The sequence below is a fragment of the Hypanus sabinus genome, chromosome 13 (assembly GCF_030144855.1).
Source record: "Hypanus sabinus isolate sHypSab1 chromosome 13, sHypSab1.hap1, whole genome shotgun sequence".
Classification (NCBI taxonomy): Eukaryota; Metazoa; Chordata; class Chondrichthyes; order Myliobatiformes; family Dasyatidae; genus Hypanus; species Hypanus sabinus.
Window position 1 is genome coordinate 34,423,460 of NC_082718.1, and position 144,179 is coordinate 34,567,638.

The window sequence follows — 144,179 nt, forward strand, 5'->3', positions numbered from 1 at the left end:
TCAATCCAACACTATGTTGTTCATGACTTGCAGGCCGCAGAGCCAGTCAGATATTAATGTCGAAGGGTAGACCCATGGCAAGATGGCAGGTTACTGCTGCCTATGAATGATTCAAAAAGGCTGTCTAAATCTATTAGTATTTCTCCCTATTCGTCCCTCCATGAAATTCCTCTAGTAACACTGCATACATAGAGTCAAACTGAAATATTTATGTTGCTTCATGCAGTAAACGGAGGCGACACAATTTTACTGCATACTATGTAATTAGCAACACTCTGAAAGTTTGTAGGTTTATACAATCAGTGACTTCAAAGTGAACCACTGTACCTTTTAGTAGTTAAAATTTAGTAGATATGGTGGAAGATGCAGACATATCGAACAATGTATCTACCACTGTTTAGATTCTAGGTTGTTTGATGTCACTTCCAGTACACAATTGTAAAAGAAAACAAAATAATTGTTATTCTAGATCTGATGCAGCACAGAAAATACATAATAAGATAAAGAACACAATAATAAAAATACACAATAAATATAAATACCTAAGATCGCTTACATACACAGATTGATTATGTGTACTTCAAGTGACGCTATGTACAAGGATGTCTGTAAGTAAGTGATAGGACTGACAGGAAGTGATAAAGTAGAGGTGGTGGGGGTGTGGAGGGGTAGATTAGTGATTGGAAGTGTTGATCAGCCTTACTGCTTGAGGAAAATAACTACTTTTGAGTCTGTTGTCTCAGCGTGGATGCTATATAGTCTCCTTCCTGTTGGGAGTGGGACAAACAATCTATGAATAGGGTGGGTGGGAACTTTCATGATATTGCTGGCCTTTTACCTAAAATATAGAGTACTGTGTAATGGTCTTGGATAGATATATGAGCCTAAGTCTTTTGCACAGTACTGTATTATTCAACATGGAGCAGAGAGCACATTTGTAAATCTGGTGGGAACAAAGGATGTTGGGAATGGCGAGGGCGGAGCGCTGCGGAAGGGGTGTGGGGCAGGTGGCAGGGAAGGAGGGCCACTGTTGGGATCGACACGGGTGAAGACACACCCAGCCCTGAGACACCAGGCAAGGTCCAAGTGATTGGTTTATTGATCTTTTCAGACTGTTTCTCTGGTGCTTCCTGCTCCTCTTCTCTCCCTTCCTCTTTTCGCTATAACAGTGTCCCTCTCTCTGCTCCCTTCCCACTCTCAGTTTACAATAAAGACCCATGTCAGAATCATCATCACTCACATATGTCATGAAATTTAATTTTCTGCTGCAGCAGTAATGTCATGCATAAAATTACTACATTACTGTGTAAATTTTAGGCACCCTAGCTATACATATATGTGAAAGACTTTTGCCCAGTACTGTATGTCCTTGATGCTGGGTAGGCTGGTTCTGGTGATGCAGCGGGCAGTTTTGACTACCCGTTGTAAAGCCTTCCTATTTGCCACAGTGCAGTTTCCATACCAGCTTGTCAGGATGCTCTCTCTCTACTGCACATTTTTAAAAGGTTTTGAGCATTGCTGTGTGTCGTCCAGCTCTCTTCGGGATCCTCAGAAAGTAGAGGCGTTGTTGAACTTTCTTGTTCGTGTAAGATTTATTAATTCAGTTCTGAAAGCGTAGAGCTTGTATCGTACAGTGGTGATGGTGGCTGATTTGAAGCAGCCTGGATGAGTGAAGTGTTGAGGATGTCTTTGAGGACATCAGTGAGCTGATGTGTGCACTCTCTGAGTGCTCAGGCTGGAATGTTGTCCGGCCTGGCTGTATTATGGGGGTTGACTCTCTGAGGAATGTCGTCCCTGGTACGGTCAGTGGTTGCTAACCTGGGATGGGGTGTGGGTTTTCTGGCTGCCGTTGTGTTGCACGTCTCAAAGCATGCACAAAGGTTCTATAGACCATCGGAGAGGGAGGCATCACTAGTACGGTTGGCACTGTTCTTCCTTGCATAGTCAGTACTGACCAGCCACTTACTCTAAGGATCATTATTGGACAGGTGTTTTTTGTGCATAACCAATCCTTGCCTTCTTGATACCTAAAATGAGGTTTCTTCTGACAGCTGTTCTGTCACCAGACTTGAAGTGTACCAACATCATCTACACGCTCACAGATGAGGCATATTCCTTGAGTTCTGTGTGTCTTCTCTGTTTGTGGCCCCCTCCTTGAGCACCTGCCAGTTAGTCTGTTCAAAACAGCCAGGAAGCAGAGAAATTGCCACATTAGGCTGTACCTTTATGGTCCTCTTGACTGACTTCTCCATTTTCAGCAGTGGTCATTCTGCTGGGGTTAACATTATGGAGATGTGGTCAGAGCGGCCAAGATGAGGACAATCCATTTCACACAGTAGCTAATCCCAATATCAGATTTTAGGGACACAGGCATAATAGGCAACAACCTGCCTTCATAGCTGCAGGCAACACTATTAATATATTGGATGTTACTTCAAATGCCTTTGTAGCAGATGGCAGAGTTCTTCAACTTCCTTAATGTTGGCCTGGACCCAGCAATTGCAAATAGCCTCAGTCACTACTCAACAGATGTATTTCAAAAAGAAGAAAGCTAAAGAGATATTTTCTGCTAGAATCCAGCAAGACCACATCACATCATTCTGAAGTGCACTGAAGTGATAAAAGTGAAGCCAACTTAATTTGATTCTGTCTGAAGCAGAATCTAATAAATTGGAACAATGAGACAGAACGATAAAAGTGTGATTGAATGCAAGTTTATCTGGAACACTTTCAAAGCAAACTCTCAGATCTTGGGGGACAAATTGTGGAGCTATCAATAAGGACATGTTGAGCCCAAGATTAATAATATTTTTCTCCTGCAGTGGTACGCTGGTTTCCAGCCTGGGGCCTTCTGGTTAAGTTGCCCAGTCATTCTGTTATTCTCATTGTTAAAAGATCTTTTAGATTCAGGATAGACTCCTCTTATTATTCACATAACACCTGCAAAAGATCATTCGCTGTATATTTCTGGATGATGGGTATCAAACAGACTTGGAGAAATATCTGGAGCTGAGGAACACCCTGGTCTAGGACTGCTTGAAAATATCGTTCCTTTGATATGGCACTGAAATTCTGCTTCAAAGGGTAATTGTACACCCCATCTATCAAGAGGAATGATGTACTAAGTAGGACAGTAAGTTTTATTTAACAGACAAACCAAGTTCTGAACTATGGCCTAAATGATTGTGTTCTAATTTGCAGCTGTTGCTCAAGATCTCCAGTAACTTCAGGAAACTACAGTTCCCTGATGTTCTTTATAATTATGAGGTCTGTCTGTCTGTGCTGGATGAAAATGGTGAGCTCTGATAATACTGTTTTGGAATAACTGAATAACAATGTGGACAATTCACTTCTATTAAGGATAAAAATATTGACCATGTCATCATCTCCAAGGTCTTGTGAAGAAATCAAATGTGAATTTCACATTCTTCAAGACCATAAGATCCAGGAGCAGAATTAGGCCATTTGGCCCATTGATTCTATTCGCCATATCATCATAGCAGACCTATTTTTACTCTCAGCCCCAATCTCCTGCCTTCTCCCTTTCACCACTCGATAGATTTCAACTAGGACACCCCTCATTCTTCTGAATTACAGTGGATATAGGCCCAGAGGCATCAAACGCTCTTCATATGACAACCTGTTCAATACCAGGATCATTTTCGTGAACTTCCTTTGAATCCTCTTTAGTGTCAACATGCCCTTTCTAAGATAAGGAGCCCAAAACTGCTCACAATACTCCAAGTGCGGCTTCACCAGGAAGGGGATTGAAAATGAATGTTCAAAGTTTCAAGTTCAAAGTAAATTTATTATCAAAGTACATATATATCACTACACACAACATCGAGGTTCATTTTCTTGTGAGCAAACTCAGTAAATTCAAAACCATTGAAAGACCACACCGAACAAGATGGACAAACAACCAATGTCCAAAAGACAAGAAACTGTGCAAATATAAAAGAAATAAATAAAATAATAATCAATAAATATTGAAAACATGAGTTGAAGAATCCCTGGAAGTGAGTCCATAGGTTGTGGGAACAGTTAAGTGATTGGACAAGTGAAGTTGAGTGAAGTTATTCCCACTGGTTCAAGAGCCTGCTGGTAGAGGGGCAATAACTGTCCCTGAACCTGGTGGTGTGAATCCTGAGGCTCCTGTACTTCCTTCCTGATGGCAGCAGTGAGGAGAGAGCATGTCCTGCGTGGGGGTGGGGGGGGGGGGGTGTCCTTGATGATGGATACTGCTCTACTGCAACAACGCTGTTTGTGGATCTGCTCAATAGCGGGGAGGGCAATGGTGTGCTATGCCATTAAGCTTTGGTCTTGATAGCAGCTGCTAGCAAATTTCACTTGTTATGAAAGTTGTTCCTTAACCTTCTGTTGCAAGTGCACTTGTTCTTGCATTCCTGTCATCGGAGCAGAGTTAATGGATAAACTTATAAGCCACACAAATACCAATGCTGGTGGTTGTTTGAAGTAGTTTTGATATCTGACAACCCAATGAAACAAAAGATCTCTTAGTGAAATTCACAGAGGGGGAGGCATTTTCAAACAATGCAAGGGATCATGTTTTATTTTACTTTAACTCACAGTTGTTGGTGGGTAGAATTGACAGAAACTCACTCTTCATTCGAGTAACGAAGACTAGTGATCACTGATCCTCCTTCAGTACTAAATTCTTACTTGCCGACTTCCTACCAAGGTATTTTAAGAAGCAGGCCCTTGCAGGCAAGAGATGTACTTGGCTGTTGGGACACCTTGCTGGGTTTTACCAAGTAGAGTGTTTCAGGTGTGGAGATCAGAAGTGGGATTCTTCACTGATGATAGCACAGTGTGGTGGTGCACTGTTCAAATCCATTCAAAGTTCCTTAAGAAATGAAACAAATCACACTTGCATACAGCAGGACCTAGACAACAGGTTGACTTGGCCTGCTAAGAAGGGTAGCTGCTAATTAGATTGGACAGCTTTCTTTAACTGCATGGATAAAACTGAATAAAATAGTTTCCTTGTCTGTCATAGATTCTTAGACAAAGAAATGAAATCTGTGCCATAGATCAGTCAGGCAATGACTATATCTAACAAGGGAGACTCCTACCAACTGCCGAGGGTATGTAATGGCATCACTATCAACAAGTCCATCCACTCCATGCCCCAAACCACCAATGCAACACCGAGACCTTAACGTTGACCAGGTATTCAGTAGGATCAGTAGGATCAGCTACAACAGACGGACACTTAGACTAGAATCTCAAGAGTGCAGGAAGAGCCGGGCCAGCCATTGCTGGAGGTGGACACTGCGCAAGGCCTGGTAACAGAAGATGAACTCTATTACTCCATGTTGACTAAAGCATTGAGCAAGATTAAAATGATCAAGGACAAGAACGTAATGAACAGGTGTTCAGCGTGGACTGTCTGTGATTGACTGGTCTCCTTCTCTTATCATTGCTACCATCAGGTGAGAAATGCAGTCATCTTGGATCCCATGCCACCAGGTTAAGGAGAAGTTGTGGCCCTGCAGCCATTGGACTCCTGGACCAGCTTCATTTGCCTCAGTGCTTCAGCTGTGGGCTCACTTTCAGGGACTCTGCAGTTCAAGTTCCATGTGGTTATGCTTAGATTATTTTTACTACTGGCGTGATTTGTCCTCTTTTGCAACTCGGATATGTGGTGGTCTTGTTGTGTGTGTATTTTTAGTGAATTCTATTTTTTTTTGCTTAGTGAGTACCTGCAAGATGATGCATCTTTGAACTTTGAGGTTGGGTGTCCAACAGAAAGAATCTTCTTTTTGACTATTAGCTATGGTGTATGGGTTCTGCAGCAAGTGGAACAACTAGTCTGTTAGAGCTGCTCATAGATACAGTGACCCAGGTTGAATCATGACCTCAAGTGTGGTCTTCATGGAGCTTGCAGCTTCTGTCTGTGAGAGATGTTGGGGGATTCTCTCTGGGTGCTCGGGTTTTTTCCATATCCCAAAGAACTGCAAGCTTGGAAAAATAATTTGTTTGTTCATTATGTGTTGTGTTGTATGACGTGAGCAATCACAATCTTTCTATGATTGTTCTTGGCAAATTTTTTGACAGAAGTGGTTTACCATTGTCTTCTTCTGGGCAGTGTCTTTACAAGACGGGTGACTCCCAGCCATTATCAGTGCTCTTCAGAAATTGTCTGCCTGGCGCCACTGGTTGCATAACCACAATATGTGATATACACCAGCTGCTCATACGACCATCCACAACCTGCTCCCATGGCTTCACATGACCCTGATCGGGGGCTAATCAGGTGCTGTAACTTGTCCAAGGGTGACCTGCAGGCTAGCAGAGGGGAGGAGATCCTTCTGCCTTTGTTGGTAGAGATGTATCGCCACCCGCCACTCGCCAGTGGCAACAAATTTTACAGATTCGCCACTGTCTGGCTAAAGAAATTCCTCTTCAATGTGCTCCAAAAGGATGCCCATCTATTCAGAGGCAGCATCTTCTGGTTTTGGGGTCCTCCTCCATAGGAATCATCCTCTCCACATCCACTCTATTGAGGCCTTTCAATATTCAATAGGTTTTGATGAGAGCTACCCCCCCCCCCACACCCCGCACATTCTTCTGTATTCCAGTATGTAGAGGCCTAAAGCCAACAAATGCTCCTGATATGACAAGTCATTCCATCCTGGAATCGTTTTCATGAACCTCCTTTGAACCATCTCCCAATGTCAGCACATTCTTTCTTAGATAAGGGGCCCAAAACTGCTCAAAATACATTTGATACTGTGCAGAATCTTATCACCATGAAAGTGATTTTCTTTCCAATTAACATTTTGTGTAAATATCTGTAAAGTATCCCAGAAGTAGTCTCTAAGATTCTGTTATCTGTGTGGATTAGTAATTAATGAAGGAAATTTGAGAGCTGTGATTACTGACATCTGTGCCTAAATCTCCAATCTGCAAAATTGTTGAAATAAATTCCATGGCACAAAAAGAATCTTTTAAGTCCAAACTTTGAAGTTCAAGGTATATTCATTATCAAAGCATATACTGTATATGTCACTACATACAATCCTGGGATTTGTTTCTTTGCAGACTACAGTACTGTGCAAAAGTCTTATGCACATATATAAATAGCTAGAGTTCCTAAGTCTTTTCCAAGCACTGTACTTGTCAACTTGGAATGGAGAGCAAATTCATAAATCTGGCGGAAGCAAAGGATGTTGGGAATAGTGAGGGTGGAGCACAGCGGGAAGTGTGAGAGACAGGTGGCAGAGAAGGAGTGCCAGGGACACGGGATGTAGACACATCCAGCCCTGAGACCCCAGGCAAGGTGATGTGATGCCGAACAATTGGTTTATGGTTCACTGCAGAATGTCTCTCTGAGGCTTCCCGCTCCCTTCTCCTCTCCCTTCCCCTTTTCCCAGACACTATTCCCCTCCCCCGTCCCCTTTCCACTGTCAGTAAAGACCCATATCAGAATCAGGTTTATCATCACTTACGTATTTAAGACTGCACTTAGAGTATTGTGTTCAATTCTGGTCACCTCATTATAGGAAAGATGTGGAAGCTATGGAGAGGGTGCAGAGGGGATTTACCAGGATGTTGCCTGGATTGGAGAACAAGTAATATGAAGCAAGGTTAGCAGAGCAGGGACTTTTCTCTTTGGAGCGTAGAAGAATGAGAAGGGACTTGATCCAGGTCTACAAGATTATGAGAGGCATAGATAGGGTGGATAGTCAGTACCTGTTTCCCAGGGCACCTATAGCAAACACCAGAGGGCATAGGTACAAAATTAAGGGAGGGAAGTTTAGGGGAGACATCAGGGGTAAGTTTTTTACACAGAGGGTCGTGAGTGCTTGGAATGACTTGCCAGGGATGGTGGTGGAGGCTAAAACATTAGGGGTATTTAAGATCCTCTTGGACAGGCACATGGATGAAAGAAAAATGGAGGGTTATGGAGTAGTGTTGGTTTAGTACTTTTTTTAAGGATTATATGGTTGGCACAACATGGAGGGCTGAAGGCCTGTACTGTGCTGTAGTGTTCTATGGTTCTATATGTCATGAAATATGTTTTCTTTTTTTATGACAGCAGTACAGTGCAATGTATAAAATTACTACAGTATTGTGCAAAAGTTTTTGGCACTCTAGCTATATCTATATATATATGTGTCTGAGACACATATATAAACCATATATAAAATCCTGAGACTTTTGCACAGTACTGTACACACTAAATCCGAGAAACACAATAGAATCATGAAAAAAAGCACACACAACAGGTTAGACAAACAACCAACTGAACAAATACAAAAGAAAATAAAAGCAATAAATATTGAGAACATGAGATGAAGAGTCCTTGAAAGTGAGTCCATAGGTTGTGGGAACTGTTCAGTGATGGGGCGAGTGAAGCTGAGTGAAGTTATCTAACATCAAAAGCTTGATGGCTGAGGGGTAATTACTGTTCACGTATGATCACAGTTGTACACAGCCCATTTGTAATCAGTTCCTTCATTTATCACAAGCTTTGAAATAATCATATCTTCATCTCATCCATTTTCTGTTGTTTTTTGAAGTTGTCCTATTTCTGGTCTTGCTCCTATTTCTTCTCATTTAACTTCAGCTGTAAAATGCTGAGTGTTTACATTATTGTCAGTTTTCCCACATCAATGGCCAACACAGCAGCATTAATTCATTAAATTTTGAAATACAAATATAGCAACACTACGTTACGATGCTGAGGATGCATTGTGACATATCGTCATTGATGTAACTTGGGGTCTTCGGGTGCTTCGGGTCTTTCAACGTCAGTCATTGTCGCCCAGACAACCATCCAGGGTTGATTAGTTCCTGGCTTGTGTCCCAGCAGCATTGGTCCATGGGTCACACCTGTTGATCCATAGCCAAATGGAGACTGGCTCAAGAGCGTCTGTGATGGTCCTGATGGCTCTTTCAGCCCCCTGTATTGCCAAGGAGGGAGTAGGCAGTCTTACACAAACACATTTATTAATTTTTAGTTTTCACAGGTGTCGGAGTTGTTCCACACTGTATCCAAATAATAAATTTAGTGACACAACATAGAGTAGTCCCTTCCAGGCCTTTAGGCCGTGTTGCCAGTAACCCACCGATTTAACCCTAGCCTTATTATAGGACAGTTTACAATGACTGATTAACTTACTAACCGGTACATCTTTCGATTATGGGAGGAAACCAGAGGAATGGGTGGAAACAGGAGGACCCAAAGAAGCCCCACATATTCCACAGGGAGGACTCTGAAACCCCAATCGCTCTGACCGCCACACTAACATGATGCCCCAGCCACCACTGACAAACTCGATTAACCTGAATCTAATCATGGAGCACTTTACCAATTAACCTACTAACCGGTATGTCGTTGGACTGCGGGAGAGAACTGGAGGACCTGGAGATACTTCACACATTTCAAGGGGAGGATGGACAGACTCCTGTACAGATGATGCCAGAATTGAACTCTGATGCCCCAGGCTGTAATACAGCTGTGCTAACATGATGCCTGGACTTGGACCAGGTTTGCTTCAGAGTCTGGGAAGCCAATTCTGAGGGTTAATTTCACTACGGGAGTTAGAAGTATAAGGAGAAGAGGGTAGTTGTTTGGATCATAAGCAATATGATCCAAACAGGGATTTGTTTGACTGAATAGCCTCTTGCTCTACTGTATTCTCTGTGCAATATTTATTTATTTTATTTTATTTTTGCAATGCAGCAAAGTCGGAATCAGCAACCCCAGCAACCCCGATTAACCCTGACCTAATCAGGGGATAACTTACAATGACCAATTAACCTACCTGTTAAGTCTTTGGACTGTGGGAGGAAACCTGAGCACCCGGGGAAAATCCATACATTTCACAGGGAAAATGCGAAATTCCTTATGGAACGACACCAGTATTGAACTCCGAATTCTGGTACATTCCAAGCTGTAATAGCATTGCGCTAATTGCTAAGCTACCGTGGTGCCATACAGTACAGGAAACCCAATGTACATAAAGCAAACAGAATGGATGTGTATTAATAGTAATGACATGGTTTGCAGATACTAATAAGAACCACAATAAAGATACAAACTTCTTGTTTGCTCTGTGATAATAGAGATCAGACACATTCATTTGAAGGACGATAGTTACAAGGGCGTACTGAGTTGTAAATTAACCAATGGATCATGGTCAGATGACTCTTCGTCTACTCAAGGATAAGTGGTATGCAAGGTCTGAAGATCGAGAACATCAACACAATGACTGGGGCAGTAGACATCAAAGATTGGGATTTCTGGAGACTGACTGAATGGCATGGTATGGAACTGAGAATGCTTAGCCTGTTGAGTACAGATTTCAGAGAAGAACAGAGGCCAGCAAATTTTGTGCCTTCATCTGGAGTGTCTGCGATGAAGAGAGACATACCAGAGTGAAGTTCCAGGTGAATTTCAACGTGGTGACCGCGAAGGCTCACCATCCTCCTAAACAACAGACGGCTGCCGAGCAAACATAGACAGCAAAGATAAACAAATCTAACTCAGTTCTGCATTCCTGATGCCTCTCTCTCCAGTGCCCCATCTCATTTACAGGATGGGAATGGGTTAGGTGATCTTGGATTGTCCATCACTACTGTTCCATATCGTAACTTCAAAACATTAAACTAATTCAAAGGAAGACATGGGAGTCCGAAAATACCGGTCTAACTTCAGGTTTACTTTAAGTGAGGTTCACACATATCACATGGTAGCGTGATGATATATATAATTTATGTACTTATACATATAATATGTAATGAATTATTTAAATGACCATGAATGCTTAATCAAACTATATATATACAAGATTACTCAAATGTTATTGAAATATTAAATACACAACAAAAACAAATGTTTGATACAGCAAGAGACTAAGCTTCTACCATTACTTCCCATGAGTTTTAATTAGGATGATCTCCAGTGTTAACTACTTTTTAATAGACTATCCTTATTTCAGGTGTCTGCCCTGCCAGATTCCTCTGTTGTAAATGCATTTGTCATGTCACGATTTCAAAGGAAGTAGCCAGCTTGATGTATTATGGGATGGCCACATAATCTTGAATGGTATCTTTAGGCAAATGAGTAGCTTGTTAGATTCTCAGTCCTGAAGAAGGGTCTCTGCCTGAAACATCAACTGTCTATACACTTCCATAGATGCTGCCTGGCTTGCTGAGTTCCTCCAGCATTTTATGATCATTGCTTTGGATATTCAACATCTGCAGATTTTCTCGTGTTGAATCTTATCAGGTTCCCTCCTTCAAATGAGGAGAGATTTCAGTTTCTTTATCAATCCGGAAGCTTTTATAATATTGTTCATTTTTTTTTTCCCTGCAGCTTATTTCCATCCTGTGCTGAAGCTCTCCCCCCACAACAGTGAAGTAACTGGTTAGAATTGCCTTTCCACCGTACATCTGTAGAAATTTGCGAGTATTTTTGGTGACTCCTCAGACTCCAAATGAAATATAGCCATTGTCGTGCCTCCTTTGTAAAAGCATTGATTGATATGTTGGCCCCAGGATAAATCCTCAGAGATGTTGACACCCAGGAGCGTGAAATTGCTCACCCTTTCCACTTCTGATCCCTCTATGAGGATTGGTATGTGTTCTCTCATCTTCCCCTTTCTGAAGTTTACAATCAATTCTTTGGTCTTACTAATGTTGAACGCAAGGTTGTTGTTGTGACACAACTCAACCGGTTGATCTATCTCACTCCTGTACACCTTTTCATCACCATCTGAAATTCCGCCAACAATAGTTGCATTGTCAGCAAATGTATAAATGGCATTTGAGTTGTGTGCAGTCACGCAGTCATGAGTGTAGAGAGAATAGAGCAGTGGGCTGAGCACACATCCTTGAGGTGTGCCAGTGTTGATTTTCAGCAAGGTGGAGATGTTATTTCCAATCTGTTCCGATTGTGGTGTTCTGCTGAAGAAGTTGAGGATTCAGTTGCAGATGGAGGTACAGAAGCCCAGGTTTTGGAGATTTTGAACTTTATTTGGACATTAGTTTTGAAGAGCATAAGACCAAATACAATAGGAACAGAATTAGGCCATTCAGCCCATCAAGTCTCTTCCACCATTCTATCAAGTCTGAATTATTATCCCTTTCAACCCCATTCTCCAACCTTCTCTGTGTAACCTTTGACATCCTTACTAATCAACAACTTTGTTTGCAAATCTCGGCAAGTAAAGCACAGAGAAAGGCATGTAGTGACATTGATGCAGCAGAAGGAACAGGAATGTTGTGTTTATGAATGTTTCTTCCCCCGGCTAACAAACTTATACCCTTTCATACCCTGTATCTCCACCACTGTAGTCATGATCTGCAACCATCTACCACATCACTGAAAAAACAGAAATGAACACTTTGATCTATTGAGTCTGCATAGCCCACATACCCCTACCTTAGCATAACACTTAACTTTGCCAGCAACTTGGGCTCTATTCTCACCACTGCAAGGATGTAATGCTGAGGCTTCATAAGGCACTGGTGAGGCCTCACTTGGAGTAATATGAGCAGTTTTGGGCCCCTTACCTAAGGAAGGATGTGCTGACATTGGAGAAGCTTCAGTGGAGGTTCACGAGAATGATTCTGGGAATGAAAGGGTTTTCGTATGAAGAGCATTTGAGGGCTCTGGGCCTCTCTTCACTGAAATTTAGAAGAATGAGAGGGCATTGCATTGAAACTTATATAATATTGAAAGGCCTAGACAGAATCAAAGTGGAGAGGGCATTTCCTGTAGTGGGGAATCTAAGACCAGAATCTATCAACCTCTGTCTTAAATACACTTAATGACCTGGTCTCCACAGTCACCACAGTCACAGATTCACCACCCTCTAGCTAAAGAAATTTCTCCTGAGCTTTGTTCTAAATAGATGTCCTTCTATTCTGAAACTGTTCATTGTCCATTCAGAAATCTGATAGCGGAGGGGAGAAAGCTGTACCTGAAACAGTGAGTGTGTGTGTCTTCAGGCTCCTGTGCCTCCTCCTTGATGGTAGCAATGAGAAGAGGGCACACTTGACCCGATACTTACATTTTATCTGCCATTAAGTGTTTTTCTGCCAATCAGGCAACCAGCCTCTCTTTATGACACAAATCATCTGCTGGTTCTGTGACTTCACACAAAGTTAGTACTGTTGTAAATGAGAGGAAATTCAATATGATATTATGCTATCCTCCTAAGTTATTTGTGCCTGACAGTGTGCATTGTCAACACTAATTGGTTGTTATATTTCAATTGCTTTGTTTTCTGGTTCAATTGAAATGGTGTTCCGTGACTTTTAAGGAGATGTTAACACCTTTGAGTGAAGTTCACTTGTTAAAAATTTTTGCAAAGATTTTTTAATTAGATTAAACTTTGTCAAAAATCTAATATTTATTAAACTATTGGGCAGAGAATTTAATCTTTTTGGTACTGACGTCATACAATTTTATTTCATCTGGTTAATGACTGGCAGCCGAGAATAACACATTTCTTTTTCAATTACTATTGATAAATTCATTATGGAAGATTTCAAATTATTAGTTTGCATCAGGTACAAATCCTCAGATAGATCGTGTTTTGAAATAACACTATGTGAGGAAAGCAACTGGCCCGGATGATATCCCTGGCTGTGTCCTTAGATTCTGTGCAGATTAGCTGGTGGGGATATTTGCAGACATTTTTAACCACTCTCTGTTTCATTCCAAGGTTCCCACCTACTGTAAAAAGATCACTATCACCTCAGTACCTAAAATAAATAAGAGAATATGCATTAATAACTTCCATCCATTAGCTCTGACATCTACCATCAAGAAGTGGTTAGAGTCACTGGTCATGGCATGCATCAACCTCAGCCTTCCAGCCAACCTTGACCTAATGCAATTCACTTAATACCAAATTAGTTCTATGGCAGATGCCACCGCCCTGGCTCTATACTCATATCTCTAGCATCTGGACCAGGAGTTTCCAACCATTTTTATGTCATGGACCTCTACCATTAACCGTGGAGTCTGTGGACCATGTGTTGTGAACCCCTAGTCTAGACAGTAAGATATCTACATCAGACTATTATTTATTGACTACAGCTCTGCCTTCAATATCGTTCCAGGCAAATTACTCAACTTTGGAGTCAACATCTCCCTCTGCAGCTGGATTCTTGACTTCCTGACCAATCAGGACATGACCGCAAGAAACAGGGGATTGTGGGTACAGCTCAGCACATCATGGAAACCCACCTCTCCTCCAAGGACTCTATCTAGATTTCTCTCTGCCTCAATTTCCCTTTGTGAATCTTTACTTTCAGAGGGTGTTTTGCTGTAGCAACAGCATGTTGGTAGTCGATCTAGTGGATGCTGAGTCAGGGCTCATATTCTGTGTTTCATTGAATGATCCAAAAATATCTCGTGAGCGTTGTCTGCATGTTACTGAGCCGTGAGTGATCTAGGTTCCGAAATTACCATGGACAGGTCAGAAACATGAGGAAGTCTGCAGATGCTGGAAATCCATAGCCACACGCACAACATGCAGGAATTCAGGCAGCATCTGTGGAAATTAATAAACAGTCGACATTTTGGGCTAAGACACTTCTTCAGTACTGAGAAAGAAGGGGAAAGACGCCAGAATAAAAAAAGTGGGGGGAGAGGAAGGAGGTTACCTCAAAGGTGATAGGAGAAGCCAGTTGTGGGGGAAAGGTCAAGGTCTGGAGAGGAAGGAATCTGATAGGAGAGGAGAGTGGACCATAGGAGAAAGGGAAGGGGAGGGTGAGAAGAGGTAAAAGGTCAGAGTACAGACAAGGAAAGAAAGGATGGGGAGGAATTTTTTTTGACATCTTGGTTCTTGATCATTAATCCTGAAGATTATTTCTATTCGAACTGATATACCGGAGAAGTTTTTTTTTGACAGCAAACCTCGCTCCATTAGAAGGCGGAGGTGACACGGTAGTGTCGGTGTTAATGCCACACATCAGAGCACCAGCTGTAAGATTAGGGTTCAATCTCTACCGCTGTCTGTAAGGAGTTTTACGTTCTCCCTGTTACCGCGTAGGTGCTTGTGGTAAACCATGTATAACTGTCTGGACACGCCCCCCCCCCCCCCCCCCCCAGCTGACTACTCCTGTGGCTCTTCCCACAGACCCCTGTATAAAGGTGATTGGGGCACTGCTCCTCCCACAGTCTTCAACATGGTCGTTCCCGTTTTCGCTGTTAATAAAAGCCTATCACTTTGTACTCTACATCCAGTCTCTTAGAGTTACTGATAGCACATCAGTGCTCTAGTTTTCTCCCACATTACAAAGGCACACGGCTGGAGCTGAGGGCACGCTACGTTGATTCCGGGAGCATGGCAACTCTTGCCGGCTGCCCAGCATGGTCCTTGCTGATTTGATTTCAGAATCAGAATCAGGTTTAACATCACTGGCATCTGTCATGAAATTTGTTAACTTTGTGACAGCAGTACAATGTAATACATAATAATAGAAAAAGAATGTGTGAAAAATAAAGCACATCTTATCTTTATATGGCATTCCATTTTCTGCTTGTCCCTTTAAACTTGTTCTTTAAACTTGTCAGCTCCCAGCTGATGTCAATATCGGAGCACCTGTGTTTCTGCCCTGTGATAGCCGATTCATTTAGGCTAAATGTTCAAACTGAGTAGAGATATATTTATACATTTTGTTCCAGACTAGTACAAAATATCCATTAGTCAAAATGGCATTAGAATTCTTTTTCCCACATCGTATTTAAAATTTTTCATGTATCATCAAATAACATGTCAAAATATTTCAGACAATCTTAGTGTGCTGATGTCTGAATTATTATAACCATATATAGACAAAAGATCTTTTAGCATTGCATGTAACATTTATAGATACGACACATCAGGGACTCTGTAAAATGCACCTGTACTGATGAACATGCACCAAATTTCAGTTTCTGCTTTTGAACGATATTTCAGTGGGTTTATAGAACAGTAACCTTTGAAATAATCAATCGAACAAACATATTTCAGGGAGCAACTTGGATTTTAACCACGTAGCCACTGAATTTCATTGGGGATTTCCATAATGCAACTATTCTGTTTATATTTAAGAATGGAGAGGTGGTTGATTAAAATAAAACATGCAATAACTTACCACAAGCTTCGGTCTGTTCTAATTTAAATGCAGACATTGGTAATTGTCCTTACTGAACCGAGCCCGTGAATGAATGCTAATCGGAGTCATATTACAGCTCTTTGCTTATTTTTGATTCCATCTACTTCACTGCAGCCAGTTCCTACCACTATCCATAACACCACTACGACCATAAGATATAGAAGCAGAACTAGGCCAATCAGCCCATGAAATCTGCTCTACCATTCCATCATGGCTGATCCCAGGTCCCAATCAACCCCATATACCTGCCTTCTCACCATATCCTTTGATACCCTGATCAACTTCCACCGTAAATATATGCAGACACTTGGCCTCCACCACAGTCTGTGGCAGAGCATGCCACAGATTTACTACCTTTAGCTAAAAAAAAAGATCCACATTACCTCTGCTCTGAAAGGTTGTCCCTTAATTTTGAAGCTGTGCCCACCATTTCTGGATACCCCCCCACCCTCTCCACATCCACCCCATCTAGTCCTTTCAACATTCAGTAGGTTTCAATGAGATCCTTGCACATTTTTCTAAATTCCAGTGAGTACAGACCCAAAACCACCAAACACTTCTCATATGTTAACCCTTTCATTCCTGGAATCATGCTTGTGAGCCTCCTCTGGACTTTCTCCAATGATTAACACATCCTTTCTGAGATATGGGGCCCAAAACCATTGACAATACTCCAAGTGCAGCCTGACTAATGTCTGATAAAGCCTCAGCATTATCTCCTTGCTTTTATATTCTATTCCCCTTGAAATAAAAGCCAACATTACATTTGCCTTCTTTACCGCAAACCTGGGAGACTTGCACGAAGACTCCTAAATCCCTCTGCGCCTCTGATGTTTGAACTTTCTCCCAATTTAGATAGTAGACCACACTATTGTTCCTTTTACCAAAATGTATTATCATGCATTTCTCAATACTGTAATCCATCTGCCACTTTCTTGCATATTCTTCCAATTTGTCGAAGCACTACCTATCCCTCCAGCTATACTTGTATCATTCTCAAACTTTGCCATAATTCCATATATATATTATTGATAAACACCACATTAAATTGTATTAACGCATGCTTAGCACATATAGAGGAAAAGTTAACTAATTGGCGAATTTTCTCCCATTTCTCTATAGGTAAGGAAAGTTGAAGTTCCCTTTCCCATTCATTCTTAATTTTATCAGATGTACCTGGCTGTATTTTCATAATATTATCATAAATAGTTGCTATTAAACCCTTCTGATAAGGGTTTAAATCTAAAAAATTTTTCCGTGATATCAATTGTATATGAATTCAGAAAAGTAGGTGTTTGTTGTTGTTCGTCCTTCGGAGTCGAAGACGACCATGACTTCTGTCAGGTGGAGGGTTTGTGACTGTGGGTCCGGAGGTGACTGGTGAGGCCAATCGAGGCCCTGAAAGCTCGCCCACATGTGGGACACATGAGGGTAGGTGCTGCAGTGGAAGTGGAGGTAGCTTGAGCCTTGCACGCGGCACGTTTCCTGTGAGTCTCTGCGGTGTGTCTGATTTCTGCTGCATACACTCCTTCAGTGGTCCTGCTCCACCAGGTTGGGCAGTCCAGAGCAAGCAATTCCCAGCTACTGGGATTGATGTTGAGATCTTTGAGGGACACTTTGAGGCAGTCTTTGAAACGTTTCTTCTGCCCTCCAACTGAGCACTTGCCCTGGCTCAGCTCTCCATACAGCAGCTGTTTTCGTAGTCGACTGTCAGACATCCTGACGACATGGCCAGCCCACCTGGCTTGGGCTTTCTGTAGGATGGTGTAGACACTGTGGGTGCTAGCCCGATAGAAAAGTAGGCAGCGTAGTATCCAAAAAGTTTCTAATTTGTAAGTATCTAAAAATGGGATCTGGGCAAATTATATTAATTAGACAACTGTTCAAAAGACATGAAACAGTTATCCAAGAATAAGTCACGAAAACATATTATACCCTTCATTTTCTATACCAAAAAGGCTTGGTCCATAACAGAGGGTTGGAAATTTTTTTTAGATATAATAGGGCTTGATAGAATAAAGACGCTAACTCGTTTTTACTTCCATATAAATCCTGTCTATTATAGATGTCATTCTGAGGTTGCTTCTTTGACTCATGTGTTTTGGTCTTGTCCTCTTTTGGAAAAATATTGGAAAGACATTTTTGATACTATTTCGGCAGTTTTGTGTATTGATTTACAACCTCATCCCATTACCATAATTTTTGGTTTACCAATGATAGAACATAGTTATTTATTCTCTTCAGCTTGTCAGATGATTGCATTTGTTACTCTAATGTCTAGAAGATCCATTTTATTGAATTGGAAAGAGATTAATTCTCCTACTATATTCCAATGGTTTTCCCAAACTATATCTTGTTTAAATTTAGAAAAAAGTCATAAGTGTCATTTTTGACCCTTCAGTTAAATTTGAAGAAACTTGAAGACCATTTATTCAACATTTTCATATGATGTAACTTGACCTTTTCAGAATCTTTTTTATTAACCTTAAATATATGGATAGAGGAGTGGAGTTAATGACATTAATGATTGTATCCGATGTAATATAATATCCCAGCTTTGTTTAGTTTAGTTCTGTTTAATTTAGTTTAGTTTAGTATTTTGTTTTTTCTTTAATTTGGGTTTCTTTGACATTTTTTCATTTTTTTTATCATGTTTAATTACATTAAGAGTTTGGGAGGCTTAGTACACTTGTGTTATCTGTAGCTTTTATTTGCATATGCTATTTACCAATAATATAATCCCAATCTCTTCATTCTATTATTGTTGTTATGTTTATGAATTTGAAAATTAATTTAAAAAATTAAAAAAACAAGAAATTATTGATAAACAATGTGAAAAGTAGCAGTCCCAATTCTGATCCCTGAGGAACAACACCAGTCACTTGCAGCCAACCTTTATTATCCACATAATAAAGGCAAAATGAGTACAGATTTAACTCCACTGTTTTAGACTATTAAGTTAATGGCAGAAGCAAGCTCTTCATATGCTGTGTGGCCTTCGTCAGTTGTGGTCGATCATGGGTACTGCGCATCTGGGAGTGGCTTCTCCAGGGCGCAAGCCAGGGCAGAGTTGATATGGAGTTGAGTCTGTTGCCCATGTAGTGAGACCCCCTCCCATGCTGATGACAGGTCCAAAGGAACGATGAAAGTTGATACAGTGTGGTGCCCGCAGCATCACAGGAGTTGCTGTGCCGATGCTGGGTACAGCCGTCAGCCGCCTTCAGGACCAACTCCTGATTTGTCCTCAGGGTTTACTCCCAAAGCTTCTCCTGCGAGCGGGTATGGCCGCAAGGCAGTGGAGGTTTGAAATCGGAGTTTTCCCTCTCCTAGATGAGCTACCATCCGTGGTTAACGAGCCCCATCTGCCCAGAGCCACTGGTTTTAAGGCACCAGTGATCTATCTTTGCCCCTTCTCCTGTCAGTGAGAACAGCTCCACCGGGCATCGGAACCATGCCGCACGTGAAGGCCAGGAGTTGGACTTCGTTGTCAGAGGCTGTTTGAGTTGCATGGCATGAAGAGCATCTGTTTAGCAATGGGAGCTCATCCCCACTACCAGCCTTCAGCTATGACTGCCCTTTATATAAGTGTACATATAAAGTACTGTGCAAAAGTCTTAGGCACACACACACACATATATATTTATAAAGCAAGGGTGCCTGAGTACTGTATTTGTCAATGTGCAGTGAAGAGCAAGTTAGTAAATCTGGTGGGAGAAAGGATGTTGGGAATAGTGAGGGTGGAGCACCACAGGAGGGGCGTGGGATAAGTGGCAGAGAAGGAGTGCTGGGGTGGGTGGTGGTGCGAGTGTAGACACACCCGGCCCTGAGACACCAGACAAGGTCACTGATTCCAAACAATGGGTTTACTGATCATTGCAGAATGTCCCTGTCCCTTCCCCTTCACCAAACATCATTCCTTTTTCCCTGTCGCCTTCCCACTCTCAATCCACTATAGAGACCCGTATCGGAATGAGCTTTATCATCACTCACATTTGTCTTGAAATTAGATTTTTTTTGCAGCAGCAGTACAGTGCAATAGATAAATTACTACAGGACTGTACAAAAGTTTTATGCTCCCTAGTTATATAGATGTGCCTAAGACTTTAGCACAGTACTGTAACACCTGAAGAGTTTCTGAATGTTTGATATTATGCAAATGTATGCAGGAACATAGTTTCTTTTACACGGTGCATTAAAATTATTTTACATATTATAGTCTCATTGGTGATCCCATCTTTGTCTAGACAGTGTATAAACAGCTGACATTTTCTGCAGTTTTAACAATTTTATAGTCATAGCCAGACCCTGATGCTTGAGCATATTTATTGATCGCGTTGCCGTGTAATATTTTCAGAGCTTTAGTCATTATAATTGCACGAATAAATTTTTTCAGAAAGGGTCTCTCCCAAATCAAAATGGAATAGAGTTGAATTAAGTCAATAAAATAAATGCAGGCTGGAGTCATAAAGATTTGATGTGCACAATAATGTTTGTAGCCAAGGAATATTGCTGTGCTCCGCATATTTGGCATTGTTGTAATAAATGTCAAAAATTTAATGGCAAGCATATAAAACGTTAAAAAGGAATTGACTGCACAGTGAAATCGGGCAGGTGGTCTTTGCTGAACAGATAGGGCTGTCAGATTTTTAAAGGGAAGTAAAAGAATTGGACAATTAATGCCTCAAATTAGACTCTTCAAGAAAACAGTTTGCCACAAAAGGCAGAAAAAAAAATTACCATGCCCTATCAGAAAGGATATGAAAATATGAAATAAGTGAAGCATAAACTGCATCACATGCTCTTAGAATAATAATTATTAAAGTTTTGTGAACCGAAGAAATGTCAAAAAAGCAAAGCTTTTCCTCGTGAGCACAGTTTAACATTTCAGTTACTTTAATGATGTTAAAACTGGTTATGATGCTGCTGACATGTTTGAGATTGGAGAGGAGCTGTGAATAAATGCCACAGTGGAAATAATTCAGGGAAAAATGGTTCTGGTCGGTGGGCGACCACATAATAATGAACAATCTATAAAGAAATGGGAAAAGCATTAGAAATAACGTCAGGGGAGTTAGTTGTTTTATAATGGGGGAGTGATGTAGATGATTCAATGAGGTTTACAGATGTAATTACCTTGTAATCACTGGGGATATGAACTACTTGAAACATGCTGTGGAAACAAGAAAATCTTCATTGTTGTTTCATTCATTGTTTATTTCAAGATAGAGCACGGAGCAGACCCTTCTGTCCTTTTGAGCCACGCTATCCAGCAACCCCTCACAAACCTGAATGAACCCTAATCTAATCACAGCACAATTTACAATGAATGATTAACCTAACGGGTACATCTTTGGCCTGTGGGAGGAATCAAAATCAGGTTCCAATTCAGAAACTGGAAGATCCAGAGAAAACCCACGGATTCCACAGGGAGATCGTACAGAGCCTGCTTACAGAGGGTGCCAGGATTGAACTCCGAACTCTGACGTCCCAAGTTCTAACAGGGATGTGCTAACTACTACTCTACTGTGGTACCCTACCAGTAAACAGTTAGGGTAGTGGAATAATCTGCATTATGTTGAGGTGTCCCCTTGTTAGGAAGGGAAAGTCACTGAGTCGCTGGACTGGTTCAATTTTCATCGCAAGTTTTACTCCAGGAAGATTGCATTCCTCTTTTGGTTTGCCTCTCCTGAAGAAGATATACACTCTGCATACTGGGGTGACCTAGGACAAGGGGCATAGTTTCTGAATAAGTGGTCACCTGTTCAGGATGGAGATGACTTAGAAGCTCTTCTCTCAGATGATTATGAATTTCTGGAATTCTTACTCCTCAACAGCTGTGGAGATAAGAGTTTTTCATTCCATTAAAAATAGAATTTAAGGTGGTCAAGAGTTACGGAGAAAGGGGAATAAAGTGGTGTTGAGGCACAATAGGATCAGTTATAATCTTGTTGAATGCTGGAACAGGTTCGAGGGGCTGGTGGGCCTATTCCTGCTCCCCAAATTAATGATCAAAAATCTGCAGGTGTTGTAAATCTGAAATCAAATCAGAAATTGTTGGAACTATCTATTAACTGCTTTCCTTTTAGCAGAAGCTTCCTGGCCTGTGGAGATTTCCCATCTTTTTCCGTTTCGAATTCTACTTTTGTTTCTAATGTTCTGAGTGCAGCAGCCCACTTAGCAGATGGAAGCATAATTAGGTTTAAAGTCAGAATTGGTCAGGAAAAACAAAGAACAAAGTAAAGATGAAACGTTAGATTAATGAAATCTGAAAGTAACTGTAACCTAAATCAACTCCAATACTTAAGCACTATAGGAAATGTGATTGTTCTGGAAAACAAAAGCTGAAAGCCTGTTGGTAACCTCCTCATGTAGTGGTTCTAGCATGTGGCACAATAATAGGCAGTAATCCCAGGAATGCTGTGCACTTACTGTATGTAGCACTGCTGAGTGATGTTATACCTGCACCTTTGGAAAGGGAGATCATCTCCTGAACACTGGAAGTAGCTACATAGCTTGGGGTGTGTTTGTAACTATTAGACTTACTTGGGATTTCAAAGTTCAATGTACATTTATTATCACAGTACGTATATTATATTGAGATTTGTCTTCTTATAGACAGCCACAAAACAAGGAAACACAATTGAATCTATAAAAGACGAAGCCTCCACCAAACATCAAATGGGCAGAGAGAAAAAAAAACAAATCATGCAAGCAAGTGAAGTAAGCAGATAATATTGAGAATTGAAATTCATGGAAGTGAGTATACAGTCGCGAAGCCAATCGTCGCCGCAGCTGCTCCAGGAGCCCGTTTGTTGCAGGCAACAGAGTCAGGTCATTGTAAGATGAGTAGACCTCACGGAGCAGTGAGCTGAACACTGGCCCATCCCTGACACCCTGACCCTTTCCACTTATCTTGACTCTGTGCAGTAGCACTCCCCTAATGCAGCCAGTTAGAATGTTCTCCACAGTATATCTGCGGAAATTCGACAGTTTCTTTGGTGGAGTACCAAATCTCCTCACACTTATAGTGCCAAAGACGTGACTCCTTATTCATTTTCACAATTGCTTTCTGACATGCTGAGTTCCTTCAGAATTTTGTGTCTGTTGCTCAAGATTTCTGGCATCTGCTGTAGCTTATTTCAATCCTATGCTGTCCGTATCAGACCAGACGGTGATGCAGTCAGTTAGGATACTCTCTATGAGTGTGAGGAGTTACCCGGTTCAATGTTGTCAATGGTGTGGAATGCCTCTGGTTCCAATTTGCATAAGGCAATCAAAAAGCACACAATTAGGCACAAGTGATTCTGAAAGAAATGCCATGGCTGAATGACTGGGTGACTGTGTTTGGAGGGGTATATTGAAGGCAGAGATTCAGAAATAAACATAGGGATGCATCAATGTAAGTCCAAGTAGAAGCAATCCAATATGAGTTAAGTTTATTGACAGAAAGCAAAGCCTGCAGAAACATCAAATGTGTGGGGTAAAAATGAAAAGAGATGCGAATGGTTAAGAGAGTCAGAGTTATTTAGGTTACAAAGACCTGAATTGCTGTGCACAAGATATTTTGGTGGCTTACTAAAATAGAACTCATGACCTGTGTGCAATAAAATAGATCTAATTTAATTTTCTGGCAGTAATATCAATTCAGCTTTCTCTCTGACAGTGCGGCATTGAAAGTGCTACAGCACTAGACACATATAAAAGTGCAATATTTTCCTTTCTGCAGAAGACCAGCAGTATTGTATTATGTGGCAGGGGATATTTCCAAATTGTGAAATAAATGACCCAATGAGAGACTGCAATGGTGTTCAATTCTATTGTCACCTCCTCGGTGATGGGTTTACGAGGATACGTGCCAGCTGTGCTTTTTATTTCATTTGCACAACAAGTGAATCGACAGCTGAGACCATTTGCTTTCACTATCTCCTTTTTTTTGGTTTTCCAGAAAACACTGAAAAGAATCTCAGCAGGAAAAGGCTGCTCCATATATCCACATACGGGCAACACAAATAGCATAGCAGTTAACGTGATGTAATTAAATCCTGTGCATTCCAGAGTTTGGAGTTCATTTCCAGAATCGTCCTCCCTGTAGAATGGGTGCGTTCTCCCTGGGTGTTCCAGTTTCCTCCCACAGTCCAAAGTCACTCCGGGAAGGTCGTCGTAAATAGTTTGTGATTTGGTTAGGATTAAGTTAGGAGTTGGGGGTTGCTGGGGCCAAAAAGGCCTACTTCACACGGTCTCACTAAATAAATAAACAAACATTGAATTAACAATAAAACAACCTCTAATTGCACCATACTGTGGTAATTTTACGTTTTGCACGGTACTGTTTGGCTGGTGGGGTGGAAATACGTCTCTACCAAAGGCGGTATAAGGTGCCGCTTCCCTCTGCTGGTCTGCAGGTCACCTTTGGGCAAGGTGTAGCACCTCAGGGTCATGTGAAGCCATGGGAGCAGGAGGTGGATGGTCGTATGAGCAGCTGGGGCATATCACAAGTCCTGGTTATGCGACCACTGACGTCAGGCAGACAATCTCTGAAGCATATTGGTAATGGCTGGGGTCACCCATCTTGTAAAGACACTGCCCAGAAGAAGGCAATGGCAAACCACTTCTGTAGAAAAATTTGCCAAGAACAATCATGCTCAAGGAAATACCACAATCACCCATATCATACGACATCACAAAATGAACAAATGAATCAAGCAGACATTTAGAACTGTTACAGTATATAAAAAGCATTTTATGACCCTTCTAATGATGAGAATTGTGTTTCTGCAGTGTCCTTGACTTTAGCTTGGAACTCCACAGAGTAGCATTTCAACATGTAATAAATTATTCTTAATGATACTGAATATGTGTAATTTATTTGTCTACATTTCCTTATGGTCCTTTTCCACTCTCTTAATTCAGTCTTTGTTTTACTCTGTATCATTTTATTGTGTCTGATTTGCCCCTAATTTCTCCTTTGCCACAGAGTCATAGAACAGAACTTATTTATTGCCTGTTACATCACTGGTGTTTAGGGCAGCAAGAAAGGTCCTACGTCTCTGGCGGTGTTCAGGGCTTCCTTGATGATGTCAGTAGCTTCTCAGTTTTCACTACTGTCAGTCACGCAAGTCTTAGGTGGAGACTTACTCTGGAGAATAGTGTCAAACTGCCTTGAGCTGAACCCCTGAACCTGCAGGACCAGATGACCACTCTTAGTCTGGCCTTTAGCCTTTGACCTGTTTGGCATGGGTGACCCTGCCAAGAACCGAAGCATAAAGCCCTGACTCCAGCCAGCATAGCAATCCGGGTTATTAAGGCATGCAAGCCTCCAAACCCGACAGCAAAGTTGTGGTACTCTTGGAGGCATAGAAAATTACAGCACCAAAGAGTCCCTTCGGCCCAGCTATTCTGTGTCGAACTATAGCTCTCCATACCCGTACTATCCATGTAGCTATCCAAACTTCTCTTAATCCTAGAACTAGAGCTCACATGCACCACATCCACTGGCTGTCCACACTCTCACCACCCTCTGAGTGAAGAACTTTCCCCTCATTTTCCCCTTAAACTTTTCACCATTCTGCCTTTTCAGTCATCTATTTTTTCTCAGTCTATAAATATCTCTGGTTTAAGAGTTGGATTGTTTGTCCCACTGCTTTCCAAGGTCCCAGATGCCCCAGAGACCTGGTCATACATTTATCAGTGTATGAAGTCAGAATACCTGATGACTAATAAGTCTTCAAATAGCCTTTGAAAACCAAGACCAGCTCCTGGCCTTCATGTGAGGCTTAGCTACTGAGATCAGTGGAACCGTTTCTTTTAAACCAGTCTGGTCAGCCATGGTTGGCAACTCACATGGTAGGAAAACCCTGATCTCAAACTTCCACTACCTTGTGGCTATACCTACTCATGGGAAAGACTTCTGGAGTAAACCCAGAGGGAAAAATCTGGAGCTGGTCCCTAAGGTAGTCCTATGTTGAGTTCAATGCTGACTGGCATCTCCTGTAACACTGCTGGTATGGAACGGCATTGGTTTCTGCTGTTCCTTTGGATACATCAGCAATGTGGAGAGCAGAAGCCTGCTACATGGGCAACAGCTTGGTCTCAACATCGTACTGCCCTGGTGTGTGTATTGGCTTGCATATCACGCAGGCAGCTAGGATGCAACACCTATGGTTGATCCCGACCTATTGAGGTACTCAATAAGCCCTGACCTAATCTCCAATATCAATACTTTTTGCCACAAAATTCAGGTCAGTAAGATGCCCCTCTTTCCAGGTTTGGTCTTTATTTCTTAAATACTTATCTCTTGATATCAATAATTTCTCAAAACAATAAATTCCTACCAATCTCTGTTTCACATCGCAGTTAACTCATTGGTTTAGTTCTTAGCATTTGGCTTGTTCCACATATAGACAATAGACAATAGACAATAGGTGCAGAAGTAGACCATTTGGCCCTTCGAGCCTGCACCGCCATTTTGAGATCATGGCTGATCAATTACTATCAATACCCTGTTCCTGCCTTGTCCCCATATCCCTTGATTCCCCTATCCATAAGATACCTATCTAGCTCCTTCTTGAAAGCATCCAGAGAATTGGCCTCCACTACCTTCCGAGGCAGTGCATTCCCGACCCCCACAACTCTCTGGAAGAAGAAGTTTTTCCTTAACTCTGTCCTAAATGACCTACCCCTTATTCTCAAACCATGCCCTCTGGTACTGGACTCTCCCAGCATCTGGAACATATTTCCTGCCTCTATCTTGTCCAATCCCTTAATAATCTTATATGTTTCAATCAGATCCCCTCTCAATCTCCTTAATTCCAGTGTGTACAAGCCCAGTCTCTCTAACCTTTCTGCGTAAGACAGTCCAGACATCCCAGGAATTAACCTCGTGAATCTACGCTGCACTTCCTCTACAGCCAGGATGTCCTTCCTTAACCCTGGAGACCAAAACTGTACACAATACTCCAGGTGTGGTCTCACCAGGGCTCTATACAAATGCAAGAAGATTTCCTTGCTCTTGTACTCAATTCCCTTTGTAATAAAGGCCAACATTCCATTAGCCTTCTTCACTGCCTGCTGCACTTGCTCATTCACCTTCAGTGACTGATGAACAAGGACTCCGAGATCTCTTTGTATTTCTCCCTTACCCAACTCTACACCATTCAGATAATAATCTGCCTTTCTGTTCTTACTCCCAAAGTGGATAACCTCACACTTATTCACATTAAACGCCATCTGCCAAGTATCTGCCCATTCACCCAGCCTATCCAAGTCACCCTGAATTCTCCTAACATCCTCATCACATGTCACACTGCCACCCAGCTTAGTATCATCAGCAAATTTGCTGATGTTATTTTTTATGCCTTCATCCAAATCGTTAACGTAAGTGGTAAACAGCTGTGGTCCCAATACCGAGCCCTGTGGCACCCCACTAGTCACCACCTGCCATTCTGAGAAACACACATTCACCGCTACCCTTTGCTTTCTATCTGCCAACCAGTTTTCTATCTATATCAATGCCTTCCCCCCGATGCCCTGAGCTTTGATTTTACCCACCAATCTCTTATGTGGGACCTTATCAAATGCCTTCTGAAAATTGAGGTACACTACATCCACTGGATCTCCCTCCGCTAACTTCCTGGTTACATCCTCAAAAAACTCCAACAGATTAGTCAAGCATGATGTACCCTTGGTAAATCCATGCTGGTATGGCCCAATCCTATCACTGCTATCTAGATATGCCACTATTTCATCCTTAATATTGGACTCTAGCATCTTTCCCACCACCGATGTCAGGCTGACAGGTCGATAGTTCTCTGTTTACTCCCTCCCTCCTTTCTTAAAAAAGTGGGATAACATTAGCCATTCTCCAATCCTCAGGAACTGATCCTGAATCTAAGGAACATTGGAAAATGATTACCAATGCATCCGCAATTTCCAGGGCCACCTCCTTTAGTACCCTAGGATGCAGACCATCTGGACCTGGGGATTTGTCAGCTTCAGTCCCATCAGTCTTCTCATCACCGTTTCCTTCCGAATGTCAATCTGTTTCATTTCCTCTGTTACCCTATGTCCTTGGCCCATCCATACATCTGGGAGATTGCTTGTGTCTTCCTTAGTGAAAACAGATCTAAAGTACTCATTAAATTCTTCTGCCATTTCTCTGTTTCCCATAACAATTTCACCCAATTCATTCTTCAAGGGCCCAACATTGTTCTTAACTATCTTCTTTCTCTTCACATACCTAAAAAGGCTTTTGCTATCTTCCTTTATATACCTGGCTAGCTTGCGTTCGTACCTCATTTTTTCTCCCCCTATTGCCTTTTTAGTTAAGTTCTGTTGTTCCTTAAAAACTTCCCAATCATCTGTCCTCCCACTCACCTTAGCTCTATCATATTTCCTTTTTTTTAATGCTAAGCAATCTCTGACTTCCTTTGTCAACCACTGTGGCCCCTTTCCCCCCTTTGAATCCTTCCTTCTCTGGGGGATGAACTGATTTTGCACCTTGTGCTTTATTCCCAAGAATACCTGCCATTGCTGTTCCACTGTCTTTTCTGCTAGGCTATCTGTCCAGTCAATTTTGGCCAGCTCCTCCCTCATGGCTCCGTAGTTTCCCCTGTTCATCCTCAACACTGACACCTCCGAGCTGCCGTTATCCTTCTCAAATTGCAGATAAAAGCTTATCATATTATGATCACTACCTCCTAATGGCTCCTTTACTTCAAGATCGCTTATCAAATCCTGTTCATTACATAACACTAAATCCAGAATAGCCTTGTCCCTGGTCGGCTCTCGTACAAGCTGTTCCAAGAATGCATCCCGTAGGCACTCTACAAACTCCCTATCCTGTGGTCCAGCACCAACCTGATTCTCCCAGTTCACCTGCATGTTGAAATCCCCCATAACTACTGCGACATTACCTTTGCCACATGCCAATGTTAACTCCCTATTCAACTTGCACCCAATATCCATGTTACTGTTTGGTGGCCTGTAGACAACACCTATTTGGGTCCTTTTGCCCTTACTGTTCCTCGGTTCTATCCACACAGATTCTACTTCTCCTGACCCAATGTCCCCCCTTGCAAAGGACTGAATCTCATTCCTCACCAACAGGGCCACCCCACCCCCTCTGCCAACATTTCTGTCCCTACGATAGCACGTATACCCTTGTACATTCATTTCCCAGGTTTCATCTCCCTGCAGCCATGTCTCCGTTATCCCAACAACATCATAGTTACACATTTGCACCTGGGCTTCAAGCTCATCCGCCTTATTTCTGACACTTCGTACATTCAGATATAGAATTTTTAACCCATTTCTCCTCTCTCTGTTTGAATCGCTGCCTATTGTGCTTAACCCAGCTCGCTGAACTCCCATCGGGCTATATGCCCCTAGAATTTTGTTGTCCTTCCTAAATTTACTTATTCTTTCAACACATTTAACTCCATGTTCCGTCAGACCATCCCTCTGTACACGAGTCCTCCTTATCACTTGTTCCACCCCACCTTCCTCTACTACACACTTAATATTCCGGAACAGTGTAGTCCCCACCTGCCCTTTATTCTTCCTGTCACTATCCTCCCTCACATTCTGGATCCCTGCCCCCTGCAAATTTAGTTTAACCCCCCCCAAGAAGCACTAGCAAACTTCCCTGCAAGAATGTTAGTACCACTCCAGTTCAGGTGTAAACCGTCCCTTCGGAACAGATCCCACCTTCCCTGGAACAAAGCCCAATTATCTACAAACCTGAAGCCCTCCCTCCTGCACCATCCTCTCAGCCACGTATTAATCTTTATAATCCTTCTGTTCCTTGCCTCACTCGCACGTGGCACAGGTGGCAATCCTGAGATTGTTACCCTGGAGGTCCTGCTCTTCAGCTTCGCACCTAACTCCCTGAACTCCCTACGCAGGACCCCCTCAATCATCCTACCCACGTCATTGGTCCCTACATGGACCACAACATCTGGATTCTTGCCCTCCCTCTCGAGAATAACCTGCACCCGATCTGAGATGTCTCGGACCCTGGCACCAGGGAGGCAACATACCATCCGAGACTCCCGATCTTCCCCACAAAATCTCCTATCCGCCCCCCTGACTATAGAATCCCCTATCACTACCGCTCTCTTCTCTTCCCTCCTCCCCTTTCTAGTCAAGGGTCCAACCTCAGTGCCAGAGACAGGACCACTGCAGCTTGTTCCTGGTAGGTCATCCCCACCAACAGTATACAGCTGGAGAACATTTAAAAAATGACTCAGTCCTTTTATAAGTATGATTTTCTATTATTCAAATTTATTCAAAGGAAACAAAACCAACAAAATAGTCCCTTCTTCTACTTATAAAATAAATAACCCCAAGGTTGGGAACATCTGGGTAAGATAGTCAGAATCTTTTCACCTAGCTGGAAAGTCAAATACCACAGGGCAAAGCTTTAAGATGAGAGAGGGAATGTTTAAAGGAGAGTTACAAGACTTTTTTTTTGTTACACAGAGAGCGGTAAATATATGGAACGTAGTGGTAGAGTCTGATACTGTTTGTTTGTTACGTACCAAAATGTTGTATGACATGAGAGCTCAAGGTCTTTCCATGACCATGATTATTCTTGCCAAACTTTTCTACAGAAGTGGTTTACAATTGGGCAGTATTTTTATAAGATGGGTGACTACAGCCATTATCAATACTCTTCAGAGTTTCTTGCCGTCAATGGTCGCATAACCAGGACTTGTGATATACCCCAGCTGCTCATACGACCTGCTCCCGTGACTTCACATGACCCTGATCAGAGGGGGCTAAGCAGGTGCTACGCCTTGTCCAAGGGTGACCTGTAGACTTGTGGAGGGAAGGAACACCTACACCTCCTTTGGTAGAGCTGTATCTTCACCCTGTCACCTGACTTTTACATACAGTATCCTAACAATGGATCAAGATATTGAATTAGTCAGTAATTATGACCAGGTATTCCATGCACATTACAAGTTCATCAGATTCCAAATTCTACTGTCATTTTCCTGGCTGCTATACAATTTTATGGCAGCACAAATTACTCAAGATCCAATTGGGTTTTCTTCTATTTGGTCTGTTACTCAGTTTACTTGGCCATTTCTTGATATGTTGGCACTTCTCTCTCCAGGCATGCATGGCAAAGGGACAGAAACTTATTCATTCTTGGATGCATTAAATACACAATGAAATATTCCATGTGCACATAAATCTTCATTTTGTGTCTCTAGTGCAGAACTTTAGAACTGGCATTCAAAGCTACCCTAAATCTGAGACAGTTCCACATCTGTAAGAACTGACTTCACCATGCTTACTATGAACGAAGAGAATAAACACTTAAAATGATAATTTCAGGTCATTTAATTTGACTTTGCTATATTACCATATTTTTATTAATATTTCAACAGTTCTTCTGTCCGATGACATAGAACATAGAAATTTACAGCACATTACAGGTCCTTCAGCCCATATCATTGTGCCAACCACGTAACCTTCTCTAGAAACTGCCTAGAAATTCCCTAGCACATAGCCCACTATTTTTCTAAGCTCCATGTACCTATCTAAGAGGATCTTAAAAGACCCTATTGTATCCACTTCCACCACCACCAACGGCAGTGTATTCCACGCATCCACTATTCTCTATGTGAAAAACTTACCTCTGACGTCCCCTCAGTACCTATTTCCAAGCACCTTAAAACAATGCCTCCTCTTGTTAGCCATTTCATCCCAGGGAAAAAGCCTCTGGCTATCCACACAATCAAAGCCCCTCATCATCGTATATACCTCTATCAGGTCACCTCTCATCCTCTGTCACTCCACGGAGAAAAAGTCAAGTTCACTCAACCTACACTCATATGTTATGCCCTCCAATCCTGGCAACATCCTTGTAAATCTCCTCTGCACTCTCTCTATAGTATCCACTTCTTTCCTGTCATGGGGTGACCAGAACTGAACACAGTACTCCAAGTGGGTTTGCTTCTATTCCTATGGTCTTATGAATTATTTCTTGAAATAATTCATAAGACCATAAGGAATAGAAGCAGAATTAGGCCATTCAGCTCATTGAGCTTGCTCCACCATTTAATAATGGCTGATATGTTTTCCCTCTCAGTTCCGTTCTCTTGCCTTCTCCCCGTAGCCTTTGATATCCTTATTATTAAGCACCTACACAAAGTGCAGTGGCCCAGGCCAGGGCACCTCCAGTCAGGAGAGAGGTAATGAAGGCCATTTTTCCGCTCTCCCAAGGAAACTGGGATGGATGGAGTTCAAACGCTAATGAGCATTGGGTGAGGAAGCGGAAGAACCGGGTTACCATCGGATCTCTCTGGGGTTGGAAGGTGTGCTGGCTCTGCAGCATGACTGACTGGTCATCCTGAGTGACTTCGGCCTCCTCCTTGCGAAAGTTGATGCACGACAACCTGGAGATCTCGAATCTCCAGGTTTTGTCTGGAAATCCTCTCACTGTGGCCCGCCACAGCGGATAAAAGATTCTAATACCCTGCTGTATCCGTGTTGGCTCAATCGTACTGTGACGAGAGTCCTTGACAAGGATGGTTTGGACCCAAATGCTGGAGAGTCCGAAGCAAGGATCGAGATAAAGTACCAAACTGGCTTGAGAACTGAGCACAAAACAAATGCTAGACGATTTTTGGGCTTACGCTTGAGCGCCAAACATCAGCTCAGGTGCTTTTAAAATACAAATTCTTTGCACCTAAAGCATGATCACCAATGAACGGGACCATCCTGGATCCTTAAAAGGGCAGCGCCAGCTATCCATACTCCAGAGAGTTACCCCGTCTAAATCCCAGAAGCTGGCCCGGTTGGGAGCATCTCGCAACAAAACTAGTATAAATTGGAGCAAAATATCGACCCATGTTGCTGAATCACTGCTGAGGTATATCCTGGGACAAGAGGGCACAGACTCAGGATAAAAGGGCATCAATTTAAAACAGAGATGCACAGAGCTTTCTTTAGCCAGAGGGTGATGAATTTGTGGAAGTTGTTACCACAGCCATCTGTGGAGGTCAGATCGTTGGGAGTATTTAAAGCAGAGATTGATAGGTTCTTGATTCGACACTGCATCACAGGTTATGGGGAGAAGGCCGGGGAGTGAGACTGAGGAGGGGAAAATAGGATTAGTCAGAGCAGAGTCAGTGGGCCAAATGGCCTAATTCTGCTCCTATGTCTTATGGTCTTATGCTTTGGGACACCTCATCAGTGATATAACTTGAGGTCACTGGGTGTTTCAGATCTTTCAACATCAGACACTCTCACCCAGTGACTCAACCATGTTTGATCAGGCCCCGGCTTGTGTCTCAGAAGCATTGGTCCATGGGTCACACCTCTTGATCCACGGCCATCTGGAGGCTTGCTCAGCAGCCTCTGTGACAGTCCTGAGGGCTCTTTTCTATGCAGCCCCCATAATGCCATGGAGAGAGTAGGATATCCAAAGCGAGCAGCCATCTGCTAACTTATTTAACAAGAATTTCAAAGTGCTTACATTGTCTTTTGATCTTTCTTTATGAGACCTTTGATATTACATTTATGCTTTACTTCCAGTTATGTGCTCAGTCCTTTCAACCTACATCCTTCCTCACTGAATTATCAACGTTTTAACTATGTGTCAATGTCAGGTTTCGCCAGATCTAAGTGCACCATTCGGAAGATACACTGGGGAGCTGGATGTATAAAAAATTCTGTCTGTATTTGGGCAGGGAACTGACTACATTGGCAGTTCATGTCAGGGTGGTATTGCTAACTTACATTTTAATCTCATCTTCGTGTGTGAATCGAGGATGTATGAATGAATGGAACTTCTTCAATTGTAACAACAGGTTCAGCAATACAGCTCACCACCCATTACTGGTCCGACATATTGGTTCATGGCCTCCTCTTGTGCCATGATGAGGCCAAACTCAGGGTGCAGGAACAACACCTTATACTCTGTCAAGGTAGCATCCAACCTGATGTCATAAATATTGATTTCTCCTTCTGATTAAAAAATCATTCCCTTCCCCTCCCCTCAGCTTCTATTCCCCACACTGGTCCCTTGGATCTTGTAACCAGCCTATCAATTCCCCTTGGATTCCCTGCTCCTTCCCTTTCTCCTGTGGTCCACTCTCCTCTCCTTTTTGATTCCTTCTCCTCAAATTGTTTATTTCAATTTGTAAGATGGCAGTAATACCAAAATGAGGGTTATGGTGACATGTGTAAGGAAGTATGTTCCTTTGCTGCAGTCTCTGGCTGTGCTGTGTTACCTTCAGAATCAGTTATTCTAAAACTCTCCAAGTCAGCCTGCTCCTTTTTTGACCTCTTATGAACTCTTCCCATTCCCTATCATTCATTCACTTGTTCTCACTGATATTCACTGCTTTTTAAATTTGTATTTTTTGTTGAATTTTTTTCAACATCTTACACTCTACTTTGGCCACCTGAGAGATCTTTGATTCATTTGACCACCTCTCATTTCTGGATTTTTTTTAATCTTCCTCAAAATAAACTAATTCCAGTCTTTCCAGAATTCCTCCCTAAAATTTCTCCATTTTATCTTTCTACCTTCATAGCAACCCTTTACTTCATGAGGAGTGTGCAAAGATTTGGCATGACATCTAAAACTTTGACAAACTTCAATAGAAGAGTAGTAAATAATGTATTGAGTGGCTGCATCATACCCTGGTATCAAAACAATGCCTTAAACAGAAAATCCTACAAAAAGTATTGCATGTGCCCCCATCCATCACAGGCAAAGTCCTCCCAACTGTTGGGCACATCTACATAGAGTGTTGTTCCATGAAAGCCATATCCATCACCTCGGTCATGCTCTCTTCTCACTGCTGCCATCAGGAAGGAGGTACAGGAGCCTCAGGACCATGACACCAGGTTCAGGAACAGTTATTACCCCTCAACCATGAGGCTCTTGAACCAGAGGGGATAGCTTCACTTGCCCCATCATTGAAATGTTCCCACAACCCATGGACCACTTTCATGACTCTTCATCTCATAACAATACTTACTATTTTATTTATTTATTATTATTTATTTTGTACTTGTTCACGTTGCTATCTTTTGCACACTAATTGTCCACCCTGTTGAGAGCAGTCTTTCATTAATTCTATAACAGTTATTGGATTTACAGTGCATGCCCACAAGAAAATGAATCTCAGTGTTGTGATGATATATAGGTACTTTGATATTAAACTTACTTTGAAGTTTGAACTTTTCATAAAACTTAGCTGTTAGTCAGCTGACCTAATACTGTAGTGGCATAATGTTAAATCTTATCTAACAACATAATTGCAAAGTACCATGTGACATTATTTACTATTCTATTAAAGACGGTACCTAAATGCAATTTGTTGGTGTTTGACAGTAAGAGTGGATGAATGGATCAAATTCCTAATTTATATCAGTATTAGGGAATAGACATTTCCTGAGTTCAATGAGCCTCAAACAACATTCCTTCCAATTTGTAAAGACAAGTGTGTCCAAAATTCTTGTGCTGTGAAATTTTTTGCTCGTGTCAACATGTGCGCACAAAATAACTTCTTCAATAAATAAGCCAGTTCTAAAATCTGCAGACAAATCATCACAAACTCCACGTTGTCAACACCGCCCGCATCAGAAACCAAAAAAGGAAATGTGATTGTGTGTGATCATGAAATACTTAACATGGCAACGACATAGAGGGTGACAACCTTTGTGCACAGTTTAAATTTCTTTGCGTGCTAGCAGAAAAAGATGCGTGCACGCGCTTACGTGCACACCTTGGAGGGAACATTGGCCTCAGAACAATACACATTCACTTTGCAACATTTGATATTATGCTCATAATTTACTTCAGAACCAAGCCTTAAGTGGTCTGTCTTTCTTCCCATATTGTCACAGCATTCACTGAGATGTGAAATGCTTATCCCCATCCACTGCGAGCATCACAGCAATTTACCTCAGAGACTGAGCCCAAACTGCCTGCTCCTGGCTTTGAGTTTATGGACTCAATTTCATTCTGAATGCTGATGCTCACTTCATTGTTCATTGCAGAAGAATCTCAAGGTTGTATAATTTATACATACTTTGATAAAAAAAATACTTTGAACTTTGTGTATTTAATTTTTAAATAATATTTGAGTAATCTTATCTGATAAAGCATTCCTGTTCATTTCATTAATTCATTACAGATTATATATATATATAAATATGTGAATTGCATACGTCATCATGCTACCACATGATACGTGTGCAGCTTGCTTAAAGTAAACACAAAGTTAGACCCACATTTCAGACTCCTGTATCTTTCTTTGAATTAGCTTAATGTTTACAAAATAAAACACCCTTAATTTTTCATATTGATAATGGATTAACTGTTTCAAATGTCATAAATGGAGATGAATTGACATTAAATAATAATCAGGCAAAATGATGTAAGTTCAAGCAACATGAGATAGTTAAGAAATAGAAAATCTCCAAGAAAGATCCTTAAAATATCATTGAAGATCTCCAAGATCTCATTGAAACCTATCAGACATTGAAAACCTCAATAGAATGAATGTGGAGAGGATGTTTCCTAAAGTAGAGGAGTCTAGAACCAGAGGGAACACCCTTGGAATAAAGGAACATCCATTTAGAACAGAGCGGAGAAGGAATTTCTTTCACCAGCAGGTGGTAAATGTGTGGAATTCAATGCCACAAACAGCTGTAGAAGCTGAGTCATTAAGTATATATAAGATGGAGGTTGATAGTTTCTTGATTAGTCAAGGTCTCAAAGGTTACAGTGAGAAGGCAAGAGAACGGGGTTGAGAGGGATAATAAGTCAGTCATGACGGAATGGCAGGACAGCCGAGTGGCCGAAATCTGTTCCTCTGCCTTATGGTCTTTTGGTCTAAAACAAATCACCTTCACATCCAAATTGATCCTGTTCTTATTTTCAACATTCATGGTACTTCCAAAACATTTTACAATCGATAACTTACAAATTATCGGGCCACATGCTGGCCACTTTGTCGTTATTGATTATTGATCATCTTATAATTGAAATGCCACAGAGAATTTGCAGTTTTGCATTCTGCCACAATGTACATTAATCTCATTACACGTCACTGCCTGGTTAATTATCAGCTGATTCTGGTTTTAAGCAGAACCCAATTCCAAAATTCTGTGAACATGAGTAAAATTATTTAGTGCCTTCCCAATAAATTATTTAACTTGCCCATGAATATCAACTGTGGCATGACCAGCTTTCCCTAGTCTCTACCCATGATGATCAAGAGGGGCACAAATTTGACTGCACATCAGTGAAAGGTCATAGCTCAAGCAGCATTCAAGAGAATTCCTAGAAGCGTGGTTTTCTGTGATCGATGCTATAAACAAATGCATAGGCTTTGATCCTATTTATGAGCCGATACAGGCAACATTCCCGACCCCAAAGCATAAAGTTCTCCCCACACCCAATCATTGACGAGATTTTAGTTTCTGATATGATGTCCAATCCACTCAGGTGATTGACGATTTTATAAAGGCCAAGCATTCAGAGGGCACACCACAATCTGCAGCACATTGATGATGTCTCCTCACATGGTGACCAAGTATTTACAAGTAAGCTGCCAAGATCAGAGAACAACTCAGCCTAACCAAATTATTTAACTTTTGCTTTTATAAAAAGAACAATGTAATATTAGAAGACACAATTCCAATATAAAATGAATATCCAGATATTCCTTTACCAGAGAATGTGTTCTTTAATTTAAGCTGAAATATCATTGTTGTCAATGAATGAAGTGGATATTTCAGTAAATTTTAACTAATAACAGAGGAACTTACTTCTGAGTTCACTATAATGAGAACCAACATATTTTTTTAAAAATTATAGTTAAGATCAGTAAATAGATATGCAAATTCATTTTATTGGATGTTTGCTACTTTAGTGAAGGTGTTAATTAATTTAAAATGAGCACTTATTTGTTTTTTTAATCAAAAGCAATTAAAAGCCTTTACCTATTTATGAACTGCTGATTTGTATAGAAATAAAAGTCAGGTAAAAAAAAATTCTTCCTTCCCAATACAGTCTGTTGCAGAATTTTCCAGCTACAGTAGTTCCAATTTACACTTTGCCGCTGATGCTGTTGTTTATTTGAAACAAAGTCATATTCCAAGATAGTGAATTTCTCTTTAAATCTCAGCTCATTTTGTGATGAGCCAACATATTCAGGTCTCCTCAGCCGTTTTGGAAATGTATCCCATTATTATCAATAGATGACAGGTATTTTTCAAATTAGGTTCAGAGTTCAAAGTAAATTTACTATCAAAGTACATACACACCACCATATGCAACCCTGAGATTCATTTTCTTGCAGACTTACTCAATAAATCCATAATAAAATAATAATCATAACACAGTAGTGTGGATTTTGGATAGAGCATTGGCATAAAGGAAGGTCATAGTGCAGAAATAGTCTTTAGTAATGTTCTTTGCCTCTCACTATCACATGATACAAAATGTCTACATCCATTAGCATGAGTGACTAAGATTTCATTCCTCGAACTTTCAATTCTTTAACCTACCACAATGTCATTCAGATTCACCCTTATCTTTATATTTGTGCTGCACATAATTATTCCGAAACTTCTGCAAGCCTGGCATTACTCAATTCTTTGTCTTTCTCCCTTGAGCTTACTCCAAAAAAATTTAAATTCGTCCTTCTAACCATAAAGATGTTACTGCACTCATTTAAACCACATAGGATACTACTACCTGACATACATACCAAAATGACAAAAACTATTTAAGTGCTTTCATTCCACTCAGTCACTTATGACCGCACTACAGCTTCTTGTTTACATTCATCCACACTTAAAGATTTTGCTTTACAAATTCTGTTAACCTGAGCTACACTTATGGGATGATGTTTTGTTTTTGTTTTTTTCAAAGCATTAAATTAATTAAAAAGAAGATAACAGAGACAGGGAATGTAGGTCTGGCTTGATTTACTTTAAGCGAGGAGTGCATGTATCTCGTGGTAGAATGATGATGTTTGCAATTCATGTATTTGCACCTATGACCCGTAATGAATTACTTAAACAAGAATGCTTAATCAACCTATGTTTATATCTATATCTACATACATATACAAAATTGTGCAATCATAACAGAAATATTAAATATACAACAGATGACATAGATGGGCCACTTACATACAAACAATCCTGGATAATGAATGTGAAACCTGCTTTGATCTATCTGAAATCATACTTCATGGTATCCCTTGTTCCACGTGAGGCCACCCTCAAGGTGAAGGAGCAACACCTTATATTCCATCTGGGTACCTTCCTACCTGATGGCATGAACATCAATTTCTCCTTCTGGTAAAAAATTCCATCTGCCTCCTGTCTCTATTCCCCACTCTGACACCCACTGAGTCTTGTTCTCCTTCCTGTGGTCCATTCTCCTCTCTAGCAGATTATTTACCCTCACCCCATATTTATTCTGTTGTCTTCCATCCTTTTCAACCCTGAAAAGGGGTCTTGGCCAAAGACGTCAACTTCTATTAATCTCCATAGATGCTGTCTGACATGCTAGGTTCCTCCAGAATTTTGTGTGCGTTACTTCAAGCAAATCTACTGTAAGTAAAACTGTTGCTTCTTTGTTGCTGTGTGCATGTTCCAAAATGTGTGTAAAACCAGTTATGTCGCTGCTTTCTGAGGTTCTGTATATTCTTGACATTATGAAAGATGTGTCTAATCTTTCTGCAGAATGTGCCACTGAGTTGGATTATGCATTTGCACCTATACCTCAGAGAAAGAGTCTTGTAGAGGAACAGCTTAAGGTCAAGCTTAAGACAATAGTCTTCATTAAATATCATTAAGACTTTGTGAGGAAACAAGGTAGTGTATTATGTCAGAAGGTTCCTGGCACAGACTATCAAAGTCAATTTGCAGAATGCATCAATGTTCTTTCAAACAATGATTAGGACCTTATATACAGGGGCAGAGATGGACCATCTTAATCAGATTTTTCATGTATACCCAAAACACCAGTGCTCTTTAATGGAAAATCCTACAAAAGGTATTGGAAACAGCCCAGACAATCATATGTAAGGCCGTCCCAACTATTGAGCACATCTATACGAAACTCTGTCGCAGGAAAGCAGTATCCATCATCAGAGATCCTCCCCTACCCGGGATGTGTTCTTTTCTCTCTGCTACCATTAGGAAGAAGGTACATGAACCTTATGTCTCACCCTAGCGAGTTCAGGAGAGCTATCAGGATTTTGAACGAAAGGGGATGACTTCACCCAACTACACTTTCCTTATCATTGAAATTGTCTCCTAAAAAAGAACTCACATTCAAGGATTTATCATCTAATATTTTGATAGTTAATACTTATTTATTATTATTATTATTCCTTCCTTTTGTATGTGCACATATTTTGTCTTCTGCACTCTGGTTGAATGCCCAAGTTGGTTGGTCTTTCATTGATTCTGCTTTGGTTATTATTTTATATGTTTATTGAGTATGTCTAAAGGAAATTGAATCTCAGTGTTGTATAGGGTAACTTATATGTACTTAGATCTTTGAACTTTGAATTCTTACTGTCTCTTCTTATTGTCTTCAAGCAGTTGCATTGTGAATGAAACTGTCATATAACCCTTCTGAAATGTGCATCCACCAAGATGATCTGGAAAGTAATTAGTAGATGCTTGTTAAGTTTCATCCTATGCAATCGTGGAACAAAAAACTCTATGCACAAGTATTGCTAGGAAGACACGCTGACACAGACACTGACTGCAGCGGGAAGATTACCAGCTCATTCAAAGATGGACTTGGTCTGGTAAAACCTTGCTGTGTTGCCATTGTGGGGAACTGTCCACAGCCAGGTGTTGTCCAGGGGCACAGGTGCAATATTATGTGCTGAGAGATGCACTGAAGCTGGATTGTTGACAAAGAATGAAGGTTGGGCCTGCCCTCCATTACATACAGAGAGACTAGGTTGAAGTTCTCAAATTCTTCATTTGTAAAGTATAAATACAATAATGCAGATGCTGGAAATCCAAACCAACGCACACAAAATGCTGAGGGAAGCTGCAGGTCAGGCAGCTTCTATGGAAATAAATAGATAGTTAGCGTTTTGAGCAGAAATTCTTCTTCATGACAGAAGAAGGATGGGGGATGCCAGAATAAAAAGGTTGGGGGAGGGGAAGGAAGATAGCTAGAAGGTGATAGGTGAAGCCACGTGTTTGAGAAAGGTTGAGAGCTGGAGAGAAAGGAATCTGATAGGAGAGGAGAGTGGACCATATGAGAAAGGGGAAGAAGAGGGGTCTCAGGGGGAAGTAACAGGCAGGTGAGAAGAGGTAAAAGGTCAGAGTAGAGAATAGAGGAAGGGGAAGAGGGGTTGAAATTTGTTTACTGGAAGAAGAAATCAATATTGATGTCATTAGTTTGGAGGCTACTCAGACAGAATATAAAGTAAATATTTGTGAAGTATTTGGAAATAAGAAAATAACAAATCATATTCAGATTCATTTATTTATCAACTGTATATCAAAACTTACAGTAAAATAATTACATTAACTAATAAACTCTTCTCAGTCTTCCTGCTGGGTACATGTATCAGTTTTAACCTACATTTTGATGACAAACTCTGCCACCTTCATCAGGGATGAAGCCAGTGCTGGTCTAGTCTGGTGGTATTTTAACCCCATCGTCCAGCCCTCCTGATTGGTTAGTCCTCATCCAATCAGGTTTCCACTGTGCCACCTTGTTTCCAACCAAATTCCAGTTTTTACTTAAGGACAGCTTGGTCCTCCTGCAGTCGAGGTTTGATAAGGGTTTCATTGACCTTGTTAAACACCCTGACATCAACATACTTCCTCTATAGGGGAACTACTATGAACCAACAGACGAAGTGGCCATGGGATTGCCCTTGTTGCCGGTTATTGTTAATTCCGATATAGAGGACTTTGAGGAGAGGGCTCCAGATGTATCGTCCATATGCCCCAAATGCTTCTTCAGATATGCCAATAATTACTTTGTAGTGGGGCTGCATGGATATGAGGCACTCCAACAGTTCCACAACCATCTAAACAGCTTACATCTAGACATTCAATTCACGATGGAGATGGAGAAGAATGGTTACCTCCCATTCCTGGACATTCTAATAAGACAGAAACCAGTTGGGAGCTTCAGACATGATGTCTATTTGAAACCCACTCAAGCAGACTTATACCTCAATGATAAAAGCAACCCAACGTAGTGTGGTTCTTTCTACTTTGTCTAACCATGCAAAAACTACTTCGGAACCAGAGAGTATCCACGAGGAAATAAGATGATAATGCACAATGTTCCTACAGAATGGCTACAAAGTGAATGAAATCAATTGGGCTCTAAAACAGCCGACAAAAAAAGCAGAAAACCTAACAATGAGGAGGAAGCTGCCACTACTGCCTATCTTCCCTATATTTCCACGGTTTCAGGAAGGATCACCAGGATCCTGAAGAAATACTGGATTAATACCATCCACAAGCCAGTAAGGCTGCGCAAATCACAGCTTATGTGGGTCAAAGAAGACCAGGGACTCAGGACAGCTGATGTTTAGAAGATTCCCTGTGAATGCAGAGCAGTGTATATTGGCCAGATGTGGGAACCCACATGAAAGAGCACAGGAAGTGTAACCGTTTGGGTTACCTGGAGAAATTGGTGGCAACAGAATATTGCATTTGCAATGGCCATAGGATTGACTTTGATGGCACAAAACTACTGCTTTTCGGACCACCTGGTAAAGGAAGCCATTGAAATAAAACTCAAGGAAAATAATTTTAACAAAGAAGAAAATCTGGCTCTAAGTAGGAGCTGGAATTCAATTGGAAACACAGTGCGATAATGAAAACCTTACTGAAAAAGGATTAATCAATCAGGAGGAAAGGACAACAGGGGGTTTAAATACCACCAGACTAGACATGTCCAGCCATCATCACTGATGAAGATGGCAGAATTTATCATCAAAATCCCAGTTAATATCGATAACTGCTCCCGGCTGGAAGCCTGGGAAGAGCTTATTCGTCAAAATAACATGTCCGCAATGTTTAGTAGAACAACGCAAGGAATAACAAAACAGCAACAAAAGTAAACAAAACAACAACACAACCAAATAAGCCCCATTCCTCCCTTCCAACCAATCACCCACTCAGACATGGAGACCAGGCCTCCAAACCCAGATTAGTCCACCTCCTGACTTTCAAGTCGTGGACTTCTAAACTCACATGCATTGTGCCTCTGACTTCCCCAGTGGAATTTCAGACTTGCAGACCCAATGCTTAGGCCATCAGGTCTTCACGTCTGACGTTGCCGACGGGTCTTCAACATTTGGGCTTTGATCTTCAGCATTGACCCCAGGAAGTGCCAATTACAGGATCCCGAACTTCAGGCCTCAATCTCTGGACTTGCCAGCTCAGCACCCTAGCGGGTCACTGGCCTGCATACCGCCTGACCACAGAAAAATCTGATCCCAGAACCCAAGAACCTGGGGGGTTCACCAATTCTTATCATCACTGCTCTTTATCCATATCACTTTTTGATTTGACATCTATTTGTAGGCATTGCTGGCCTTTGTCCATAGATGGCTTCAAATTGGACTCCAGCCTAACCTTGAACTCCCCCATTTCCCTATCCCTACACCCTAATTCCCCACTCGATCCACAAAAGCATCCCTCTAAACTTACAAAACAACTAAGTCATGACCTTGATGGACATAGCAGCTTGGTGCCATCTTGATCAGAGACATAGTGTAGCTTCTTTAAAGAAATACACAGCTACTCTGAATACAATTAATAGTGATTAATAAATGCCCAGTGTTGTTATATTTGAAAAATGTATGGGTTAAGTATACATACTTATGCAAAAAAATCCTCTCTTGTCCTAGAAACTCTTCTTTGAGTTATCCGAACTTCCTAAAGAGAACTACACCATACACTTGACTCACCACTCTTACCAGATTGCAACACTGAGCGCTCCCTATCTCATCACTCAATTCTTGAAGTTCCTTTTCCCTCTTTTTCAAATGTTTTTTTTTCCCTCTCACTGATCCATAGACTTCTCAGGACAGCTCTGGTCCTCTCTCTTCTCTTGTTGGCCTTGATCCTTCTGCTTGCTTGACCTATTTGACTTGCTCAGTCAGGTTCAACAATTCTGCAGTGGTGACCTTCAGCTAGATATGCTTTGGCACACTTCATGATCTTTCTAGGTACAGAGAATTTCTAATCTATTTCCTCTTAGTAACTTCCGATGATTGTCTTACACATTGGACACACCAGAATTAGATGAAGGGTTGGAGGAAAAAGGAATTTCAAGATTGAGTGCTGAAAAAGGAAGCTCAAAATATCATAATCTAGTCAAGCTAAGAGCTGGAAATCTGTGTAAGGAGTTGGGTGTCATGTGTATGATATGGTTGTGATTAGGGAGTACCTCAATTCTTGAAGTTCCCTTTTATCCATCCTTCTGTCCCATTCTATAGCATCCATTCTGTTAGACAATCACTGGAAGCTACCAAGGGGTAATTGATTAGAAATCCTTCATTACCTAGAAAGACCCATGAAATGTACAAATACATGCTTAGTTGAAGACCACCATTGCAGAGATGCTATTCCCAATTGAGCAAGTCAAAAAGGTCAAACTTCCAGTGGGGTCAAGGCCATTAAGGAAAGAGAGAAGGTTGGGTATGAAATCATAGACATCAGTGAAAGGAGAAGAAACATTTGGGATGGAGGGATAGAGGGAAAAGGAACTTCAAGAATTGAGTGATGAGGTAGGAAGAACCCAGTGTTGTAATCTAGTATGGTTAAGAGTTGGAAATTTGTGCTAGCTGTTGGGAGTCATGTGTATGGTGCGGTTGTGTTTAGGAAATTTGGATGGCCCAAAGTAGTTTTGAGGAGTAGCAAATGTTTTTACAGAAGTATATAATCTTAACTCATAAAATGGAAGAATTGTACATTGAAGAAGTTTTCTGCAAGGAACTGCATAGTTTTCTGCATAGTTTTTTTGCTAAATTCTGCACATCTGAGATTCTACTGCCCTGAACTTGAGATCTTGTTCCCAATAGAACAGGTCTCTCGTGCACACCAACACGTACATCCCTTTTACCTCCATGACTTCCAATTTTCTTCCAAGACATTACTCAGAAATATTTTTCTGAGAAACTGGGGAGCAAATGAGGAAAAGCATGGAGCTTGGGATATGTAGGTGTGTTCAGGGAAATTGAAAGGCATGGAAAATGAGATTTAGAAGAAATTAAAAGGTGTGTGTGTCTCAAGGATATCAGTAATAGGTCTGGATAGAATGAGGGGGTGGGTCCAAATAATGTAGGATCATTTTACTAATACTGAAATAGGCCTTAACTTTCCACCTATGTTCTCTTCAGTGATTAAACCACTGGAAGGTCCCTGAGAAGGCTGTTGTGCTTTTTTAATATTTATGTTGATATAAAACCTGGTTTCATGCAGGTCTGTCACATGCATTCAAATAGCTCTGCTGTTGTGTTCATCTGGCAACCTTCCAACTAGACACAATAACCTAACATTTGCCAAGCAAGGTCAAGATTTGGGATACAAACATGGAGTCAACCTCAGCCAACTGTGATTACCATTTAGGGCGACCATTGCAGTCAGCCTCTGTGCAATGAATGTCAATATTCATAAATGGTCAGATGCATCTTCATTTTATAAACAAGTTCAATAATATGCTTATTCTCTGAAATGTCCACTTCTATTAAAGTAAGAGTCCTTGGGTGTACAAGATGCCCTGTGGGAGATAGTTTGTTTGTTAACGTGCCATGTTGTATGACATGGTCTTTCCATGGCCATGATTGTTCATGGCAATTTTTTCTAAAGAAGTGGTTTGCCATTGTCTTCTTCTGGGCAGTGTCTTTACAAAATGAATGATCCCAGCCATTATCAATATTAAGATCATAAGACCATAAGATATAGGAGCAATAGTAGGTCATTCGCTCTTTGAGTCTGCTCCGCCATTCAATCATGGACTGATCCAATCCTTCCAGTCACCTCTGCTCCCCTGCCTTCTCACCATACCCTTTGATGCCCTGGCTACTCAAGAACCTATTTATCTCTGCCTTAAATGCACTCAATGACTTAGCTTCCACAGCCACTCATGGCAACAAATTCAGCAGATTTAACACCCTCTGACTAAAGTAGTTTCTCTGCATCTCTGTTCTAAATGGATGTCCTTCAATTCTGAAGTCCTGACCACCTGTCCTAGACTCCCCTACCATGGGAAATAACTTTGCTATATCTAATCTGTTCAGGCCTTTTAACATTCAGAATGCTTCTATGGGATCTCCCCTCATTCTCCTAAACCCCAGGGAATACAGCCCAAGAGCTGCCAGATATTCCTCATACGGTAACCCTTTCATTCCTGGAATCATTTTCATGAATCTTCTCTGAACCCACACCATAGTCAGTATATCTTTTCTAAAATAAGGAGCCCAAAACTGCACGCAATACTCCAAGTGTGGTCTCATGAGTACCTTGTAGAACCTCAATATCACATCCCTGCTCTTATATTCTATACCTCTAGAAATGAATGCCAACATTGCACTTGCCGTCTTCACCAGCGACTCAACCTGGTGGTATCCTGAACCAGGACTCCCAAGTCCCTTTGCATCTCTGTATTTTGAATTTTCTCCCCATCTAAATAATAGTCTGTCTGTTTATTTCTTCCACCAACATTGTATTTCATTTGCCACTTCTTTGCCCATTCTCCTAACTATCTAAGTCTCTCTGCAGGCTCTCTGTTTCCTCAACACTACCTGCTCCTCCACCTATTTCAGTATCATCGGCAAATTTAGCCACAAATCTATTAATCCGATAGTCCAAATCATTGACATACATCATAAAAAGCAGCAGTCCCAACATCGACCTTTGTGGAATCCCAATGGTAACCGTCAGCCAGTCAGAATAGGATCCCTTTATTCCCACTCTCTGTTTCTGCCAATCAACCAATACTCCACTTATGCTAGTAACTCCCCTGCAATTCCATGGTCTCTGATCTTGCTAAGCAGGCTCATGTGTGGCACTTTAACAAAGGCCTTCTGAAAATCCAAGTACACCACATCTACTGCATCTCCTTTGTCTATCCTGCTTGTAATTTCCTCAAAAAATTGCAGTAGGTTAGTCAGGCAGAATCTTCCTTTCAGGAAACCATGCTGACTTTGGCCTATCTTGTCATGTGCTTCCAGGTATTCCATAATCTCATCCCTAACAATTGATTCCAACAATTTACCAACCACTGATGCCAGACTAACAGGTCTATAGTTTCCTTTCTGCTGCCTTCCACCCTTCTTAAATAGTGAAGTAACATTTGCAATTTTCCAGTCATCCAGTACAATGCCACAATCTATCAGTTCTTGAAAGATCATTGTTAATGCCTCCACAATCCCTTCAGAATCCGAGGGTGCATTCCCTCAGGTCCAGGGGATTTATCCAACTTCAGACCATTCAGCTTCCTGAGGTCCTTCTCAGTCGTAATTTTCACTCCCCTGACCCTCTCGAATGTCCAGTAAACTACAGATGTCTTCCACTGTGAAGACTGATGCAAAGTACATATTCAGTTCCTCTGTCACCTCTGCAGCTCTCATTACAATATCTCCAGAGTCATTTTGTATTGGTCCTATATCTACCCTCGACTCTCTTTTACCCTTTATATACTTAAAAAAGCTTTTAGTATCTTCTTTGTTATTAGTTGCCAGCTTCCTCTCATAATTCATCTTTTCATTCTTAGTGCCCTTCTTAGTTTCCTTCTGCAAGTTTTCAAAAGCTTCCCAATCCTATTTCTTCCCACTAACTTTGGCTTCCTTGTATACCCTCTCTTTTGTTTTTACTTTGGCTCTGACTTCACTTATCAGCCATGGTAGTGTCCATCTTCCATTCAAAAATTTCTTCTTAATTGGAATATATCCGTCTTGCACTCCCTCATTTTTCACAGAAACTCCAGCCATTGCTGCTCTGCTGTCCTTCCTGCTAGTGTCTCTTTCCAGTCAACTTTGGCCAGTTCCCCTCTCATGCCATTGTAATTTCCTTTATTTCACTGAAATACTGACACATTGGAATTTAGTTTCACCTTCTCAAATTTCAAAGTGAACTCAGTCATATTGTCATCACTGTTCCCTAAGAGTTCCTTAACACTAAGCCCTCTTACCACCTCTGGATCATTGCACAACACCCAATCCAGCACAGCCGATCCCCTAGTGGGCTCAACAACAAGCTGTTCTAAAAAGCCATCCCTTAGACATTCTACAAATTCTCTCTCTTGAGATCCAGTACTAGCCTGGCTTTCCCAATCCACTTTTATGTTAAAATCCCCAACAATTATCATGACACTGCCTTTCTGACATGTCTTTTCTATCTCCTGCTGTAATTTGTAATCCATGTCCCGGCTGCTATTTGGAGGCCTATATACAACTGCCATTAGGGTCCTTTTAGCCTTGGCATTTCTTAACTCAACCCATAGAGTTTCTACACCTTCCGATCCTATGTCATCCCTTTCTGATGATTAAATATTATTTCTTATACACAGGGCCACACCATCCCCTCTGCCTACTATCTTTCTGATACACCATTTATCCTTGGACGTTCAACTCGCAATGGCAGCAATCCTTTAGCCAAGGTTGCCTGCCTGGCATCAGTGTTCACGTAACCAGGACTTGTGATATGCACCAACTGCTCATACGACCATCCACCACCTGCTCCCATGTCTTCATATGAGCCCGATCAGGACCCAGTCCTCTGGTTTACAAAATACTCTATAGAGGATAGTTTCTCTTGCATTAATTTAGTGGAAGATCTCAAAGTATGTCCAGTTTATAAGGTCAGCAAAAGTGATAGGTCAACAAAGACAGGGAAAGTGAACATCCTTAGCTTTGTCCTTCTTGGCTGCAGTGAATTTAAGATGTATTCCTTGGGCAAATTTCCCCTTTGAATATGTTATATGAGTAATTAAAATCATTGCATTTGGACTCAGGGCATGCTGGAGTTCAGAGGGCAATACCGGTGTCGTCCGTAAGGAGCTTGAACGATCTCCCCTTGACTCTGTGGGTTCCTGGTTTCCTCCCACAGTACATAGCCGCACCAGTTAGTAGATTAGTTGGTCTTTGTAAATTATCCTGTGATTAAGCTAGAGTTAAATTGGTGGGTTGCTGTGCAGTGAGGCCTAATGGGCCTATTCCATGCTGTTTCGCTTAACAAAATAAAAAAAAAATTAGAACCAATCAAAGTTTTGATTGCAATATCAAGAGGATAAGTTTAATTGCCAAGTATTCCATAGAAGGCATCTAATTTAAACACTGACATTTCTAAACCTAAGAGGATAGTTGTACAATTCTCCAGTATTTAATAGCTTCCTGGAAATGTTTCTGACATTCAGAAACAGAAATTCTGACTGCCTTCACAGCCAGCAAAGGATATTTGGTGAGTTTCTTCACTGCACCATGAGAGCCTTTCCCAACACTCATGCCTTGTTGCAGGAGTCCAGAATGTTTTGGGTCAGCAAGATAAACTCGTCACATCTAGAGCAAATAAATTTGAGAGTTTGGTGATCAAGGGATGTGAGCCAGTGCCAGCAAGACACAGCTTTTCTTTTGCCAGTATTTAAGAGCTTCATAGAAATGTTTCTGACATTTAGAAACAATCAAGAGATTATAACTGCCATCACAGCAAGCAGAGGTTTTTTGGTGAGTTCCTTCAACACATCATGACAGGCCATTCCAACCCTAATATCTTGTTGCTGGAGTTCACAATGTTTTGGGTCAGCAGGATGGCCTCTGCACATCTGGAGTCGATAAATTCAAGAGCACAGTGACCAAAGGGTGTTAACCAGTGCCAGCAAGATATAGCTATTTTTTGCCACATGTCCTTACGCGAACATCCCTGAGTTCTGAAGCGGCAGAATAAAAACTTCTGTAAATATCTATGTTATGAACTGCCAAGCAATTTATTAAATGATAAACAAAATCACTGAAGGTCTGTGAATGTACAGTGTTTCCCTGGGTAATACAAAATGGAATCCTGTTCTTAAATAACCACAAAGGGGTTTCTAAGCTAAACGTGTCACCTCTATTCGACCTAAACTCGGGAAAATTAGTGACATTCGTTTATACCTGGGCATTCTTATTAATCCAATTTTAAATAGATGAAACCCATAGAGTACTGTGTATAAGTCTTGGGCTCATATATATAGCTGGGGCATCTGACACTTTTGCACAGTATTGTAGTAATTTCATATATTGCATTGTACTGCTGCCACAAAAAAAATTCATAACATATGTGAGTGATGACAACCTTGATTCTGATCTGGGTCTCTGTTGTGAAATGAGAATGGAAAGGGGGCAGGGAGAGGGAAATCATGGTTGGGAAAGGGGAAGGGAGAGGGGAGGGATTGGGAAGCACCAGAGAGACACTCTGTAGTGATCTATAAACCAATTGTTTGGAATCACATGACCTGCCTTGGCATCTCAGGGCTGTGTGTGCCTGCACCTGCCCCTGGCACATCTTCTGTGCCACCTGTCTCATCTGTGGTGCTCCACCCTCACCATTCCCAATATCCTTTGTTCCTGCCAGATTTGCAAACTCACTCTCCGTTCCACGTTGACAAATACAGTACTATACAAAAGTCTAAGACACCCCACCCTAAGCATTAAGCACAGTACTGTATATTGGCAGATATAGCTAGCCAACAAATGAAATTTTCAAGTGCAACACAAGTGAATCTGCAGATGCTGGAAATAAATAAAAGCATAAAATGCAGGCAGAACTCCACAGGCTGTCTGGCCTGATGAGTTCTGCCATCATTTTGTGTTTTTAGAAATTTTCAAGTGGCTGTTTTTAAGGCGTATTCTGGAGTCAGGGCATAGAGAAATATAATTTCACCAGCAACTAAACTTCAGATTTGAATGTGGATTGCAGATCAGATTTAAAATACAGCTCAGAACAATTAGACCTCTGATGCCTGAAAATACATGAATGCGGACAATAGTCAATGGAAATTAACATTCAATTTGGGTGTCTGGAGTGTGGGTGTAAAGAAAGATGTGTTTGAAAACTATATGTAATTCAAAGGAAGCATTGTAGATATATTGTTACTACAGAATTATACTGTTATTACCTTTGATCTTTGGCATATAGAAATGCCACGTAATATTAGGTCAAAAAGGCCTCTTCGTCCAGGAGTGTCTCAATATGATGCCTGTTGCTCATTTTTGCACTTCATTGTCTCTCTGGTGACGTTGTTCATTTCACAACAGCTATTATGATGACTGGAGTACCTTAAGGATCAGTTGTTAAGCTTCAGTTATGTTTCATTGATGTTACTGAGTTGCAGAGGAGGATCAAGTGTAATATGTTGAAGATTGCAGACAGTACGAAGTCGAGAGGAGAGTGAGCTGTGAGAGGACGTAGAGGTTTCAAAGTGGAGGGGCCTAAATGGTAATGTGGGGAAATGTAATAATTATTCAATTTTACATGAAGAATAAAGTCAAATTAAATTTATTTCTAAGTACATATATTTTGCCATATACAGCCCTAAGATTCATTTTCAAATCAGCATACTCAGCAAGTACATATAGAATAATAACCATGGTGGAATCACTGAAAGACTGCAACAACTTGGGCATTCAACCAGAATGCAGAAGACAACAAAAAGAAAGAAATAATAATATTAATTAATTAAATAAATAATAAATATCCAGAGCATGAGGTTAAAAGTCCTTGAAAGCGAGTCCATAGGTTTTGGGAACAGTTCAATGATAGGGGCAAGTGAAGTTGAGTGAAGTTATCCCCATTGGTTTAAGAGCCTGATGTTTGAGGGGGGAATAACTGTTCGTGAACCTGGTGTTGTGAGTCCTGAGGCTCTTGTACCTTCTTCCCAATGGCAGCAATGAGAAGAAATAAACAACGTTGTTAAAAAGTGAAGGACTCACAAATGTTAGTATTCTTGGTGACCTAGTGCCCCATAATCATACATACCCAAGCCAGATATGAACAGCATTTCTTATCGGCTTATATATCCCAGGCTGCTGTAGCAATCAAGCTCTACCCTTCCCCATGTATTCCTGGTGGGAGGCAAAACCAAGAGTGATTTTTAATAGTTTTTAAATTTCTATGTTGTTCTGATGTTTAAAATATTAAAATTAGGCAAATTACCTTAACATTTATTGGCGATTTCATAGCAAAGAGGAGTGTTTGTATCGACCAGATTTGTATTGACAAGAAAATTTCAAAGAGTGAAAGAAGATTGAACAGAACCAACATTTTCCCTGTGTTTACTCTTTTTAGATGTTAGTTTCTTCTTGATGTGATGACTCGAACAAGGTGGGTGGGGGTCACAATGTGAGGTTGCAGAGTAAAATACCTCGGGCCAAGATGAGGAAGGATTTCTTCACTCAGAGGCCATTGAACCTTTGTAATTTGTTACCACAAGGTGCTGTAGAGGGCAAGTTGATGAATGTATTTTAGAACTATCTCGATGCAAAGCCATCAAAAGGTATAGGGAGAGAGCTGGAATAGGGAATGAACCTAAATGACCTTATTGAATAGTCGGGAAGTTCCAATGTTAATAAAACACTTAACACTTTCAGAAACAGTTGAAATTATTAATGAAATGTATTTTTTAAGTTTCACTTTCTTTTTTGTCCACTCATCCCATTAAAAATCAATGGATTCTCAGTCCAAGAGATTATTCGCCAATATAGTGCTGGAACGGGTGGTGAGGTGAAGGTATGTCTCTCCCAAAGGAGACGTAAGCGTATAAGCTTCTACTTCCCTCCACCAGCCTGCAGGCCACCCTTAGACAAGGCGTAGCTCCTACATAGACCTGCCCCCACACCCCCCTCCCCCGATCAGGGTCATCTAAAGCCATGGGAGCAGGTGGTGGATGGTCATATGAGCAGCCAGTGCATATAACACATCCTGACACCAGGAAGACAATCTCGGAAGACTATTGATAATGGCTGGAGTCATCCACCTTGTAAAGAGGCTGCCCAGAAGAAGTCAAAGGCAAACCACTTCTGTAGAAACACTTGCCATGAGTAAGACTGATTACTCACATCATATGACCCTGTATATAATAATGATGATGATGAGGATAATGCTGGGGAACCTCAAGAAGGACTGGGTTCTAAGATGGGCCCAGTGACACAGCAAACTAACATATTTGGTGTTACAAGTCTGAAATTCCGTAATGGATTCAACATTGGGCAATTCATTTGGAATGGTCACCTTAGCTGGTCAGGTACAACCAGTTCTTTGCTAGCGAGAGTGCAATAAAGAGATGCTAGACTGATTCCCATTTTATTCTCCCGACATTCCTAACACCTCCCGGACTACACACCTGGAACGTGTGAGGAAATGGTGCCCCAGAGGGAAACTCACAGGTCTGCATCGTCCGTTTGTTACGAGCAATGTTGCATGACATGGGTGATAATGATCTTTTCTTGACCATGATTGTTCTTGGCAAAATTTTCTACAAACGTGGCTTACCATTACCTTCTTCTGGGCAGTGTCTTTACAAGATGGATAACCCCAGCCATTATCAATACTCTTCAGAGAATGTCTGTCTGGCATCAGTGGCCACGTAACTAGGAGTTGTGATATGCATCAGTTGCTCATATGACCATCCACCACCTGCTCCCATGACTTATGTGACCCCGATCGGGTGGCTAAGCAGGTGTTATACCTTGTCCAAGGATGACCTTCAGTCTAGCAGGGAAAAGGAGAGTCTTATACCTCCTTCAAAAGAGATGTATCTCTACCCCACCACCCATTGGTGCATAATGAACACATTCACAAATTCAAACTATAAGTTTAATCCAAACTGCTATAATATACCTTGAACACAATGTAATTTTCTTAGCATTACAATCCAGGGCTTCGGGCTTCAAAAAAATCTACAAATAAAGAATTAGAGCAGAGTCCTGCGTAAGCTGATGTCCAGAAAAATTTTCTGCTCCTTGCTAGTTCCTCTCCATTTCATTCACCTCCCCATCAGCATGCCCTGGTTATCTCAGGTCCCTGAAAGAGACAAGGGATTCACTCTGGATATCAGCCTAGTCCTCTTAGCAACAATTCCTTCTCACAGTCCAAGCCTTGGTCTTCACATTGGATGGATATGAAAGCCTAAGCCTAACCTATCAAATTAAACTGCTGCCCAGCTATGCATAGACACACAAAATGCAGGAGGAACTCAGCAGGTCAGGTAGCCTCTATGGAAATGAATAAACAGTCAAAGTATTGGGCTAAGACCTATCTTCAGAATTCATGTATATAGTTTCATGCACTTAGCAGCCTAAATTCCAAATGGCTTTTTCATAAATTTACACCTGAAGGCAGCCTATGTGGAAGCTGCAGAGATCGTTAACAGAATGACATTCTGCCGAAGCTTGTCTTTGTAAACCCTTGTTTACATGCAAAGCAGCGTCATGTTCCTTCCAGGGCTGCTTTCCGTCACCTGTCTTGAACCTTTCTAATGATGCTTCTGTCCATCTCCCTTCATTAACTCTGCATAATGGTTCAGCATGGACTAGATCGGTCAAATGGCCTGATTCTGTGCGGTACCTTCTATGAATCTATGAGTCCATAATGAACTCATTCACATTGCCATAATGTGTTGCTGTTCTGACCCTCAGCCGTCACCTGAAAGGCAATCATTTCTAGGGGATCATTTTTGATAGCATTGCAGCAGAATGTGGAACTCGTGTGGGAATAACTAGAGGCAATGCCCAACAGGGGTTCCCAACCTGGGGTCCATAGTCCCTTTGGTTAATGGTAGGGGTCCTTGGCATAAAGAAGGTTGAAAACCCTTGCCTGTATAGTTCCTTCTAAAGAATACTCGTCAATGGCACACAGTATCATGCAAATTGCCCAAAACGTCAACTGTTTCTTAATTTCCGTAGATCTGCCTGACCTGCTGAGCTCCTCCAGCATTTTGTGTGCATTGCTTTGGATTTCCAGCGTCTACAGACTTTCTTGTGTTCATGATTTGCTGCTCCACCGCTAAGTCTCTTCCAGGGATCCCCTTGGAGGGAAGTCCCTTGAAAAAGTTTAAATCTTTTTTTTCAACGGGAGTTCAGTGAAACTGTCTTTCACTGCCCTCCCTCTGTGATCTTTGCTGCCCTCTACCTCTCTGACCATGTGCCCGCCCAGACCCACCACTACAGCCATGTATCCTTCCCCTCCCCCTCCTTTTTATTCTGGTGTCTTCCCCCTAACTTTTCTGACTTGATGAAAAGTCTCAAGCCAAAACGTCGACTGTTTGTTCATTTCCATTGATCTACTGAGTTCATCCAGTATTTGGTGTGTGTTGTTTTGACTGAGTGACTTATCAGTTTAAATCATTGGTTAATAAATTCAAATGAACAGTATCTATTTTTTTAAATATTATGGGATTAAATTCTAGAGAATATTGTAAATTTTGATCGCTATACGTAAATTGCAAATTTAAAGCACCCAAAGCACACTGTGCCATCAGCAGTGATGTTAACTATCATGCATGGCTTGATGGTACTGCTACTTCATAAAAGGTTACAATGTCAATTGCATTTTTCAAAATTCCAATGAAAATTTGGCATTATTTCAAAGGTAAATTAATTCTGATAACATCTGAAAATGGTTGTTTTCTTCCAGATAGTGACAAAAATTTCCCCAAAGAAAAGGTGTTTAGAATCAGAGGGTATAGGCTTAATGTGAAGGTTAACAGGTTGAAAGAAGATTTCAGGTTGTAAACTTAGTCAGCTCCATCAAGAGCACTAGATTCCGTAGTATCCAGGACATCTTCAATGAGCGATGCCTCAAAAAGGTGGAATCCATTAAGAACCCCATCACCAAAGTCATGCCTTGTTCTCATTGCTACCATCAGGAAGGAGGTACAGGAGCCTGAAGGCACACACTCAACGATTCAGGAACAGCTTCTGCCCCTCTGCCATCAGATTTCTGAATAGACATTGAACCCATGAACACTACTTCACTACTTTTTTATTTCTATTTTTGCACTATTCAGTTAACTATTTAAAATATATACACTGACTGTAATTCGTGTTTTTTTCTATTGTTATGTATTGTTTAGAACTGTGTGACAAAGACAAAAAAAATTCACAACATATAATGGTGATATTAAGCCTGATTTTGATTCTGAATCAGACTGAACATGCTTTCCCTTGCTGTCCTTCCCTCCCTTCTCTGTCCCTCCCTCTTTGTCCCTTTCCCTCTGGACCTCTCTCTCTCTCAGCAGGCAAATGAAAGGAGTATGGAATTAGCCATTTGAAAGTGTATTCTCTGAACTTGATCAAGCCGCTGAACCAATTGCATCAGAGCAGACCTCCCAGCCTTGATTCCTGGTATGGATCATAACAACCATCTCCTGTCAGTGGAGGTCACATCTCTTACCTCTCTAAATAAAGTACCCCTCTATATATCCTCTAAATAACCTACTAACTGGTATGTATTTGGACTGTAGGAGGAAACCCAAGCACCCAAAGAAGCCAATGCTCTCACCAGGATATAATCTCCTTACAAGCAATGATGGGAATTGAACCTGGGTCGCTAGTGCTATGAAGTATTGTGCTAACCACTACTCTACTGTGCCAGCCAAGTCACTGTTCAAACAGCTCACCATTTTAAACATTAGTATATCAATCTTTAATGTACTTCTCGAATCCTGAGGGCGCATGTTCCCATTGACTGACCAAGCAAAGGAGAATTTTGAATCCCACACTCATGGAAGCAACCAAAATCAGTGTGGGTGGGATTTAGTGGTGGTGGCAAATCACCATTTTAATTCCTACTGAAGCTTCTGCTGAGGCTCACCATGCACGAACAGAATGGTTCATGCTGAATCCTGGAAGCAGTCATTTATGTGAGCAAAGTAACACAAACTTTGCTGGCTGCCTGTATTGGCAGGAATAGGTGATCATTAATCACACATTGTGCTTTCTGCCGTGGACTCCATTGTTTCCTTTACAATGCAACACACAGAACCAAAAAAAAGAGAAAGCTTCTTAAATAGATGAGGGGAACTGTAAAAGCAAAAGGATTACTTTACTCAGTGCACATTTTAAGCATGGCAAAGGGAAATCAAATATCCACAGATGCTTTAAAAACTCAGCAGGTCAGGCTGCATCGCTAATAAGGGTACCAGAGTTAATGTTCCAGGTCAGGGACTCTTTGTCATAACTGGAGAAGTGTCAGAACTGTTTTCTCACTTTGCAATTTTTGCCACCTGCAGTCCACAGACGACACGGTGCTAAAATTGAATTGAACTGAATGAAACTGAACACTTCATAAACTCCTTCAAGGACTCTGCGGTTTGATGTATAATATTCTGTGTGTTATCCTCTCGTTTCCTGCTGGTTGCGCGATTTGCTCCTGTTTTTTTGCGTGTTGAGTGTGTGCTGTTATCTTTGAATGGTTTCCATGGCGTTTCTTTGTTTTGTACCTGTCTGCGTGAAGCCGAATCTCAGGGTTGTGTACTGCATGCGTACTTTGAATCTTTGCTGAGGCTTTTCAACCTGATTTTCTTCTTCTTTTCGCACAGATGTTGCTTGATTGATGCTTCCTGACTGTAAGGGGTTTGTAGCTTCTCCCTGGGGCCTTGTGGGTTTCCTCTGGGTGCTCCAGTTTCCTCCCACAGTCCAAAGACATGGTGGTTGGAAGGTTAATTGGTCATTGTAAATTTTAATGTGATTAGGCTAGGGTTGTATCGGGGTGGCATGGCTTGAAGGGCAGGTTAGGCCTGTTCCATGCTCTACCTCAATAAATAAATATTTTTAATAACTATTACACAGAGATAGTAAACAGTAGAAGAACAGAACTTCCAGTCTGCAAGGTTCATGCCACCTGTCAAGTATGTATCTTCAGTAATCCTATTTACAGCCCTTAGTCCATGGCCTTCTATGCCTTGCTGATTCAAATACTTCTAAATGCTGTGACAGACCCCACCTCCACTACCTCCTCGGGCAGTTCACTCCAGATTGCCCTAAAACCACTATTTCTGACGTTATTTTAAGAAGTATTGTATACTTATTGAAGTCAGTACTTAGTAATGAGTCCTTTCTGTGATTAAATACATTGTGGTCTTAGACACTGTAATATGCTTTAACTCTGTAAGGAGTTTGCTCATCCTGCTTGTGGTATGAGTCGGTTTTGCTCCCACAATCCAAAGACATATTGGTTAATAAGTTAATTGTTCATCATAAATTATCCAGTGATTAGGTTAATGGTTAAATTGGGGATTTTCAGGATTTGCTGCAAGGCCTAGCTCAAAAAGCCTGAAGAGTCTGTTCTGCACCATATCACCAAATAAACTAGGCTAGAAACACTGTTCGACTATTATGTAATCTAAAATCATTAACTAGTACAAAGTGTGTTATACTATTTTATCCTGGAAATGAAAAAAAAAGATAAAAAGTTATCCCCTCGAAGGTTAATGTTTAAAGATTGCTTGGGAAGAAATGATCAAAGCAGCAATAATTGTGTGATCTGGCTTTCAGTTCTATTTCAACTATTGCATATGGAACAGCTCTCAGATCATATGGCATCTGATTAGCTCACAGCAGGTGCACACATGCTCCACAAAAATATGTTTCTTTTAATTTCTGGCATGTGGCATGTTCTTCTCCGTTGAATTCTGGCCAGAGCTCATATCAGATGCTGAAATGTCAGTATTAGATTATAAATTGGCCATTTTGTGAGTCTGAATCCATCGTGCAATCTGTTTTCTTGTCTGGATTACCATATCTAAACAAATGCAATTGCATCTGAATCTAATTGTTCAGAGAAACTATGCACACACTGTACTTTAAACAAGGATTGTAAAGAAAACTTGTAGCGCCAGTATGAATGTGTCTAGAACTACTTTAGTTAGATTACCGCAATGGTTCCAATAGAAGCTTTCAATCATTTCCAATATATCAGTCTACGGCCTCCTCTCGTGCCAAGATGAGGCCACCCTCAGGATGGAGGAGCAACACCTTATATTCCGTCTGGATAACCTCCAATCTGATGGCATGACCATTAATTTCTCCTTCCGGTAAAAAAAATCTCCCTCCATCTCCCCTCTCCTATTTCCCACTCTTCTCTTGAGTCCCCCGGATCCCTTCCTCATTCCTTTTCTCCTATGATCCACTCTCCTCTCCCAACAGATTTCTTAATCTCCAGTCCTTTACCTTTCCTACACTCCTGGCTTCACCTATCACCTTCTATTTATTCTCCTTTCCCCCTCCCTACCTTTTTTATTCTGGCATTTTTCCCTTCCCTTTCCCTTTCCACTGAGGCCAGGGGAGAAAAAAAACAGAGGTCATGGGTTAAGGGGGAAGGGGGAAAAGCTTAAAGGGAACATTGGGGGGGGGGGCTTCTTCACGCTGAGAGTGGTGGGAGTGTGGAATGAGCTGCCAGATGAAGTGGTGAATGCAGGCTCACTTTTGACATTTAAGAACAACTTGGACGGGTATATGGATGAGAGGGCTTTGGAGGGATATGCCCCAGGTGCAGGTCAGTGGGACCAGGCAGAAAAATGATTCGATACAGCCAAAAAGGGCCAAAAGGCCTGTTTGTGTGTTGTAATCTTCTATGGTTCTTTCCAGTCCTTTTGAAGGGTCTCAGCCAAAAATGTCGACTATTTATTCCTCTCCAAAGATGCTGCCTGACTTGATGAATTCCTCCAGCATTTTGTATGTGTTCTTTCAATCTTTTTTGACATTTCCTTGCCACTGTAGTTTGCCTTTCAGGTCATTTGTGTAAAATGTAAGAAAAATCAACAGTCTGTCTGGCCCAGAATTAATGCTCCCGCTATTGACTTGCTATATCTATGTTCTCCCACCTCTGAGGTTTCTTGACTAGATTTAGCAAAATGTTTGAAGAATAAGATTCTTCTCCACTTCCAGCAAGTGCTGAGGCAAATGGTAAGTGGAGAGACCAACTGAACGATTGCAAAGTCAAACCCAATAAACAAGCTGGCATTAGCACCAGACTTTGAGGTGAGTGGTCCAGAGTTCAAATCCAGCCGGCTCCTTGCACACTGTCCATCCGTGCTCAGTTGAGTATCGAGCTAGCAACTCGGTCTTGTAAAAAAGCAGTCAAATGCTACAGAAACGGCAAAAATGCCCATCCCCTGATGTGCTGCAAGATGCAAAAAGGAATAACACCGAACTTAATAACTAAGATAAATTATTACAGCGCTAATCATCAGTCAGATAAGGTGAGTGTTCTATAACTTAATCCCTTCTCGCTGCAGAATGTCCACATCCCTCCATTCTCAGCACATTTGAGAGTTTATCTAGAGCCTCGGAAATACCTTTGATGGTACATTCCTGGCCCTCAACACTTTCTGTGCAAAAGAAAACTTGCCCTGCACTTCTCCTCTGAACTTACCTCCTCTCACCTTCAAAGCAAACCCACTAGTATGTGACATTTAAACCCTGGGAAAAATCAGACCTCTATCCCATCTATGCCTTTCATAATCTCATAAAAAATCTGTCACCGTGGTTCCCAACCTTTTATATGCCATCAACCAATACCATTAAACAACGGGTCTGTGGTCCCCTGCTCTATCACGTCACTCCTCAGCCTCAGCTGTTCCAGAGAAAACAGCCCAAGTTTGTCCAACCTCTCTCTATAGCACATGCTCTTTAATCCAGGCAGCATCCTTACAAATCTCTTTTGCACCCTCTGCAAAGCAACAACATCCCTCCTATAATAAGGCAACCAGAACTATGTGCAGTACTCCATCCAGGTGTGTCCTAACTTGAGTTTTATAAGCCTGTAATAGAACTTCCTGATTCTTGAACTCACATCCTCGACTAATAAAGAGAAGCATGCTATATGCCTTCTTTATTACCCCATCAACTTGTGTTGCCCCTTTCAGGGAGCTATGGACTTGGACCCCAAGATCCCTCTCCACATCAACATCATTAATGGCTGTGCCATTAAAAGTGTGTTGTCTCTGCACTTGATCTGCCAAAATACAACACTTCTCAGCTGGCCAGGCTAAACTCCAACTGCCATTTCTCTGCCTGCATCTGCAAATGCAGTATAGCACTACAACATAACTTCCCAACTCTTGAATAAAGGCAAGCATATAATACGCCTTTTTTTAAATCACCCCATCAACCCGCCTTCAGTGAGTGATAGGTTTGGACCACAAAATCCCTCTGCACATCAAAATTGCTGACCATCTTTCTATTAACAGTGCACTGCCCCTTTACTGGGGCTGAGGAAAATAAAGCAGTACAAGTTTATGTTGCTACCCTAAGGTACTATTGCTGAGAAGATGAATGCATTTTGTGCATAAATCAGGCATAAAAAGCATTTCTTGCCCACTTTGAGTTTGTTATGACATGTTTCCTGGAAACTCCAGGAGCAAATCCATGGTCTCTCGAGACCGACGGATGCCACTACATCCGAAGTATCCACACCACTAAGTATCCACACATCCACACTATGGAAGTCTTGCACATTGGGAATTGAACTGGGCATTTCTGGTTACAATTAACCTGAATATGCTTGTTTAATTTCTCTATCATATATCCTTCACCTGATGATGTTATCAACATTCGTGGTTCATTTCAATTACCTAGTTGGAGAAGCTGAATTAAAAAGTTACGCCTTAACAACTTTCACACAGGGCCCACAGTGAACTGAAATGGTCAGATTGACCTAACACCTTTTGCCTCTCCTTCACCTGTATTCCCTCACCCTTCCTCCACCAAGGACAGCATTTTTACAGGTATTCTAGCATAATGTAGTTTTTCCTCGGGAGGGGGGAGCATATTCTGAGTGCATCATATTCTGATTCGTATTGTTATGATCCCAGCCCCCTCCTTTGTGAGAATCGCAAGAGCACCCGTTGGTGGGGGGGGGGGGGGTCAGTAGACCCAGGAAGTGAGAAAGTGAGAGACGTGAAAAATTGCACGTCCCACCAGAGATACAGAATAAGATGCCAGCAACTATTGTCTCATGGAGACCACGTGAAAAGCCCTCGGGCAAGGTGGGCTGGTTGAGAGAGAGATTGCATCATCACAACCTGATTGACACCTGCGAACCCATGAGGAAGTATAAAGGAGAGTCTCAGGGGGACAGCCCCTCAGACGCACCCAGAAGACACGAGAGAGTGATCCCGCAGCAGCGGGAAGCCATTCTGAAGGAAGCCAAGTGCGTTAGATTCTGGGATTGGAATTTGTGGCTGGAATCACAGAAAACCGCTTTTAACTAACATTGGGGAGAGGAAACCAACGCTCCCCCGATTTCACGGAAGATTCATCAAGACTCGGCAAGTTCTTTCTCTTCTCCCCCAATCTCTCTCTCTCTCGGTCGCCCCACGCGAAACCCAGCGATTTTCAAAGGGCTGAGGCCTGCAGACTTTCAGAGTGACTTTTATATTTCCAACGGACAATCTATTAACCCCTAGACACCAGCAGAGCTCACTTCTTAATGATGATTATTACTATACCCGCGCTTTAGATTGAATGTTGACGATGTGCACTATCTGAATGTATGTATTAACCCTACTTTTGTGTCCCTTTATAAATAAAAACGTTTGAAAATAGTGACAACAGACTTCAACAGACCTCTCTATCTTTGCTGGTAAGTTATCCAGTTACGGGATACATAACAATTGGGGGCTCGTCCGGGATTTGACACCAAATTGGGAGGCCAGTGAATCGGGCTTGTAAATCAAAAAAAAACTTGAATCTGGTTACGCAGGTAGCCAGACGGGAAACCAGCAAAGATGGACGTGGGGGAATTTATGGAAAACCCGACAGTGGGGGGCACTAGAGGCGGCCACCAAATCAGACTTGTTAAATTTGGCAAAGGGATTGAACTTCACAGAAGTGAGGTCGTCCATGAAAAAGTGGGAGGTACGAAGGGCCATAGCCCAGTATTACATTGGGAAGAAGGTGTTTGAAGCTGATGTATTGGGAGATATCCCTGAAGAGATACCATCAAGTGGGACGGTTCAGTTAGAGGTGGAGAAATTGAAGTTGGAACATGAAATTAAGTTAAAAGAGCTGGAAGCAGCTGAGAGAGAGAGAGAGAGGGAAAGGCAAAGGCAGCATGAAGTTAACCTAAAGAAGCTAGAAGCAGAAGAGAAAGAGAGGGAACAGGCCGAGAAAGAGAAACAGAGGCAACATGACCGGGAAATTGAGAAGATGAAGAACGAACAAAGAGATCAAGGGTTAGACCAAGCAGAGCGGTTTAATGTTAGTAGGGAGTTGAGATTGGTGCCCCCGTTCGAGGAGACAGATGTCGATAGCTATTTCTTGCTTTTTGAAAAGGTGGCAGTAAATCAGAAGTGGCCAAAAGAGCAGTGGGTGGCGTTGTTACTAAGTGCGTTAAAGGGGAAGGCCCAATGAGCATATGCGGCCTTGTCCCTGGAGGAGGGAGTAGCGGAGAATTATGATGATGTAAAAAAGGTAATTCTCCGGACTTACGAATTGGTACCTGAGGCCTATAGACAAAAGTTTAGAAATTTAAGGAAAGGGTGGAATCAAACGTATACCGAGCTAGCCCATGAGAAGGGGGTGCTCTTGGACCGTTGGTGCACCGCGGAAAGAGTGGACGAGGATTATGGGCGTCTCAGGGAGTTATTTTTGATTGAGAAATTCAAAAATTGTGTTCCGGAGGAGATCCAGGTGTATTTGAATGAGAAGCCGGATAAGTCCATTTCAGAATTTGCCAGGTTGGTGGAAAAATATGCCCTAACCCACTAGACAAAGACTCCCTCGAATAAAGGTCCCCAGAGAGACCGTGGGAACGATCGAGAAAGTCCGACGAGTGAGGCAGAGGTCCCACCGGGAGCTAGCGGTAAGGTTGAGGGGGAAAAGCAAGACGGCCAGAGGGCTCCGGGTTTGACCTGTTTTAATTGTGGAAAGGAGGGGCACAATGCATCTCGATGCTTTGCTCCGAGGAAGGAGATAGGAAGAGGGAAAGCCGCAATCTCTATCGGGTGTGCCGTGGTAATCAGCAAATCAACCAGAGAGCCGAGGGTAGACAGAGTACGAGAGGGCTCTGGGAGTTGTCTGTCACACGGAACCGTGTCTGTGACGGAGGGAGACACACCAGCTTCCGTACGAATCTGGAGGGATACGGGCTCTGAATTATCCCTGGTTAGCCGTAAGGTACTAGAATTTGGTCGGGAAACGGGCATGGTAAAGGTGGAAGGAATAAATAAACGGATAGAAATGGTGTCCTTATGTAAGGTCATTCTGGATTGTGAGCTGGTGTATGGATCAGTTGAAATAGGGGTGCCCTCAGAATTCCCGAGAGCTGACGTGGACATGCTGCTGGGAAACGACTTAGCAGGGGGTAAGGTCTGGTCAGCCATGCTGCCGACCTGGCGACCGGTGAGTGTGGTGGCCCCGTCCCTAGCGCCCAAGGACCATCTCGCCGGCGCGGTCACTCGCAGCCTGTTGAGAGAGAAAGCTGTGAACGAGAGCAGTTTAAATCTGGCCAGTTTTGATTTGGCCGAGACGTCTTTGCCGACCCTGTGCCATGAGGGTTTCGAGGATGTAAGACGAAGAGTAGTAAAGTGAAAGAGGATAAGGGAGAGGAGATAGATCTGCCTTTAGTGAAGAGAAAGGTCCTAAAGGTAGGAGATAAAGATGAGAAACAGATAAAGCTGTTGAAAGGTCCAGAGTTGGACATGGATGATCTGTCTGGTTTGGCAGAATTGTTTGAAGAACTTGAGAGTTCTAAAGGTGTTACCGATAACAAGAGGAGGGCAGTCCTAGATGGAAAGGATACCCTTGCCTCGAAGGAGTCTGCTGAAAAGGCCGAGGAGGTTGTTTCAGCTCGCAGGGTTGCACCTTCCCCGGGTGGGAGCTGCCCAGAGAGTAACTGGGAGGATCGGGGGAGGTTAGAATTTGAAAAAGGTACGGGTGTTGAAAGCCTGGAAGAGGCCAATGTCCCGTTTGAGTGTGTCCGAGATGGGGTTGCCCGAGGGGCTGAACCTAGTAACGGAGCTCAGAAGAAGTCTGAGGTATCTGACCCAGTGGAACGGGGCGGCCGTCCTTGTGGGTCAGATGGACTCAGTTCAGTGGGAAAAGGGTTACCCTTGGTAACAGGGGAAAGTGTGAGTTCCCTGGCGTCTGTACTCGAAGGAGTGTTCAAAGTTAATGCAGAATTTAAGAATGGGGGGGGGTGGTGAGGATTGTTGGCGAAGGAAACGAAAAGCCTGTAGTTTCCAAATCGAAGGAAGAAATCTTAAACCTGGCAGATCGCTCACAGAGCGAGTCGGGGAATAGCGGGGCCCTGCACTCTATTGTTACGCCAGGATGGGGTGTGAAAAGGCTGCCTTCGACAGGCTACTTGAGCGAAGAGTTCGAATCAAACACCAATAGCCTGAAGGGGACGGATAAAAGGGCCAGCCACCTGGGTAAAATCGAAGAATTGGGTGAAAAGGGTCTAAGTTTGGGGCATGGTGTTGCAAAAATAACCCCGATGAACGAGGCTGGTGGGAGTTCACCACGAAAAATTACTCAAGTTCCCCACGGGGGTGGGGGGGGGGGGCTCGCCGAAAAAGAGGCAACGGTTAATGGAGATGCCATTGTTAGACAGCCAGGCAGGTTGAACGGGTTTGCGCCAAAGCCTGTGAATAATAAAGACAGCCCTTTTGGAGACCTGCCGGTTAAGTTAAACGACTGAAATGATTAGTAGTCGCGTAAACTTTTGTAAATGCACCTAAGCTAAGGTCACACCTCCTTAGTTTTGGTTGCTTAGAAAAAAAATTAAATAGGTGGTTATTGAATTGAAGTCTGATGTACAGTTCACAATGTTAAGATATGAAAGAAAGGGACACTGTAATCGTTAACTATTTAGATACTGACTTGAATGTATAACGGTAGTATTTTGTGAAAAGAAAAACTTGTGTATTGTGTTAGATCCAAAACTCCTGTAAGACTGTGGACCACTCCATTTTAACCGCTGGTAAAACGTTTTTTTAAGAGGGGAGGTGTTATGATCCCAGCCCCCTCCTTTGTGAGAATCGCAAGAGCACCCGTTGGGGGGGGGGGGGGGGTCAGTAGACCTAGGAAGTGAGAGAGAGAGAAATGTGAAAAATTGCACGTCCCACCAGGGATACAGAATAAGATGCCAGCAACTATTGTCTCATGGAGACCACGTGAAAAGCCCTCAGGCAAGGTGGGCTGGTTGAGAGAGAGATTGCATCATCCCAACCTGATTGACACCTGCGACCCCGTGAGGAAGTATAAAGGAGAGTCTCAGGGGGACAGCCCCTCAGATGCACCCAGAAGACACGAGAGAGTGATCCCGCAGCAGCGGGAAGCCATTCTGAAGGAAGCCACGTGCGTTAGATTCCGGGATTGGAATTTGTGGCTGGAATCACAGAAAACCGCTTTTAACTAACATCGGGGAGAGGAAACCAACGCTCCCCTGATTTCACGGAAGATTCATCAAGACTCGGCAAGTTCTTCCTCTTCTCCCCCAATCTCTCTCTCTCTCGGTCGCCCCACGCAAAACCCAGCGATTTTCAAAGGGCTGAGGTCTGCAGACTTTCAGAGTGACTTTTATATTTCCAACGGACAATCTATTAACCCCTAGACACCAGCAGAGTTCACTTCTTAATGATGATTATTACTATACCCACGCTTTAGATTGAATGTTGATGATGTGCACTATCTGAATGTATGTATTAACCCTACTTTTGTGTCCCTTTATAAATAAAAACGTTTGAAAATAGTGACAACAGACTTCAACAGACCTCTCTATCTTTGCTGGTAAGTTATCTAGTTACGGGATACGTAACAGTATCTGCTCTTAAGTAAACTCTGTCGTTAATTAAAGATGGTATGTCCTGGCGCCAGTGAAAGGAACTCATCCCCCTCTCAGTGAGTGAGAGAGATTGGGGCCAGGAGTTCACACTCAGCAAGAAGAAGTACAGAGCTAACATTGTGTTATTTGTAGATATCATTTTGTATGTTTTCGCATTTTTCACTATTTTCACTCATTTTCACTGTTTTGATGCACCTATTTAAATACCCTTGACTAAAGTGCTAAGTGACTCCAGCCATTTTTCTTTAAAATTAAATATCATAACCTACATGTTTAGCACCTATATTTACACACACACACACACACACACACACACGGTCAGTCGAGGAGTTAGAGTTTGGAGTTCAAGTCTGGTGGCTTCTGTAAGGAATCTTTGTATGTCCTCCCCATTGAATGCTTGGTTTCCCCATTGAATGCTTGGTCTGATCTCTAACCACAGTCCAAAAATGTACCGGATAGATTGATTGGTCATTTTAAATTGTCTCATTATTAGGCTAGGGTTAAATTGTGGTTTTTGGGCTTTTTTGGGGCAGCACAGTTCGAATGGCCAGAAAGGCCTATTCCATACTGTATCTCCAAATAGCTAAGCAAATAAATAATTGGTATCAGTTATTGATCACAGCAGCTCAAGATGACTAGTGCCGTGGATCACGATTGGGCCTGCTCCGTGGCCAGGAGGATAGTCTTGGGCGGCCTTTGTGTTTTCAGTCCTTCTCACATCACCAATGATTTCAACAAGCTCACCACTTCTCCAAATCCAAATTGTGATCCATAGGTATCTTCTTCCAATTCATCTGATTCAACCTCATCTTAGTAAATTTAATCGCCTGATCAGACATTAGACCACAAAGCCAGCAGTCAGGAAAAGACAGCTTTAACCAAAATGTCAAAGAAATGCAAGGAATATAATTTTAGCAATTCAACTGTTTCTGTCAATTGGCATGTAGTTTTATCTCTCTTTCCAAATGTTAATGATTCAGCATGGATATGATCATTGTTAATCAAACTAATCAGAAAGGTGTATTAATGTTGTAAAATATTCCTACTTATTAGATCTTTGGTTTATTTCAAGTTATCTTAAAATGTTTAGGTTGTGGATATACTCAACATCCTCAATGGCTTGTCTCAGTAGAAAATTATAAGATTTATCATTAATTCAGTTACAAAGTACTAACTTCTGTAGCTTGTTTCAGTATTAAGACAGTATAGAGACACCAAGCACATCTCAGAACATCATGTTCCCAGAGTCTAGACTCAGCTTTTAATTTGAAATGTTTGGCATGAGAGTTTAACTGGACGGAACAGGCAACTGTTAGAGACTCCCATGAGGAGGTGATGGATCATTCAAGACAGTAACTTCAACTGGCAGCTTGTCAAACCAAGTTCCATCATACAAAACTGAAGGGGATATCATAAGTCAACCTAAGGAATTCCAGGTATCAACATTTAAATCAACCTATGGACTCACTTTCAAGGACTCTCCATCTCCTGTTCTTGATATTTATTGCTTTATTATTATTACTATCATTGCATTTTCATTCTTTTCTCAGCTCATGCTGGTAAGACAGGAACATTGACGCCCCCAAAAACAACCTCACCTCCACACAAAAAAACTAACAGAACACAACGGAACATCAAAACACAAACACCCTCCCTTCACACAACAGAATGGAAAAGGAAAGGCTGATAAAAACTGTAAATTTGAAAAAGTTTGCATTCCATATACACTGTAGTCCAATCCATAAACACAGAACCACGATACCATCCTACAGTAGCAGTGACAGTCTTTGAAAGAGAGGGACACCACATGCGGCAGAGACAATAAAAGACAACTGTGCAAACAGCCATGAGCAATCAACAATTAGCTGAACAATCACATGCACAAGCGTCAATAATCAAACTTAAATAAGTGTGTACATATGAACAGCCTAAATAATTATCAACAGAACAAGGAGATCAATATTCCATGCATTAACAACATGGTTTATTCATTCAAAACTCACAGAAACAAATATATTGTCTTTTTCGCAGTCAGCCAAACAAAATTAGAGAACACAACTAAAGTGAATTGATGTAATGCCTGAATCCATTACCAGGTTATCCTATTGACTAAATGGATATTTTTAGAATATAACAACATTGAGATGCAAGACCTGCTTATGGAATTCACCAGTGACAACAAACATAAGAAATACTATTGCATAAAACTATTAGTAGCAGCCACATGGGATCTGATTGACAGTTTTGGCAGGTATTACCTGAATGCCTAAATTATGTTTCAATCATGTGGCACTCTTCGAGCGAGTTATCATACAATTATACCTCACCTCTGACTGTAGCTGCTGATGTCACTGAAATCCCTCCTACTAAATCTTTTTGCCTTCTCATAAGGTGCTAGCTAATAACTCTCATGTTAATCAGTTCAGTTCTATTCATTTCATTTAGCATCAAGAATAATTTATGCTGAAAATTATTTCAACAGCACAGAGTTTTAAAATTCTTAGTCGCATTAGCCGCTGCAGCTGTAATATGTGAAAATAATCACAGTGAACGAGAAAAAACACGTTCTGTCCAAATATCTTTCTGCTTAAGTGCATTTTTTGTTTGTTTAGGGTGAGTGCCAGTGATGTGATGAATAGACATTTTGAAAAGGCATCGGGGGACAAAAAAGATTTTGTCATCTGGTGGTCCTGTCAGGCTTGTGAAAAATTAATGGTACACAAGATGTAATAGAAATCTGGGTGGTTCAGAGAGGAAAAAAAAATCACAAATCATGCAAACAATAAAGAAAGCAATAGCATTTAGTACTAAAGCGAGTCCGTAGAAATGAAGGCTGGAGCAGCTGGAGCAAGCCAAAGCTTCCATGTCGGTGCCACAGAGGATGGAGTGAACGTCACAGAGCAGTGAGCAGAACTGGCCTGATTCTTGCCTCTGGTCCTTACGCCTTTCCTCTGGCCTTTTCAATCCATCCAGCCCAACGTTTAAATTGTCCAAGTACCAGGTTGTCCCTCACACTGAGATCCGGACCCTGTCACTTCAATGTGCTCTGGGTCTGGACCCGGCCATCACATTACAGCTAGTACCCAACCTTCCCAGACTAGATCAGTGCTTAGATCAGTCAAATGTCACACTCAATTTTGGTGGAGGGGCTCCAAAAGTCCTCTGAGGCTTTTTTTTTGGAGGGGCAAGGTATTTAAGACTTGTCTAGAAAGGCAAATCTTTTCTTAGATAGCGGATAGACAGAAAAATGGAGAGCTCTGTTGGAGTGAAGGGTTAGATTGATCCGAGTGCAGGTTGAAAAAACTGGCACAGCATTGTGGGTTGAAGGGAATATATTGCACTGTAGTGTTCTACGGTATGTTCTAAGTTTTATTGAAAATTTAAACTGACCCGGAGATTCCATGTGTCTCGCTCTGTTTGTGTGAGAATGCTGTTCCCCATCAAGAAAGTCCAACAGATTTTTAAGTATTTCAGATGCAAGGGAATCAAAAGAATATGAGGTTACTGTAGGAAGTTGGGGAAGATGAACTTTATGAGCAACAGAGCTGAACTCCTTTCTCTCCTGTGTTTCTATTTCATGTTTAATTGCCTTAACATTAATTTTAAGATTCTTCCTTCCCCTCCCCTACCTTTTTATTCTGGCATCTTCCCTCTTCCTCTCCAGTCCTGAAGAAAGGTCTCGCCTGAAACATCAACTGTCCATTCATTTCCATAAATACTGCCTGTCCCTGCTGAGTTTCTTCAGCACTCTGTGTGTGTTGGTTAAGATTCTTTGACCTTCTTTTCAAATAATTCACCAGGCAAAGCAGCCCACTTTCATAATTTAATACTTTATGTCTTGTTAACACACTGGTGGATGCACACAGTTTGCTGTCAAATGCATTCTTCAATAGCATTTCCACGATGTACTGAGATGAGCACAATGTTGTTGAAGGAGCCTATGCAATAAAAGCATCACTTTCTGATTAAAACACACAAAATGCTGGAGGAACTCAGCTGGTCAGACAACATCCATAGAAATGAATAAACAGTCAACATTTTCAGGCCGAGGCCCTTCTTCAGGCTACATTTTATTCATTATCCTCCAGCATTTTGTGCATGTTGCTCTGGATTTCCAGCATCTGCTGGATCTCTTGTGTCTCTCACTTTCGGATTCATATTTTAACTCTTTTGAGATAAAGGCCAACATACCATTAACCTTTCTGATTGCATTTTGTACCTTACAGTAATTTTAACTGCTGTGTTTACAGAGAATGTACGACTTGTTATGGTTCAATACTACCAGAGATTTACGTCATTCAGAATTTACTTTCTAAATGTCATCAGTACACTTATATTTTCAGGGTGCCCTCTGAAGCATTTCCTTTGCAACCTTTATAACCTAAAGCTAATCTATCTACCTCTGTAAAGTGGAAGTAGAATGTTAAGCTATCTTAAACACACTATAATTCATAGTTAATTTGAAATAAATGGAAAAACAGCAGGGAAAGATATTTTGAAATGCGGTCTATGAAAGAAACCAAGGTGCACTAATGTTCTGCAGTTACACGATGACAAAGCCAAACTTCAGCACGAATGCTCTGTTCAACCCTTAATGCATTCATTTAAAGCTTCATTATTAATGCTATCTGTAATCCTGGTCTTGATTTTGTACATACAAAGAGTGTCCTTAACCTTCCAACAACTGTTCCAGTTCAGCGTATACCTTTCATTTCCCCAGAATATTGAATTATGACAGAAAGCTTCAAAACATCAATGTCTTTCTACAATACCAAAGAAAAGGTGTTTATGAAGGAGAATGAGAAGTAGAAACAGTTGGAAAAGACCAGCATGTCTATCAACATCTCAAAACTAATCTAATTTCCTCATATAATCTTACAGATTTTTCATATAATTTTACTGATTGCAAATTTCTACAGATGTACCTCGATACCATGGAGAGCATTCTAACTGGCTGCATCTCCATCTGGTATGGGGGGGCACTGCACAGGATTGAAGTAAAGTTGTAGAGAGTTTATATATATATATATTAAAAATAATATAATAAATAATAAAATAATTTAAAAATAATAAAAACAATGCAACAATTGCATTGTTGTGCTGTTCAATGTTAACAGATTTCACAACATATACTGGCAATATTAAACCAGGTTCTGACTCTGATGTTGAAGAAGAGAAAATACATTTTGGGTTAAAACCTGGGAATGAAAATGGGGAGCATTCTTTTATTGTACTGTTATGCCTGGTGTCCGCTCAGCCAAAGAGCCACAAACAATGGGATGAGTGAATTTTCAACTGACATTTGAGATGAATGGATGGAGATCAAAGGCAAATAAACAGATGTGTCAAAGATGTCCAAATTGATTTGCAAAATACGCACAAGGAGTTGGTTGAACTACTCCTGTTTCTATAAGGAAATCAAAAATATCAACTTTCAAAAGAGATGTTTCCAGTTGTCAGCTCCACAAGAGGAACTGAGTGTACATATGAAACTGGGTGGCAGGGTCCACTTAAGGAGGTGTAAGGTAGTCCTTCCATCAGTAGCCTGCAGGCTACAGTTCTGTGCAAAAATCTTAGGCTCAGATATATATATAGATATAGATAGCAAGGGTGCCTAAGACTTATGCACAGTATTGTAGTCATTTTACGTATTGCAAAGCAAAACAAATTTCATGATATATGTGAGTGATGATAAACTTGATTCTGATATTGGTCTCTATTATGGACTGAGAGTGGGAAGGGGGACAGGGAGAAGGGAATCATGGTTGGGAAAAGGGGAAGGGAGAGGGGAGGGAGTGGGAAGCACCAGAGAGATGTTCTGTAATGATCAATAAACCAATTGATGTTGAATCAAATGACCTTGCCTGGTGTCTCAGGGCTGGGTGCGTCTGCACCCCCACCACCTCCTGCCCTGGCTGGAACTCCTTCTCTGCCACCTGGTCACACCCTTTACTCAGCATTCCACCCTCGCCACTCCCAAAATCCTTTGCTTCCACCAGATTTCCAAACTCGCTCTCCACTCCATGTTGACGTAGCATTATATATGTGGCTAGGACTTCTGCACAGTACTGTATACGTACTTTGATAAAAAATTTACTTTGAACTTTGAATATTCTGAGCTTTGAATACAAACTTTAGATAATAACAACATTAAGAATGACCGTTCTCTCTGACTTGAGAAGTATTTTCAGATCACATATTTTTTGGATGCTCAGAGGGCAAATAATAAGAACTATTAAGATTTCACAAGAAGATAACATGACATTGATTCAATCAAAAATATTTTTTCCCCTGAATTCAAAGCTGAAATTAGTTTAGAATGCACTTCTACGTCTTCTTCCAAGGTGCAGTTGACATTCAGATTTTGACTTTTCCATCTGTGAGACAAACAGTTATGGCAAATTTGCTGATGATACAAGATTGGAGGTGTAGTGGACAGTGAAGAAGGTTTTCAAAGCCTGCAGAGGGAGTTGGACCAGCTGGAAAAATGGGCTGAAAAATGGCAGATGGAGTTTAATACAGAGAAGTGTGAGATATTGCACTTTGGAAGGACAAACCAAGGTAGAACATACAAGGTAAATCAGACAGACAGACAGACATACTTTATTGATCCCGAGGGAAATTGGGTTTTGTTACAGTTGCACTAACCAAGAATAGTGTAGAAATATAGCAATATAAAACCATAAATAATTAAATAATAATAAGTAAATTATGCCAAGTGGAAGTTAGTCCAGGACCAGCCTATTGGCTCAGGGTGTCTGACACGCCAAGGGAGGAGTTGTAAAGTTTGATGGCCACAGGCAGGAATGACTTCCTATGACGCTCAGTGTTGCATCTCGGTGGAATGAGTCTCTGGCTGAATGTACTTTTGCGCCTAACCAGTACATTATAGAGTGGATGAGAGACATTGTCCAAGATGGCAATGGTAGGGCACTGAGGAGTGTAGTAGAACAGAGGGATCTGGGAACACAGATACAAAATTCCCTAAAAGTGGCATCACAGGTAGATAGGTTCGTAAAGAGAGCTTTTGGTACATTGGCCTTTTTTAAATCAAAGTATTGAGTATTAGAGTTGGAATGTTTGGTGAGGTTGTATAAGGCATTGGTGAGGCCGGATTTGGAGTATTGTGTGCAGTTTTGGTCACTGAATTACAGGAAGGATATTAATAAGGTTGAAAGAGTACAGAGAAGGTTTACAAGGATGTTGCCAGGACTTGAGAAACTGAGTTACAGAGAAAGGTTGAATAGGTTAGGACTTTATTCCCTGGAGCATAGAAGAATGAAGGGAGATTTGATAGAGGTATATAAAATTATGATGGGTATAGATAGAGTGAATGCAAGCAGGCTTTTTCCACTGAGACTAGGGGAGGGAAAAAAAACAGAGGACATGGGTTAAGAGTAAAGGGGGAAAAGTTTAAAGGGAAGTGGTGGGAGTGTGGAATGAGCTGTCAGTTGAAGTAGTAAATATGGGCTCACTTTTAACATTTAAGAAAAACTTCAACAGGTACATGGATGAGAGGTGTATGGAGTGATATGGGCCAGGTGCAGATCAGTGGGACTAGGCAGAAAGATGGTTCAGCACAGCCAAGAAGGGCCAAAAGGCCTGTTCCTGTGATGTAATGTTCTATGGTTCTATGGTTATATGGCTGAATGACTGATTCTAAGACTATAACATCAGTACTGTGCAAAAGGCTCAGGCACACACACACACACACACACACACACACACATATATATATATATATATAGCTAGAGTGCCTAAGACTATTCCACAGTACTGTAGAATAAGGCTATAGTCATTTGCACAGAAATTAGCCTTTGGTGCCATGCCTCTGTAAATGCCTATTTAAAGGTCTCTTAAACATAGTTATTGTATCTGTTTCCATCATCTCCACTAGCAGTGTGTTCCATATATCAGCCACTCACTGTGTGTAAAAAAAACTCTTCACCTCAAATCCCATTTAAAACTCCTTGCTCTCACAACACTGTGCTCTCTTGTCTTCTAGGACAATAATTAAAATACAGCACTGAGTAAAATCTCACTGGGAAGGTAACTCAACACTGATTGATGTTTTAAACTGATTTCCTGTTTGGTGGTTGAGAGGAAGGTTAACTGATCTGCTATACAGTGCAAGTGTTTTCCTTGATACTGAGAAGATTAATTTAACACAACTTTACATAGTTGACGACAAGCCTAAGAAAACCAGCATCAAAAATACTCATTGGATTTAGCCTTGCATGAAAATTCCAAACTTCACTTCACAATATAACTCTTCACACCTTTATCTTTATCTGAACAGACTTCGCAGCTTATAAAAGCCCAAATTTTCACTGAAGAGGTCCCACTAATCGAAACCATATTATTTGTGCCGACACTTTATGGCAGCAACACAATGAAATACATGATAAGATAGGGTAGATACTTTATTGATTCGAAAGGAAAATACAGTGTCACAGTAGCATTAGAAGTGTACAGATATACAATTATACAAATATTAGAAGAGAAGTAAGAAAGAATAAAAAATAATTTATCTCAAACAGTCTAACAGGAGAGGGTCATCACTTCCCTGTCTATTCCCTGACTCAATTGTCTTGATCTATTACTGAAAGTGTTTCTCTGTTCAGTCAAAGTGGCTTGCAGTCGGTGAGAAACATTGTCCAAAATTGCCAGGATTTTCTGTGGGGTCCTTTGTACTACCACAGCATCCAGTGTGTCCAGTTTGCCTCCTGAGAGAATCTTTCTAATCAGTTTATTGAGCCTGTTGGCATTACCCATGTTGATGCCATTGCCCCAGCACACCACCGCATAGACGATTGTACTGGTGACAATAGACTGGTAGAACTTTTTGAAAGAGAGGCCTGCATACTCTAAAAGACCTCAGTCTCCTCAGGAATTAGAAGCAACTCTGGCCTTTCTTGTACACAGCTTCTGTGTTGGTGCTCCACTTAAGTCTGTCATCCAGGTTCAACCCCACGTACTTGAAGGTCCTCACCACAGTCACATCCTCACCACCCATAGTAATGGAGCAGTGCAGGCTTAGTCTTCCTAAGGTCCATCACCATAGCTTTTGACTTGCTAATATTGAGCTGCAGATGATTCCGCTTGCACCATTCGACAAAGTCCTCCACCAGGGACCTGTATTCATCCTTCTGTCCTCCCTTTATACACCCAGCTATTGCAGAGTCAGCAGAGAATTTCTGCAGCTGACATGACTAACGACTTTATCTAAGGTCCTCTCATTTTCCACCTCCGATGCTTGTGCCACCCTGAGCAAGGTGAATGTACGGAGGGCAGCTGGTCCGGATGGAATACCTGGCCACGTGTTCAGAGTCTGTGCAGGGCAGTTGGCTGGGGTCTTCACAGACAATTTCAATCTGTCCCTGGACCAGGCAGTTGTCCCCACAAGCTTGATACCAGTGCCAGCATCATGCCAATGCCGAAGCATTCCACTGCCAGAGGCCTGAATGACTTCCGCCCAGTTGCACTCACCCCTATTATTGCAAAGTGCTTTGACAGACTGGTTCCATCACATCTGAAATCCTGTCTGCCCACTACCCTGGACCCCATCAATTTGCCTATCGCACCAACAGGTCAACAGAGGACGCTATCTCCACGGCACTTCACTCTGCCTTGAACCACCTGGACAGCCCCAACTCTTATGTCAGAATGCTGTTCATTGACTTTAGTTCGGCATTCAATACTGTGACCCCCTCCAAGCTGATCGGCAAACTTCGCCAGCTTGGTATCAGCTCTTCCCTCTGCAATTGGACCTTGGACTTTCTGACTAACTGACCCCAATCTGTTAAGTTAGACAACCCCTCCTCCGCCACTCTCACCCTGAACACCGGCGTGCCTCAAGGCTGTGTGCTGAGGCCTCTTCTGTACTCCCTTTACACCTATGACTACGTTCCTGTACATGGTTCTAACTCCATAATCAAGTTTGCAGACGACACCACGGTGGTTGGCCTGATCAGAAGGATGACGAGATGGCCTACAGGGATGAGGTCCGGCACCTGGCCGCGTGGTGTGCCGACAACAACCTGGCCCTTAACACCCAGAAGAGCAAAGAGATCATTGTGGGCTTCAGGCATGCTAGGAGCCACACTCACATCCCCACCTACATCAATGGAACTGTAGTGGAGTGTGTATCAAGCTTCAAATTCCTTGGTGTCCACATTTCTAAGGATCTCACCTGGTCCCTGAACTCCTTTATCCTGATCAAAAAGGTGCAACAGCTCCTTTATTTCCTGCGGAGCATCGAGAAAGTTCACCTCTATCCCAGGATACTGATGGACATTTACCGCTGTACCATTGAGAGCATACTCACCAACTGCATCTCAGTGTGGTATGGCAATCGGACCGCAAAACACTCCAGCGTGTGGTTAAAACTGCCCAGCGGATTATCAGCACCCAATTGCCCACCATTGAGAACATTTACCATGAATGCTGCCTGGGCAGGGTGAAAAGCATTACCATGGATGCATCTCACCCAAACCATGGACTTTTTACTCTCCTCCCATCCAGTAGGCGCTACAGGAGCCTCTGCTCCCACACCAGCAGGCACAGGAAGAGCTTCTTCCCTGAGGCTGTGACCTTGCTGAATCTCACATCACAGCACTAAGCAGTATTGCACCTATATTGTACTGTCTCAGTACTTTTATATTTGTGTGCTGTAGCACCTACTTTTTATTCGCAGTTATTTTGTAAATAACACGATTCTTTTCATTTCTGGTTAGATGCTAATTGCATTTCATTTGGCTTTGTATCTGTACTAGGCACAATGACAATAAAGTTGGATCTAATGTTATCTAATCTAATACAGGGTAAACAGGAAGGGAGCCAATACAGTCCTCTGTGGGGCCCCAGTGCTGCTTATAACCATGTGTGACATGCAGCTCTGAAGCCACATAAACTGTGGTCTGCCTATTAGGTTGTCCATTATCCAGGCCATAATGGAAGTGCCAATCTGCATTAAACGGAGCTTTTCCTCCAGCAAAGAGGCCTGTATAGTACTGAAGGCACTTGAAAAATCAAACAAATTTATGATAAATAAATGTAGAGAAAAAACTGAATTACAATAAGTATATATACATTATTTCTATTAACCCTTATATACAGCTCAGGTCAAATTTGACCCATTTTGACATTTGGCAGCTGTAAAGACACCCTAAATGCCATTTTTTTAGCTGAAATTTGATGACTTTTCCTAAAGTGACCCAAAATGCACAAAAATGAAAATATTTAAATGTTTTATACTTTTGTACAGGTGCTACAAACTTTTGTACATTGAGGCTGTTCTGGGTCAAATTTGACCCGTATCTATTGAAATGGATTTTTGATCACTAAAACATTAATCAAGGATTAATCACCCATTTATTAATGTCAGATAGGCTTTTTATACGTTCTAAATAGATCTGTGGTTCAGAAATTGGTATAAACACTTGTTATGAGGGGATTCTTGGGCCGGGTCAAAATTGACTCAGATCATACTGGGAAAGTATAAAATATGAACAGGTTGCCTGTGTTAAATATTTATGTTAAAATAAGTATTGCAAAAAAACAGAAATAAAACAGTAGTGAGGTAGTGTTCATGGGTTCAATGTCCATTTAGAAATTGGATGGCAGAGGGGAAGAAGCTGTTCCTGAATCACTGAGTGTGTGCCTTCAGGCTTCTGTACCTCCTTCCTGATGGAAGAAAGAGAAGAGGGCACGTCCTGGGTGGTGGGGATCCTTAATGATGTATGCCCCTCTCCTAAGGCACTGGTCCTTGAAGATGTCTTGGATACTATGGAGATTAGTAATTTTACAAGTTTCTGCAACTTATTTTAATCTTGTAGTAGCCCCCTCCTCCTCCCCATACCAGACTGTGATGCAGCCAGTCAGAATGCTTTCCACAGTACATTTATAGATGCATTTGAGTATTTTAGGTGACAAACCAAATCTCCTCAAACTCCTAATGAAATCTTGCTGCCGTCTTGCCTGCTTTGTAGCTGCATCACTATGTTGCATCCAAGTTAGGTCCTCAGAGACACTGACACCCGCGAACTTGCAATCTCTCCACTTCTGATCCCTCTATGAAGATTGGTTTGTGTTCCTTCATCTTACCTGTTATGAAGTCCACAATCAGTTCTTTGGACTTGCCAATGTTGAGTGCAAAGTTATTGCTGTGGCACCATTCAACTATCTTGTAGATCTCACTCCTGTACGATCTTTTGTCTCCACCAGAAATTCTGTCAACAGTGGTTGTATCATCAGCAAATTTAAAGATGGCATTTGAGCTATGTCCGGCCCCAGGCATGGGTGTGGAGGGAATAGAGCACTGGGCTAAACACACACCCCTGAGGAGTGCCAGTAGTGATTGCCGGCAATGTTGAAATGTTATTCCCAATCTGCACAGACTGTGGTCTTTGATTGAGAAGGGAGGTCCATTGCAAAGGGAGGTACAGAGGCCCAGGTTCTGTAGCTTTTCGATCAGGACTGTATGAATGATGGTATTAAGTTTTGAGCTATAGTCAAAAAGAAGCATTCCAACATATGTATTTGCATTGTCCAAGGCTGTGTGGAGAACCATTGAGATCACATCTGCTGTAGACCTATTGTCACGGTAGGTAAATTGCACTGGTCTAGGTCCTTCCTGAGACAGGTGTTGATTGCTACCAACCTATCAAAGCATTTCATCACCGTCGAGGTGAGTGCTACTGGATGATAAACATCAAGGCAGCTCACTCTGCCCTTCTTGGGCTCTGGTATAATTGTTGCATTTTTGAAGCAGGTGGGGACTTACAATTGTAACAATGAGAGATTGAAAATGTCTTTGAATGCCCCTGCCAGTGGGTGGGCATGGGTTTTCTCAGTCTTACCGGGTACTCTATCAGGCCCTGCTGCCTTATGAGTGTTCACCCTCTCTTCTTGCGGCTAGCATCAGGAAGGTAGTACAGGAACCTCAGCCCTCACACCACAAATTCAGGAACAGTCACTACCCGTCAACCATCAGGCTCTTGAATTAAAAAGGATAACTTCACTTGCCCCTTCATTGAAATGTTCCCACAACCTATGGACTCACTTTAAAGTACTCTTCATCTCATATTCTTAATATTTATTGCTTACTTATTTATTATTATTATTTCTTCTTTTTATATTTGCACAGTTTGCTGTTTACTACACTCTGGTTGAACACCCTAGTTAGGCAGTCTTTCACTGATTCTATTACAGTTATTATTCTATAGATTATTCTGCCCACAAGAAAATAATTCTCAGGGTTATATATAGTGACATATATATTCTTCGATAATAAATGTACCTTGAACTTTGAACTTTTAAACAATACTTCGATTATCTTTCTGATATTTTGGACTCCAGAAAAAAACAATAAATAATTATTGAAAGTTAGAATTACTGGCATTTTATATAAAGTTTATATAATTTATATCTTAAATTATACTTCTTGAAATAAGAATGGAAGTAGTTTGCAAAATCTCGTACCTTGTTCTGCACAGGCATAAGACTGGAAAATATCTACTGACATTCCAATTATAATAAAGAAAGCTTGGGGCCCAGTCAGTTGAAAATGGGTTTGCTAACTTGGCACTTGCAGAGCAAAACATATTAAGAGTCCTTCATAATGGAAAGAATTCAAATCCACTTGACTATATCCAGAGCTGCAACTTCAAGTCAATGCAAATAAAATCTGATAAATTATTAGTGTTGTATTAGTGAAATAGTAAAGCAGGAATTGGCAATGATGGTGTTGTTCATACTATTTAGCTTGAATCTCAAACATTTGCTGACCATTTTCACAAGTCCAGGAATGCAGGAAGAACTCAACAGGTCAGGCAGCATCTATGTAAGTGAATGCACAGTCGATGTTTCAGTCCGAGACCCTTCTTCAGGACTGGAAAGGAAGGGGTAAGATGCTAGAATAAAAAGGTGGGGGAGGGGAAGGAGGCTAGGTGGAAGGTGATAGGTGAAGCCAGGTGGATTGAAAAAGTAAAGGGCTGGAGAGGAAGGAATCTGGGAGAGTGGATCATAGGAGAAAGGGATAGGCACCAGAGGGAGGTATTTTTTCTTAACCAGAAGGAGACATTGATATTCATGCCACCTGCTTGGAAGCTACACAAACGGAATATACAGTGTCATTCCCCAACCTGAGGGTGGCCTTATCTTGGCACAAGAGGAGGTCATAGAGTGACATATCAGAATGGGAGTGAGAATTGACATTAAAGTGTTGGGTCACTGGGAAATTCCACTTTTGGTGGATGGAGTGGAAGTGCTTGACGAAACGGCCCCCTGATTTATGATGAGCCTCACCAATGTAGAGGAGGCCACCGGATACAATAGGTGAATCCAGCAGACTTGCAAGTGAAGTGTTGCCTCGCCTGGAAAGACTCTTTGTAGCCCTGAATGAAGGTGAGGGAGGAGGTGAATGGAAGGATCGCTTTCAGTAATAAGTGCCAGAAGGGAAATAAGTGAGGAGGGACAAATGGACAAGGGAATCATGGAGGGAAAAGTTCCTGTGGAAAGCAGACTGAAGGGGAGAGGTAGGGGGAGGTAAAGATATATTTGGCGGTAGGATCCTTTTGGAGCTGGCAGAAGTTGTGGAGGATGGTGTGTTGGATGCAGAGGCTCATGAAGTGACAAGAGGAACCCACTTACAGTTAAGACAGTGGGAAGATGGGATGAACAGAGATGTTCAGGAAAGAGAGGAGATACAGGCAAGCTCAACACAAATGGCAGAGGAAGGGAAACCCTGTTTTTGAAAGAAGGAAGTCATCTCTGATGTCCTGAAAAAGAAAGCCACATCCTGGAAACAAATGCAGTGGAGATGAAGGAACTGAGAAAATGAAATAGCATTTTTACACGAGACAGGGTGGGAAGAGTTATAGTCAAGGTAACTGTGGGAGTCGGTAGATTTATAAAAGTTGTTGGTTGACTGTTTTTCCCCAGAGGTGGAGACAGAGAGATTAAGAAAGCGGAGGGAGGTGTCAGAAATGGACCAAGTGAAATTTAGGCCAGGCAGAAAGTCAGAGGCAAAGTTGATGAATTTGATGAGCTCAGCATGGGTACATGAAGCTGCACCAGTGCAGTCATCAATGTAGCAGAGGAAGAGCTAGGGTGCATTACTGGGGAAGGCTTGGAGCCTAGTCTGTTCTACATAGTCAATGAAAAGCAAGGCATAGCTGGGGCCAATGTGGTTGCCTGATCATACCCCTTGAGTCTGGAGAAAGTGGGAGGAGTCAAAGGAAAAATTCTTGAAGAAGAAGACTAGTTCTGAGAGATGGAGGAGAGTGGTGGAGGGAGACTGGTTGGTTCTTTCCTTGAGAAAGAAGCAGAGAGCTTTAAGGCATTCTTGATGAGTGATAAAGGGTATAGGGACTGGACTTCAATGGTGAAAACAAGGTGATCAGGAATTGAACGTTACTGAGGAGAACAACAGCATGAATAAAGTTTATTTACTGCATTACAGCATATGTTCAATAAAAATTGATGATAGTAGAGGTGGAAGAGCTTTATCTTCTTTGAGTATTTAGGCCATATGTGTGGAAGCCCCAACTGTTCAAGTTGGATGCATTTCACTTCAGCAGTTTTGGAACTCAAATCTGCCAAAGTGGACATTTTTAAACTAGTTTGGCAGAAGAATGACTCAGGAAGAGTGTTTCAAAATAAATAAAAAAGTGTTTCAACTGGATTGGAAGAAATTAATCTAATGTGAGCATTCTAACTGCAGCAGGAATAGACACCTCACCCCTCAAGTCTGTTCTTAAATTCAATAAGGCAATTCCCAATCCAATTATATCCTCAAATCCACATTCTCACCTAACTCTGGGAATCAGGAGAACTAGGAAGTTTTCAGATAGAAGCAAACTAACACAGAGTTTAAGAGGATCAAAGGTAGGTTTACAGTACTTGTGTGTAAAAAGCAGCAAGGATAATGAGCTTCGAATGCCATTAACCATAGATCAGAATATTGTGACAAAAAAAATCAAGCTGAAAAGGGTTCTGAATATTCCCAGATACAAAGTGCTCAGGACAGGTACTGAAGACTAAAAGGAGGGAAAGTTGATGGTACTGAATGAGGCCCTCCATTGGCCAAAGTTGACTATGGAGTTGTCAGTAGGAGTTGTATTCAACTTAAGGCTGCCTTAGGGACTCCAGCTCTGGATTTTTTCTTGGGGTTTACTCCTGAAACCTTCCCTATGAGTATATAAACCATAAGGCAGTGGAGGCTTGAAATCAGAGTTTGCCTTCTCCAAGGTGAGCTGTCAGTCACAGCTAATGTGCCCCATCTGCCCAAAGTGGCTGATTTTAAGGCTTCAGTAACCTGCCTTTGCCCGTCTTCCTGTCAGTAGAAATGGTTCTGCTTAGCTTCGCATCTAAGCTACATTGGAAGACCAGGAGCTTGACTTGGTTGTCAGAGGCGATTGCCAATGATCTGGGCTGACATTCACGTGCTGGGCGGCACCTAATCAATTAGCTTGTTTATTTCAGCTTTTTTCTTAAGGATGTGCTGGGAGCGTTCCGGCTACCACTGCACCCCTGCACGCTTTGCGGCCTAGTATCGATCCACGGCCCGGAGGTTGGGCACCACTGAGTTACAGCAGTGTGTAAAATTACAGCATCGTGAAGAAGCAGTTACTAGTTCCAGTCAGAAACCCTTTGTAAGAAAGGCAGGCCATTCTCCTGCCTTCTCCCTGTAACCTTTCACGCCCTGACTAATCAAAAACCTTTTAGCCTTAACTTAAGTGTACCCAGTGACCTAGTTTCCACAGCCACTTGTGGCACCATTTCCACAGATTCACAGTCCTCTGGATACACTTTGACACTGTTCCCTCTGGTTCTAAACTCCCCCATCAAAGGAAACATGCTCTTCACATCCACTCTATCAAGTCTTCGAACCTGAAGTGTCAACTCAGTCTCTTTCCCTAAAGACGTGGCCTTCCCTGTTCCAGAATTCTCCAATTTTGTTTTTGGTTCTCAGCACCTGCAATAAATTCATTTTCACTCAGTTGCATGGAAACCCCATTACTACAACTTTCTTTCCAAGTTGTTCAATCCTGACTTGGATACAGTACTATGATGTTAAACCTGTTTTTGATATGGATATCTATTGTGGACTGAGAGTGGGAAGGAGGCAGGGAGAGTGGAAATCATTGTTGGGAAAAGGGGAAAGGAGAGGGGAGAGAGCGGGAAGCACCAGAGAGACATTCTATAATAATTAATAAATCAATCGTTTGGGATCAAATGACATTGCCTGGTGTCTCAGTGTTGGGTGCAACTGCACCTGTGCCACCTCCCCCCCACCCTGCTCCTGGCACTTACTCTCTGCCACCTGCCCCATACCCCTCCCGCAGCGCTCCACACTCGCCATTCCCAACATCCTTTCCTCCCGCTAGATTTACAAACTCACTCTCTGCTCCACATCGACAAATACAGTACTGTGCAAAAGTCTCAGGCATCCTAGCTATAAATATGTGCATAACACTCTTATCAGTCTTTCATCAACGCTGAGCCTTAATCTTGGAACTAAATACCTCCACCACCATCCACCCCACCTGCCTCCTCTCCAAACAGCACTGTAGAATTATCTTCAACAAAATTGCTTCAAGCATTCAAGGAAGTAGCTCACTGCCAGCTCTTCAAGGACTATTAGAGATAGACATTAAATATTAATATTTCCAGCTGCAGTCAGATCCCACCAGATTTAAAAAAGGAGGAAACCCAAATTTGCAAATACTCTGACAAGATAGTCAAGGACTTCTGCTTCTTCCACCAAAAATGGAATTTCCCAGCAGTCAACCATTCTAATTCCTCTACCCCATCTCACGATATGTCAGTCCATGGCCTCCTCTTTTGCCATAATGAAACCACCCTCAGGGTGAAGGAGTAACACCCTATATTCCATCTATGTAGGCTCCAACCTCATGGCATAATCATTGATTTCCCCTTCCGGCAATATTTTTTGTACTCTCCACCTTCCTTCTTCTTCTATTCCTCACCCTGGACTCTTACCCCTTCTCATCATCTGCCTATCACTTCCCCCTGGTGCCCCTCCTCCTTCCCTTTCTCCCATGGTCCACTCTCCTCTCCTATCAGATTCCTTCTTCTCCAGCCATTTACCTTTCCCACCTGCCTGGCTTTGCCTATCACCTTCCAGCTTATCCTCTTTCCCCTCCCCCTCCACCTTTTTATTCTGACGTCGAAAGGTTTCAGCCTGAAATATCGACTGCTTATTCATTTCCATCGTTGCTGTCCGACCTTCAGAGTTCCTCCAGCATTTTGTGTTTGTGTTGCTCTAACAACATAGTATTTCCCTTGAACATTGATGTCATCATCTCTTCATATTGATATAAAATAATGCATGAGTGAACAATTCCCAATGCTCAATGGTACAAGGTTGTCAGGAGTAATAAACACTTCTTACATATGGATGATATAATATTTATAAAGTGAATTGTTAGGATCCTAAGCCCGTGTGTTGAAATTTTGTAGAGAAGTATTCTACCATTAGAGTTGGGTTGTGGTGAACCTCTCCAAAGAACGTAGCAATGAGTGTTGCGGTTCCTGGGTCGTTTACGAGGGAAATTACCATCCCCACGGATCATGCCAGATTTTGTTGCAAACTCACAAGCATACAAACTTGAAGCAGAAGTAATCTATTTTTTTAGGTACACAAGAAAATCTGCAGATGCCAGAAATCCAAAGCAGCACACATTAAATGCTGGAGGAATTCAGCAGGCCCAACAGCATCCATGGAAAGAAGGATGACTCAGCCCAAAATATCGATTGTTTACTCTTTTCCATAGATGCTGCCTGGACTGCTGATTCCATCCGGCATTTTTGTGCGTGTTGCTATTTTTTACATTCAGCCAGCTCCACCGATCAATACAGTCATGACAGATCGAACTGCTTTCTCAACCAAGCCATCTCCATCTTTTTTTTATCAAGAATCGGTCTACCTCTACCTCTGAAATATTCATATTTTGAGGGCAAGTGTCTAAAGATTCACAATGTTCTGAGAGTAAATGAAAATCACCTCATCCCTGTCTTAAGTGGTTGAACCCTTATTCTTAAAATTTAACCCTTAGTTCTCGGTTCTTCTACAAAATGAGGTACTTTCTCCATATCAACCCCATTTACACTCTTCAGGTAGTTATTCCCTTCACTGTTGGAGAGTCTTGATAGTAGCATAGTCATTAGCACAACGCTTTACAGTACAGGCAAAGCAGTTTCAATTCCTGCCACTACCTCTAAGGAGTTTGTACGTTCCCCCTGTAACTGGGTTTCCCCCATGAGCTTCAGTTTCCTTCCACAATCCAAAGATGTACTGGTAGGTAGGTTAATTAGTTAATTGTAAATTATCTCATGATTAGGCTAGGATTAAATTGAGGGGATTGCTGGATGGTGTGGCTCAATGGGCCATTATTCTGTGCTGTATCTCAATGAATAATAATGTATTCAGCTATTGCAATTATGTCCATGAATGTTGTGTCTTTTGAGCTGCAGCACCTATATTTCATTAGGAGTTTGAGGAGATTTAATATGTCACCGAAGACTCTTGCAGATTTCTACAGATCTACCATTTTAACTGGCTGTATCACTTTCTGGTAGGTGGGGTGGGTAGGGGGCTACTGTGCAGGATCGAAATAAGCTTCGGAGAGTTGTAAACTCAGTCAGCTCCATCATAGGGACTAGCCTCTGTAGTATCCAGCACATCTTCAAAGAGCGATGCCTCAACAAGGCAGCATCCATCATTAATAGCCCCCATCACCCAGGTCATGCCCTGTTCTCATTGCTACCATCAGGAAGGAGGTTCAGAAGTCTGAAGGCTCACACTCAACAATTCAGGAACAGCTTCTTCCCCTCTGCCATCTTATTTCTGAATGGACATTGAACCTATGAACACCACTTCACTACTTTTTTATTTCTATCTTTACACTACTTATTTAATTCAACAATTTAATATATATATATTTATACTTACTATAATTCACATATTTTCTGTTATTATGCATTCCATTGTACTGTTGCTGCAAAGACAATAAAGTTCACGGCATATGCCGGTGATGTTAAACCTGATTCTGATGCTGAAGAAGCTTTCACCTGTGTTGTGAATGCCACCTTGTCAGCACAGGGAGATTTCCTTACTGTTATTGCAGGTGTGTTCCTTGTATAGATGTTACTTGAATCACAAGCCACTCGACGGAGGAACTTTGAAATTTGAAGATTAAAAGCATAAGTTAAATAAAACAGAACATCTTTAGTTGAAGTGAGCTACGCAATCTTTGATGGGTTCGTGCCTTTCTTTTATGTGGAGCAGTACAGGGAACAAACCTTGTGGATTTGTGCTCTTTGATCTCTTTCCAATCAATCATTCTTGTTATGCTAAGCTTATCAGATGGCCGAACTTTCTAAACTTACAAACCACATCTGTTAAATCAAGTGTACAAGGGAGTATGTAACACCTGTAAACAATCTAAAGCCATCATATTGTCTAAAGTTTGAATAGAAAGTGCCTCAAAAGTCCTGAGAATGAAAGTAAGGAGAAGGTAACATGATGAAAAGACTATCCGCTCCTTTTATCCTCAAATTGACAGGAAGGTGACAATAAACGTACGGAATATGAAGCAAAGTGATAACATATCTTTCAGGAAGATTGATAGATGTTAGATATCATACCTACTTACATTTCAAAGAAATTGCAACATTCTTTTTTGGTTCTGTTGTCCACGTACATGGACAAAGGGCATGTATTCTACTGATGATAATGTTGCACTCTGCATCAAAGGAGCTTTTCTTAAAAAAAAGTGATTAACGCAATCACATTGGCATTTCAATGGATGGCCGACCAAAAGGCATTTCAAATTAAAATGCAAACATTTTTCACTGAAGTTTATCAAAATTCAAAGGGTTTGACAGGGCAACTGCCAGGAGATATTTCCTCCAGTTCGAGGATCAGTAACTCCAAGAGGACCACAACCTCATCGTAGGGTTTAAAAGCTTGTGTGCCTCAATGACCTGAAGAGCTATGTTGGCTGGAGTCAGGGCTCTTGATAGGGTAACCCATGTCAAACAGGTCAAAGGGTAGAGGCCAGGCTAAGAGTGGTCTATTAGTCCTCCACGTTAGTGGGTTCAGCTCAGGACTATCAACCTGACTGGTCAAAGAAAATTGCTACAGAAATAGCAACAAAGAATCCTTATTGGACCTTCACTGCTGCCCCAAATGCCAGTGGCAGAATTGGCTGTAAGCAGAAGGATCCACCGATAAAAATCATACTGTCAGAACAATGGATCCAGAAATCACACTGAAAACAAGGAGATTACTCTTAAAGAGAGTTGTGAAATTCTGGAATGTTTTGTCCCAGAAGGTAGTGAATTCTCAGTTGTTGAATATGTTCAAGTTTGGGAAAAGGAGGTTCTTCAGAATGAAGGAATCAAATGATTCAACAAAAAAAAAATGAAGTTGATCTGGAAAATTACATCTGCTCTTATCTGATGACAGTGTAGACTTAAGTAGTCACCTTGACTACTGAAGTTCCCATTTCTTGTGTCCTTAATTCCTTGTTATACTGAGAGGATGTTTCCCTCATGATGATATTCAATCCCTTACAGTCTGGTAGATGATACTAAAACATCTTTGCCAAGACTGTAAGAAAAATAGCTACTTCCTGAGGGCTGTTATGCAGCTGAATAATGCTACACCCTAGCTTGCCAATAGCCTTTGAGTGTTGAGTGTTATGGATTATCAATGTCACTTGTGGCAACAGCTGGCAGAGCAAGTGCCGCATGCAAGCTCGATTTCAACATTTAAGAGAAGCGTTGATAGGTACGTGGATGGCAGGGGTACAGACGGCTGTGGTTCCAGTGCAGGTCGATGGCAGCAGGCCAATTAAATGTTTTGGCTCGGACGAGGTGAGCTGAAGAGCCTGTTTCTGTGCTAAACTTTTCTATGACTCTATAACTCTATGTAAATATGAGATTCTTTTTATTAAGCTGCACTACATAAATTGTAAATATTTATTTTACACGGACAGGAGTATCACCCGAATCTCACTGTCTTCAGCAATGACAATAGAGTTATATTCTAGAACTGGAAGGCACTGTTTCAGACTACGTCCACACTACACCAGATAAATCCATAACTGAAGCTTTTTCTCTTTGCTTTCACCTTCCGTCCACACTAAAGCAGCGTTTTCTTCCCCCGAAAACAGAGAATTTCAGAAACGCTCTCCAGAATGTGTAACTTTGAAAATGCCGGATTGGCCACAGCAGTGTGGATGGGGTAACCAGAGAAATCTAAAAACGCTGTCATGACGTGCCGGAACAGATGGTGACGGCAGCACGTCATTTCATTGTTTTCTTGAATGCAGCCTAACAATTTCAGAACAGAGGGCAACGAGACTGAAGCCAGAAGAGTTAGAAATGTACTCACCAAATAGTTTGACCCATAACTTAATGAATAAATAAGTATTCTTACTTTGCCCTGTTTTCTGTCCTTGCTCATATGAAGGTGGTTTACCTATTTATGCAAGTACTTCTCTGACAATAGATGTGTAACAGCCTAAATAACATTGTATGGAAATACAAGACAATACTGATGCAGACATGTTTTATACATTTAACAAAGGGCTTTATTAATGCAACAGAGTTTGTCAGTTTTTCAATGTTCATCATTAGCCTGGTCATACTGTCTGTGAACTCCCTGTCGGTTGCCTCCATACGCTCCAGTATTTGTTTTATTTTAGTTTTAAGTCCTCCTGTGTGAGAGCCAACAGCTGTCTGTCGTTTAAGTTTTTGTAGCCTGTAACTGAACAAACGTGCACCAAATCTTTCACGGTAAGATTCGACACCAAACATGTTGCTTGTTTGCGGTAGATGTGTCCTGCACATACACAGTAGGAGGAGATTCACCGAAATATCCATTTTAATGTGGACAGAGATATTTTTTAAAATGCCTAGTGTGGACGCCTATTGTTTTTACGCGAAACCGGCATTTTCATAATTATTCAATCTAGTGTGGTCATAGCTTCAGAATGACGTGGAATTTCTGAAGGTGGTGAATCCTTGGATTGATTGCTCTACCCCAGAGGGCTGTGGAGGTTCAGTCATTGAATATATTCAAGATAGTCAGATTTTTTTTTGGGACCACAGAGGAGTCTGGGATTATAACAGTTAGTCAGGAAGGTGAGGCAGCTGGTGCACATCACAAGTCCTGGTTAAGCAACCACTGACACCAGGCAGACAATCCCTGAAGAGTATTAATAATGGTTGCGGTTACCCGTCTTGTAAAGACACTGTTCAGAAGAAGGCAATGGCAAACCACTTCTTTAGAAAAAATTGCCAAGAATAATCATGGAAAAGCAATGATTGCCCACATCATATAACATGGTACATATTGCTAACCGTATAATCTCATAACTCCAGATTAATCCCTAACAATTAGAACTGCTGTTTTCATATATTAGGGTAATCCCATTAATGAGAGGAATTTTATTATGGTAATGCTTAGAAAACAGTGCTTACAGCTATTACTGTACAGAGCAGTTAAAGGGGGAGGAATTCCACTTGATGTGTTAATAAATCATGTAAGCATGAGTGGGTAAATAGTGTAAGATTATTTCCACTGGTTTATGAATTGTTGATGAGAGACACAAACAATAGATTAGAGTCAGAAACATAAAATTAAATGGTTATTGAAATGTGGAATAGATTAGCATAAGTAGTAATTAAAGAAGAATCAAGCTTAATTGTCTAAAATTCATTCAATGGTAAATACACAATGCAAAGCTGAATCACACCTATCCTTAGCAAAAGATCTATAGACGTTGGAAATCCAAGCAAGACAAACAAAATGCTGGAGGAACTCAGCAGGTCAGGCAGCGTCTATGGAAAAGAGTATAGTCTATGTTCAGGCTGAGACCCTTCATCAGGATTGGAGAAAATAAGATGACAAGTCAGAGTTCAAACCTATCCTGGACTATCCTATGGCTATCTGCAATTCACACTGCTTCCTGTATTCAATGCAGAAAGAAAAGGTAAACTGAATCAGAATCAGGTTTAATATCACCAGCATATGTCATGAAATTTGTTGTCTTTACAGCAGCAGTACAATGCAATACATGATAATAGAGAAAAAAACTGAATTATAGTAAATATATATATATATAATAGTTAAATTAAATAAGTAATGCAAAAAAAGGAAATAAAAAGGTAGTGAGGTAATGTTCATGGTTTCAGTATCCATTCAGAAACTGAGGGAAAGAAACTGTTCCTGAAATGTTGACTGTGTGTCTTTAGGCTCCTGTTCCTCCTTCCTGATGGTACCATTGAGAAGAGAATGTCCTGGGTGATGGGGATCTTAAATGATTGATGCTGCCTTTTTGAGGCATCGCTCCTTGAAGATGTCCTGGATACTATGATGGAGATGACAAAGTTTGCAACTCTCAGCAACTTATTGTGCTCCTGTGCAGCAGCCCCGCTCCCCCATCCCACCCATACCAGACAGTGATGCAGCCAGTTGGAATGCTCTCCACAGTACATTTGTAGAAGTTTGCGAGTGTCTTTGATGACATACCAAATTTCCTCAAACTCCTAATGAAACATAGCCATGAAATAAGGTCAGTTGCAAGTCTATTTAACCTCCTCTCCCATTCTGACTCTGCAGGCAGTGGTGAAGCACAGAAGCAGGGAGAAGGTGTGCTGAATACATTTCTCTTGAAGCTTATCAGCTTTGTGCTAGACATGGCCAGTGTAACAAACACAAACCGGTTCATTTGCACAACCAGCAGATTCTGCAGGTGCTCGAAATCTTGAGCAACACGCACAAAATGCTGGAGGAAAAACTCGGCATGTTAGGTAGCATCATTGGGCAGTCAATGTTTTGGGCCGGGCCCCTTCTGGAACTTGCTGAAGTTCCTTCAGCATTTTGGGTGTGTAACCCATTCATGTGAATGTGCTATTGACTCTGAGTATAAGGCTACAAACAGGTCTGGTTATTTTACTTTAATGCAATCCTTTTCATTAAATTCTACTATTTAAGTTGCTGTTAATTGATTTTTTTAACATTAGTAAACTGTTATACAGTACTGTGCAAAGTCTTAGGCATATATATATAGCTCGTGTGCTTCAGACTTTAGTAATGTTTTGTATTACACTGTACTGCTGCCACAAAAAAAAAAGATTTCATGATATATGTGAGTGATGATAAACCTGATTCTGATAGGAGTCTCTATTGTGGACTGAGAGTGGGAAGGGGGCAGGGAGAGGGAAATGATGATAGGAAAAGGGAAAGGGAGGGAGTGGGAAGCACCAGAGAGACATCTTGTAATAATCAATAAATCTGGTTTCTCAGGACTGGGTGTGTCTGCACTCCTGCCACCCCATGCATTAGTCCTCTGCCACATGTCCCACATCCGTTCCACAGCACTCCACTCTCACCATTCCCAATGCCCTTTGCTCCTGCTTAATTTACAAGGTGACTCTCCATTCCAAGTTTACAGAGACAGTACTGTTCAGAGCTCTTAGGCACCCCAGCTATATTATATATATATATATATATATATATACCTAAGACTTTTGCACTGTATGGTAATTATTAGTGAAAATTTAAACCTGATAATAGATCATCAAACCCTCTGTGGCCCTCAAGAAAATGTATTTCAGGGTTGTATAAGATGACATATTAGTATTTTGATAATAAAGTAACTATGAGCTTTGATCAACCTAATACAGAAAGTGGCAGAAACACTCAATGGATCAGGTAGCACTCTAGACAGAGAACCATTCAATATCTCTGGGGAGCAACACATCAAAAGACCCTGATTTGTCTTTCACAGATGCTGTCTATCCTTGTGGAAGTTGTAGTAAGTCAAGAAAGGCTTTTGAAGAGCATAGTTTTCCTTTACACACCGAAGGTCTGGAGATGAAAGAAATGATCCACGGAACACATACCAACTGCAGGAAAATTGCTTTACTATCTTCAAAATATCATCGGTTGTAAGCTTGAAGTTGCTATTGACTTTGAACACCTGTATTGTGAATGAGTGTGATCTTACAAGTAACAAATTTAAACATACACAGTTTACCAAATGGTCAATATCATAACTGATGAGAACATTCTGTATAAAATTAATTTTCTATCCTGGCCTCAGAACAGTGTGGGTGACAGGGGCCATGCTGTTCTCCTAGTACACAGGTGTGGTTGAGTGGTAAGAGTGCATATCTTCTGCGTCCAGTTATTCTCTTTGATATTGGTGATGACAATTTGCTGAGTGCTTCTGTCATTTTCTGCTTATATTTCTGATTTCCTGCAACTACAGTTTCCATTGCATGGTCACTGCGCACACACCGTTCTACCCCACTATACGCCTCTCAGGTGTGGTGAGTCAGCTCAGTCTGCTGTCTTGTTACTTTAACGGAGTAATGTCGATTGTGGAGCAGGTGCAGCAGTTGAGAGATGGGACTGCGGCTAGTTCAAGCACAACAGTCAATCTAATAAGTTACATTCTTCTTCTGAAATAGATTCTACGTACTTCAGTGGAATTAGTTCCAACATATTGATGCAGCTACAAAGAAGGCACGACTATATTTCATTAGGAGTTCAAGAAGATTTGGAATGTCAACCAAAACACTCACAAATTTCTATTACTGTACGGTGAAGAGCATTCTAGCTGGCTGCATCACCATTTGGTATGAGGTGTCTATTGCACAGGATTGAAGTAAGCTGCAGAGAGTTGTAAACTTAGTCAGCTCCAAAATGAGCACTAGCCTCCATATCATCAGGACATCTTCAAGAAGTAATACCTCAAAAGTCAGCATCCATTGTTAAGGACCCCCATCACCCAGGAGATGCCCTCTTCTTATTGCTACCATCAGGAAGGAGGTACAGGAACCTAAAGGCACAGTAGTCTACAAAGTACCCAGGATATCTTCAAGAAATGGTGTCTCACAAAGGCAACATCCATTATTAAGGACCTCCTGCACCCAGGACACGCCTCTTTCTTATTGCTATCATCAGGAAGGAGGCACACACTTAACAATTCAGCTTCTTCCCCTCTGATTACCATATGGACAATGATCCCATGAATACTACCGCACTACGTTATTTATTTTTATCTTTGCATTACTTGTTTAATTTAACTCTTTAATATATATACTTACCGTAATTCACATTTATTTTTCTCTATTGTTATGTATTGCATTGTACTGCTGCTGCAAAGTCAACAAATTTCATGACATATGCCAGCAATATTAAACCTGATTTTGATTCAGATTCTCATTATAGTATGAGATATTCTATTTCTGAAATAGATTTTGAACTAATTTGAATGGAATTAGTTCTGAAGCGAAGTCTAATATGCTGACAAAACAGTTTACCCATATGTAGCATTACTGATGGATAATGAATTCCCAGGAAACTATTATTTCCAGATTTTATTTGAAAGGATAAATTAGGCAGTGCAGCAACTGCCCTTAAAAAAAGGAATGTGAGCAATTGAAACTTGGCATTGGTTTGTATATTACATCGTAGTGAGTTTATTGGGTGTTCGACTAATTGCCTGACCTGCTGTGTGTTTCTAGCATTGGATTTCTCATTTCATGAAGTTACTCATATAATAATAAACTATCCACTTTTTATTTTTACAATCTTTGTTAGATGAATGACTTCATGATGAGAGTGAAATTCAAGTGTCACAATGGACCCTAAGGAATATCATTGCTATTAACAAGGCTACACCACCTTCTCTCAGCTGACTTCATCACTATCCTCTCAATTTTTCTTTCCCTTCTCTCTGTTGTGAATGTTCCCTTTGTTCACTACACCCCTACCCTTCCTCTGCTGTTCAATACAGGTTGGATTTCTGACCTTTCCCGGTAATGGAGAAACCTGAAGCATTAACTCCAGTTCTCTCTCTGCAGGCGTTGTCTAATCCAAGGAATATTTACAGCATTTTCTGCTTTTATTTCCCAAAAGTTGGTGATGAGAATGCATAAAGGAGTGAGATAGATCAGCTGGTTGAGTGGTGCCACAGCAACAAGCTTGCACTGAACATCAGTGAGATCAAATAATTAATTGTGGACCAGAAGGGTAAGACGCGGGGCCACACACCACTCCTCATCGAGGGCTCAGAAGTGCAAAGAGTGAGCAACATCTCTGAGTAACTATCCTGGGCCCAAACAATCAACATAGCTACAAAGAAGACACAACAGCGGCTATACTTAGAACATAGAACAACACAGCACAGTACAGGCCCTTCGGCCCACAATGTTGAGCCGACCCTTAAACCCTGCCTCCCATATAACCGCTCATTTTAAATTCCTCCATATACCTGTCTAGTAGTCTCTTAAACTTCACTAGTGTATCTGCCTCCACCACTGATTCAGACAGTGCATTCCAAGCACCAACCACTCTCTGAGTGAAAAACCTTCCTCCAATATCCCCCTTGAACTTCCCTCCCCTTACCTTAAAGCCATGTCCTCTTGTATTGAGCAGTGGTACCCTGAGGAAGAGGTGCTGGCTGTCCACTCTATCTATTCCTATTAATATCTTGTATACCTCTATCATGTTTCCTCTCATCGTCCTTCTCTCCAGAGAGTAAAGCCTTAGCTCCCTTAATCTCTAATCATAATGCATACTCTTTAAACCAGGCAGTATCCTGGTAAATCTCCTCTGTAGCCTTTCCAATGCTTCCACATCCTTCCTATTGTGAGGAGACCAGAACTGGACACAGTACCTCAAGTGTGGCCTAACCAGAGTTTTACAGAGCTGCATCATTACCTCGTGACTCTGAAACTCTATCCCTCGACTTATGAAAGCTAACACTCCATAAGCTTTCTCCATAAGCTATCTACCTGTGAGGCAACTTTCAGGGATCTGGGGGTACATGTACCCCCAGATCCCTCTGCTCCTCCACACTTCCAAGTATCCTGCTATTTACTTTGTACTCTCCCTTGAAGTTTGTCCTTCCAAAGTGTACCACCTCACACTTCTCTGGGTTGAACTCCATCTGCCACTTCTCAGCTCACTTCTGCATCTTATCAATGTCTCTCTGCAATCTTCGACAATCCTCTACACTATCTACTATACCACCAACCTTTGTGTCGTCTGCAAGCTTGCCAACCCACCCTTCTACCCCCACATCCAGGTCGTTAATAAAAATCACGAAAAGTAGAGGTCACAGAACAGATCATAGTGGGACACCACTAGTCACAACCCTCCAATCTGAATGTACTCCCTCTACCATGACCCTCTTCTTTCTGCAGGCAAGCCAATTCTGAATCCATCTGGCCAAACTTCCCTGGATCCCATGCCTTCTGACTTTCTGAATAAGCCTACCGTGTGGAACCTTGTCAAATGCCTTATTAAAATCCATGTAGATCACATCCACTGCACTACCCTTATCTATATGCCTGGTCACCTCCTCAAAGAACTTTATCAGGCTTGTTCAACATGATCTGCCCTTCACAAAGCCATGCTGACTGTCCCTGATCAGACCATGATTCTAAGAATCTTTTCCAACAGCTTTCCCACCACAGACTTAATTACCTGGACTATCCCTACTAGCTTTTTTGAACAAGGGGACAACTTTCGCCTCCCTCCAATCCTCCGGTACCATTCCCGTGGACAATGAGGACATAAAGATCCTAGCCAGAGGCTCAGCAATCTCTTCCCTTGCCTCATGGAGCAGCCTGGGGAATATTCCGTCAAGCCCCGGGGACTTATCCATCCTAATGTACTTTAACAACTCCAACACCTCTTCTCCCTTAATATCAACATGCTCCAGAACATCAACCTCACTCATATTGTCCTCACCATCATCAAGTTCCCTCTCATTGGTGAATACCGAAGAGAAGTATTCAGTGAGGGCCTCACTCAATTCCACAACCTCCAGGCACATCTTCCCACCTTTATCTCTAATCAGTCCTATCTTCACTCCTGTCAACCTTTTGTTCTTCACATAATTGAAGAATGCCTTGGGTTTTCCTTTACCCTACTCGCCAAGGCCTTCTCTCCTCAGCCCCTTCTTAAGCTCCTTCTTGCTACCCTATATTCCTCAATAGGCTCATCTGATCCTTGCTTCCTAAACCTCGTGTATGCTGCCTTCTTCCACCTGACTGGATTTTCCACTTCAATTGTCACCCATGGTTCCTTCTCCCTACCATTCTTTATCTTCCTCACCGGGACAAATTTATCCCTAACATCCTGCAAGAGATCCCTAAACATCAACCACATGTCCATAGTACATTTCCCTGCAAAAACATCATCCCAATTCACACCCGCAAGTTCTAGCCTTATAGCCTCATAATTTGCCCTTCCCCAATTAAAAATTCTCATGTCTTCTCTGATTCTATCTTTTTCCATGATAATGTTAAAGGCCAGGGAGCGGTGATCACTGTCCCCCAGATGCTCACCCAAAGAGAGATCTGTGACCTGACCCGGTTCGTTACCTAATACTAGATCTAGTATGGCATTCCCCCTAGTCGGCCTGTCAACATACTATGACAGCAATCCATCCTGGACACACTTAACAAACTTTGCCCCGTCTAAACCATTGGAGCTAATCAGGTGCCAATTAATATTAGGGAAGTTAAAGTAACCCATGATAACAACCCTGATATTTTTGCACCTTTCCAAAATCTGCCTCCCAATCTGCTTCTCGGTATCTCTGCTGCCACCAAGGGGCCTATAGAATACTCCCAATAGAGCAGGGGTGTCAAACTCATTTTAGGTCACCGGCCGGATTGAGCAAAATGCAGCTTCGTGCAGGCCGGATCAGTCAGACGCGTGCGAATGCAGCTTTCGTTGCCTCTGTTTTTTCAGCCTGCTCTCATGTGTCTCAGTCTCTGCTATAACTACAAAGTGTTTCACTTTACAATTTCCGTTTCTTATGAAGAAGACTGCCAAATAAACACTAAAAACCCTGAAAACCTGGTACCTGAATAAACTCAGCATTAGCCATATCATACGCCATAGGCGCTTCGATTACTGGGGCCAGCTTTAATAGTAATTAGATATTACCTCGCGGGCCAAAGATAATTCCACCGCGGGCCGAATTCGGCCCGCGGGCCTTGAGTTTGACATATATGCAATAGAGTAACTGCTCCCTTCCTGTTTCTGACTTCTACCATTACTGACTCAAAAGAGAATCCTGCAACATTATCCACCCCTTCTGTAGCTGTAATAGTATCCCTAACCAGTAATGCCACCCCTCCTTCCCTTTTCCCCCCTCTCTATTCCTTTTAAAGCGCTGAAATCCTGGAATATTGAGAATCCATTCCTGCCCTGGTGCCAGCCAAGTCTCTGTAATGGCCACTACATCATAATCCCATGTATGCATCCAAGCTCTCAGTTCATCACCTTTGTTCCTGATGCTTCTTGCATTGAAGTATACGCACATTAACCCTTCTACCCTACTACCTTTACACCCTTTATTCTGTTTCTCTTTCCTCTAAGTCTCTTTATATGTTAGATCTGGCTTTAGTCTATGCACTATACTTGCAGCTCTCGCATGACTCCTGCTCCACCTCACTATCTGCTCTAACACTTTGGTTCCCCTCCCCCGTAAATCTATTTTAACCCCCCCCCCCCCCCCCAGAGCAGCACTAGCAAAGGATGTTAGTCCCCCTCCAGTTCAGGTCAACCCATCCCGTCAGAACAGGTTCCACCTTCCCTGAAACAAGGCCCAACAGTCCAGAAACATGAAGCCCTCTGTCCTGCACCAACTCCTTAGCCACGTATTTAGCTGCATTATCTCCCTATTTCTAGCCTCACTAGCATGTGGCACAGGTAGCAATCCTGAGATTGCAACCCTGGAGGTCCTGTCCTTCAACTTTGCACCTAACTCCCTAAACTCTCTTTGCAGGACCTTCTCCTTCTTCCTATGCACGTCACTGGTCCCTACATGGACCATGACATCTGGCTGCTCACCCTCCCTCTTGAGAATACTGAGAACTCGATCTGCGATATAGCAGACCCTGGCACCAGGGAGGCAACAGACCATCCGGGATTCTCAATCTCTCCCATAGAACCTCTTATCAGTCCCCCTAACTATTGAATTACCTAACACTATTGCTCTCCTCTTTTCCCTCCTTCCCTTCTGAGCTGAGGGTCCAGTCTCAGTGCCAGAGACACAACCAGTGCAACTTGTCCCTGGTAGGTCATCCCCACCAACAGTATCCAAAACAGTATACTTATTGTTGATGGGAACGGCCACAAGGATGCTCTGCTCATTCTGTCTATTCCCCTTCCCTCCCTCACCCAGCTACCTGCCTCCTGACTTTTAAGGGTGACTATCTCCCTGAAACTCCTGTGTATTTCTGCCTCTGCCTCACGAATGATCCAAAGTTCATCCAGCTCCAGATCCAGTTCTGGAAAAACCTAACTTGGTTTGTCAGGAGCTGCAGCTGGATGCACCTTTTACAGGTGTTGGCATCAGGGGCAATTGTGCTCGCCCTAACTTCACACATACTGCAAATGGAGCACTCGACTGCCCTAACTGCTGCCTCCATTACCTATTTCTATGTTAATTAGAGTTATTAAAGGAGCTTACCCAGCCTTACCTGACTGGGAGCAAGCTCATCCTCAGCCTCTGCCAAAGCCTTCCTACTTTGTCTCCCACTACTCCATCACCCACTCCATTGATATAACCGTATAAACCATATAACAATTACAGCACGGAAACAGGTCATCTCGGCCCTTCTAGTTCGTGCCGAACGCTTACTCCCAACTAGTCCCACTGACCCGCACTCAGCCAATAACCCTCCATTCCTTTCCTGTTTTACTTTAAATGACAATACCGAAACTGCCTCTACCACTTCTACTGGAAGCTCGTTCTGCACAGCTACCACTCTCTGAGTAAAGAAATTCCCTCTCGTGTTACCTTTAAACTTTTGCCCTGTATCTCTCAACTCATGTCCTCTTGTTTGAATCTCCCCTACTCTCAATGGAAAAAGCCTATTCATGTTAACTCTGTCTATCCCTCTCATAATTTTAAATACTTGTATCAAGTCCCCCCTCAACCTTCTATGCTCCGAAGAATAAAAACCTAACTTGTTCAACCTTTCCCTGCAACTTAGGTGCTGAAACCCAGGTAACATTCTAGTAAATCTTCTCTGTACTCTCTCTATTTTGTTGACATCTTTCCTATAATTCAGTGACCGGAACTGTAAACAATACACTAAATTTGGCCTTACCAATGCCTTGTACAATTTTAACATTACATCCCAACTCCTATACTCAATGCTCTGATTTATAAAGGCCAACATACAAAAGCTTTCTTCACCACCCTACCCACATGAGATTCCACCTTCCGGGAACTATGCGCCATTATTCCTAGATCACTCTGTTTTACTGCATTCTTCAATGCCCTACCATTTACCATGTATGTTCTATTTTGATTATTCCTACCAAAATGTAGCACCTCACACTTATCAGCATTAAACTCCACCTGCCATCGTTCAGCCCACTCTTCCAACTGGCCTAAATCTCTGTGCAAACTTTGAAAACCTACTTCATTATTCACAACACCACCTACCTTAGTATCATCTGCATACTTACCAATCCAATTTACCACCCCATCATCCAGATCATTAATGTATATGACAAACAACATTGGACCCAGTACAGATCCCTGAGGCACACCGGCCTCCAAACTGACAAACAGTTATCCACCACTACTCTCTGGCATAGAGAGTATTTCATAGAGAGTATTGGCATAGAGAGTAGATAGAGATTAATTCCAGCCACTGTTGAATCCATTTTACTACTTCAATATTAATACCTAATGATTGAACCTTCCTAACTAACCTTCCCTGTGGAACCTTGTCAAAGGCCTTACTGAAGTTCATATAGACAACATCCACTGCTTTACCCTCGTCAATTTTCCTCGTAACCTCTTCAAAAAATTCAATAAGATTTGTCAAACATGACCTTCCACGCACAAATCCATGTTGACTGTTCCTAATCAGACACTGTTTATCAAGATAATTATATATACCATCTTTAAGAATATTTTCCATTAAGTTACCCACCACTGACGTCAAACTGACTGGCCTATAATTACCAGGTTTACTCTTAGAACTCTTTTTAATCAATGGAATCACGTGAGCAATACGCCAATCCTCCGGCACCATCCCCATTTCTAATGACATTTTAAATATTTCTGTCAGAGCCCCTGCTATTTCTACACTAACCTCCCTCAAGGTCCGAGGGAATATCCTGTCAGGATAATCTGCTCACTTTTTAAACTCTCCTGCTGTCTCATGGGCTGACTTTCATGCACTTGCACAGTCGTTTCATTAGGACTTTGAGGAGATTTGGTATGTTACCAAAGACATTCACAAAGTTCTATTGATGAACCATAGACAGCATTCTAACTGACTGCATCACCATTTGGAATGGGAGAGGAGGGGTTGTGGGGGGCACCACTACAGGATCAAAGTAAGCTGCAGAAATTTGTAAACTGAGTCAGCTCCATCATGGGCACCAGCCTCCTCAACATCCAGGACATCTTCAAGAAATGATGCCTCAAAAAGGCGGCATCCATCATTAAAGAACCCCATCACCCAGGACATGCCTTTACTCATTGCTGCCATTAAGGGGGAAGTGTAGGATCCTAAAGGTACACAGTCAATGATTCAGATTCAGAAACAGCTTCTTCCTCTCAGCCATCAGATTTCTGAATGGACATTGAACCATGAATGCTAACTCACTACTTTTTTTACACTAACTATTTAATTTAACTTAACTAACACGTGTGTGTATATGTTATATATATCTTACTGTAATTCACTGTTTTTATTTTTATATACTGCAATGTACTGCTGGCACATAATAATGTGTTTCATGACATATGCCAGTGATATTAAACCTGATTCTGAATATTATATTAACATCAAACAAAATAGAAATAAGTTCTTGAATACGACAAATATCTCTCTGCTGTTCATTTTCATTTTCTGTCCATAAATTAGCAGCCAGTGATTGACCCCAATCAGCTCTCAGTGTTTCAGTTGAATGATCTCCCCATTCAGACAGACATCAGAGAAACGTACAGACAGCCATGAAGCCAGAAAAATAAAGCTAATACGGTTCATAGTCTTGTTTCTCAGGGGGGAAAAATATCAGGAAAACACACCTAGTAATGTTCACTACTCAAAATAATACTCATCTAAGTACATACCTGGGGTGTTCCAGGAGGCAGGCAATAGAAAATATCAGGCATCTGGGAATGGATTCCAGGTGGCTTCAATCAGATGGATTTTGCCAGAAGACAGATTGTTCAGCGTCCAAAACCGTTTTATAATATTCAGACCATGCACTAATGTCATGTCAAGAACCAAGCTAACAGCTCTAGAACAGATTGCTGCTGTCAGCTGTCAAGTCCCAAACTTTTTATGAGGCTTTTACACTTCATTGTGTTGGCACAAGCATTTCTCAAGCACACTCACTTCCTATATTTAGAGTCAACTCTGATTTCCTGCTGTTAAGTGATGTTTCGTTGGATTTTGAAGTGTAAATAAATGAAATATTTTGTGGGAATACAGTTTCTATGCTTATATTTGGAAAAGTTTTTTTTTATTATAAGTATAATTTCCACAGTTGTTAAATGGGTTTTACACAAAAATACAGTCTTAATTTATCACTCCTGTTACGTTATAAAAAACTAATTGAAAGGAAAACATGGAGCCGGGAATAACTCATGGACAGTCTTAATTTTCGCAAGGTGCACACATACCATGAGGTGGTGTAATGGTATATGCCATTTATGTTCTTTTACATGTAACGCCATGTAGAATACATCTAAATTTATATTACATATATATACGTATATAGAGGAGTATGGAGTGACCAGGGACAGGTAGCACCTCGGTTGAAAGGGCTTGTTGTGTCCATTCCAGGGCAACTCACTCACCTTTTGGTTTCCTCTAGACACTTAGCTCTCAACTGTGGCTCCAAGTAGCTGACTGCATGCGACAGCAGCCATACACCAGTACACCGCATTGACAGGTGGGCTACAGCTGAGAATAGATGCCGCTCCAATACCCTAGTAAGGTGGGGACATGCATGTTGAATTTGCTCCGGTGGACCGTGCGGATGAGATCTACAGTGAGTTCCAACGGCCAGGAAGGTGGTAATGCAACGCTCCGTGGAGAGCAAAGGGCATGGCAAGGCACAGAAGGTGTCGTGGTCATCCACTAAAACCAAGGAAGAATAAAAATACAAAATGCTGGCAGAACTTAGCAGGCCAGACAGCATCTATGGGAGGAGGTAGTGACGACATTTCAGGCCGAAACCCTTCATCAGGAGTCAAACTCTTATAAATAAGAGTCCCCTCTGTGATGTTTGACTCCTGATGAAGGGTTTTGGCCCGAAACGTCATCATTACCTCCTCCCATGGATGCTGTCTGGCCTGCTGAGTTCTGCCAGCATTTTGTGTTTTTATTTATTTCCAGCATCTGCAGATTCTCTCGTGTTGCCCCTGAAAACCAAGGAAGACCCCAGTTTGTGATGCTTATTCTTCCCAATGGATTCAGACTTCTGAGGTAGGAAGAGTGGAACTTTTAGAAAACCTGCACATTTATTTTTCAACATAGTCTCCTCCTACTTTAACACACTTAGTCCAGTGGTCGTGGAGCATATGGATCTTGGACTTCCAAAAAGTGTCCACAGCAGGGGTGATTGATAAGTTCATGGCCTAAGGTAGAAAGAGATGAGTTATACAGCTCTCATTACATGTACATGCAGTTCAACACTTTGAGTGATTATGCAGAATGTTTTAAGTTAATAACTCATCTCCTTCTACCTTAGGCCACAAACTTATCTATATATATATATATATTCAGAGCACAGTAAATTTTAAAATGTCCCTTTCAGGCCTAAAGATTTAATCACTGTGGAGAATTTCTTACTCTTGTGGGGTAATGTCTTTCCTAACAAGGGGAATCACTCTGTTTGGCAGGTGAGACGTGGCTGTGCAACAATCACAGTTTCTGGGGTCCCCTCTGTGATGTTTGTAAGAGTTGTCTCTAGGACAGTTTTTGACAGTTCTGGGTTTCTTTCTTCTCTAACAATAGACTCTGCTCTTCTCAACTGATCAGGGTGTTGTGTCCAGATGACATTGATGCAATCTCCTCTAGGTAGGTTAGGGGTTCAGTTCTGTTCTTAACCTTTCCGAATACCACTCTTGATCATCTCTGTAGTCGCTCACCAGGACTGCTTGTCCAGGAGTGAAACTGAATCTCCTTGTGTGAGGAGCCTTCAATTTGTCTCAGTTGTTTGTCCTGCTCCTTATGAGACTGTGTTTGAGGAGATCCAAGCGTGAATGCAAGGGACAGTATAGCTGGTGAGCTGTTGGTTGTGCAGTGAGCTGCTTTGTGATATGCAAGGGGGAAACTGGTGAGTTCCTGACTCAGCGACAGTGCCGCCTGTTCTGATGACGTTGCTTACAGGGCATTCTTTAGACTCTGGATAAACCTTTCCATCAAATCACTTGTAGCTGGGTTGTGTGGTACAGCTGTAATAAGTCTCATTCTATTCATTTTCAGGAATAATCAAAACTCTTCCACAACAAACTGTGATCCATTGTCATTAAGCAAGTGTTCTGGAACACCAGTCCTTGAGAAGAGGTTGTTCAATACATCAAATGTGTTTGAAGCTGCAGTGTTGTCCATTGGGAACGCCTCTGGTCACTTTTTAGCTGCAGCCACTACTACCAAGAAATTTGTGGCCAAGAATACTCCTGCGAAATCTTCATGAATCCTCTGCTTGGGCAATGCATGCCGTTCTCAGGGAAGGGGAGGCATCTCTTGGACATGTTAGCATCCCAAAACAGTGCATGGAAAGCTGCTTGATCTTCTGATCGATCCCAGGCCACCAGATAAGGCTTCAAGCTAACACTTTCATCGTGACCATGCTTAGATGACCGAGATGTATTGTCACTCCTCCAACATTTTAGCTCTCAGCTTGGATGGTATATCCCCACATAAGGTAAACTCCGTCAAGGGAAAGTTCATCCAGCTGCTGGTAAAAATAGGGGAACTGGAGCTTCTGCTGCACATTCTAGCCACTTTGGAGGGCCACATACACCTAAGACACTGTAAGGTATTTACTGTTTCCATTTGGATCTTTCTGCTGTAACAGAAAGACTTTCAATTTGTGTTTGGGAGAATATGTCAAGTGGAGTGTCCGCCTTTGTAAATTTTTCAGCTTTTTCCTTTTCCAAGGGTAAATGGGACAATCCATCAGCACAATTAGTTGTCCCCTTGAATACAGTCTTGCATTTGTGTCCTCCGAGGAACAGAGCCCATCTCTGCATTTTTGCTGCTGCTGTTAATGGAACCCCCTTTTGATGATTGAAAATGGATGATAGTAAGCGATGAGGGTAAACTCTCCCTGATGCAAGGACTGGTTCAAACAGCTTACACCCCAAACCAGGCTCAAGGTCTCTCTGCCACTCTGTGTGTGTAGTTTCTCTGCAGTGGTTAGGGAATGGGATGCAAAGTCTATTGGGCATTCACTTCTATCAGTCATAACATGTGACATGATTGTACCTATACCATAAGGTGAGGTGTCACAGGCAAGCTTCACTGGATGATGTGAATCATAATATGTGAGCATGGTGTCTGATATCGCCATTTCCTTCACCTTCTTAAAAGCCACCTCACACTGCTTTGTCCATTGCCATTTCTTCCTGACCTGCAGTAATGAGTTCAGGGGGTACAGCAGCCAGATTTGACAGGAACCTGTTATAATAATTGACAAATCCTAAAAAGGACCGCAACTGTGACACATCCTTTGGCCTTGGGGCATCCACCACTGCTGGAGTTTTCTCAGCACATTTGTCTGTCAGTGGTGTGACAACAGTAAATGATGCTTGGTTTAAATAATTCACCCTTGTTGTACCATGCTCTGAGCCCATAATCTTCTAATCTTTTTAACAGTGTCTTCAGATTTTGGAGGTCTTCCTTGTCATCCTTGTCAGTAACGATGATGTCATCCAGCTAGCACTGAATGCCAGGACAGGCTTGCAACACCTAGTCAAACCTTTCTGCCAGAGTGCGGGTGCAGATGCTACTCCACAAATGAGCCTGTTATAACAATAAAGCTCTTTGTGAGTGTTTGTGGTGAGAAACCCTTTGGACTCTTCTACCATCTCCATCTGTAGGTAGGCCTCAGCTAAGTCCACTTTGCTGAAGCGTTTCCCTCCAGAAATCTTTCCAAAGATACCCATCCTGGGGGCTGAGGATATCGATCTACTTTTATTACTGCATTGATGGTGACCTTAAAATCACCACAGATCCTGACAGACCAGTTATTCTTGGCTATGGGGTCCACTCAAACTTTGCAAGAATTCTGTCGGCCTCCATGCAATCTAGCCCACTGGTTACTTTATCACAGATGGTATAAGGAACCGGACAGTTGCAAAACTAAGGAGAGACATTTTCATTTAACACTATATTGCCCTTTCTATGTTTGAGCTTTCCAATGTCATCCTTGAGCACAGCTGTGGGATCATCAGTTATCTTTCTTAATTTGCTTTCAATTGACACTCTTGCAGGTGATTTGGCATAAAAATGGTGGATCTTTCGCTGAGTCGATCATGTCTTCACAACGCCGGCCACCTTCTATTTACCACATACAAACCAAAGATTTTGATGTTGTATTTCACAGTTACAAGTGTCATTTCCACAGGAATTATCTTCCAATATAGTTGGATACCAGCAAGCTTCAGTTCAGTATCTCTGAAATGCCATTCAAACTCATTTTGTGGAATGACTGAAAGAGCCAAACCAGTGTCCAATTCCACTTTAATTAATTTACAGTTCACTTCTAGTGTAAGCCACATTGCTCATCTCTGGCTAGTTTTCACGGTGTAAATCTCAAGGCTACTCAGTACAATGTCATCTCATCATTGTCAGATTTTTCATCAACAGCATGCAGATTAGTGCTCTTTTTGAAACTGAAACTTGACTTCTTATCTTTTTCTCTTCCCGGTGCAGTCCATTTATTATTTTCTGTTGAACATACTCTTTGTATGTGTCCTATTTGTTGCATTGTCTGCAAGTTTCACCTTTAAACCTTCATAGGTCTGGTGTATGTAAGCCACTGCTGCAAGGGTAACACAATGTGTTTGGTCAGACAGTCCCCCAAATAGACATCATAATTTTGTTCACGCTTGCTTTCATTCCTGACTGCAACTCAATTGCATCTCTGTCTCCTGTTTCCATTGATACAGCAATTTCAATTACTCTTTTAAATGTCAGTTGTGCTTCACTAAGGAGCCAGTTTTGAATACTTTCTTGTAAGAAACATAGAAACAAAGCAACATAGAAAGCTTACAGCACAATACAGGCTTTTCGACCCACAAAGCAGAACATGTACTTTAGAACTTGCCTAAGGTTAGGCCCTCTATTTTTCTAAGCCACACATACTTATCCAAGACTCTTAAAAGACTCTATTGTATCTGCCTCCACCATCATTGGCGGCAGCCTATTCCACACACTCACCAATCTCTGCATAAAAAACTTAACCTTGACATCTCTGTATCTACTCCCAAGCACCTTAAAACTGCCCTCTTGTGTTAGCCATTTCAGCCCTGGGAAAAGCCTCTGACTACCCACAAAATCAATGTCTCTTATCATCTTATATACCTCTATCAGGTCACCTCTCATCTTCCATTGCTCCAAGGAGAAAAGTCCAAGTTCATTCAACCTATTCTCATAAGGTATGCTCCCCAATCCACACAACGTCCTTTTAAATCTTCTCTGCACCCTTTCTACAGTTTCCACATCTTCTTGTAGTGAGGTGGCCAGAACTGAGCCCAGTACTCCAAGTGGGGTCTGACCAGGGTTCTATATAGCTGTAATATTACCAATGGCTCTTAAACTCAATCCGATCTTTGATGACACCATATGTTTTCTTAACCACAGAGTCTGCCTATGCAGCAACTTTGAGTGTCCAATGGACTTGGACCCCAAGATCCCTCTGATCCTCCACACTGCCAAGAGTCTTACCATTAATACTATAATTCTGCCATCATATTTGACCTACCAAAATGAACCACCTTGCACTTATCTGGGTTGAATTACATCTGCCACTTCTTTGCCCAGTTTTGCATCCTATCAATGCCCCGCTGTAACCTCTGACAGCCCTCAACACTATCCACAACACCCCCAACCTTTGTGTCATCAGCAAATTTACTAACCCATCCTTCCACTTCCTCTTCCTGATCATTTATAAAAATCACACAGAGTACGGGTCCCTGAACAAATGCCTGAGGCACACCACTGGTCACCGACATCCGTGCAGAATATGACCCGTCTACAACAACTCTTTGCCTTCTGTGGGAAAGCCAACTCTGGATCCACAAAGCATATTATACCTCTCCAAATGTTCATAAATCCTGTCTCTCAAGATCTTCTCCATCAACTTACCAACTACTGAAGTAAGACTCATTGGACTATAATTTTCGTGGGCTGTCTCTACTCCCTTTCTTGAATAAGGTAACAACATCTGCAACCCTCCAATCCTTTAGAACTTCTCCCATCCTCATTGATGATACAAAGATAATTGCCAGAAAATTAGCAATCTCCTCCCTCGCCTCCCACAGTAGTCTAGGGTATATCTCATTCAGTCACGGTGACTTATCTAACTGGATGCTTTCCGAAAGCTCCAGCACATCCTCTTTCTTAATGTCTATATGCTCAAGATTTTCAGTCAGCTGTAAGTCGTCCTTACAATCACCAAGGTCCTTTTCTGTTGTGAATACTGAAGCAAAGTATTCATTAAGTACCTCCGCTACCTCCTCTGGATCCATACACACTTTTCCACCATTACACTTGATTGTTCCTATTCTCTCACGTCTTATCCTCTTGCTTTTCACATACTTTTAGAATGACTTAGGGTTTTCTAAGGCCTTCTCATGGCCCCTTCTGGCTCTCCTAATTTCATTCTTAAGATCCTTCTTGCTAGCCTTATAATTTACTAGATCTCTATCATTACCTAGTTTTTTGAACCTTTCATAAGCTTTTCTTTTTGCTTCTTGACTAGATTTTCAACAGCCTTTGTACACCATAGTTCCTGCACCCTATCATAACTTCCCTGTCTCATTGGAATGTACCTATGCAGAACACCACTCAAATATCCCCTGAACATTTGCCACATTTCTCTCGTACATTTCCCTGAAAACATCTGTTCCCACTTTATACTCCAAGTTCCTGCCTGATAGTTTCCTATTTCCTCTTACTCCAATTAAACACTTTCCTAACTTGTCTGCACCTATCCCTCTCCAATGCTATGGTAAAGGAGATAGAATTATGATTTTTTTTTAGGAGCTTCCCCAGGTGATAGAAAGTTGTAATTGTCCACCGAACAGGATGGCTTCTCAAGTTTGTCAGAACTTCCACCAGGAATGTGAAGATACAATCAACAGGCAGATTAACATGGAGCTCTATCCCTCCCATGTTTATCTCTCCACGTCCTTTTACTTTGACTGGGATGACATTAGCCTACATCACTTCTCCGAGTGCTTCAGGAAGCAGTCCTATGAGGAACAGCAGCATGCCGAGAAATGGATGGAATTCCAGAATCTGCGAGGAGGCCGGATCGTGCTGGAGGACATCAAGAAGCCAGAGCAGGATGACTGGACCAATGCTCTGGAAGCGATGCAGAGAGCCCTGCAGATGGAGAAGGACGTGAACCTGAGTCTCCTGGATCTACACAAGCTTTCCACTCAGCATGGTGACCCTCATCTGTGTGATTTCCTGGAGAGGAACTATCTGGATGAGCAAGTGAAGACGATCAAGAAGCTTGGAGATTACGTCACCAACCTGAGGAGACTGGGCACCCCTGAGAATGGCCTGGGAGTGTACCTGTTTGACAGACTGTCCCTGGAGGAGAAGGATTAGAAGGACTCCATGTCATTACCTTTATTACTCTTTATTTGTTTGAATCTCAACTTGACTAACTCAAAGGTATTGGAATGGTATATCAACTGAAATAAGCATCAAAATACTTAAAAAATAATAATTATGATCACTATCTCCAAAATGCTCTCCCCCTGAGAAACCTGAGACCTGACCGGGTTTCTTTCCCAATACCAGATCAAGTACAGTCTCTCCTCTTGAAGGCTTATCTATATATTGTGTTAGGAATTCTTCCTGAACACACCTAACAAACTCCACCCCATCTAAACCCCTTGCTTTAGAGAGATACTAATCAATATTGGAGAAATTAAAATCTCCCATCACAGCAACCCTGTTATTATTGCACTGTTCCAAAATCTGTCTCCCTATCTGCTCCTTGATGTCCCTGTTACTATTGGTTGGTCTATAAGAAATATCCAGTAGAGTTATTGACCCCTTCCTGTTTCTAATTTCCAGCCACAGAGACTCAGTAGACAATCCTTCCAAGCCTTCCTCCTTTTCTGCAGCCGTGGCACTATCTCTGATCAGCAGTGCCACGCCCCCATCTCTTTTGTGTCCCTCCCTGTCCTTCTTGAAACATCTAAAGCCTGGCACTCTAGGTAGACATTCCTGCCCCTGAGCCATCCAAGTCTCTGTAATGGCCACAACATCATAGCTCCAAGTACTGATCCTGAGGATGAACCCAAGTGCAGGACACAGGCGCAGAGGCAGAGTCGTGAGGATTTAGCACCATCACAAATGGGGAACCGGTATCCAGGAGAGTTTTTACACAGAAGCAAGGTTTACGTAGAGTATCCAGGAAATGATGTGGAGCTTAGAACTGACAGTCCTAAGTAATCAGGAACTGAAGTTTACTCACACTAGAGTCAACCAACGAACTGGCAAAGCAGGGCTGTGCGGCCTGAGTTTTATCCTATGTTCACTAATGGGAACCAGGTGTGCTTGTAATTAGTGGAACTGGGAATGAATGGAAATCAGACAAAGGGATTAGGGATCAATTAAGGAGGTAATAGCAAGATGGGGAATTGCCAGATGGGACCATGACAGATCCATACTCTAAGCTCATCTGCTTTGTTCATGATACTCCTTGCATCAAAATAGACACATCTCAAACCATCAGTTTGAGCATATCCCTTCTCTATCACCTGCCCATCCTCCCTCTCGCACTGCTTACAAGCTTTCTCTATTTGTGAGCCAACCGCATCTTCCTCTGTCTCTTCAACTTTGTTCCCACCCCCCAGTAATTCTAGTTTAAACTCTCCCCAATAGCAAAACTCCAGGATATTTGTCCCCCTGGGATTCAAGTGCAATCCGTCCTTTTTGTACAGGTCACGCCTGCCCCAAAAGAGGTCCCGGTGATCCAGAAATCTGAATCCCTGGCCCCTGCTCTAAACCCTCAGCCATGCATTTATCCTCCATCTATTCGTATACTCACTGTCACGTGACACAGGCAGTAATCCTGAGATTACTACCTTTGTGGATCTTCTTCTCAACTTCCTTCCTAGCTCCCTATAGTCTGTTTTCTTGACCTCTTCCCTTTTTCCCTCCAATGTCATTGGTACCAATATGTACCATGACCTCTGGCTGTTCACCTTCCCATTTCAGGTATCGTGGATGCGATCAGAAACATCCCAGACCCTGACACCTGGGAGGCAAACTACTATTCGTGTTTCTTTCCTGCATCCACAGAATTACCTGTCTGTCCCCCTAACTATAGAGTCCCCTATCACTGCTGTCATCCTCTTCCTTTCCCTACCCTTCTGAGCCACAGGGCCGGACTCTGTGCCAGAGGCATGGCCACTGTTGCTTCCCCCAGGTAGGTTGCAAGTCATTTCCGCCCCCCCCCCCCCCACAACAGTACTCAAACAGGAGTACTTACTGTTAAGGGTGACAGCCACTGGGGTACTCTCCAGTATCTGACTCTTGCCCTTTCCTCTCCTGACTGTTACCCACTCATCGATCTCCCGAGGCCCCAGTGTGACTACTTGCCTATAGCTGCTCTCTATCACCTCCTCACTTTCCCTGGCCTAACAAAGGTCATTGAGCTGCACCTCCAATTCCCTAACGCAGTCCCTAAGGTTCTGCAGCTCGACACACCTGGCGCAGATGTGGCCGTCTAGATGGCTGGGAGTCTCCTGGACATCCCACATCCAACAGAACACTGGCCTTGCAGACATACTTCCTATTCCCATTCTTCACGTAACTTAGCTCATCTCAACCCGTTATTGCCGAAGCCCCATTGAGCCAAAGCCCTCCTACTCTGACTCCCTCTACTCTGATGCACGCTCTGTAAAGCTGTCTTCTTTTTAAATTTTTCCCGCCAGTCTAACTCGCTGACGTCCACACGCCTGCACAGTCATGCCTCGATCAAACATTGTTTCCACAAGTAAGAAGTGAGATTTCACAAACTAAATGGTCTCTTATTACATCATTAAGCCCATCACTGAAATGACAATACTCAGATAATCTCTTCAATTCAGCCACGTACTGAAATGGACTCCCCTTGCTTTTCATTCCACTTATGAAACCTAAATCATTCTGCAATTACCAAGGACTTTAATTCTAAATGTTCCTGAATTACTTTCATGAAATGAGCAAAGCTGGTTTGGTTGGAGCAGTCAAGCTTCTAAGTAAAGTGTATGCCTTTAAACCTCATGCATTTAGCAAAACTGGCACTTGCTTCTCATTGGCTATTTCATTTGGTTTACAATACAGCTCAATTCACATATTCCAGTTATCTCCTGAGCAATTGAACCTGTCCACCTTTCTGATGTAGTTTGCCATTTCTGCTTTTTCTTATCCATGTTGATTATTTCCTGGTGCTCACTGTTTGTTAACCCATGAATTTGTTTGTTCCCTGCATTTTTTAAAACTTCAACATCTTCTCCTCTTGTGACAAAAGTACGCTGCGCTTTTTCTTTAACATGAAAGTCTTTCTCCTCACGCAAAGAGAAAAAAAGCTGTGATCTTTTAAAACTCTAACTTCTTGCTGCATTTCAACAGGTAGGTAGTCATCTCAGGTTCATTTTCAAAACTTCCTTGTCACCACTGTTATGTTATGTAACTGCAAAACATAAAGGCGTAACAGGGCACCGGGATCCAAGTCTTAGAATGTGGTACTTCTCAGTGCTTGGACAATTTAAACGCTGGCACAGGTAGTCTGGAAGCCCAAGTGTCGGGTACCTAGGCAAAGGTGAGCTGATTTTGCTCACTCACCGGCGAATACTTATTCTTTTCTCTGTGGCTCTGAGACTGTGAACTGAGCTGGCAGTTGTGCATTCCTGCTACATTGGTGTGAAAACTGGGGACAAAGGCCCACTCTGTCTGCTCCGGGAGCAGACCTGGAACTCAGTCTGGTTCAGGATGTTGTTGACTTGCTTCTATTGCTTGCACGAGGTGTTTTTTTTCTCACTCTCTACGTAGTGGTTTTTGCTGTTTTTTTATAATTGGTTATATTGGTTTCTTGCTTTGTGGCTGCCTATAAGCAGACAAATTTCAAGGTGTATAACTTATACAGTCTATGATAATAGATGAAGTTTGGATCTTTGAATTTGAACCTTTGAAAGGAAAACAGAGTCAGGAATAACTTGTGTATGTGCTTAGTTTTACATTTAGTGAGATGCACATGTATCACATAGTGGTAATGTATGCCTTTTAAGTATTTTTACACATAACCCTTAAAGAACTATGTAACAATATATTTACAATATTGCTCAAATATTACTGAAATATTAAATACACAACTTATTTCCTCTATTTAATCATAAACTGATTCAATTGGTTAAGTGGGTCAAACTGGTATATACTACCGGTATATAGAGTACTGGTACTACAGAATACTTAAATTGTTAAATTTTTATTTTGGTTTATTGGTCCTGCTTAAAGTAATCCAATGCAATTTGTTGTAGAGCTTTAAAATGTGTCTATCATTCAGTTTTATTTGCCAGCTATGCTGTATGCTGGCATTGGTGAATTACGATTCCAGCAGCAATACCAGTCATGTAATAAATTCCCACTGATTTAACAGACGTGAAGTGTGACCACCCAGAAAGAAGGTGTTACGAGTGAAGGTTTCTTCTCCAAAATTCTCCAAACTGCTTTACCCCATTAGTTTCCCACCGAATGAAAAAAAATACGTTTCCGTTTGTGTCAATGCTGCAATCTCCCCAGCAGTCAGGAATTTATAAACAGCACTCCATGTAAGTGGCAAGTTTTGGGAATACACAAACAGTGATCTGGCTTCATCAGTCTGAGTGAGATGTACATTGCTATTCAAAGTGCAGCCGCACTACATTAATCGGGGAAATACAAGTAGAACATTAATCATACTGTTAAGAGGTTTGCAGGTCTCAAAACTACTATAAGTGCATGTTAATCTCTACAAGGACCATAATTAAAGGTTCAAAAATAAATATCGAACAGAGATTCAAGATACTTAACATCATTTTGCATGCCAATACCATATGAAGGTGGGATTCGATAACATTATCATACCATAAAAGAGAACATCTCAGTGACGAGCACAGTAATAATTTTGTTCCACTGTAACCTAACCTATTCAGTCATTGCAGATGGTTTAATAAAACTATTCTGGAATAAATATTGAGCTGCAAGGAATAGCGTTTAATATTTATAAAGTCAGACTCCAGCCAGATGCAGCAAAGCTACTCACATCTTTATTGTTAGACAGAAATGGCTCATTTCTCGAATGCAACTTAATGGAAAGGTTACAGTGCATTTTTGTTACACGCTATTCTGTTTTGTTATTAAGTCCTGCGGTCAATTTGAATGATTTATAGTCTCCTGCATTTGCTCTAATATAATGCCGTGAGGCAAATTGTCCTGCTAGTTATATCCATAGCACCAAGGGAAAAATATGTGAAAACCCTATTTACACGTGAAATTCATTTAGGATAAGCCTACAGCAGAATCCATTCTTCACTTCCTTAAAAAGGACCACAAATGTGAATGCCAGAAGTGATTGGTTAAATATTAGTTTTGAATTCCGTAATAGCATGTTGAAAAATAATGTCAGGATAGCAGGAACTTGGTTCAGCTTCTGTGTTCTCTCAACAAAATATGAAGCATTTTCAACAACTATTCTACATGGAACAATACTGTCAAAAGTACAGTACTGTCCAAAAGTCTTAGGCACGTGTATAAAGCTAGGGTGCCTAACACCTTTGCACCGTACTGTACTTGTCAACGTGGAGCAGAGAGCGAGTTGCGATATCTGGCGGGAGCAAAGGATGTTGGGCATGGTGAAGGTGGAGCACTGCGGGAGGGGTTTGGGGCAGGTGGCAGCGAAAGAGTCGCACACACAGCCCTGAGACAACAGGCAAGGTCATTTGATTCCAAACAATTGGTTTATTGATCATTACAAAATGTCTCTCTGGTGCTTTCCTCTCCCTTTGTTATTTCCCACCTATAGTACCCCTCTCTTTGTCCCCTTCCCACTCTCAATCCACAATAGAGACCAGAATCAAGTTTACTATCATTCACATATGTCAGGAAATTTACATTTTTTTTTGTGGCAACAGTACAGTGCAATACATTAAATTACTATAGTGCTGCTACAAAAGACTTAGGCACCCTAGCTATATGTATGAGCTGAAGACTTTTGCACGTTACCATACACTTTAAGAATAAATATAAAGGCATGGAAAATGGAAATCTCTGTTTTCAAAGATAAACAATGTCATCCTTTTAAAATCATATTTGCATCGTCATTTCACAAATACAACCAGGCAGAGTTGTGAAGGTAGAGCTAAGAAAGGAAAGATAATGAGGAGGGATCTCACTGAAGCCTATTTATATTGAAAGGTCGAGATTGAGTGGCGGTGGAGGGGATGTTTCCTATTATGGTAGAGTCTAAGAGTCTAGAACAGAGATGAGAGCTACTTCATTAGCCAGTGGATGCTGATTCTAAGGAATTCATTGCAATGGACAGCTATAGAGGCCATGTCATTGGGTATATTTAAAACAGAGGTTGATAGCTTCTTGATTAGACAGGACATGAAAGGTTACAGGAAGAAGGGGTTGCGAGGAAAATGGATGAAATGGCAGTGTAGTCTCCATGGGCTAATGGCCTAATTCTGCTATCCTTATGGTTTTATCGTTTTATAAGGAAGGGTTCCAAAATCTGGATGAAAGATGAATTTTAAATTACTTTTTTAAAAAATCCATGTAAGAGGGGAGACAAAGTAATTGAGGAGGTAATGCTGGCATCCTGGATGAAGAAATATACACAAATTGATTTGTATAGTTAGAATCTAGAATAATACAATCATGCAGATTATGCTGATGAGGATAAGCAGGACATTGGAAGACGGAGATTGTCCAATGAGAACAAGGCTGAAAGAGGAATAAGGGAGTGAGTTTTAGGAAATGAGTGCAGATTGGATTGAACATCAAGTGTCATAGAATTAACAGGCCAATTGCTCCTTATGAAGATAGAACATAAAACATTACAGTACAGTTCCTTTAGCACACAATGTTATGCCAAGCTTATAACCTACTCTAAGATCAATCTAACCCTTCCCTTCCACATACCCCTCCATTTTCTTATCATCCTGGTGCCTATCACACATTACTGGGTTGAACACCATCTGCCACTTCTCAGCCCAGCTCTGTGTTCTGAAAATGTCCAACTGCAACCCTCCACACTATCCACAATTCCACAAACCTTCATGTCATATGCAAACTTACAAACCCACCCTTACTTTTCCTCCTCCAAGTCATTCATAACAATCACAAAAAAAGCAGAAGTCCTAGAACAGCTCTCTACAGAACGTCGCTGGTTACTGACCATCAGGCAAAAAACATCCATCTACTACCAACCTCTGTCTCCTATGGGCAAGACAAATTCATGTACAGGAATTTGCATACTGTTGCTTTAGAAGGAGAATTATATTTACTTAGTTACCTATTTATTGAGACACAGCATTGGGTAGGCCCTTCCACTCCTTCGAACCGCGCCACCCAGCAATCATCTGATTTAATCTGAACCTAATCACAGGACAATTTATAATAACCAATTAACCTATCAACCGATAGGGCTTTGGACTGGAGCACTTGAGGAAACCCACGTGGTCACAGGGAAAATGGACAAACTCCTTATAGGCATCGATGGGAATTGAACACGTGTCACCTGAGATGTAGAGCATGGTGCTAACCACTACACTACTGTGCACCTATCGTTTAACTAATGCAATGGAGCAGAAATGGACGTATGCATGGATAGCCTTCATATTTTTGGAGGGAATGTCTGCCCCTTCCTACCCATGTAACATATACCCTGGTTCTCCAGCATATCTGGAGACTGGTCTCCCATAGACAGCATGAGCAGCAATTGAGCATCTTCTGTAATGTTGATTTCTGAGTAAGCTGACATATGAGTATTCAAACTTTCTAAAGACCTTATATATTTTTCAGTTTTATTTTATTCTGTAGAAATTTTTGTCCTGGAACTTCAATTTATCAAGATTTCCTCTCCATTGTAGAAAGACTAAGTTTTATTACTCTATTGCTGACAATGTTAGTTTTCCCCTAACTCAAAATCACCCATACTTCCCCCTCAGGTTATGCCAATCATTGAAAACTGGCAAAGGTGAGTTTTAGAAATTGATTTACAATTTAATAAGTCCCAATTTTAAATGGTCCTGTCATTCAAAAAACAGAACATCAAAGATTCTGTGGATGCTGGAAATCTAGAGTAATACACACAAAATTCAGGAGGAACTCAGCATGTTAGACAGCATTTATGAAAAAGAATATGAAGGATCACATCTTTGGTATTAAGAGTTTGAGGAGATATGGTATGTTACCAATGAAACTCAATTTCTACAGATATACAGATGAGAGCATTTTAACTGGCTGAATCATCGCTGGTATGGTATTGTAAACTCAGTCAGCTCCATCATGGGCAGTAGCTTCTGTAGTTACCCAGGACATCTTCAAGGAGCAATGCCTCAAAAGGACCTCCATCACTCAGGACATGCCCTCTTCTCATTGCCACCAACAGGAAAGAGGTACAGGAGCCTAAAGGCACACACTCAACAATTCAGGAACAGCTTCTTCCCCTCTGCCATCCAATTTCTGAATGAATATTGACCCCAAGAAGCCTACCTCACTACTTTAAAAAAAAGTTATTTCTGAACTACTTACTAAATTTAAGTATGTGTTGTAGTTTCGTATGGCATTCACACTTCTAACTGAAGTGTGGCCCAGGAGAGGCAGGCACGAGCCTATCCACTCGGGAGTCAGGCTTGGATTGATCTTCGTCTAGCATCTCGGCCACAGGCATTCCAACATGAGGGGCCCTGAGCTGGCTTCAGTCCTTGAAGCATGCAAGTCTCCACTTCACGTCAACATGTTGATCCAGTTCATAGAGGATATAATTATTTTTTTTTTATATATATATAAATAATCAGAATAGGTTTATTATCATCGGCATGTGTCGTGAAATTTTTATTTTAGCAACAGCTGTTCAATGCAATACATGATATAGAAGAGAAAAGTAAATAAGTAAACTGTGAATAACTGCAAGTATATACTGTATATACTTACAGTTAGTGACGGATTTTCCCATTCTTATATAGTGCATTGTATTGCTACCACAAAGACTCCAAATTTCATGACATATGGTTGTGGTATTAAATCTGATTCTGATTCTGACCCTTCATCGGTTCTCTTTGTTCCTTTCCAAAGATGTTGCCTGTGTGTTATTAAAAGATATGCCTTGTCTGTGTTGTGCTTTACTTGCCTACAGGTCTCTGTGTGATATAATGCTGCTTCATGAGTGTGCACTGTGGCTTAGAATGTTTATAGGAGATACAAGTACATGCTGTATTATGCATTGTGGTACAGTGTCTAAGACAATGGATGTAGAGATGACAGAAGTTCCTTTCTTCATCATGACTGCAGTAGCTTTTGAATTCAACAGATTCAGCTTTTCTTTCCAAAGGAAATTCCTTTCCTTCAATTGCTTTTACGTGATATATTCAGCCCACTGTTAGGAAACTGGTTGCCTGCACTTTGCCTTTTTAGATTGTGTTGATACTTATGGAAATTGAAAGCGGGAGACTGATTATAAGAGCTTGGGGCTTTCGACTCACTGGCCTATTGGGAGTACCTTCATCAGGGGGGGCTGCAGCTGCGTGGGGATGGAAAATAGGTGCTGGTTTGCCTCTCAAACATGGGTAAAACAAAGTAGTCGAGAGAGCTCTCTGTAAAATGATCCAAGTAATCCAAATGTTGGGAGGTTTCTGCATGGCACTGTTTCAGGTATCCAAATTATTTTGCTCTCATGAAGGTTTGGGGTGCCACTGTTTTGACATACTTTGATCACATGCAAAATGCTGGAGGAACTCAGCAGGTCAAGCAGTATCTATGAAGATGAATAAATGGACAATGTTTTGGGCCGACACCCTTCAGGACTGAAAAGGAAGGGAATAAAAAGGTGGGCGAGGGGAAGGAGGATAGCTGGAAGGTGATAGGTGAAGCCAGGTGGGTGGGAAAGGTAAAGGGCTGGAGGTGAAGGAATCTAATAGGAGAGGAGAGTGGGCCATAGGAGAAAGGAAATGAGGAGGGAGTCCAGGGGGAAGTGATAGGCAGGTGAGAGGAGATAAGAGGCCAGAGTGGGGAATAGAAGAAGAGGAAGGGGGATGGAACTTTTTTTCCAGAAGGAGAAATTTATATATATGCTATCAGGTTGGAGGCTGTCCAGATGGAATATAAGTTATTTCTCCACCACCATGAGGTGACCTCATTTTGGCACAAAAAGAGGCCGTGGACTAACATGTCAGAAATGGAATGGGAATCAGAATTAAAATGTTTGGCCATCAGGAAGTTCTGCTTGTGGTGGGTGGCTACAGTATTTTGGATTATATTGGATTTTGTAATACAGTGGATTCCGGTTAATTGGTCCATCAGTTAACCAGGGCAGCCACCTTTTTGGGACAACTCTTAAAGAACTAAATCTAATAGTGAAAATAGCCTTTGTTCATTTGGGAAACTTTTGCACTTACTTGGAGAGGAGACTGTAGACAAACTGTTTCTAATTAGTGTCAGCCATCAGAATCAGGTTTATTATCACCGGCATGTGACATGAAATTTGTTAAGTTAGCAACAGCAGTTCAATACAATACATAATCTAGCAGAGAAATAATAATAATAATAAATTAAATAATAAATAAGTATATCAATTATGTATATTGAATAAAAAAAACAAAATGCTGGCAGGACTCAGCAGGCCAGACAGCATCTATGGGAGGAGGTAATAACGAGGTTTCGGGCCGAAACCCTTCATCAGGAGTGAAGTAACATGGGATGGTCGAGGGGGGATAAGAAGTGGGGGGAGGGATAAAGTAGAGAGCTGGGAAGTGATAGGCTGGAGGGAAATGGGCTCAAATGTATATTGAATAGATTTTTTTAAATGTGCAAAAACAGAAATACTGTGTATTTAAAAAAAGTGAGGTAGCATCCTAAGCTTCAAAGTCCATTTAGGAACCGGATGGCAGAGGGGAAGAAGCTGTCCCAGAATCACTGAGTGTGTGCTTTCAGGCTTCTGTATCTTCTACCTGATGGTAACAGTGAGAAAAGGGCATGTCCAGTCTATTCCGCAATTTAGTTTTCGTTGCATTCTTTGCAGAAAACCCGGCTTCACAGAGATATGATGTTGGAAATGGAGGCAATGTTTTCAGTGCTTTCGTGGCTATCTCAGGATATTTAGCCTTGACTTTGATCCAGAATCCAACTTGAAGTCAGTTGTCATTCTCCCTTGAAGTGACAAATTGAGTTCATTGAGCAGGTTGAAGATGTCACACAGATAAGCGAGCTTTGCTATCCACTCCTCATCACTGAAGTGTGCTGCCAGTGGTGACTTTTTTCCTGAAAGAAATCTCTGTAGCTGCACTCTTAACTCATAAACCCTGGCCAGGGCTCTCCCCCTTGATAGCCATCTGACTTCAGTGTGTAAGAGAAGGCGATTGTGCTCTGCATCCATTTCCTCACTAAGCTGCTCAAATAGACATGAGTTAAGGGCTTTTGCTTTGATGTGATTGATAACTTCAACAACGTCACTCAATGCGCTGTTAAGATCAGGTGACATTTTTCAGCTAGCCAGCATTTCCCTGTGTATGACACAGTGTGTAGACTGGCATTCAGGAACAACCTCTTTGACTCGGGTAGTGAAACCAAACAGCCGTCCAATCATAGCTGCAGCCCTGTCTGTGCATATTCCAACACAGACAGACCAGTCCAGTTTGCCTGATGTGTAGTCAGTCAAAGGCTTGAATAGTTCTGCCCCAGTTGTGTTAATTGGCAGTGGCTGTGCACACAACATATCCTCGTGCACATCATCTTGAAATATATATTGCACATAAACCAGCAGTATTGCCTTGTTGTCGACATCGGTAGACTCATTGACCTGGATAGCATACCACGGTGACTTGTTAAGCCGTTCCAACAACTGTGCTTCGATGTCCTCCACTATGTCATCGATTCTCCTTGAAACTGTGGTAGCTGAAAGAGAAACCTGTGCCATCTTGTTAGCTGCAGCTTCTCCCAACAGTTCACGGCACATGTCCTTGGCAGCAGGCAGAATCAATTCTTCACCAACAGTGAAAGGCTTCTTAAATTTAGCAATACGGCTAGCCACTAAGTATGACACTCTCAGAGCAGCAGCGTTTGTGGAAGTGGTGGCTCTCAGCACGTGCTTCTGTCCCGCTTGCTCACATTTTTTCCACTCAAAAAAACTCAACGTGTTGTCTTAAGTAACCTCGCGTGCATTCAAGTTCAACAGTGGGCGTGACAGAAATGAGGAAAGGTGCAGCTGACTCATACAGTTTCATATCGCCAAATCATATTGTTTCCTCATGGCCCTGTAGCACATGCTTTGCGGCCTGGTGGTTGGGGACCACTGATCTACATTAGGGCCTGGCTGGCTTGGTTCATTAACAGGCAATTAAAAGAACACAGCAGCATACACTGGATGAATTCCTCCATTGATAATTATTAGAAGTTATTCCACAGTTTTATAGTACTGTAGTAGTATTGGTAGTGTTCTAATTTGGTCTACATTTTATTTCAATACGCAAGTCATTGCTCAGTTGACCAGTAGTTTGTTTTTTTATTTTTTTTTTTAACTACCTCGTTGAAACTTCGGCTAATTGGGTCAGCTGGACCAAAATACACTGGTCCCGATGTGTCTCAGTTAACTGGAATCCATTGTATACTAATTTTGAGCTACAATTTCCTAAGTGTAATTATCTGCAGGCTTCACCTGAGGTTTTTTCATGTTAAGCTGTTCGTAGACAACCCCAATGGAGTGCATTGTGCATGCAATCAGTTTGAAGACTCTTTCATGAACAAAATCATAATTCAAGCTCTAAACATACATAAAAAATTAAATTAAAGAGATGAAGCGGAAGGTCAGCACGATAATGTAACAGCACAGTGCTTTATAGCACCAGAGATTCACGTTCGATTCCCACCGCTGTCTGCACGGAGCTTATAATTTCTCCCGGGTTTCCTCCCACATTCTAAAAATATACAGGTTTCAGAATCAGAATTAGAATCAAATTTCATATCATTGGCATATGTTGTGAAAGTTGATGTTTTTGCAGAAACAGTACAGTATAATACATAAAAAACATAAATTACAATAAGAAATATATATATATATAATTAAATAAGCAGTGCCAAAAGAGACCTAAACAAATTAAAAAGCAGTGAAGTAGTGTTCATGGGTTCAATGTTCATTCAGAAATCTGATGGCAGAGGGGAAAGTTCCTGAACTGATAAGTGTGCGTCTTTAGGCTCCTGTACCTCCTCCCTGTTGGTAGCAATGAAAAGAGAATACGTCCTGGGTGGTGGAGTTCCTTGATAATGGATGATGCCTTTTGAATATGATGCCAGTGATGCCAATGATGCCAGTGTTCTCAATACTGGCAAGGCTAGTGTCCATGGGCACAGAGTTCCCAGATACCCAACAATTAATGCCGTGAAGCTGACTCTTGGAGCACACAAACCTTCGAACTGTTAATAAATCAGCTACTTGATGTGTTAGGTGATAGAACCAATCTGGTCTGTAAGCTTCCTTGAAATAAATAACTTAGCTAGCATGGCCTAATTTGAAATAGGCCGATTAACATAACCCCATAGTCTTACACTGTAACCAGTCCTGTGCTTTGGGCTGCTACTCTGTGCTTTTTAGACAGTGCTAATTGTTTGCAAAACTCTTCTTTTAACTTCTGACTGATTATTGTTTCCTATTTACATTAAGAAGTGAAGTCTGGCTCCTGTTTATGACAGGAAGCTGAACAAAGAATATTGGTTGGAAGAGTACCTTACTCAAAAACAACTCTTTGATCTTTAGAAGTGCTCTATCAGACAGCTGAGCTTGGCAGAAATACCCTATAGCTCTGAACAGTGAATGTCCGTCAAACCTACCAGCATGCTGTAACTCTGAAAAGCAGAAAGACTGAGTTGTGAAAAAGAGATTATAAAGGGGGGAATTTATTTTGAACGTACTATAAATAGGCATTGGAACTCCATAACTGTAAAAATTCATACAGCCTTGGCGAGGCTATATAGCATTAATTTAAGACGTGGACTTCTCATGCTATTTGGAGTTCATAAGAATGAGGGAAGAATGCTTAATTTTATTAGCCAGTTGTAGTCCAAACCACAGGAACTTTATGCCATTAAGCAAATTTAAAAGGTAGGTGAAATAGCAGGACAACTCAATCACCGTGTTTGATGAGGAAAGCAGTACATACTACAACATGCAGAGGACAGTGCTCAGCTGCTCAGGTGTAGCTGTCAGAAACTGTTATCCTGTTTACATTACAATTTCAGTGAACGGAGTTAGCTTCCCTATATCCTGATGACAAAATCTGGCCCAATATGCACCAAGTTCACTGGCATTGTTATCGACAGTGCCGTAAATTTCACTTGTGGCTCAGCTGTAATCATCAAATGTGGTTTCTAAATTGTTGTGCTGAATTATTTTTGCAGAGTCGCCAAAGCATTTTCCCTTCATCAGATCATAGTTCATTCAAGGTTGTAAAAACTGCCAGCCACATGTTTTGATTTGCTCCAACTCCAGTCAAACACTTGTTAAATCCTTAGGAAAGGTATTTTGTTAATGTAAGGATATATATATTACCAATATAAAAAAAAGAGTTGCCTTGGAGGACATGCTGGAACATTTAAAATAATTTCAAGGTCAAAAATTATTCAGATTTTCAAAGCTGATTTCTACGATTAACATCACATTAAAGGGCATTTGAATGACATGTTATATCTATTATTCATCTTCAGTGAAGCCATGTTAAAGTGAAACTGTAGCGGTGTGCTACACGCAGCGCTAAAATAACGACACGGAGTCAGTAAACTGCAGTCAAAGATAATTTTATTCGAACTTCACAGCCTTGCTTAAAGACTCCCTCATCCCGCCCCCCACCCTGGGCGTGGATGCTTCAAGAGACACGTACTCACCAACCCCTGCAGGGTTTTCTCCCTTTGTTGCGGACCTTGCCTTTGTGCCTGCACGCTGGCTATTTGTGAGCCGGTTCGAGTGCGCTAGGAAGTGGGTTGCCACTTAACCCTCCCCCCCCAGAACCGGGGATACACCCCCCAATGTCCACAGTCTGGGCCGGACCCTGTTTGGGAGGTCGGCCTCTGCGCCACGGTGCCGGAAACTCGACCAGTTGCGCCAGGTCCACGTGGGCCGGTTTGAGTCGGTCCACCGTGAAAACCTCCTCTCTCCCCCCATCGTCCAGCATGAACGTGAACCCATTGTTCCGGAGCACCGTAACCGGCCCCTCGTAGGGCCGTTGCAGTGGTGGCCGATGCCCGACCCTTCGTACAAACACAAACTTACAGTTCTGCAGGTCTTTGGGTACGCAGATCGGGTTCTGCCCATGCTGCGAAGTGGGTATGGGGGCCAGGTCACCGAGCCTCTCGCGTAGTCTGCCCAGGACTGCTGCGGGTTCTTCCTCTTGCCCCCTTGGGACTGGTATGAACTCCTCGGGGACGACCAGGGGTGTGCCGTACACCAACTCGGCAGACGAGGTGTGCAGATCGTCTTTGGGCGCCGTGCGGATGCCGAGTAGGACCCAGGGAAGCTCGTCTACCCAGTTAGCTCCTGGCAGACGGGCCATGAGGGCCAACTTCAGTTGACGGTGGAAACGCTCCACTAGCCCGTTCGACTGCGGGTGGTAGGCAGTGGTGTGGTGCAGCTGAGTCCCCAAAAGCCTGGCCATAGCTGACCACAGGCTGGAGGTGAACTGGGCGCCTCTGTCGGAGGTAATGTGGGCCGGCACACCAAAGCGGGACACCCAGGTGGCGATCAGTGCCCGGGCGCAAGATTTGGAGGTGGTGTCAGTGAGCGGGACTGCCTCTGGCCATCTTGTGAACCAGTCCACGATAGTGAGGAGGTGCCGCGCTCTGCACGACACTGGCAGGGGGCCCACGATATCCACATGAATGTGGTCGAAACGCTGGTGGGTGGGGTGGAACTGCTGCAGCAGAGTTTTGGTGTGTCGCTGCACCTTGGCCGTCTGGCAGTGCATGCAAGTTCTGGCCCATTCATTGACCTGCTTGCGGGGTCCGTGCCAAACAAACCTGCTGGAGACCATCCGGACAGTGGTCCGGATGGAGGGATGCGCCAAGTTATGAATGGAGTCGAAAACACGTCGCTGCCAAGGTGCCGGGACGACGGGACGGGGCTGGCCGGTGGCGACGTCACAGAGTAGGGTCCTCTCACCTGGGCCTACGGGGAGGTCCTGGAGCTGCAAACCGGAGACTGCGGTTCTGTAACTCGGGATCTCCTCATCGGCCTGCTGTGCCTCTGCCAGCGCCTCAAAGTCTACCCCTTGGGAAAGGGCATGAATGTTAGGGCAAGAGAGTGCATCCGCCATGACATTGTCTTTAGCCGAGACGTGCCAGACATCTGTCGTGTATTCAGAGATGTAGGACAGATGGCACTGCTGGTGGGACGACCAGGGATCAGACACCTTCGTGAACATAAAAGTAAGCGGTTTGTGGTCCGTGAACGCGGTGAAGGGCCTACCTTCTAAGAAGTACCTGAAATGCCGGATTGCCAGGTATAGCGCCAACAGTTCCCGGTCAAAAGCACTGTATTTGAGCTCGGGTGGCCGCAGGTGTTTGCTGAAAAACGCCAGGGGTTGCCAGCGACCCGCGATGAGCTGTTCCAGTACTCCACCGACTGCCGTGTTAGATGCGTCCACTGTGAGGGCGGTAGGGACGTCCATTCTGGGATGTACTAGCATTGCGGCGTTCGCCAAAGTTTCCTTCGTTTGAATGAAAGCGGCGGCGGACTCCTCGTCCCAGGTAATGTCCTTGGCCGGACCTAACAGCAGGGCGAACAGGGCAGCAGCTGATCCAGGCAGCTGAAGGGAGGAAGCGGTGGTAGAAATTGACCATACCCATGAATTCCTGAAGGCCTTTGATTGTGGTGGGTCGGGGGAAATGACGGAGTGCATCTACCTTAGTGGGCAGAGGGGTTGCCCCGTCTTTAGTAATCCTGTGGCCCAGGAAGTCAAAGGTGTTGAGCCTGAACTGGCATTTGGTTGGATTGATTGTTAGACCGTATTCAGTCAGTCGGGCATAGAGTTGACGGAGGTGGGACAGATGCTCCTGATGACTGCTGCTGGCTATGAGGATGTCGTCCAAATAGATGAAAGCGAAGTCCAGGTCGCATCCCACCGTGTCCATTAACCGCTGGAACATCTGTGTGGCATTCTTCAGGCCGAACGGCATGCGGAGGAACTCGAAAAGGCCGAACGGGGTGATGAGAGCCATTTTGGGGACGTCGTCCAGATGCATCAGGATCTGATGGTACCCTCGGACGAGGTCTACCTTGGAGAAGATCCGTGCGCCATGCAGGTTTGCTGCAAAGTCCTGAATGTGCGGCACAGGGTAGCTGTCCGGTGTGGTAGCCTCGTTAAGCCTGCAGTAGTGGCCGCACGGTCTCCAGCCTCCCGTCGCTTTGGGCACCATGTGCAGGGGGGAGGCCCATGGGCTGTCGAACCGCTGGATGATCCCCAATTCCTGCATCCTCTTGAACTCCTCCTTCGCCAGTCGGAGCTTGTCCGGGAGAAGCCGCTGAGCGCGGGCGTGGAGGGGTGGTCGCTGGGTCAGGATGTGGTGCTGTACGCCGTGCCTGGGCATGGCCGCTGTGAACTGCGGTGCCAGAACCAATGGAAAATCCGCCAGGACCCTGGTGAAGTCGGACAGCCTGATGGAGTCGAAGTGAGGGGCTGGCAACTGGGCTGCACCCAGGGAGAACGTTTGAAAGGTCTCGGTGTGGACCAGTCTCTTCCTGGGCAGGTCAACCAGTAGGCTGTGAGACCGCAAAAAATCCGCACCCAGAAGCAATTAGGCTACGGTGGCCAGTGTGAAGTCCCACGTGAACCGGCTGGAGTCGAACTGTAGCTGCGCCTGACGGGTGCCATAGGTCCTTACTGTGCTGCCGTTCACTGCCCTCAGGGGGGGACCTGGTGCCCTGTTGCGGGTGTCGTAACTCGTCGGAGGTAAGACGCTGATCTCGGCACCGGTGTCAACCAAAAAACGGCGTCCCAACCGCTGGTCCCACACATACAGGAGGCTATCCTGACGGCCAGCCGCCGTAGCCATCAGCGGCGGCTGGCCCTGGCGTTTCCCGGGAACTGGCAGGGCGGGCGACAACGGCGGGCTTCTGCGCCCCATCACTGGTGGTAGAAGCACCATTGTTCATTGGGCTCCGCACCCCTGCCTCTGGGGTTAGCAGGCACTGTGGCCGGGCCTGGTCTGGTTTGCTGCTGGGAGCGTGGCTGGGTGATCTGTGCAACGGACGCCCCACTCACCTTGTTGGCGTTCCACAGCAAGTCCGCCCGGGCCGCCACCTTCCGGGGGTCACTGAAATCCGCGTCGGACAGCAGCAGGCGTATGTCCTCGGGCAGCTGCTCTAGGAATGCCTGCTCAAACATGAGGCAGGGTGTGTGTCCATCGGCCAGAGACAACATCTCTTTCATTAAAGCCGATGGCAGTCTGTCTCGCAAGCCATCCAGGTGCAGTAAACGGGCAGCCCGCTTGCGCCGTGAGGGTCTGAAAGTCCTTAGGAACAGGGCTTTGAATTTCGTGTACTTGCCATCCGCCGGGGGAGACTGTACGAACTCCGCAACCTGGGCCGCTGTGTCCTCGTCGAGGGAGCTCACCACGTAGTAGTAACGGGTGTCCTCTGAGGTTATCTGCCGAACGTGGAATTGGGCTTCTGCTTGCTGGAACCTGAGGTGAGGTCACAGCGTCCAGAAACTTGGCAGTTTCAACGAAACCGCATGAACAGATGCGGCGTCATTCATTTCTGGTCCAAAAATCGTTTGGACCGTCGGGGTCACCAATTGTAGCAGAGTGCTACACGCAGCGCTAAAATAACGACACGGACTCGGTAAACTGCAGTCAAAGATAATTTTATTTGAATTTCACAGCCTTGCTTAAAGCCTCCCTCATCCCGCTCCCCCCCCCCCCCCCCACCGGGCGTGGATGCTCCAAGAGACACGTACTCACCAACTCCCGCAGGCTTTGCTCCCTTTATTGCGGACCTGGCCTTTGTGCCTGCACGCTGGCTATTTGTGAGCCGGTTCGAGTGCGCGAGGAAGTGGGTCGCCACAAAACTTGATTTCCATGACATTCCTGTGGAATTTGGTGGGACAAATGAAATGATTGAATTACATGAGAAGCACAAGAAAGAATTAGAGAGAATTTAAAGATTTAAAGTGAAGTTGGATTTATAGAGCAGCAGTAACCAGAAACACACTGATGCTGAGTACATACTTGGATATTTTCTTGGCTCTGCGTTGAACTGAGGCTGTGGCCTTTTCTGGCTACTCCAGGTTTCATGTCTGTGTATTTACTTACATTCTGAATGCTATCTGCTTACTTTTATTGGCCAGGCAAGATCTATGGAAAAGAGTACAGTCCACGTCTTGGACCAAGACGCTTCAACAAAATTACTATAGGGTCTCGGCCCAAACCATCAACTGTACTCTTCTCCATAGATACTTGCAGAGTTCCTCTAGCATTTTGTGTGAGTTGCTTGGATTTACAGCATCTGTAGATTTTCTCTTGGTTGTGTTTGCTTTTATTATTTGCAAAACTTGTTTTTCCTTTCTGCACATTGGGTATTTAGAAACATAGAGAACCTACAGCACAATACAGGTCCTTTGGCCCACGATGATCTGCCAAACATATACTTATTTTAGAAATGACCTAGGGTTACCCATAGCCCTCTATTTTTCTAAGCTCCATGTACCTATCCAGGAGTCTCTTAAAAGACCCTATCGTATCCGCCACCGTCCCCAGCAGCCCATTCCACACACTCACCGTGTTCTGCATAAAAACTTGCCCCTGACATTTCCTCTGTACCTACTTCCAAGCACCTTAAAACTGTGCCCTCTCATGTTAGCCATTTCAACCCTGGGGAAAAAGCCTCTATCTACATGAGCAATGACTCTCATCATCTTATACACCTCTATCTGGTCACCTCTCATCATCTTATACACCTCGAACTGGTCACATCTCATCCTCCATTGCTCCAAAGAGAAAAGGCCAAGTTCACTCAACCTGTCCTCAAAGGGCATGCTTCCTAATCCAGGCAACATCGTTGTAAATCTCCTCTGCACCCTTTCTATGGCTTCCACATAAAGTTTCTGTAGTGAGGTGACCAGAACTGAGCACGGTACTCTAAGTGTGGTTTGACCAGGGTCCTATAAAGCTGCAAAGTTACCTCTCAGCTCTTAAATTCAATCCCACAGTTGATGAAAGCCAATGCACCATATGCCTTCTTAACCACAGAGTCAACCTGCATTGAATGTCCTATAGACTCGGACCCCAAAATCCCTCTGATCCTCCACACTGCCAAGAGTCTTACCCTTAATACTATATTCTGCCATCATATTTGAACTACCAAAATGAAACACCTCACACTTATTTGGGTTGAACTCCATCTGCCACTTCGCAGCCCAGTTCTGCATCCTATTGATGTCCCACTGTAACTTTTGAGAGCCCCCCCACTCTATCCACAACACCCCCAACCTTTGTGGCATCAGCAAATTTACTAACCCATCCCTCCACTTCCTCATCATGGTCATTTATAAAAATCACGAAGAGAAGGGGTCCCAGAACAGATCTCTGAGGCACACCACTGGTCACCGACCTCCATGCAGAATATGACCCATCTACAACCATTCTTTGCCTTCTGTGGGTAAGCCCGTTCTGGATCCACAAAGCAATGTCCCCTTGGATCCCATGCCTCCTTTCTTTCTCAATAAGCCTTGCATGGGGTACCTTAACAAAAGCCTTGCTGAAATTCATATACACTATACCTATTGTTCTACTTTCATCAATGTGTTTAGTTACATCCTGAAAAAATTTAATCAGGCCCGTGAGGCATGACCTGCCTTTGACAAAGCCATGCTGACTATTCCTAATCATATTATGCCTCTCCAGATGTTCATAAATCCTGCCTCTCAGGATCTTCTCTATCAACTTACCAACCATTGAAGTAAGACTCACTGGTCTATAATTTCCTGGGCTATCTCAACTCCCTTTCTTGAATAAGGGAACAACATCAGCAATGATCCAATCCTCCGGTACCTCTCCCGTCCCTATTGATGATGCAAAGATCATGGAAAGGCACTGGAAATCTGCTCCTGTTGGGAGACCAAAACAAACTCGGTTAGTCTCCTACCCAGCTCTCCCTTTTTCATTCATCTTCGCTTCCAAGACATCAACAGGCACCTGCTTTCCCTCAAGAAGAGGAAGGGAACCTGAATGTGAACACAGAGTGCAGCCTGAATTTGTGAGGGGGCACCATAGAGGCAAGCACCCTCACATTTAAACAACACCTAGATTAGCTGGTGTGCTATGCAGGGGAGAAGGGTTAGATTGATCTTAGAATAGGTTAAAAGGACCTCTACCTTTAGTGAGAGAGAGCCTGTCTCAGATGTCAAAGTGCTGGGATGGACAGTAGTTTTTGATGGACTCTTGGTCTGTTTGGGGCCTTTTCTATTGCTTGCAGGGTACGTGGTGGGGTGGGGGTGGTGGTTGACGCTTTTGCTGGAGCAAGTGAGAGAAGGGGGAGGAGGTAAGGTTGCTCTTTTTTGCTACTGCTTGGCCATTCTAGAGTGTTTGGAAAGACTTTGGGGTTCAAACATTTTTCTGTCATTTATTCTTTGGGGTTTTCTCTTGTTTTGTGGATGTCTGTAAAGAGTAAGAATTTCAGGGTGTATTCTGTATACATTCTCTGATAATAAATGGAAGCATTTGAATCAATCCTTCATAGTTGCCATGTCAAGATCTTGGAGCTCCCTCTTTACTAGCTTTGTGAGTATTCCCACACCTCAAGGACTGCAATAGTTAAAGAAAGGTTTCTCACAACCATCTTCTCAAGCCATGCTGGGGATGAGCAATTGAATGCTGGCTCTGTCTGCAAAGCACACATCCCTTAAATGAAGATTAGAAAAAGATCAATCATAAACAAACTCACTATAAGCTTCATGATCATGATATCCCATAACTTTAAGCATAATACACACAGAATTTTGTCAGAATACACTGACAAAAACTGGCTTCCTTAATCCCTGCTCTTAACAGAAGTAAAAGTTTTAATCAATGTAGTTTGTGGATTGGACTTTGTCATTCATGTTATGATGTGTTTCTGGTTTCTGGTCGCTCCTTTTTTGTTGCTGTTTGCACAGTTTTGGTTGGAGCATACTTGCAGATAGCAAGAGATAACTGTATTGAACTGGCCTGAACTTAACTGAACGTACCCAGACTATTTCAATGTCCTTGTGATTTTGATGTTTTGTATTCTATGCTTTTTGCTCATATCTTTTGCCATTTGTGCAATTTGTTCTTTTTTTGTGTGAGGGGGGTTTGATGTTTTTCTTTGAAAGGGTTCCATGGTTTTCTGTTCCGTGCCTGTCTGTGAGAAGACATAGTCCACGTCCATAAACCTATCATCCAAACCTGTATCATCCAAAGGCTGTATCTAAATTGCCATCATACTCCATGTTAGGTCACCTATGTGACCTACATTAGTTCTTGCTTTAAAACTTGCACTATATTTTAATATGTTTATTATTTTATCTTTCCTTGTTGCTTGTAAAACAGTCTCGTTCAAAAATCCCTTGGAAAACTTACAAGCCTCCACCTTGATGACCATGCCTTCAGCTGTTGAAACTCAAAACTCCAGAATTCCCTTCCTAAAGCTTTCTGATTCCCTGGAGTCATTGTGTCATAGAAAAGTACCGCACAGGGACTTATCTAGTCTGTGCTGAACCATTTAAACTGCCTAGCCCCTTCAACCTGCTCTAAGACCATAGCCCTCCACACCACTCCCATCCAGGTATCCATCCAAACTCCTCTTAGGCGTAGAAATCGAGTTCGCATGCACCACTTGCACTGGCTGCTCATGTCCCTCTGAGCGAAGAAACTTCCCCTCATGTTCCCATTAAACTTCTCACTTTCACCCTTAACCCATGACCTCTAGTTGTAGTCCCACCCAACCTCAGTGGAAAAAATCCTGTTTGCATGCAATTTATCTAAATCCCTCATAATTTCATATACCTCTATCAAATCTCTCTTCGGTCTTCTATGTTCTCTGTGTCTCTTTAGGACGTTTCTTAAAAAAACACCTTTTACATCCAACCTAATAACCGCCCTAATAACATGCTGCTCAAGCACCTGGGAAAATTTCGGCTATCTTAAAGGTGCAATATAAATGTAAGCTACTGTTTGTTCATTGCATTCCTAAAAGAGCTTTGCAGAAATCAGAAGCATTAAGACTTAGCCGGGATTAAAGAGTATTTTAGCTTCGATGTCACGATGTTCAGGTGATGGGGTTTCACTGGATTTATGCCAATGCGTTTACAAGTGAGCAATATAAGAACAGTTGTATTGATTTATTTATTGAGGTACAGTGCAGAGTAGGCCCTTCTGCCCCCTGAGTCACGCTGCTGAGCAATTGCCTGATTTAATCTGAGCCTAATCATGGGACAATTTACAATGACCAATTAACCTAGCAACAGGTACTGTTTTGGATTGTGGGAGGAAACCGGTGCACCCGGAGGAAACCCACGCAGTGACAGAAAATGTGCAGTCCTTACAGGTAGTGATGCGAACAGAACCAGGATTGCCTGTACTGTAAAGTGTTGTGCTAACCACTACTCTACCGTACCATCCTGACGTACATCTGCCCTCCACACCAACTTCAGGAACACAAGGAGATATGAGAAAAAGGCCGGGATCTGTAAAGCATTGTATTACTTGGGCTCTTTCGATGTCTTTGTGATTTGGTGTTTTCTATTCTCCAGTTTCCACTCACATTTTTTGTTGTTTGCGTGATTTGTCCATTTTTGGATGTAAGAAACTAAGCAAGACTGTTCTCTCTAAATTGCAGCCTAAAATGATTTCAACATACAGAAGCAGAGAAATTTCTGATGACATCTTTATATATTAATTGATTTTTGGAGAGGAACCTTTAAAGCCTATACTACTGACAAACACCAAGCAACAAAGTTCCTTCACCTCCATACAGGGCCCCAGGCAGTCCTTCCAGGTGAGGCAACACTTCACCTGCAGATCAGCTGGGGTCAACTATTGTGTCTGGTACTCCCAATGTGACCTCTTCCACATTGGTGAGACCCGTTATAAACTGGGGGACCACCTCATTGAGCACCTCCACTCCATTCGCCACAAGTGGAACTTCCCAGTGGCCAAACATTTTAATTCCAATTCCCATTCCCATTCCAACGTGCTGTTCTATGACCTCATCAAGGAGGTCTCCCTCAGTGTGGAGAGCAACACTTTACCCGTCTGGGTAGCCACCAACTTGATGGCATGAATAGTAATTTCTCCTTCCGGTAAACAGATTTCCCCCCTTATTCTCTTCTGCTATTCCCCACTACCTTTTACCTCTTCTCACCTGCCTATTACTTCCTGGGTCCCCTCCTCCTTCCCTTTCTCCTATGGTCTTTCCCATCCACCTGGCTTCACCTATCACCTTCCAGCTGGCCTTCCACCTCCGACATTATTCTGGCACCTTCCTTCTTCCTCCTCAGCCTAAAAAGTCGATGGTTTATTCATTTCCATAGCTGCTGCCTGACCTCCTGAGTTCCTCCAGCACGTTGCTCTGATTTTCCAGCATCTCAATGCTTCCTTTTGTTGAAGAAAGCTCCCTGTCTACATCTCATAAACTGTAATTGTCTGTCATCGAACAGAATTGGGCAGGAAATGATGGTCTGGTGAGCGTTGAAGGCAAAAAGCCAGTCAAAATAAATTTGTACTGCTGGCTTGTGCACAGATAATTAGCAACATGAGTTAAGACTACTTAATCTCTATATTGTGTTTCATTCCTGAGATGTTATCACTGATTGGCCTACTTATTCGTGCTGAAGTTAATCTGCTTCACCAGTTGCTATTATGTAAATCAAATCTCCATGAAGATATGGGTCAGATTTAGACATATTATTGTTTACTTACCCTGTGCTCAGGACACATTCACTCTTGAGAGCAGAGCCACACTATAACAGTCCAGCGTACCGAGCCTTTCCATTGATATCTGCTGTGTTGACATTGGTAATAACAATTTCCTATGGTAGCTCTTAGAGGAAAAGAAACAGACTCGAACATTGGAAATAAAAGCAATTCCTTTGATGTTATCTGATGCTCCACTTAAATTTCTGACAGAATCTGATTAATTACTTTTGTTCTTCCACAATTGCACAGTCTGCAATGAGATGGAAATAAAACCATTTCACGATTGCCATGAAAAGGCATTAAACGTGCATTAGGTTTTCACTTGCAAACAAATCTCTCTATATACAGGTTCAATTCCACAATTGTCTGAGTCTCACCAAATGTTCATATACATGTTTAAAGGTGAAATGTTTAAGAGGAACATGAGGGGAAACTTCTTCACTGGGAGAGGGTGGTGAGTATGGGAACAAGCTACCAGAGCAAGAGATGAATGTAACATCAACATTCAAGAGAAATTTGGATAAGTACATAGATAGCAGGGCTGTGGTCCAGGTACAGGTCAATGGGACTAAGCAGCTTAAATGGTTCAGCATGGACTAGATGGATCAAGGGCCTGTTCCTGTGCTGTGGTTTTCTATGACTCTATAACTTTATATGGCAATCAGTGAAAAGAATATCTACCAAAGTCACTGTTAACCCCTATCTAATTTCTACACACCCACAGTGTGCTAGCTATGGTTAGTCATTTCACAGGGCACTGTCAGCCATGTAAAAATTAGTTAAGTCTCTAATTTCAGTATATAGTGTGTCAAATGCAGTTGTTCCAGATTAAATGGGGAAGAATAATAGCATAGTGGTTAGCACAACACTTCATTGTACTTGAGACCCAAGGTCAATTCCCGCCATGGCCTGAAAGGAGTTTGTATGATCTCCCCATGATGGTTTTAGTTTCCTCCATGTACTCAGGTTTCCTCCCACAGTCCAAAGATGACGCGGATGGTCGGTTAATTGGTCATTATAAATTGTCCAGTGATTATGCTAGGATTACATTAGGGATTGTGAGTGGTGTGGCCCAAAGGACCAATTCCATGCCGTTTCTCAGTTTTAAGAAATGCCAGCTTCAAGGAGCTGATTTGTTAACCTCAGTGTGGAGGAGGGCCCTAGTCCTGTTGAGATCAGGTGAGGAAATAGCCTCTCAGATTGTGGGTCTGTTCAGGGTCTCAGACCTCCAACCAACTTCAACAGCAATTCTATCCCTCCAATCAACTTCAAAAGCAAAAGTTATGGCATTTTCTTAATTTGCTTCATTTAGAATTTTTTATTAATTTTAGCAATTTTTTAACCATTTGTTTTGTTTCATCAGCCCCTCCCCACCCCCACCATGCAGGCCACGCCCTCTTACAGCTCGGGACTCACACCACCAGGTTTTGGAACAGTTATGTTTAACGTCAGGCTGTCAAATAAAGGGGATATCTTCATTCAGCTGCACTTGCCCCATTATTGAAATGTTCCCTCAACCTATGAAATTACTTTCAAGCGCTCTTTACCTCATGTTTTCGATATTTATCGCTTATTTAGTTAATATTCTTGCTTTCCTTTTAAATTTGCATAGTTTGTTTCCTTTTGCACACTTGTTGAATGCCTGAATTGGCGTAGCCTTTCTTGATTTTATTGCGACCGTTATTCCGTGATGAAGTTATTGTGTATGCCTGCAAGAAAATGAAACTCATGCATGATGACATGCATCTGCTGTGATAATAATTTACTTTGAACTTTGAACATTGCTTACTTCAAATTTAGTAGTTCTAAAGATATACTTCAAAGCGTGGGACATTTTAAAGTATCATATAAAAAACAGTAACAGTTTATGAGTTATTAGGATATATTTCAGAGTAGAGCCTTTATAGTCCACTGCTTAAAGCTCTGTCATTATCTGGTGCATTCCAAGTGACTGCATAATGTGTAGAGGCAGCAGAATGGGTCGGATACATGTAGCATGAATGGACAACAAATGCCAACTTCATAAGGGCCACCATCCAGCATAATCTGCTCCTTGACTACTCTGACGTGAAACAGTTTGCAGACATTTCACAAGTCAAAGGTTCCAGACAAGGATTTCCAAAATACAGTACTGTGCAAAAGTTTTAGGCACATATATATAGCTAGGTTGATGAAGGCTTGTGCACAGGACAGTATCTGCAACACGGAGCAGAGAGCAAGCTTGTAAATCCGGCGGGAGTAAAGGATGTTAGGCGGTGCATCGTGTGGAGGAGTGTAGGACAGGTGGCAGACAAGTGTGCCATAGGCAGGGGTTGGCATTAGTGCAAAAACATCCAGCCCTGAGACACCAGGAAATGTCATATGATTCCAAACAATTGGTTTATTGATCAATACAGAATGTCTTTCTAATGCTTCCCACTCCCTCCCCTTTCCCTCTGCCATCCCATTCTCAGTCCACGCTAGAGACACATATCAGAATCAGGTTTATCATCACTCACGTATGTCATGAAATCTTTTCTATTGTGGCAGTAGTACAGTGTATTACATAAAATTACTACAGTACTGTGCAAAGCTCTTAGGCACCCTAGTTTTATATATGTATGTGTGTGTGTGTGTGTGTGTGTGTGTGTGTGTGTGTGTGTGTGTGTGTGTGTGTGTGTGTGTGTGTGTGTGTGTGTGTGTGTGTGTGCTGAAGACTTTTCACATTACCGTAGGACCAATCTAGACAGCACAGTAATTCAGTAACTTCAGTAAAAACAAATTGCAACATAAAACGAATACTGCTAATATCTTGGTTTTTGTTGCTGAGAAATTTTAATGTTGCACGCGCAATTGCATTTCATAATCACTTCCCGGTGCATCTGCCTTGAAGGCAAAATGAAAATAGGAGGGATGCCACACTCCAGACAAAGAAGTAACAATACACCAGTGGCCACACTGGAATGAAGTAAGTGTCATGATTTAATGTTGGAATTAGTTTTTCAATATTTTTGTCTGTCTTGAGGCAATAACAGACACCAGCTGAGTGGTTCAGAGGCTCTGAATGAGCAGTCTCCATTCCACACCTGCTGCATAAAAGCCCATTAGTTTGAGATTCTTACTTACTTACTCACCGCCTGTTACACCGCTGATGTTTAGGCAGCAGTGAAGATCCACCATCTCTGTCTGTCCATACCCTCGCACACAGATGTAGAAGGGTTCTTCATTGCTGTTTCCATAACAATGTTTTTTGACCAGTCTTGGTTGTTAGCCCTGAGCTGAACTCCCGAACCTGGAGGACCGGTAGTCCACCCTTTACCCTTTGACCTATTTGGCATGGGTGACCCTACCAAGAGCCAAAGCAAAAGGCCCTGTCAACAACCAACACAGCTCTCTGAGTCATTGAGTCCTGCAAGCCTCCAAACCCTATGACAGGGTTGTGGTCTTCTTGGAGGAGTCTGATATAAATCCTTCCCTGCCTCATATTTGTTCCCAGAGTGAAGGCGAGTAGTGTAACAGCCTCACAGAACCACTGCCTCGATAACAAATCTTTTTGACTCCATTTAACAAAAATAGATGATTGCAAATACAACTGAAAGAGGTTAAATCTACTTTGTACATTTTTGATATCTGACTTGTTGACTTTTCCAACTGACACATGAAGAAATAAAATGTGTGGTATACAATGTCTGACTTGCAGGAACAAAGTCTTTTAAATGGATTAAAGTGACCCACATCAAAAGGAAGCTGTTCCTGAGAAATACCATGAGCTATAAATATTAATTAATTAATTGATTAACTTGTTGAGATGCAGAGTGGAATTACGCCTACAGGCCCTTCAAGCTGTGCCACCCAGCAATTGTCCAATTTAACCCTAGCCTAATCACAGGACACAACTGGTATGTCTTTGGACTCTGGGAGGAAAGCAGAGCACCTGGAGGAAACCCATACAGTTAAGGGGAGAGTGTACAAATTCCTTATAGGCAGCAGCAAGAATTGAACCTGGGTTGCTGGTACTCTAAAGCATTGTGCTATCCACTATGCTACTGTGCCATCCCAGGAACACGAATGGCATGAGAACACAAGATAAAAATAGTTTATTTTATAAGTTAATTTATAATATCCCCTTTTAATTTTTTTCACAGCTGCGTGGACCGACCATTATTCTGAGCAGGAAATGTTTACACCCCCTGAAAACCGTGCGGCATTTTAAGAACTTTTTTGTAATATTTTATATGAATATATAAAATGAAAATTGAAACTGTGACAATGTGAACAAATTGAAGTTCTAAAGTGTTTCAAACTAAAAGTTCTGGTATGTTTATTGTTATAATAATATTATATAAAAGAAAATTCCTGCAGTGCGGCAACAAAGGCTATGTGTGTGGAAGTATTTCAGCTACTGCACAGCTGTGCACCCATGCAGCTTAGAGGGTGCACCCATGCAGTGTTTGTTGTGGCGTTGTGCTGAATAGGCCCTTTCAGCCCTTTGAGCCGTGCCAGCCAGTAATCCCTGATTTAACCCTGACCGAATGACAGGATGATTTACAATGAGCGAGGAAGTGGCAGATGGAATACAGTGTCAGGAAGTGTGTTGTCATGCACTTTGGTGCATGAAATAAAAGCAGACTGTTTTCTAAATGGAGAATAATTTCGCAAATCTGAGGTACAAAGGGACTTGGGAATCCTCATGCAGGGTTCCCAAAAGGTTAATTTGCAGGTTAAGTCTGTAGAGGAATAGAATATAAAAGCAAGGATGTAGTGATAAGGCTTTGTAAGACATTGGTGAGACCTCATTTAGAGTATTGTGAAGAGTTTTGGGCCCCTTATCCAAGAAAAATGTGCTTAGATTGGAGAAGGCTCGAAGGAGGTTCATAAAAATAATTCTGTGATTGAAAGGCTTATTATGTGAGGAACATTTGATGACTATTCTCTCACTGGAATTCAGAAAATGAGAGGGGATCTCATTGAAACCTGTCGAATGTTGAAATGTAGAGTGGATGTGGAGAGGATGTTTCCTTTGGTGGGCGAGTCTAAAACCAGAGGACATAGTCTCAGAACAGAGGGACGACCGTTGAAAACAGCAAAGAGGAGGAAATTCTTTTAAAGATCTGATTATTTAGATACCCTTAACACCAGCATTAGCGCAAAGAAAAGCTTGTGAAAATGAAGAAATGAAAGAGAGCGAATAGCTCAAGTCATGCTCAATCTTAAATAGGATGTGATTTATAAATTGAAATCAATTTATAATACAGCCACATATTTACTTAATGGTTAAATTGTGTCTTTATTTGGTATTACTTCTAGTTGTATTCAAACAGCCAATTTAGTTCTGCTCAGAAACACATTTTTATTGATTGAAAACATATTGATTTAACACTTTTTCCAATAGCCATGTTACCTCCCCCTCCTCAGTCACAAGAAGTCAGGGAAGGCATTTAAATAATAAATGTTCTTGTGATTGTGATATAAATATTCATGTATAAACTGGAAAGTGCAAACAAGCTCTTTAAGATGAATGGGCAGGAGTAGGATTTGTTTCAAAATAAAGGTTTTTAGCTTATCTTAAGGTTAAGGAATTGGAAAAGAGGATGAAGACCCTTATCACCCAGGTCCGACGCAGACTGGGAAACCGTTTCGCTGAACACCTACGCTCTGTCTGCCAGAGAAAGCAGATTTTTCCAGTGGCCACACATTATAATTCCACGCCCCATTCCCATTCTGATATGTCTATCCATGACCTCCCCTACGGTCAAGAGGAAGCCACACTCAGTTTGGAGGAACAACACCTTATTTCCGTCTGGGTAGCCTCCAACCTGATGGCATGAACATTGATTTCTCTAACTTCTGTTAATGCCCCTCCTCCCCTTCTTACCCCATCCCTTATTTATTTATTTATTCCCCCTTTTTTTCTCTCTCTCTATCTCTGCCCTTCTCACAATCACTCTTTGCCTGCTCTCCATCAACCTCTGGTTCTTCCCTCCCCCTTTCTTTCTCCCGAGGCCTCCCGTCCCATGATCCTTTCCCTTCTCCAGCTCTGTATTCCTTTTGCCAATCACCTTTCCAGCTCTTAGCTTCACCCCACCCCCTCCTGTCTTCTCCTATCATTGTGGATTTCCCACTACCCCTCCTACTTTCAAATCTCTTATTATCTTTTCATTCAGTTAGCCCTGACGAAGGGTCTCGGCCCGAAACATCGACTGTGTTTCTTCCTAAAGATGCTGCCCGGCCTGCTGAATTCCACCAGCATTTTGTGCATGTTGCTTGAATTTCCAGCATCTGTAGATTTCCTCGTGCATGCCCTATTCTCTTTTCTACCATCAGGAAGAGGTACAGGAGCTTGAAGGCACACACTCAATGATTCAGAAACAGCTTCTTTCCAACTGTCATCTGATTTCTGAATGGACATTGAACCCATGAACACTATCTCACTAGTTGATTTATTTCTATTTTTGCACTACTTAATTTATCTATGTTATATATATATATATATATACACTTAATGTAATTCACAGTTTTTTTCTCCATTATTATACATTACAATGTACTGCTGCTCCAAAGTTAACAAAATTCACGACATATGATGGTGATATGAAACGGGATTCTGATATGGTTGGTTATTTGGTGAGTCATTTGTTGTTGAGGTGTTTGTCAAGCTTGGCAATTAGCTTGCAGATGTTTCATCACCCTCATCTCTACCCATGAAGATCAAGAGGGGCAAAAATTTGACTGGGCATCAGCGAACGTCATGGCACAAGCAAACATGCGGCATGCAAAATAATTTCTGGATGGGTGATTTCCCACGAACTATTCTGTAAACAGATGTGTCGACCTTAATCCTCTTTATGAGTTAATGCAGGCAGAATTCCAGACCACAGCACATGAGGTTCACCACACAAACAATCAGCGATGAAATTTTCTCCCCACATCACAGCTGAGTTTCAGAAATGACGACCTATCGGCTGGACTGATAAGTCTATAGAGGCTAAGCATGCGGAGGACAGACCACAATTAACAGCGCATTGATTATGCCTTCCCCAATGGTGAAGAAACATTTGAAAAATAATTGCCATGACTGGAAAACAGCTCAATCCAATCAGTTTCATCACCAGTCAAGGTGACATCCTCCTTGAAGGTTCTGATGCAGGAAAATACGAAGCAGGCATGAGAATTTTCTGAAACGTGGTTTTCTTCTGCTAATTCCATAAACAAACATATCGAAATAGATGCCACCTATGAACCCCTAAGATCCAATAGAATTCAAAGGTCGATTGAAGGGGTAGCCAATCAGAACAGAAACAAGTGAACAGAGGCCTATATAGATGCGGGCACTCCCAGAGAGAAATATCAACAACTGCGCTCTGAGAAAAAATGACCACGCTGATTCAATGGGCCAAGTGGCCTAATTCTGCTCCTATGTCTTATAACCTTATGGTTTTATGTCACTTCGACTGGTGATGGAATGTCTGCAAACTATTTGCTGGGCTCAGCGAACACTGCAACATCAAACATAGCTAGGCCTGTTTGTTTTACAATGTAAGTTTTATTCAGTAAGACAACATATTTCTAAAATGTACTCAAATAATCATTTTCCTCCTCCAAGAGGAGCACAACCTTGCCATAGTTTGGAGGTTTGTGTGCCTCAGTGACCTGGAGAGTTATGCTGGCTGGAGGCAGGGCCTTGTGCTTTGGCTCTTGGTAGAGCCCACCCATGCCAAACCGATTAAAGGGTAGAGGCCAGTCTAAGGGGGTTCCACCAGCCCTCCAGATCCAGGGGCTCAGCTCAGGACTAACAGCCCTGACTGTTAAAACAAAAGTAATGCCCTTGTTAAGATTTTCACTGCTGTGCTATGAGGCAGTTTACAGTTTTCTGTAAAAGCAGTGTGCCATGCTGGAAAGTGTGTTTTGAATTTGGCTCAGGTAAGGACACATGTTGTCCAACATGTGTCAGCCAGTCAGGATTGTGGGATGTGACAGAAGATTCTACAGAGCAGTGAGGAAGGACAGTGGTCTGGCTGGGGTCAGTTGATGGGAGCTGCAGAGCGGGACACAAGGGAAGGTGCCGCAGGATGCCAATGGAGGCAGAGTTCCCATTTCGAGAAGTGCTTTGTGCAGATGTACTTACACAGCATTCACTCAAATCAAAGTTCCTTCAATCAGAACATACTAACTTCCCTGTTTGGTTGAACCCCAAATCATCCCGACCCTAGACGTATATTGTTATGAAAGAGGCCTTCTCACCTCTGAGTCATGTGACTGTTTGAGAAGTTCGCTGTCGAACCAAGTTCGCATTCGAGCCCAGTAACAGGGTTACACAAAATTGTTATGGAAAGACCAATGAAGAATTCTTCAATGATGGAGTGAGATGGAATATTCCTGTGTCTCCACCCAGGACTGGCATGACTGACAGTAGTGAAAACCAAGAAGAAGCTAGTGACGTGATGAACGAAGCCTTCAAAACCACCAGAGATGGAGGACCTTCATTACTGCCCTAAATGCCAGTAGCGTAATGGGCAGTAAGTAAGCAACATTTCCTTGATTAATACTAGTTTGGACACCAAACAGGAAAATGCAAGGAGATAATATTCCGATGAATGAAAAACCTGAAGATGAATGAAACTGACTTCAATTCCTTAAATCGAAGGGATGAGGGTGATTGTCTCAGGATGGAGTAACTGCATTTGAGCTGAGGTAATTGCAATAGATGCCTCAAAGTGAAATGAAATGTTCGATGAAAGATGAGGGTGTCATGTTGGTGTCCATGAATGGTGACAGGGTACATGGACAGTGACTATATGGATAACTGAAGCAGCTGGAGAAGGTTATAATATCTCCAGTTGAATCAACAGGTTGAGATGAAACGGTGGAGGAATGGCAAGATGTCATGAAGCATTTGTCATTATGTAGCTATGGTGTAGAATTCGGGCAAAATTCTTCGGCACATGTACATAGCTGGGGTGCCTAAGAAGTTTGCACAGTACTGTTGTAATTTTATGCATTGCACTGTACTGCTGTCACAAAAAAAGTCATGGCATATGTGAGTGATGATAAACCTGATTCTGATATGGGTCTCTTTTGTGGAGTGAGGGTGGGAAGGGGGCAGGGAGAGGGGAATCTTGGTTGGGAAAAGGGGAAGGGAGAGGAGAGGGAGCAGAAAGCACCAGGGAGACGTTCTGTAATAATCAATAAACCAATTGTTTGGAATCAAACGACACTGATGGGTGTCTCAGGGCTGGGAGTGTCTGCAGCCACGCTACCCCTTGCCCCAGCACTCCTTCTCTGTCACCTGTCCCTCACCCCTCCCATGGTGCTCTGCTCTCTCCATTCCCAACAGTCTTTGCTCCCGCCGGATTTACAGATTTATTCTCTGCTCCACGTTGGCAAATACAGTACTGTGTGAAAGTCTTAGACACCACAGCTCTAATGTGACTTTTGCACAGTACTGTACAGTCAAGCTCAGTATACAGGAGAATGACAAATCCCCTTAGGTCAACAGATGAATCTTTATCAGAGTCTCGCTGTGTCAGAGGAAACATTGCCACGGCTACTTTTGAAATTCCACATGTGTTTAATTATCTGAGTTTTAAGATCCCTTATTATTTGGAAGATTTCGACCACCAGTAGAAAAGGTCCCAGAATAACATTCAAGCAGCTGAGCCTGATACTCTGAAGTATTCTGTATTTAAATACAGAGAGCAGAAGGACTGTGGTTTAATTATGGGATGTCCTGGGGACATGAATGATATTATATAAATTGTTTCAATCTCTTTCTT

The 144,179-nt window shown here is 42.2% G+C and overlaps 1 protein-coding gene and 1 long non-coding RNA gene across 2 annotated transcripts; one reads left to right on the forward strand and one right to left on the reverse strand.

The window, feature by feature from the left end:
- Positions 1-24,059: 24,059 nt before the first annotated feature.
- LOC132403476 (uncharacterized) lies at positions 24,060-87,714 on the reverse strand. Its single transcript, XR_009515267.1, has 3 exons — positions 87,645-87,714; positions 52,153-52,238; positions 24,060-24,391 (listed from the first exon to the last, which is right to left on the reverse strand). It is a non-coding gene; the product is annotated as an uncharacterized LOC132403476 (long non-coding RNA).
- A 21,618-nt stretch (positions 87,715-109,332) lies between these two features.
- On the forward strand, positions 109,333-109,863 carry LOC132403477 (ferritin heavy chain B-like). The gene has a single exon (XM_059986879.1). It carries the CDS (start codon positions 109,333-109,335, stop codon positions 109,861-109,863), a length of 531 nt encoding a protein of 176 aa, XP_059842862.1.
- The last annotated feature ends 34,316 nt before the right edge of the window (positions 109,864-144,179 follow it).

Bases quoted from the DNA above. Each gene is read 5' to 3' on its own strand.
- LOC132403477 (XM_059986879.1), top strand. From the start codon at position 109,333: ATGGCTTCTCAAGTTTGTCAGAACTTCCACCAGGAATGTGAAGATACA.